At 37.7% G+C, this 144,179-nt stretch overlaps 7 protein-coding genes and 1 pseudogene across 9 annotated transcripts; 5 read left to right on the top strand and 3 right to left on the bottom strand.

The window, feature by feature from the left end:
• The first annotated feature begins 26,971 nt into the window (after positions 1–26,971).
• LOC132110597 (homeobox protein SIX6-like) lies at positions 26,972–28,288 on the top strand. Its single transcript, XM_059517321.1, has 2 exons — positions 26,972–27,681; positions 27,936–28,288. The coding sequence occupies exons 1-2, from the start codon at positions 27,089–27,091 to the stop codon at positions 28,090–28,092; spliced, it is 750 nt and encodes a 249-aa protein (XP_059373304.1). The 5' UTR covers positions 26,972–27,088; the 3' UTR covers positions 28,093–28,288.
• A 9,980-nt stretch (positions 28,289–38,268) lies between these two features.
• On the bottom strand, positions 38,269–40,663 carry LOC132111119 (homeobox protein six1a-like). The gene is made up of 2 exons (XM_059518287.1): positions 39,737–40,663; positions 38,269–38,959 (listed from the first exon to the last, which is right to left on the bottom strand). The coding sequence occupies exons 1-2, from the start codon at positions 40,294–40,296 to the stop codon at positions 38,668–38,670; spliced, it is 852 nt and encodes a 283-aa protein (XP_059374270.1). The 5' UTR covers positions 40,297–40,663; the 3' UTR covers positions 38,269–38,667.
• Positions 40,664–47,497: 6,834 nt separating this feature from the next.
• LOC132110594 (homeobox protein SIX4-like) lies at positions 47,498–52,787 on the bottom strand. Its single transcript, XM_059517317.1, has 3 exons — positions 51,841–52,787; positions 48,754–49,400; positions 47,498–48,055 (listed from the first exon to the last, which is right to left on the bottom strand). Exons 1-3 carry the CDS (start codon positions 52,632–52,634, stop codon positions 47,577–47,579), a joined length of 1,920 nt encoding a protein of 639 aa, XP_059373300.1. The 5' UTR covers positions 52,635–52,787; the 3' UTR covers positions 47,498–47,576.
• Positions 52,788–53,538: 751 nt separating this feature from the next.
• On the top strand, positions 53,539–71,926 carry LOC132110596 (CDK-activating kinase assembly factor MAT1-like). Its single transcript, XM_059517320.1, has 8 exons — positions 53,539–53,736; positions 58,474–58,626; positions 58,722–58,795; positions 58,879–58,982; positions 59,202–59,342; positions 60,057–60,188; positions 65,331–65,452; positions 71,711–71,926. Exons 1-8 carry the CDS (start codon positions 53,648–53,650, stop codon positions 71,823–71,825), a joined length of 930 nt encoding a protein of 309 aa, XP_059373303.1. The 5' UTR covers positions 53,539–53,647; the 3' UTR covers positions 71,826–71,926.
• Positions 71,927–72,153: 227 nt separating this feature from the next.
• LOC132110598 (tRNA (guanine(37)-N1)-methyltransferase-like) lies at positions 72,154–74,536 on the bottom strand (annotated as a pseudogene).
• A 136-nt stretch (positions 74,537–74,672) lies between these two features.
• Positions 74,673–86,614, top strand: LOC132110595 (probable sodium-coupled neutral amino acid transporter 6). Of its 2 annotated transcripts, XM_059517318.1 has the most exons (16): positions 74,673–74,813; positions 75,804–75,925; positions 76,155–76,228; positions 76,534–76,586; positions 79,821–79,860; positions 81,449–81,527; positions 83,111–83,193; positions 83,283–83,345; positions 83,414–83,469; positions 83,720–83,770; positions 83,917–83,996; positions 84,102–84,202; positions 85,145–85,269; positions 85,343–85,487; positions 85,588–85,682; positions 86,353–86,614. In XM_059517318.1, exons 1-16 carry the CDS (start codon positions 74,724–74,726, stop codon positions 86,434–86,436), a joined length of 1,341 nt encoding a protein of 446 aa, XP_059373301.1. In that variant the 5' UTR covers positions 74,673–74,723; the 3' UTR covers positions 86,437–86,614. The 2 variants fall into 2 exon arrangements, with proteins under 2 accessions (XP_059373301.1, XP_059373302.1); XM_059517319.1 differs by lacking the exon at positions 83,720–83,770.
• A 6,493-nt stretch (positions 86,615–93,107) lies between these two features.
• On the top strand, positions 93,108–109,254 carry LOC132110593 (protein kinase C eta type-like). Its single transcript, XM_059517315.1, has 14 exons — positions 93,108–93,981; positions 98,179–98,242; positions 98,919–99,072; positions 99,645–99,679; positions 99,784–99,866; positions 100,172–100,301; positions 100,412–100,545; positions 100,809–100,949; positions 101,294–101,467; positions 103,962–104,116; positions 104,850–104,988; positions 105,401–105,589; positions 107,189–107,335; positions 107,828–109,254. The coding sequence occupies exons 1-14, from the start codon at positions 93,631–93,633 to the stop codon at positions 108,071–108,073; spliced, it is 2,142 nt and encodes a 713-aa protein (XP_059373298.1). The 5' UTR covers positions 93,108–93,630; the 3' UTR covers positions 108,074–109,254.
• A 6,567-nt stretch (positions 109,255–115,821) lies between these two features.
• LOC132110592 (hypoxia-inducible factor 1-alpha-like) lies at positions 115,822–128,811 on the top strand. Of its 2 annotated transcripts, none has more exons than XR_009424665.1 (15): positions 115,822–116,088; positions 120,993–121,183; positions 121,275–121,420; positions 122,146–122,230; positions 122,314–122,426; positions 122,542–122,741; positions 123,982–124,088; positions 124,171–124,318; positions 124,433–124,680; positions 125,475–125,662; positions 125,794–125,898; positions 126,052–126,284; positions 126,462–126,524; positions 127,558–127,666; positions 127,799–127,817. XR_009424665.1 is itself a non-coding variant. In XM_059517314.1 (15 exons), the coding sequence occupies exons 1-15, from the start codon at positions 116,060–116,062 to the stop codon at positions 127,960–127,962; spliced, it is 2,169 nt and encodes a 722-aa protein (XP_059373297.1). In that variant the 5' UTR covers positions 115,823–116,059; the 3' UTR covers positions 127,963–128,811. The 2 variants fall into 2 exon arrangements, 1 of the variants encoding a protein (XP_059373297.1); XM_059517314.1 differs by having other exon boundaries at positions 115,823–116,088; positions 126,422–126,524; positions 127,799–128,811.
• Positions 128,812–144,179: the final 15,368 nt, after the last annotated feature.

Genomic DNA, 144,179 nt, shown 5'->3' with positions numbered 1-144,179 from the left:
CTGTTTTCAGATGGAAATAATGGTTATTTAGAATGATTTCTTAAGTATCATGTGACACTGAAGACTGGAGTAATGGCTGCTGAAAATTCAGCTTAGCCTTCACATGAATAAATTATATTTTTAAATATACCACTATTATTCTTCACTGTAATTACATTTTTTACAATATTATTGTTTCAACTGCATTTTGGTCAAATAAATGCAAGCCTTGGTGAACATCTCCAGGGACTTGTGTCAAAAACACACACGCAAAAAACGTTCTCCTGTCTTTCAAATCTTTACATTGAGCACCAGTTTGACCCAAGGTTTGCGCTTAGAAGCTGCACTTAATTCTGTCATCTATAACTAGCTTATGGGATTCTGAGGCCCATAATCTAAAGTAAATGTAAAAGCATCTGAAATGTGGCCGCCTTTGTGTTCTGAGGTTTAAAGTGGATGTGGCCTTTTGTTTCTGAAGGAAGAGGCCAATAAAGAAATCAAGAAAGATGGCTTCAGATGAGATTCAGGTGTTGGAAAAAGGGGTACAATTTACTAAAAATATACTGTTTATTTTAATTTCAGAGTAACAGAGATCCTAAATATGAGTGATATGGCTGGCAGCATTTTATTCACAAAGTGATATTTTCCTCTTTTTATTTATAGGAACCAGCAGTGTGATTTGTTATAGCCTGACCACAGTGTCCTTGAGAAGTTATTAAAACCCTTTAGTTTTACAGTTGAATGGCTGCTCTCTATTTAACAGATATGTATGTACCTTTCATTTGTTGATGAATTTGCGAGTATTGATGTTTCATTTTGACATCAGTCTTGAAATGGGAAACATCTTTTGTGCAACATATTTTGCACTTTGCTTTTCTTTTAATGATGAGAGACACTTTTTTTTATGAATTTCAGAAAAAGCAAGAAACAAGAGTTTACCTTCTCAGCTAAACTTTTAATTGTAGTCCCTCTTATCCTATATAGTGTTCCCAATTTATTTGGGTGATCTTTTGTGTCAGTCCTTCTACTGTTCTTCTACAGATCTGAAAAAAATCTTTAAGCAGCCAGGTGGGGGCAGTGTGGGATGGATAAAAGGAAAGTGAACCAACGGTCAAAAACAAAGTCAGCCAGCTTAGAACAAACTAAATTGCTCTAGCAAAATGGATTATACCTCTCGAAAATCTAATGGGGGGTTTGATTTAACCCTTTCACGCATAGTGGTCACTACAGTGGACAGCTATTAAAAAAGCATTTTCTTGAATTTGCACGGGTTTTTATGGCAAAGTTGCACATCAGCCTCTTCATTGGACCCTGGTGCATCATCCTATAAATTGCAACCAAGTGGGAAGCCTTTGTGTTTCAATTTTTTCCCCCTCCAAACCAAGATGGCCAAGGGTCAGTCAGACATGCAAAGTTGCTCCAGAATATCCACCCATTCCTTCTATCCTAGGAGACTCTTGTAGGTAAAAAAAAATATTGCAGCATAATGCAATATCTAATGAGTCATATCACAGTAAAATTTTCAAAAAAGTTTTGATTTTAGATTGAGAGAAAACTCTGATTAATCACATGTCCACTGTAGTGGACGTCATGCATGCAATGGCTATATTTCAGCTACAATTCATAATTATAATGTGAATATTGTTTTTGAAATTTAAAACTTAAAAACTTAATATGCATTGACTTTTTCTACTGTAAATAAATGTATTTATATTATTAGAATGTAATTTTCATTGACATCGAAAAAAAGTCATGTGCTTACATAATGTATGACACTTGTAATGCATTACTTGTTAGATCAAAAAGTAATCTGATTTTATAATGCATGTTATTGTAATGCGTTTTTTTACTAATAACATCAAAAAGTAATCTGATTACGTAATGCATGTTACTATTAATGCGTTTCTTTACTCATAACATCAAAAAGTAATCTGATTACATAATGCATGTTACTTGTAATGCGTTTCCTTTCTCATAACATCAAAAAGTAATCTGATTATGTAATGTGCGTTATTGTAATGTGTTTTTTTTACTAATAACATCAAAAAGTAATCTGATTACGTAATGCATGTTACTTTTAATGCGTTTCTTTACTCATAACATCAAAAAGTAATCTGATTACATAATGCATGTTACTTGTAATGCGTTTCCTTTCTCATAACATCAAAAAGTAATCTGATTATGTAATGTGTGTTATTGTAATGTGTTTTTTTAGTCATGACATCAAAAAGTAATCTGATTACGTAATGCATGTTACTTGTAATGCGTTTCTTTTCTTGTTACATCAAAAAGTAATCTGATTCGGTAATGCACATTACTTGTAGTTAATTACTTGTTAGATCAAAAAGTAATCTAATTAGGTAATGCATGTTACTTGTAACACATTACTTTACTTGTAACATCAAAAAAGTAATCTGAATGGGTTATGCATGTTACTTGTAATGCGTTGCCCCCAACACTGATCATTTCAGATGAGATTGAAACGTATCGCTAGGTTTTCTCAGAGGAGGGCTATGATAGAAATGTGCATGTCCATCTTCAACATAATCAGAATTATCAGCTAATAAGGGTAAATCTCCATACTCTGGTGCACTGGAGGCTCCCTGAGTGGTTGCCACAGTTGTACCTTGACAGGCTGTAGAAAATTCTGATGGAATCACGTCCTCATGTTCTGAGATCATAGATACGCGAAGTGCAACTTGTATGAAGTTGTATGAAGCCATTGCAATATTTTGCATTTATATTTTTTGTATATATTTTATAGTTTTCACATTATTTGATATAATTGCATTGATTAGTTTGTTAAATTTACATACTTTGTCTGTTTGATTATTGTCTTATATTTAATACAGTATATCTTCAGTTTAAACAAACCGCATGCTGTCCACATGGACATCTGAAGATCTCTTTGAAAGATTTGTAAAAAAATAAAATAAAAATCAATTCTTGTTCTTCATGCCCTAAGAGCAATAAAAACACATAGGAAAAAAATCCTGACTGAGGTTATCATAATTCATGCATGAAAGGGTTAAGTAATCATAAATCTAACTCTAGATTTCATTTTATATGTGCACCAGTGCATGCTGCTCAGGTAGATTTTTAATTGTTTATTATATCAGTAATTTGATCAATGCGCCAACATTTCGTTAGTTTTTTGCTTATTATTTCATGGTACCCATACTATTTGTAACATGAAAACAAAAGAAATGATTTACCCTCTTTATGAAGTGTGGAACCGCCGTCTCATTGCATCTAACATCCAATATACATAAATCTGGGAACAATGATGCATAGACCATGAAACAAGGTTGGACAGGCAGAGTTCTGCCATGTTTGATAGCAGGAGGTTGGTGTGATGCTGCCTCGTGTTGTTGTAATAAGAACACACGGCACCACAGTTCATCAGAGAAGAGACGTGGGGCTTCTGAAGGGACCGGTCCACAGTGAAACTCTTTAGAGAGCTTTTCAATGGTGCTGATGGTACTGATTACCTCAGAGCGATTTATATACTTTACCACGAACCAGGGTGGCCACAGATGGATCCAGCTGTGTGATTTTATAACTCAGCTAGAGCAGTGGATGGCTGTCATGTTGATTCAGTTTTTTTGTTAGTGCAGATGGAGACTCACACTGTTCCAGTTTCTCTTAAGTCATATTATAATTTAAAGGCCACTGATTTTTAAGACATGGGACAAAACATACTTGACTTGCCATTAGATTACAAAGAAAAAGCATCAGCATGTATAGTTAAACAACATCACAGAGGCTTGTTGTCTTTGATATATTTTAAGTCATTCTCATATTTCGCAAATTTTCTGTCACAACTATCTCAGAAATTGTAAAGTGATAATTGTTTGGGATTTATTTATAATTTCTTTCATTTTAAACGTTCCTTAATATTTTGAAACATCGGAAAAACTGTCTCCTGTTTTTAATACATTTATTAATGTGTAATAAACAAAATATGGTGCCTTTGTCTTACTGCTGGTAAGAATAGTCTCAATACTTCAGTTTATCGAAGTGAATGCTAGATTTATCGATATTTAGGATAATGTTTGACAATATTTGCCTTTTTATTCTGAAAATCTTGATCCATCTTACTTGATGTGAAAGAAAAAAAAAACATTCTTTGTGAGAAGCAGGAGATTGAACATAAACAAAATACTTCTAAACATGTTGAACAAAATTGAACCGTTTCATGTTTCCTCCCATGTCTCAAGAATCGGTCAATGCATGACTTCAATTTACAGGTGCATTTAAACAAATTTGAATATCATGGAAAAGTTCATTTTTTGTAATTTAATCTTAAAAAGCAAACTTTCTTATATTCTAGATTAATTGCACACAAACTGAAATATTTCAAGAGTTTTTTGTTTTAATTCTGATAGTTATGACTTACAGCTTAGGAAAATTAAAATTTCAGAATCTAAGAGAATTAGAATATTTTCTCAATGATATAATAATAATAATTACAAACAGAAATGTTCAAAATCTCCAGAGCAGGCTTATTTATGCACTCAATACTTGGTTAGGGCTCCTTTTGCACAATTCAGTGCAGTGCAGTGTGGCTTGGAGGGGATCAGCCTGTGGCACTGCTGAGGTGTTATTGAAGCCCAGGTTGCTTTGATAGTGGCCTTCAGCTCCTCTGTATTGTTTGTCAGATGTTACTAATCTTCCTCTTCACAATAACCCATAGATTCTCTGTGAGGTTCAGGTCAGTCATGTTGGCTGGCCAATGAAGCACAGTAATATCATGGTCAGCAAACCACTTGGAAGTGGCTTTGGTACTGTGGGCAGGTGCTAAAGTCCTGCTGCAAAATTAAATCAGCGTCTCCATAAAGTTTGTCAGCAGATGGAAGCATAAAGTGCTCCAAAATCTCCTGGTAGATGGCTGCATTGACTTTGGACTTGATAAAACACAATGGAATAACACCAGCAGACGTCACGACACCCAAAGCATCACTGACTTCAGAAACTTCACACTGGACTTCAAGCAGCTTGGATTCTGTGCCTCTCCAGTCTTCATCTTTAAGGACTTTGGAGCACTGAGCAACAGTCTAGTTCTTTTTCTCCTTAACCCAGGTGAAATTCTTCTAACGTTTTTTTTTTCTGGTTCAGGAGTGACTTGGTTCTAGGAATGTGACCGCTGTAGCCCTTTTCCTGAAGACGTCTGAGTGTGGTGAATCTTGATGCGCTGACTCCGGGTTCAGTCCACTCCTTGTGAAGCTCTCCCAAGTTCTTGAATTAGCTTTTCCTGACAATCTTCCCAAGGCTGTGGTCATCCCTGTTGCTTGTGCACCTTTTCCTACCACACTTTTTCCTTCAACTTTTTATGAATATATTTTGATACAGCACTCTGTGAACCGCCAGCCCTTTCAGCAATGACCTTTTGTGGCTTACCCTCCTTGTGGAGGGTGTTGATGATTGTCTTCTGAAAAACTGTCAAGTCAAAAGTCTTTCCCATAATTGTGGTTGCATGTTCTAAACTAGCCCAAGAGGTACCCAGTATTTATACTCAAAATTAATCAAACTAATCAAGCTCAAAATGCAATATTCTAATTTTGAGATTCTGAATTTTACATTTTCCTAAGCTTTAAGTACAATGAATCTAGAATATAAGTTTGCTTTTTTTAATTAAATAAAAAAAGACCTTTTCCATGATATTCAAATTTTTTGAGATGCACCTGAAGATTGTCAGAGCTGTTTAGTCTGTATCCCTTCCTTTTGGTGCTGAATATATAAAGATAATAATAATAATAAAAGATTTAAGGTAACAACTGCACATATTTTCTTTTTTACAGTATAAACACACTCACTCACTCTCAGGGTGGATGTGGTTCTCAGTAAAGGTCACTGTTCAGTGCTACTGACACCCTGAGGTGTGAAGTTCCCTCATCGTAGCTTTTCATGGCAGATGCACACATAGACTCCATATATGAGCTCTCAGTTGCAGATTACAGTGGCGTCTCAGTCTTGATAGCTGTTGGAAAGTGTCTCTCACAAGAGCACAGACAGGATATGAGCAAGGTGAATCCTGTCAGACTGTGTTATTAAATGAACTTTCAGAGATTTTGATGTGAATCATAATGCCTCTTGATTCATTCATATTGCTGGATTTTGTATGAGACTACCTACCTCTCTCTGCTTCTCTCTGTTTGTGTTTTTTTTCTTCTAAGTTGAACAGGTGCCACTTTGACCAGCGACAATGGTGCTTTAAGTTTGTCTTTGAGTTACACAGTGGGTTGTCTCCTGCTTCCGTTTGCCATTTGGAAGAAGGAATAGGGCAGAGGGAAGGGAAAAAAATAGGAGAGATCATTTGGCACATCACCCTTGTTGATTTGGCGTTATACAAGAGAGCGTAAGGGCTTGTTGGTAAATATGTAAATTGTGCACTATGATGACATCCTGCTTGGCACGATTCTTGAGCCAACTGAGACACAAAGAGATAATTCAGAAAATGACTGCAGGGAAGTAAAAAAATAAGAAGAGGGGGAAACGTTTACAGCGTAATGGCACTGTATGGACCAAATGGATTGCAGATAAAATGTTGGTACCGCAAATGACAAAATGATCACATAGATATAATTTGTATTTGTATTATACTTATTATACAGTTAATTCTCTCATAATTCACAAGAAGTGAACCCTGCTAGATTTCTAACCTAAACAAGATAGAATAATTAATTAGTCTTTTAACTGATGCTTTTTCTAAAAGCACGTAGCAACTAACAGAAGTGAAAGTTTGAATTAAAATACAGTTCTAGTGATATTAAAAATCCCCTTATGTTTGGTGTTCAAGATATAATTTGTAATATTAATCAAGTTTAAACTACTTTATGGTTTATGCTATGGATAATAAAATAGACATTAAATCACTGAAAAGGAGAACCTGTTAGGAAAGAATGGAGTAAAAAGGTGAGTCAGTGGGTAGGTATTGTGACGCTAAACAATGGAGGACAGGAGGCAGATGCAAGTAAAGGTAGTTTATTGACAGGAGTTGTGATGGATGAATGCTGGTGAGTGACGCAGGAACCACGATGGCAGCACAGACAGGTGGGTAGGTGATTTGAGTGCGTTGGTAGCGATGACGGTGGTGGTAGATCGGTGATCCGTGTTGATAATCCGTGAGTGACTGTGATAATCCAAAGGAGACCGAAACAAGAAACAGGGCAAGGACAGGAACACAGGAGCACGAACAGACATCAACACATGGACCTCAAACAACGATCTGACAAACAGGAGACGAAAGACAGGGCGTTAAATAGGCGGTTGGAATGAGATGCACCTGCCGCTGATCAGGCGATCAGTGGCAACACCCACATGAACCAATCAACATGACATAACATGACTACAGCTGGAGACGGTGCATTCACAAACCGTGACAGTACCCCTCCTCCTAAGGACGCCTCCTGGCGTCCCCAGAATCTCTTACCTGTCGATTGTAATCATCGATAAGGGAGTGATCCAGGATGTCCCTAGCAGGTACCCAACTTCTCTCCTCCGGACCGTAACCCTCCCAGTCCACCAAGTAATGAAATCCGCGTCCCCTCCTTCTAGAGTCCAGAATACGATTTACCAAATAGGTGGTCTCCCCATCTACGAGACGCAGCGGGGGAGGGACCGGGGTAGGCGGATTAATGGGAGAATGAAATACGGGCTTAATTTTGGACACATGAAAGGCGGGATGAATTCTCCTGTACGTAGGAGGGAGTGGCTGGTAACCTACACTACACTCAAAAGGAGATAGGCCCGTAGCTGATACTGGTAAGGTATTGTGGGCGTACTCCACCATAGACAATTGTTGGCTCCAGGAGGAAGGATTCTTGGAGACCAAACATCGCAACACCCTTTCCAAATCTTGGTTGGCTCTCTCGGTTTGACCATTGCCTTGGGGGTGAAACCCTGAGGACAGACTTACAGTCGCTCCCAGTAGTCTACAGAATTCTTGCCAAAATTTAGCCACAAATTGGGGTCCCCTGTCGGAAACCACGTCTATCGGGAGGCCATGTAAACGAAAGACGTGGTCTACGACGGTCAACGCGGTCTCTTTGGCTGAGGGTAATTTGGTCAAGGGAATAAAGTGGGCCGCCTTCGAGAACCGGTCCACCACGGTTAAAACTACCGTGTTGCCCTGGGAGGGCGGGAGAGCGGTAATAAAATCTAGAGCGATGTGGGACCAGGGTCTCGAAGGAACCGGCAGCAGTTGGAGTAACCCATCAGGGGGCCGATTGGAAGTCTTACAAGTGGCACAAACCGAGCAAGCCAAAACAAAACTGTGAATGTCGCGAGCCATAAGTGGCCACCAGAATCGTTGCTTGACTAAAAATCTAGTAAGTTTAACCCCTGGATGGCAAGCTACATTCGAGCAATGTCCCCACTGGATAACGTTGGACCTTAACCCCTCCGGCACAAATAAACGGTTCGGTGGGCACCCAGGCGGAGGCGTTACCCCTTCTAAGGCCGTTCTGACCTTCGATTCGATCTCCCATGTGAGAGCGGAGACCACTAATGTCTCAGGAAAAATACACTCGGGAGTGGAAGGGCGTTCGGAATGGTCAAAAATACGCGACAAAGAATCGGGTTTGATATTTTTGGAACCCGGGAGGTACGAGATAGTAAAGTCAAAACGTCCGAAAAAAAGTGCCCACCGAGCCTGCCTGGAGTTCAACCTCTTGGCGGTGCTAATGTACTCTAAATTCTTGTGGTCAGTCCATACTATAAAAGGAACCCCCGATCCCTCTAACCAGTGTCGCCATTCCTCCAATGCCATCTTAACTGCCAACAATTCTCGGTTACCAATATCGTAATTTCGTTCTGCCGGAGATAAACGATATGAAAAATACGCGCAAGGGTGGACCTTGTCGTCTAAGGGAGAACGTTGAGAACACCGCTCCTACCCCCACCTCTGATGCGTCGACCTCCACCACGAACTGACGTGTAGGGTCAGGGGTAATCAGAATAGGGGCTGAAATGAACGGCTCTTCAGTTTGGCAAACACAGCCTCAGCTGTGTCCGACCACCTGAACGCAGTCTTGGCGGAGGTCAAGGCGGTCAGAGGTGCGGCTAGTTGGCTGAAGTTGCGAATAAAACGCCGGTAGAAGTTAGCGAACCCCAGAAACCTCTGTAGGGCCTTACGGGAATCTGGGCTTGGCCATTCTACCACAGCCTTAACCTTCTCGGGATCCATGCGTATTCCCTCAGTCAACACGATATACCCCAAAAATGGAATTGACTGTGCATGAAATTCGCATTTCTCCGCCTTGACAAAAAGCCCATTCTCTAGCAACCTCTGAAGCACTCGTTGGACGTGCTGCACATGTTCCTTGAGAGAAGAAGAAAAAAATCAATATGTCGTCCAGGTAGACATAAATGAACTGATCGATCATATCTCGCAGCACGTCGTTGACGAGTGCCTGGAAGACCGCTGGGGAGTTGGAGAGCCCAAAGGGCATAACCAAGTATTCAAAGTGCCCTCTGGGGGTGTTAAAAGCGGTCTTCCATTCATCCCCCTCCCTGATCCGAACCAAATGATACGCATTGCTAAGTCCAGTTTTGTGAAAATTGACGCTCCCTGCAACCTCTCGAAGGCCGAAGACATCAACGGCAAAGGATAAGTATTCTTTACTGTGATGTTGTTCAGTCCCCGGTAATCAATACAAGGTCGCAGAGATCCGTCCTTCTTTCCCACAAAAAAGAACCCCGCCCCCGCAGGAGAAGAGGACGGGCGGATGAATTTAGAAGCTAGAGAATCAGAAATATATTTCTCCATAGCCTCCCTCTCTGGAACAGAAAGTGAATAGAGTTTGCCCTTAGGCCGAGACTTACCTGATAGTAAATCTATGGCACAGTCGTAAGGACGATGCGGAGGAAGAGAAGCAGCCCGAGACTTACTGAACACTTCCTTCAGATGGAGGTACTCAGCGGGCACGTTAGACAAATCCACCGCCTCCTCCTGCAACACAGACACAGACACAGACGGACAGGCAGACACTAGACAAGACTCATGACACCTTTTACACCAAGACAAAACGGAGTTAGAGAGCCAGTCAATGCTAGGGTTGTGGAGGAGGAGCCAAGGGTGTCCGAGGACAATGGGTGCCAGGGGAGAGTCAAGGATGTGAAAAGAGATGGTCTCGGAGTGATTGCCAGAGGTGATGAGTGTAATGTCTTCAGTGATGTATGATATGGTGGGAAGTTGCTGACCAGTGAGGGCGTGAACCGTGATGTGGTGCGGAAGAGGTCTGAGGGGAATGTGGAGCTTGTGGGCTAATGTGCTGTCCATGAAGTTACCTTCTGCCCCGGAATCCAGTAGTGCCTGACAGTGATGTGTCTGTGCTGACCACCGCAGCCATACCGGGAGGAGCGTAGAAGATGATGGTGATGATGATGATGATGATGAGGTCTTCTTGGCGGAGATCCCACCCGATAGTAGCCCCCTCCTCTCCATCCGTGCCAGACGTGCATCGACCCGAAGGGCCAGCTCAATAAGTCCATTGAACGACGGGGGAAGGTCCAGGGCGTAGATCTCCCTCTGGACGCGGTCAGCCAGCCCATGCAGGAACATGTCCCACTGCACCTCCTCGTTCCAATGGCACTCCGCCGCCAGGGTCCGGAACTCGATGGAATAGTCCGAGACGGATCTCTCGTGCTGGCGTAACTCCGCCAGCCTCCTGGCCGCCTCCCGTCCTGCGGCGGCCCGATCAAAGACCCGTCTCATCTCGGCGGAGAGCGCCTGGAACGAGGCGCAGCATGGGTCCTGGTTCACCCACACCGCTGTTCCCCACAATGCCGCCCTCCCAGAGAGCAGGGTCAGAACGAAGGCCACCTTGGCCCTCTCACTGGCGAAAGTTCTAGGCTGGAGGGCAAAATGCATATCACAACGGTTAAGGAAAGCTCTACAATAGTCGGGCTCACCCGAGTACGCTTCCGGAATCGGGAGGCGTGGTTCCGGCTGGGAGGGGGCCTCCGATGGTGCTGGTGGAACAGGCGGTGTGAGTGGCGCAGTGGGAGCTCGTAATAGCTGGAACTGTTGGGTGAGCTCGGACACCTGCGTCACTAAAGCCTGAACCGCGCGACCAGTGTCGTTAAGAGTCCGCTCCTGGGAGTCCATCCTCCGAACACTGGCGCTGAGGAAAACTTCGAGGGAGGAAGGTTGATTACTCGCTGCCTCCATGTTGGTCAGATCGTTCTGTGACGCTAAACAATGGAGGACAGGAGGCAGATGCAAGTAAAGGTAGTTTATTGACAGGAGTTGTGATGGATGAATGCTGGAGAGTGATGCAGGAACCACGATGGCAGCACAGACAGGTGGGTAGGTGATTTGAGTGCGTTGGTAGCGATGACGGTGGTGGTAGATCGGTGATCCGTGGTGATAATCCGTGAGTGACTGTGATAATCCAAAGGAGACCGAAACAGGAAACAGGGCAAGGACAGGAACACAGGAGCACGAACAGACATCAACACATGGACCTCAAACAACGATCTGACAAACAGGAGACGAAAGACAGGGCGTTAAATAGGCGGTTGGAATGAGATGCACCTGCCGCTGATCAGGCGATCAGTGGCAACACCCACATAAACCAATCAACATGACATAACATGACTACAGCTGGAGACGGTGCATTCACGAATATTGTGGCCCTGTGATCTACTGCATAAAATAATATTTAAGAAGAACCCATCATTCACCACTTCCTGTGACTGAGAGACAGATAAGAAAAAGGGTAAACTTTTTCCCATGTCAATAAGCTTCCTACATAGAAGCTAAAATAAGTTGTTAAAGCAAATGTGTATGGATCTGAAATATGTCATGAATATTGGTAAGAAGTTTATAAAATCTTGAATAATTTTGTCTAACAATAACCATAAATAATTAAATTACAAATTTGAGAAGTCAAACGTTTTCCCCATTTTGGATGTGACAGCTTGTGGGGCAAGTTGTGTCACTGCCCACTTTTTTGAGAAGTAGCTTATCATATCTCATGTATAAGTTTTATTTCATGTTAATATAATTTTCTGAATGCTGTCCATATGCACAGGGTTTCCGCGGGGTCATAAAAAGTCATAAATTTAACAATAAGTATTTAAGGTCATAAAAACGTCCTGATTTTCCATACAAGGTCATAAAAAACATTTAGCCACGTCTTAAATTGATATGCTAGTCCATTAATTTGTTCTTCCATCAAAATGCGCTCGCAGCGGCAATGTCATTCATTTGTTTCGCCTGTTGTAGTTCTGTATGAGGAATCTGGGTGGTATCACACTGGTATCACAGCGTTCCAGAACTACAAGGTCCATGCGGCAGCATACAGACTTGTCAGAAGGACTTTCACAGAAACCCGCGCGAACTCCGAACATACTGTATCATACTCTGAGTCACTGCTTAGTTTAATTGAAATCATCCCAATAGTATGTTCCTGCACAACCGGAGGCTGCAGATTCAGGACCGCAGATCTGGGCCGCAGTTCTAGGACCCTAGTTTTTCGTGACAGCGCCACCGTACTGGACGATATAGCGATACAGTTTCAGGACCGCAGTTCTAGTACCCTGTTGGTTTAGTTTGCAGTCACGTTACTTTGTATATAGCATCAATATATTAATATCAGTAGGCTAGTATTTGTTTTTAAATGTGATTTTTGATTCAAAATGCAGCAGAGGTTAATTACCTACTAAGTGTGCTTTGAGTCACAATTTTAAATTTAAACATGAATTTACACAAAATATAAATGAAATATCAATTTTGTAAAAATCAATGTATATCAATTTTAAAACAATTGTAAAAAATGAAGAACCTTAAAAGTCTTAGTCTCTTGAATTATACAGTATATTGATAAACCTCCTTAAGGTGAATTAGCTCATTATCAGGTAAGTTAAAGTTGGAATCAGCGTATGGAGTCACTAAAATACAGCTGATAGTTTAAAAGTTGTTGAGAGGCAACACAAGACACAAGGATGATTCAAGAATGTTTATATATATATATTTTATTTTATATATAGTCATTTTTGCGACAACATCACAACAGCACCAAAGTTTCCATCAGTTGCTGCATGGATTGAATTGCTGTAGGCTTCAACTCTAGAGAAAGAGAGAGTGAGAGACAGAGAGAGAGATAAATAAGAAACATTTGTTTAACATATTGAACTGGAATATATATATATATATATATACAGTTCAGACCAAAAGTTTGGACACACCTTCTCTGGGAAGTCGTGGCCTAATGGTTAGAGAGTCGGACTCCCAATCGAAAGGTTGTGAGTTCGAGTCCGGGGCCGGCAGGAATTGTGGGTGGGGGGAGTGCATGTACAGTTCTCTCTCCACCTTCAATACCACGACTTAGGTGCCCTTGAGCAAGGCATCGAACCCCCAACTGCTCCCCGGGCGCCGCAGCATAAATGGCTGCCCACTGCTCCGGGTGTGTGCTCACAGTGTGTGTGTGTTCACTGCTCTGTGTGTGTGCATTTCGGATGGGTTAAATGCAGAGCACAAATTCTGAGTATGGGTCACCATACTTGGCTGAATGTCACTTCACTTTCACTTTTCACTTTCACTTTTCACTTTCATTCAAATAGTTTTCTTTATTTTCATGACTATGAAAATTGTACATTCACACTGAAGGCATCAAAACTATGAATTAACACATGTGGAATTATATATGGAATTATATACATAACAAAAAGTGTGAAACAACTGAAAATATGTAGGTAATATGTATGTACATATTGTAGGTTCTTCAAAGTAGCCACCTTTTGCTTTGATTACTGCTTTGCACACTCTTGGCATTCTCTTGATGAGCTTCAAGAGGTAGTCACCTGAAATGGTCTTCCAACAGTCTTGAAGGAGTTCCCCGAGAGATGCTTAGCACTTGTTGGCCCTTTTGCCTTCTGTCTGTGGTCCAGCTCACCCCTAAACCATCTCGATTGGGTTCAGGTCCGGTGACTGTGGAGGCCAGGTCATCTGGCATAGCACCCCATCACTCTCCTTCTTGGTCAAATAGCCCTTGATGCCTTCAGTGTGACTCTACAATTTTCATAGTCATGAAAATAAAGAAAAATCTTTGAATGAGAAAGTGTGTCCAAACTTTTGGTCTGTATATATATATATATATATATATATGAAAAGTGAAAGTCCTTGCAGCATGTGGTGCATCTCTTCAATTCGGGCAGGGATCTCCCTTTTTGGATTGTTATATGTATCTTGAAAAAGAGTCTACTTGTTAGAATATTTTGAGATCATGAAAATATCCCTAGTGCATTTTTTAATCATCTGCCCTACAATGAGCGTAACCAAATCCATAAAATCACTTCATATTGGCCATGCAGAACATGACAGAAACTAACACATGATAACAATGGACTGTATGTGGAGTAGACCTGCAGATTAGGCCAAATTGTAACAAGCTATTAAAATTGCCAAACGCCTCATTCAGCATTGCAAAACAATGCCAAAACAACAGGCTAACACATACTGCAACTAGGCAGTCAGTGCAGTTTAATTATGAAAGATATTTTATACATAAATATGGTAAAACAACGACTATTAAGCCAGTATTCACACTTATACATTAAGCTGCTTGTAAATCTTACAAACCTTACATCAACCATGCTCTTGTCATCTGATAAGTTTAATTAATGTGCAGGCTAGATTCACTTATAATACTTCGTCATTAAAACTCAACAAGGATTTATGAAATCATGGCCACGAATTAACGTCGTAGTAATTAATAAAACTAGCTCACAAATTCTTAATTTGGGGGGAATTCATTATTAATTCATAGTTAGCAGTTCTCACTATGTAAAATTCGCACTGTTTAAACGTTATAAAATAAAACCTAATTAAATATCGGTACTCACCGTCTGATTGCGGTCCACGTCGTCCATCTTTAATTAGTGTTGATCCAGTACGGTAGGTGGCGCTGTCACAAAAAAACTAGGGTCCTAAAGCTGCGGTCCAAGAACTGCGGTCCTTAAACTGCAGCCTCCGGTTGTGCAGGAATACCCTTCTCAATCATCCTGGCTATCACAATGGGAAAATGTACCGTTAACAATCTATGGCTAAGACGGTGCGTTTAGTAGCTGGTTCAAGCCCGTCGCTAACAATCGGTATCATGCATCCAAACACAAGACGCAGAAAAGCTGAACTGAGTAGCTGATTACTCGCGCGCTGTGTTCGGTGCGGAGAGAGAGCCGCGTATCACGGACAGTCCCTCCTGCACATGAACGAACAAATACTAATCGCAGTTTTGAACAAACAGAAAAGGATGTGTAAGAGCCCAATTCAGTACCACGGTGTTCAGGTGTTCAGGGCTCACGCAGAGAAAGGCGTCTCAAAACGCTTGTTCACCGAATTTGCTTCTTTTTGCTCTTGTGCCGACAAATACACACAATATGTCAAAATACCCGCCTTGGAAAGTATGTTCGAAAAAACTTTTTTTTCAGTTATTTGTCAATTATTTCTTAAGTGAAAGTAAACAGTTGAGGAAAAAGATGCGTCCATCGTCTCTTAAAGTGACCGCGCCTAATTTAGCTACTAGCTGCTGTAATGTTAATACAAGAAAATAAAAGAAAAATCACTCACTGCTCTTGAATGCATTACTTTGTCGTTTTAACAAGAATTTATGCACAGTCAAACCAAAAATTATCCAGACTCCAGATATAATTTTTGATTTACATATTTTACTAGTAGGTACAGGACACTATACATTTATTTAAGTGAGTATAAGCAAACTGTGACATATTATACCCAAAGAATCTTCATACAGTGAACTACTAGTGAAATACTGTAGATAGATATAAATGTTTTATCTATCTATATATAAAATTGGGAACAAAAAATATTCAGCACCTTATAAAGCACCATGCATTGCTTATGTGTTTTTTTTTTCTTTCTGAATTGCTAATGCAACCTTTTCACACTACAGTCTGAACAAAATGAAGCATTGCTTGGTAATTGGTCAACAAAGTATTGATAGTTGTGTAAATATTGTCATAATAACAGTTGTCTGTAGTTTTGGTTGATTGTAATCCATTACGTACATATCAAAGTTATGACATTATCAAGACGAATTTGTTCTGACAGAGTTTAACTCTAAATTCTTGTCATATTTTATAACTATTTTAGAAGCAATAGCAATTAAACTGTAATAATGTGAGAAATGTTCAAGGTGTCTGAATAAATTTTGGTTTGATTGTATATTTCATTTTTACATTGAATACTATCCATTGCTATTTTACATTTAGTTATTCGGTTTCTGTACCTGGACACCTACAAACTTGAAAAAAAAAATTAAACGTCTAAATAGCAAAAATAAATAAAAATGAACAAACATACAAATTAAACAATTTCAAACAGGGCCCACTGGTACAACCTTCAGCAGGGCCCCGCAAACCCCAGCTACTGGGTGGGACTGTGGGTGTTGAATACTGTGATCAAACACCAATAACACTTGTTATTTTGGAAAGTAATGCCATAAAATAATTGTTAATTTAGAATGTTACTTTACAATGTTACAATTGTTAAGTGTTCCTGTGTTCTTGATACTCAAGAAAAAGAAGGCAAAGGCTTCAGTTTCTTAATCTTAAGAAATAATAGAATAACTCTTTAAATAATAAAACTTGTTACTTTCAATGAAAGTCAATAATAAAAAAAGACTTTTGAAAGGAATTTTAATGACTGAAGTTATTTATCGTAATTCGTGTAGGTCATAAATTAAAATCCTAATAGTCATAAAAAGTCTTAAATTTGACTGATTAAACCCTGCATAAACCCTGTATGCAGCTTACACAGCTGGTCACATGAACCAGTAAAGCCCAATGTTTTTCTTTTTACTCATCTCTGTTTCCCCTGCAAGGTGAAGGACACACATTCATTAATCTGACACACTGTTTGCATTGCTCTATAGATTTAACTACGCTGTCAATTCCTTATTAAATGTACATTTCAGTACTGTATATGTCTTTTGAAGTTGTCTCTTCAAAGCGCTGTTTTGTTTTAATCGGTAGGCAAATACTATAAAACTAGAATTCAATAGAAAAGGGCAAACAATATTTCGGGTTGTGTCTTTAATGGATCTAGATTCACAGAGCAAAGACCACTAGATAAGAAGAGGTGAACACACATTCACCTTCAATTCACCAACTTTAAATGTGAAGTTTTAGAAAATGTCCTCAAAGTCAAGGTGATTTAATGTGCCTGCTGGGAATAATTCACAGCAGCACTTCTGCTTTACACTTTGGAATGTTTGGTGAGGCCAGATTATTGAAAAAAAAACACATCTTTCAGAATGTTTTAAATTTTTGGGGTAGCCTATATTCATGAAAAGCTGATTAATTATTCATTAAGAAAAATAACTAATATTTTAGAAAGATGTATTTCAAATTAAAAACCTTTTACCAGAAAGTCTTATTCAAAAATCAACGTTTGTTGATAATTAGTTGAATACTTTGGTATAAATCACTCTGACATTTACTCTTTTAGACATAATGTGGTTTAAAAAAAAAAAACTTTTTCTGAAACACCAAAGTTGAAAAAACCGAACTAAAATTCAGAAAGTTTTGTTTGTTTGTTTGTTTTATTTGTGTTTACTATTCGCAGTCATTAAAATTATAGTGTAAAACATAGGCTACATTTTAAATGGAGGAAATAAAAGAAATCTCTGCCGCTCACAACACGACTCTAATGAAACTTTTTAATAAGTGGCAAAGACTTCTTGTTTCTTGTCAGGCCCCATTACAGTGTTCCTGTGCGTGGCCGGTTCGAGCGGCACGCTATTGTCCCACAGCAGCCCGGAGGCAGGAGGCACTTTGGGTGGTCTGACAGACCCCCGCGGTTCACAATAGCTTGGTGCCCAATTATGATGAGGACGTTTTTCTACTTGAAGGTTGTTGATTTACGGCTCACAGTTCAACCGCCTTCAGTTACCATTCTGAGTGAAGCAGAAATGCACATTCAAAGCACTTTAAAGTATGCTAAGAAGTAATATTTTAGACAATACATTTTGTTGCATAATAATTTAGTTAGGTTTATATAATTTAATTATATCGTAGGTGAACATATAGGCCTTTTTTATTATTCAGCTGATCTGTCCAGATCTGTCCGGCCTGACCAGTAGAATCATGTGCTAAAAATGGTAAACGGGATAAACCTCGTTTTGATTGGCATCTCCAAAACTCGCCAATATCCGCTTCTCCACATTAAATACACTTTAGTCTGCTCCACTGAATCGTTTTGGTGATGATTCAAACTACTTTTATTAATAGGTCATTTAAAAGTACTAGTTTATAAATTTCACTAATTTGACCAAATTATGTAAGCTACATTTTATACAACTTATGAATCACCAAGATTTTCCAGATTTCAAATAGCCTATTTATTTAGATGCGCAAAACGTATTACAGTAATCTAGGCCTACATGCTAATCTAAATAATTATTATAGCCTACCTTTAAATAGAATTCAGAAGTCAGCTTGTCAGTTTTTGGACTCACTGATGAATATTATCCTACAAATTCTGATGTTTTGGTTACTCTGACGTTTAGCTTACCCTGATGTAGCCTATTTTACCCTGAAGATAGGGTTGTCACACTGTCAGGTGTTGTTAGCACTGAAGAAGCAGGTTCACATCTATCTCTCTAATTAAGTGGTTTTGGTAAAGCCAGTGAACTCTGAAACAGCATGACGGGAATGTTATAGGGATTAAATCTGTCTCGGAATACCCAGATGACTAAATCTTCCCATTTGTGACCATAAACGTGTTAAAATCATTTTATCACCAACGCAGAGCTGCCCAACAGATTTGTGCCCATAGATGCCTCAGAAATAATCTCAGAAAAATCTGTAGTAAAAATCCAGACGGACTTTTTTTTTCTTTAATAAAGCGTGGATTTATACAGGCCACTGACATTCCTAATGTATCGAAAGCTCTCCACGCTCCTGATACTCTCACCATAATGGAAAGGGACGCATCTTCAAGAGACTAAGAGAGCTGTTGCAATTGTATGTGTTAGATATGAATCATAAAGCCTATTAAAAAATATTTGTTCCTTCTGAAACTAAAAGTAGGCCTTTCGTTGACATTCTTGAAGTGTCTGTTTATGTGCACGAGATTATAGGCGCGCTCGGCTAAATTGTGATCTCGAGGTGTGTATATATTTCCCTTTTTTTTCACAGAACACTTTTTTTTAAAAAAAAATATCACCCACACACACATAAGGAAGCGTCCTCATCTGTTCCGCAGTATTTGCCTTCACCTCCGTTCACGGAGGGCAGGTGGGGAGACTGAGACCGGAGCAAAGTGAAAGAGTCTGTGAGCCTTAGCAAGCTCCAAATAGAAAAAGAACATCATTTTCATTTAACTGCCAGACAAAGGTAGAGCCCCCCCCCCCTGTTTTTAGGGAGGTCTGCTGTTTGTGCGTGTGTTTCCTTGGGATATGCCTCTTTCGCGAGAGTGTGCGTATTATTGTGAGAGACTCTGTGTGTGTGTTTTTCAGGGACTGTCCTCTTTCCTGGCTGCTTTGTCTATGTTGGTATTGTGCGTTGCTCAGAGAAAGGACTTCCTGGTCAATAGGGAGTAGAGTACCCTGAACTTAACAGCCCCCAAAACACTCCACACACACACACACACACACACACACAGATTCAGACCCTTTTCAGCAGGCCAGGAGCTGGATGAGAGACAGCAGGATGGTGCATTTGTGGGGAGAACCTGTTGCTAGGTGACTGACAGACAAGTGCTCAATTTAGTTTCTAAAGCTACAATCTGTCTTTCTGATACTGACTGAATAAATGTACAGGAAAACAGAACCAGAATAATGTTAGGGTCATCGCCACCAAATTGTACATTGTTTGTTAACACTTGATTCTGAATGAAAGCTCAATCACTCTTCACATATTTTTATAGAGCTCACTTTAAACTAATATCTCTATAGATGTGCTAGTTCCACATCTCCAAGTTCTTCATGAATTTTGGTTGTCTACTTTATTTGTAGATTTATTATACATTAATCTTTTTTCCTGCTAGTGTTGAATATAGGTAATAATGGCACTAAACAAAGGTTAAATAGATCAGCAAGCTTATATGGAGCTTCGCATAAAAACAAATAAATGAATTTGTGAGTCCTTTAAAATGTAATTTGTTGCTTTAATGGCAAGCTGAGTTTTCATCAGTCATTCATTACTCCTGCATGTCTTCAGTGTCACATGATCCTTCAGAAATCAATGAACTGATTTGCTGCTCAAAAAACTTTTTTTTAAATTATTATCAGTGTTCAAAAAAAGTTGTGCTTCTTAATATTTTTGTGATAGAAAGTGTGATAAAAAAATTCAAGATCCTTTGATGAATAGAAATGTAAAAATAACAGCATTTATTCTAAATAGATTATTTTTTAAACAATCTTGGCTTTACTAGTTGTCACTAGTTGTCAGAATCACTGCATAAACACTGATGACCTGTTTCTTGTTGTCTCTTCTCCTTTAGCTCAGTAACTTGGAAGCATACCTGTCACCAATGACCAGTGAACTATCTGCCTACAGACAGCCAAGTCTGAGTCGCTCTCCTGCACACACACATGTAGTTCCCAGATCTTTCTCATGAAAATCAAGTGTCAGGTTGGCATTTGACATATGCCCCGAGTACAGAGATCAGGCCCAGCCATAAACATCCTACTGACACACACACATTCCTGTTATCTGTTTGTAAGCAACAGAAAAGTCTGTTTTCCACTATCAGAAGGCTTTCAGCAAGTATGGCATCAGAGGCAGAGATTATTTATTTCTCTGAAAAGCACAGCACCATCAGACATCCATATATCTGAATGTTATTGAAGTCGTGGCCTAATGGTTAGAGAGTCGGACTCCCAATCGAAGGGTTGTGAGTTCGAGTCTTGGGCCAGCAGGAATTGTGGGTGGGGGGAGTGCATGTACAGTTCTCTCTTCACCTCAGTACCACGACTTAGGTGCCCTTGAGCAAGGCATTGAACCCCCAACTGCTCCCCGGCGCCGCAGCATAAATAGCTGCCCACTGCTCCGGGTGTGTGTTCACTGCTCTGTGTGTGTGTTCACTGCTCTGTGTGTGTGCACTTCGGATGGGTTAAATGCAGAACACGAATTCTGAGTATGGGTCACCATACTTGGCTGAATGTCGCTTTCACTTCACTTTATGTTGCCCTGTTTAATCAAATTCCATTTTTAGAGATTATTCAGTGCAGTGACTTATCTGCAAAGTGTTTACCTCTCATCTAAGAAAATATAAATGCTTTGGACAATGTATTAATGATTTCTATTTCACAAGGTGGTTTTCAAACAAACTGTTATACTATGTTTTATTTAGCCATTTAATTTGTATATGTGCTGTTTTAGAAGATCTATCCAAAATGAAAAAAAAAAATTCATATTGTCATTAGTATTTTAATAGTATCATTTATCATTAGTAGTTGTATTTTATATTTATTTGTTTTACATTTTTGGTATAGGAAAACTACAATAATAGACAGCCATGGGGAAAAACATTCAAATAATGTTGCAGCAGTCCCTATGAACAATTATATAGAAGATATCCAAACATATCAGAAAATATTTACAGATTATGTATGCATCAGATGGTCTGTTATTGCATAATTAGATGTATATGTATTGTTGCAAGCTTGTCTGAATTCATTAACTTCATTAACTCTTAATGAAGTTAATCATTAACTTGTGTCCATTAGGATAAAAAAAAAAAACCTCATATTTCGGCAAAGATATGAGGACCCCATACGTCACGATAAGTCATACAAGTGTTGTGATTGAGCAGTGGTTTTCAGATCAGAGGTAAGCGGAGCTTCTCCAGTGCTGGTGTGTCTGGTTGCTAGGTAACAGTTAATGTAGACAAAAAATGGCTGTCTCATTTGTGTCTGCGATGGACTAGATATTGCATTGTAGGGTTTGAAAGCCAAGGGTTGTTTTTTTGTTGGTGTTTAATTTCTCTAATGCAAATCAAAATGCTAATGGGGGATTCCAGTAGTAGTTAGTAACATTAGCGACTGCTGTCTATTGTTTGTGACACTTTTTTGTACCCAATCTGAATAATTTATGTACATGAAAGAGTATGGGTTCATGTCTTCATTGGAGGTGCAGATTGGAGACTTTTGTTATGTAGTCACATGACTACATTATTTTGCAATTATGTAGTCACAATATATTTTATAGCATAACACAGTAAAAAATGACAAACCGAATAACAAAGAAAAAAAAAAAAGCAGATGTCTGAGGGATCCTGTTGTGTTCAGAAATGGATGTTGCTTATCCATGTCCTGCTGCTGGATCACAGAGAGAGAGAGGGAGCAGGATAAGCCAGAAAGGTCATAGGATAAGAGGTCTTCTCTGTTACCTTAAATCCCAGATTACATCCAAACGGGACAATTCCATGGCTGGACACTGATCTGTCATAAGGACATGCCCACCCACTCACAGAGGTCTGCAACTCATCTGATTTGTTTATGTACTAAAGCTAGCAAAGACTATATTTAATTGAATCCCTCATTCGTTTGCTATTATCTGGGCCAGTGGAGTATTAGCAAGTCACTCCAGCTCTGCCGGACATGATATCTTAATTAGAAAGTAAATCCCTGGCATTTAGGAGTCATCCAGCATTCGGCCTCAACCAGCTGAGAGGACAACAAAGAGGATGGCATTTATCTAATGTTTGTGCTTGCATTCTGTCTAAATCAAACCAAAATTTGACAGTAAAAACATGGTTTCAAAAGGCCTCTGGTATGCAGAATGGTGTCAGTAATAACATTTACCATGTGCTAAAATGTAATTTATTCCTGTGATGACAAAGCTGAATTTTCAGTAGCCATTATTTCAGTCTTCAGTGATCCTTCAGAAATCATTCTAATATTCTGATTTGGTCAGAAACATTTATTTATTCTAAATAGATTATTTTTAAACAGTGTAAATGTCTCTTTACTGTCATCTTTCTGAATAAAAGTATTAATTTATTTTAAAACATTCCGAAATAATTGTGCTGCTTAATATTTTTGTGGAATCCATGATACATTTCTTCAGGATTCTAATGTATCTCTTAAATTGTGAGTGTAGTTGCATCTGATCAAATGCACATTCTTATTCTTTAGCTTGGGTTAAACGAATTAATTTTACTTTGTTGGAACAGCAGCTATGCTAATGATGTCTCTATTTGTTTCTATGTTTTGCCACAGGATTTACATCCCGTGGTAACTAGGATTTACACAAGCTCCAGTCTGGATCCAGAACACCTGAGAAGAGATGATGCTGACCCTCAGAAGACCCCAGATGATGCTAACCCTGAATCAACAAACAGAACTAACAAATATTGCTACAAGTGTGACTGCATCATATAATAATTGCTGTTAATAATGTTCATCGTCTGGCTGACTACGTCTTGTAATGATTTTTCTGAAAAATCCTGTCATACATGCACAAACTGACAGTCACCACATATAAGCTATTACTAAATATTGTAGAAACGTAATTTTCTGTAAAGTTGCTTTGTAACAATTTGTATTGTAAAAAGCGCTATACAAATGAACTTGAATTGAATTGAATTGAATTTGATTAATAGAAAGTTTAAAAGAACAGCATTTGAAATTTGAATATTTTCTAATATTATACGTCTTTATTGTCACTTATATATATATATAATCCAATTGAGGTTTCCCTTCAGAGCTGATGCATCTTGAATGAGGAACAGAGTTTCATTCTGCACTGCAATGGGCTCTTACGGCTTCTGTCTATTTAAGCTACAGTTAAAAAAGCAATAATAACTTGCCATTATTACAATTTAAACAGACAATGATGCATTATGAGTAATGCTCAAAAATAGGCAAATCATGGTTATATTTATTAATTATGCCAATGTAAAAATGAAAAGATACTAAAAGCTATATACGTTTGCCCAGACTGCCACACACTAACATGTGAAACTTGTGTATTAAATAAACTCAATGCACACAGACTGAAGTAGTCTGTAAGTCTTTGGTTCATTTAATTGTGATGATTTTGACTCACATTTAACAAAAACCCACTAATTCACTATCTCAAAAAATTTGAATACTTCATAAGACCAATAATAAAAAAAACCTGTTTTTGTGAATTGTTGGTCTTCTGGAAATTATGTTCATTTACTGTACATGTATTCAATAATTGGTAGGGGTTCCTTTTGCTTTAATTACTGCCTCAATTCGGCGTGGCATGGAGGTGATCAGTTTGTGGCACTGCTGAGGTGGTATGGAAGCCCAGGTTTCTTTGACAGCGGCCTTCAGCTCATCTGCATTTTTTTTTTTGTTTCTTGTTTCTCATTTTCCTCTTGACAATACCCCATAGATTCTCTATGGGGTTCAGGTCTGGTGAGTTTGCTGGCCAGTCAAGCACACCAACACCATGGTCATTTAACCAACTTTTGGTGCTTTTGTAGTGTGGGCAGGTGCCAAATGCTGCTGGAAAATTAAATCAGCATCTTCAAAAAGCTGGTCAGCAGAAGGAAGCATGAAGTGCTCCAAAATTTCTTGAGAAATGGGTGCAGTGACTTTGGTTTTCAAAAAACACAAATGGACCAACACCAGCAGATGACATTGCACCCCAAATCATCACAGACGGTGGAAACCTAACACTGGACTTCAAGCAAATTGGGCTATGAGCTTCTGCACCCTTCTTCCAGACTCTAGGACCTTGCTTTCCAAATGAAATAAAAAACTTGCTCTCATCTGAAAAGAGGACTTTGGACCACTGGGCAACAGTCCAGTTCTTCTTCTCCTTAACACAGGTAAGACGCCTCTGACGTTGTCTGTGCCTCATTCCATTCCTTTCACTTTTTATATTTCCTCTCTCTCTCTCTCTCTCTCTCTCTCTCTCTCTCTCTCTCTCTCTCTCTCTCTCTCTCTCTCTCTCTCTCTCTCTCTCTCTCTCTCTCTCTCTCTGTCAGTCGTTAAGTGATAGCGGTGTCAGGCATTACATTATGTGTGCAATCCTTATTATTCAGCTCCATCCCGGGCTCGCGCTTTGCCCTGACGTACAGTGTCATTTCGCCGCTAAAGCTATGGAGCGGAGTCTCCTCGTTTTATATCCGTTATAACTACCATGCCTAAATATCTCATTTTGTTTTTAAGCAGGGACAATAGTTGTATGAAACCAGTTGGACAACAAATAAAAATCTTTTGATACACCAACCCCTCCCATATCAAAAGCCATGTGTAATTTAGTGCGTAACTTAGTAGAAAAATATTCCCTATATTGAGGTTACAGTTTGTCATAGTGCATGAAATATTAACAGACAGAACTCTGAATATTTTAGCACTGCTGCTCATCCAATGGTTTTCCCAATGCCTGCCTCCATTACGCATGGGGTCGCAAATCCTTTGTTTTCAGTGATTTTACTGGTCGGCATTAAAAACTGTAATGAGATGGATTAAATTGACGCTTTAATCATCTTACTGTGTCTGCCTCTCATTATGGCCAACTGTTACACCATTATGGCGTTAACCTGCTCGGGCCTATAGGTTATGGATAATTGATTAACACTGTTGCCAAACAACCGAGGATCCACCGCCTAGATTATAGGATGGATACCTTTGTGTGGTCTATTTTTGACAATCTATCATCCTGATGTGACTGTATTCAATCATTTTATAATGAAGAAACTAATATCGAAACGTTGCACTTTTTTCAACCACGTTGAATGTTACTCCTGATGAAAAAAGCAATAGAATTTAAACTCGGAATCCTTTATACATCACGTAAATATATATGGTAACCAGTTATTGCAAGAAGACAAAGTTGTTATATAATTTACATTTTACGGTGAGCGAAAGTATCCTGTCATATACGATGTGAGGTCAGGATGCCAGTCTAAACACGTTAAATTCATGCATGCATCTTTTATACTAATAAATGAGGTGCATTGAAATCTAATTGGCATTCTGATTATTCTGCGCCAGAGGCATCATGACGACAGCTCTCTATAGTGCAGACGGAAAAAAAAGAACAAGTTAATGCCTAACCCTGCCTGGATCCTCCTTCATATAAAACATGCTAAAGCTCATTTGTTTGAACTTGTTTTATCTGTGAAAATGATATCAGACACTTCCGTCAGACTGAACTTTACCTCTGATACGAGGCATGCCTTAATGTTACCAGACACTTACAACCACCTATCTTAAGCGAGCACAAGACGAACTGCGTGATTTTAAACAGAGGACAGCTGTACTGAAAACTGGATCTACTTATTAGGATAGACTATCCATATTATATACGCATCATTTTGTTTAAGTTTTTGTTAAGACATTGTGAGTTAGTCCTGGCATAGGATAGTTTTACATTTTTGTTTTACTTTTTAATGAGCACATTTTCTTCAGTAAAATTCATTTTTATTCTATGATATCACAGGTTTGCACTTAATTTCTGAGGCCATAATCATTTAAACGTCACATAAATATTATGCGTTTAGTTTGAAGGCACGTTTTCGAAACTTTTTTTTTTTTGAGTTTCAAAAATTGTAACTTCTTGAATATACAATCATTTGTAATTATTTATACTGCATATGCTTTAAAGTCATAGTAATGTCTTTCAGCCCATAGTGTGTTCTGTATTTTAACAGACACCCATTCCTATCGTTTTATCGACGCCTCAGAGGGGGTTGCTTCCAGATTTCCAGCAGATGACAACATTACATTCAGCGTCTCTGAGCACAATCGTAAAGGTCAAAATGACGTTTTGACGTTTTCAGTGAAAGGCGCTGTTGCGCGCTGGGTGGTGCTGAAATCTAATGCAGCTACACGCGTGATTGGCAAACCTGACAGTGATTGACGTTTGTCCATGGCAACCAGGCAGCCAATCTGACAAGTCCAATAGAATATCGGCAGCAGGGGCTAAATGATCTTTTATTTTGCTCCCCAGAAAACACCTTGCTTCCAGTTGTTTATGCTCACACTCAATCAAAAAAGAGATTTTGGCGTTCAGGCTGCTTGAGCCTGCCGCATGGCATTGCTCCTCGGGTCGTTTCGTGACACGGATGTTAACTTTTGCCGTTTTCTGACAGACACCCTGAACAAAAAGACGGACGGGACAGACGAGGAGCAGCACCAGACAGAAGGACCAATATATGAGAGAGATTACAGTCTCCATGTTCCAGCTGCCCATCTTGAATTTCAGCCCCCAGCAGGTCGCGGGGGTGTGCGAGACGCTCGAGGAGAGCGGCGACGTGGAGAGGCTCGGTCGCTTCCTCTGGTCACTCCCGGTGGCGCCGTCCGCCTGCGAAGTCCTCGGGAAGAACGAGTCTGTCCTGCGCGCGCGCGCTGTCGTGGCCTTTCACGGAGGTAACTTCCGCGAGCTCTACCACATACTAGAGAACCACAAATTCACCAAGGACTCACACGCGAAGCTGCAGGCGCTCTGGCTCGAGGCGCACTACCAGGAGGCTGAGAAACTCCGTGGGCGTCCGTTAGGACCCGTGGACAAGTACCGCGTCCGAAAGAAGTTTCCACTGCCTCGGACGATATGGGACGGCGAACAGAAAACGCACTGCTTCAAGGAGAGGACACGGCATCTGTTGAGAGATTGGTACCTGCAGGACCCTTACCCGAACCCGAGCAAAAAAAGAGAGCTGGCGCAGGCGACTGGACTCACGCCCACACAAGTGGGCAACTGGTTTAAAAACCGAAGGCAGAGAGACCGCGCTGCAGCAGCCAAGAACAGGTGGAGAGATTTCCACTGCATAAAGGCGCTAATCATGTGCTTTATTATAATTTATTACTTTACTGTCATAATCTTGATTCTTAAAAATTAAAAATAAATTAAACAAACAAAATAAAACATTACATTTCGTTGGAGTTTCTTGCGTAATTTAACTTTAAAATTTGAGAGCTGGACATTTATTTCAGATTCTCTCCATTGTCTCCACTGTAAGCTGTAATCCTCACTGATATTTTGTACTTTTTTCGCCCCTGCAGGCTACAGCAGCAGGTTCTGTCCGTTGGCTCAGACCGATCGCTGGGGGACGATGACACCACAGTAGACCGACTGGATCCTGCCTCAAGCCCAGATGTCAGTCTCTCGAGCAAAGCCGCCATCTCCATCACCTCCAGCGACAGTGAATGTGACGTCTAACGTGACAGGCTTCAAAAGAGCAAACAGGAGAACTGTAGAGACAATCTAACAACAACGACAAAAACTTGAGTGCCTGCAACCGGCCAGAGAGAGGCTAAAATGAAGGATGGAAAAAGCGTCACACAACTTAATTTTCCATTCGTTGATGTGATCAACAAACAGGCGCAGTACTTCTCACGAAGAGAGGTGGGAGTTTTTGAAAAAAATCTTCAATGTATGTGGGCCGAACCTGGTATTGTATGTGTGCGTGCTTTATCATGAAAGACTGAATAATATGTTAATGTTCACTTGTCTTTTTTAATATATAAACAATGTTTATTTACTTATTTAAATATAATTGGCCACTAGGCCTTTTATTTGTGTGCGTTTTATTATTATTTTTGTTGTGCATATTGCTGCGCGTCGTGAAATTTCTGGGAAAAAAATAACCATGATTTAAAAAAATAAAATCACTGTTAAACTGTTGAAGTAACGATCGAAAATTCACAAATGTATTTTTTTTTTATTCCAGTGTTTACGTTGTGATGTTTGGCCATGCAATATGTTTTATTTCATGTTTATTTTTATTGTAACCCATGTGTCTACCCGAAAGTAAACATATGCTGTTCAAAATGTTATATGCTGAAGAACAGATTTAGAACAGACGGGGATCAAATATGTTGCATGTTTTAATGCCTCTCTGCGAGCTCAATCTCTCTCACACTCGAGCAGTAATTGGCTAAAATGCTTCGCGTGGTGTAATGCGCTCTGACAGCACAGGGTCAGCGAAAGGCCGAGACGCTCTCCCGGATGTCAGCACAACCCAAGCTGTGATCTCCTGTTTAAATAGAACGTACTAGTGGCCCAAGCAAGCTGCAGAAAATGTGTTTATCAAAGGTGCTTGGCAATGCTGCTAATTGCAAAATAATAATAATAATAATAATAATTTTACAATGATTTTCTTGTCAATTCATAGATTGTTTAGTATTAATTTAATATGTAATTCACAAGATGGCTATAATTCATACGTGGCTAATCTAGTGGGTTAATACCTTGTGGCATTAAATATTCGACTATTATGCTAGTCACAACAAAGCAGTTTTTCTCCCTTAAGCATATCGTTTTTGTAATTTCTCATTTTCAAAACCAGAGATTTGTTCACCTTTTCAAGAGCCAGATATTTATTTTGATAAATAATAAATGTTTGTAAATATTTCAGAATATCTTAAAAGCGTGGTCACGCTCTTCTTAGCGTTCAAATCTACAAAAGGTGTTTATGTCGCAAATGAGTGAAGGAGCAGGCGCAAAAACACAGCTTCTGTTTCCCAACTGCCTACAGGGTTCACGGCGCGTACCTGGTGTAGCGGGGCTCCCTCGCCTACACGAGGAGCGATTACCGTGGCACTACCTCTAGCTTAAACATGACTACGCCACCCTGATTACCAGGGAAAACATTAACACTCTGTATCTAAGATTTTACACCAGGCACACAGGAACGAAACTTTCAGGAAAGGCTAGAGACGTGGATGCCAATAAATCAGGAATATTTATTTAAGCACAATGATTTTTTAAAACAGGTATCAAAATTTGGGTTATCAACATTCACAATAAGAAAAGGAGAGACCACAAGAAAAAAAGGACACCGAGGCTTAAATGGCAGACACACGACCTTAATAAGCACAAAGCTTCTATATCACTCTCAACCCGTGTACGAATATCAGCACACACACCGCAATAACATCAAGAAATCACCACGCAGCACTCGGTGACACGCCCTCCACCGCATAAGGGCCCACTAGTGGCCTGCCTTCAAGCCTCGGCTCCTGTAACGAGAGCAACACGTTACTACAGGTCTCAATATACCACAATCACACTCACACCAGCCATACACAATAACATTTAAGTTAATAAACCAAAAAAATACTATAATGAAGATATGAAGGCTCAGGGCCAACGCTATTACCCTCGCTGGCCTTCTACCAACAGTTTAGAAACAAAACACAAATGAAACGAAATTACTAAATACGATAGTGTCAAACACTCAAAGTAAACCAATCAAATCCATCAGCACAAACAGTGAAAAAAATAAATATAAATAAAAAAAGAAATACTGAAAACAAATAATGGTACAATAAACAAAAACCCGTAAAAGTGTCAGGTTGAAGATACCCAGCGATCACAATGACACACACTAGAGGACGAGCGAGCGTCACACGCCCACCCAACACATAAACTGTATACACGTGTGTGGAGAACAGTTTTGGGATCGCGGAACTCTTAATATCAACAAGCAGCAGCGTCAGATCGCGTTGCTCCCCAGACGTCACCCAACATTAATTCCTCCTTTAACTCATAAACCCGTCGCCCATCCACACCACGCCTACACAGGACACGGGAATGCAAGAGGGGCACGAAAAGCTCACGCCGTAAACTCAAAGCATCGTGAGACACGGGACTGCAAGAGAGACATGAGATGTGCTCTGGAGCCGCCAACAGCCGCAAACTATCCCGAAACTCGGGGCGGAAGAGCTACCGGAACAAGGGGCGGTCCCACGGCAATGACGCGACACTCAACTGGTAAGCACACGCAAGGAGTTGTTTTCATGCCATTTTTATATCGTCCCCTCCTGTTCGTGATTGGACTCACACTACCCCAAGCACATTTGGACTTAATTACGAGCCACAATACATCCCACTACACTGGGTTTAGCCCGCGCCATTCATTAACGCTCTCAATAAAAAGTACAAGCTGTATTTTTCTATCTTCTTTCAGCCTGAACAACGGCGGGGGCAAGCCAATTGTTCCTTCCGAGAAAAAGGAGAAAATATGAGCCAAAGCAAGGGAAAGGAAAAGAGCACGGCTTTATTTAAACACTGGAAAGAGGATGGTGAAAAATGTCCGTTTCTTTTGAGCTCTGGGGAGTGCAGGGTGGGACGATGAAAAAGTCTTTTTAGGGGTCAATAAGGTTGTCAAATTGGTCAACGGTAATCAGCACTAATGACGAGTTGGAGAGGGCCGAGTTTACAAAGAATCACCCCGCCTCCCCCTCCCCAAAGCCTCAGCATGAGAACTCACCTCCCTGGTTGCCAGAGTTATACAGAAACCCTGACTTTTTTCATTTGCTTGAGTGAGTGTGTGACGTTCTGGGACGTTTATTTGAGGAGTTCTCTGTCTAAAAGTGTGGGCCTAAAAAAATAACAATAAAACAATAATAAACCTAAATTTTACATCATAAATAGACATAGATTTCTTTTGATGGAACAAAGAGCATGAAAAGTTACTCGGGAACTGAACACAGATTAGGTTTATCCTTTTGCAAGTGGAGAGAAAATGCTTAAAATAAGCTTTAAAATGTATTATTTTTTTCAACGTTTAATTAAGTGTTTGGTGAAAGCCATGGGCCGAGAAAATGATGTGTTATATACACATATTCATGTATGATTTTAAAGGCAAATGTGCAGTGAAATGTGGTACTTTGATATGGTATGGGTTAATCATAATAATCATAATTGTCTTTGTCATAAATACATGCATAGAATGTATCTTATACACCTTTACTTTCTGCTTTTATATATTATTATTTGCCTTTTGGCTGCGCCCTCTGGTGGTCAAATGTTGTAGGGCTATGGCATGACTTCCAGCTGCTCAGTGGCCTTTTTAGCCATGATTTGCCTACATCATCATACTAAAACAGAAACCACAAATCAATAATCACAACTTGGCACTGAAAACTGTAATAAACTATAAATGTGTGTGAGTAAGTTATGGTTAAAGTGTGCACGGAAGAGCTGCGTCTGCGCTGGTCTAGCTATACAGACAGGTATACAGACAGATTAAAATCGTGGTCTGAACTTACAGTATCAGACTCTGGATGTGTCTGAAATCTTCACACAAATAAATGTTCTGCTTTTTAATTCATTAACAAAATCGCACTCAGTGAAAGAGGCGCCATTCAGCACCGTGGACAGCTACACGACAGGAACGAAATTCTCAACCACACAATTAACACTTTTCTAGCCTTGCGTTGTATATATTCATTTAAACCACTATTAATCAAATTAAAACAACCTTTTGTCATATTTTAAGCTATTCTAAGCAAAATTATAAGACTAAATCTGTTAAAAATCTGTAAAAAATACGATTCTGTCATAGTGTTGGGCCATAGTCTATATGCTCCATACTACTCAAATCGTCCTACTGTCAGCCTGTGAGATCGCCGAATCAAGATATTAGCGTCCTAATGTATTTAATAAATTACTTGTAGCTTTGGATAAAAGCGTCTGCCAAATGAAAATACGTTTTTCCACGTCACACAACGTTCCTGAATATTTCATAATTAGGTCTATTCATTTAAGGTTCTTAAGTGCCCTACAGCAAAAATTAAAGTTAAAATGTATGTTTCTTCTCTGACATTTACAGACAAACCCATAATCAGAGTGCGTTAACTTTTCGTCTATCTCAGTTTGGCAAGATTCAAAACTGCCCTTCGATCGCGGCTTCGTAACAACTCCATCAAGACCTTCCTTGAAGAAAACGAATGCGCAATGAAGCCCATGTGCAATGTTCGAGACAATTCATATTGTTTTGACAGATGGTTGTCGTCACTTGTAGTCAGACAAAATTAAGTAGACAAATAATGTCACATAAGAGCAGTCAGAAGAAAATTAGCACGAGCGTTATTGAAAAGCGATAACTGTGCTCAATCTGAAGTTTTAGCCTCCGATGTTGACAGCTTTTCAATACACTAGAGTTTCTCGGACAGGACTGTGAGAATTTTACGGGTCCACCACGCCCTGGTGAAAAAACACTAACCCTATGGTTTAAGCTGGTTGTTCCAGCTGGTCTCCCAGCCCGACCAGCCAAGACCAGCCTGACCAGCTAAGGAGGTGACCAAACCTCCTCTTAAACCAGCCTCCTGACCAGCTATGACCAGGCTAGGTAGGCTTAGGCTGGTTTTAGCAATTATTATTTTTATTTTTTAAGAAGGGTGCTTTTCACTTAACAAATCGATTAACAGTATTTGGAAAAACCATATCAACCCATTGAAATATGCACAATGATGGAAACTCAAAAACCTACGTGATACATGTCGTATTTCTTGTTCTCTGCAGTAACCGTTAGACAGAATCATGCAGGTCAACTATATATAGCTTATATAAAACATATGCCTTTCTTTGTGTTTAATAAATGCATAATCTATAATATATGAAAAATCACATCATTGTCATTCAAATTATGTTACTGATATGACGACGGATTAGTTAGCTGAATGTTGAATAAAACTGTCGAATGAGTCTGAGAGTGTTCTCAAATGTGTAATGTTTTTATAATGCAATAACTCCAATTAGTCGCTAGGGGGAGACAAATACAAATACCTGTCTACAGTTCATGGACTAATACCTCAACTTTTAAGCTTTGAATTTATACACAGAAACCTCCTATAATTGTTTCTATCTCTAAGGTGTTTTTCTTTCCTTATTTCTTGACCCCCTGCAGTTTGCTTATGGAGCAAAGAGGTGTGTGGATGATGCATTATATCTTACATCACCTAGACTACATCTAGACAAACCAGGGATTTATGTGAGGATCCTGTTTGTGGACTTCAGTTCAGCTTTCAATACAATCATCCCAGCACTCTTCCAGAACAAACTAACCAAGCTCCGTGCTCCTAGCTGTCAGTGGTTCACCAGCTTTCTGATAGATAGGCAACAGCTAGTGAGACTGGGGAAATTAATCAGCCCCGGGTGCCCCTCAGGAGTGTGTTCTCTCCCCACTGCTCTTCTCCCTTTACACCAATGACTGCACTTCTACTGTCTCCTTAGTCAAGCTCCTGAAGTTTCCAGATGACACTACAGTTATTGGCCTTATCCAGGATGATGATGAGTCTGCATATAGAAGCGAAGCTGAGGAGTTGGCTCTCTGTTGCAGTATCAACTACCTGGAGCTGAACACGCTCAAAACAGTGGAGATGATAGTGGACTTCAGGAGGAACCCCCCTGCACTCCCCCCACTCACCATCATGAACAGCACTGTGGCTGCAGTGGAGTCATTCAGGTTCCTGGGAACCACCATCTCACAGGACCTGAAGTGGGACAATCACATTGTTAAAAAGGCCCAACAAAGGTTGTACTTCCTTCTCCAGCTGAATAAGTTCAACCTGACACAGGAATTGCTCACACAGTTCTACTCAGCTGTCATTGAGACAATGAAATCATTACTGGTGCTGCCCTGCTCAATCTTCAAGAAAATCACTCTGAATTCCTCACATCCAAGCCTTCTCCTTTTTGAACTCTTCTCATCTGGCCGATGCTAAAGAGCTCTGAATGCCAGGGCTGCCAGATGAACAGTTAAAAGCTCGCCACTACTGTTCAATAAAAAGATGTGTAATACCACTTTTGTTTACAAAATACTACCTATCTTATCCCATTTATTGTAACATCTATCCTGTTCTATTCTATCTATATACCACAGCTGTACATACAAATTTTGTCTATTTCTGTTTGTATAGTGGGGAAAATATTAATTTGACCCCCTGCTAATTTTGTAAGTTTGCCCACTTACAAAGAAATTAAGGGTCTGTCATTTTTATGCACAGACCCTTGTTGGCAAGCACGGAGGTAAGACGTTTTTTTTTTTTTTTGTAGTTGGTCGCCAGGTCTGCACACACCTCGGGAGGGATTATAATACACTCCTCTTTACAGATCCTCTTTAAATCCTTAAGGTTTCTTGGCTGTCGTTTGGCAACTCAAAGTTTCAACTCCCTCCACAGATTTTCTATAGGACTGAGGTCTAGAGACTGGCTAGGCCACTCCATGATCTTAACATGCTTCTTCTTTAGCCACTCCTTTGTCTTCTTGGTGGTATGTTTCATAAATGCAGCTTTACAGAAAAGTAAGTTTTTACTATATATTTAGTAGTGGTAGAAGCTTATGTCACCAGAATATATATATATATATATATATATATATATATATATATATATATATATATATATATATATAATATGCAATCTGTTGTTTTCTTTTGAGTAAAACAACAAAAGTCCAAACACTAGCCTCTCTGATGCTTTGTGGTGCTTAACAAAACCACCAGAGGGCAGAAGAGACACTGTGCTAAATAAACCTGCAGCCACAGTAATTATGATTCTTTCCAGCTCCTGCTAATGATATAATGAGTCAAGACCACAGAGTCATTGTGTTAGCAAAACGATGTGTACAAGACGTGGGTGATGGACAAATAAGAGAAAAGTGTGTGTGCGGATACTCTTGAATTCCCTCCTGTTTTATCAGGAAAATAGATCAGTCTCTTCATTGAAATTTTGTATGTTGATGTTTAATTATGATGCTGTTTGAATCTTTAAGTTAAATTACTGGCTACATGATTAATCGAAGAAATGTTGACTTAGCCAAAAGAGTAAAGTAAGAAGAGAAGAAAAAGATGAGAGAAGAGAAGGCCTTTTGTAATACCTGTTGGGAAACTGTTTCGTGTAGTTTGTCCAATTCTCCCGCTGATATCTGGACTTTAACGGAATTCCATAATCAATGTGAATCTAGATAACTTCTAGATAACTAAATAGAAAAAGAAAAGAAAAGAAAAGAAAAAAAGAAGAAGAAGAAGAAGAAGAAGAAGAAGAAGAAGAAGAAGAAGAAGAAGAAGAAGAAAAAATAGCCACTGGAATGTCAGCCAGCAGCAGCACACCAGAGAAACCTGGATTAGACTACAAGATGAGGGTGTGTGTGTGTCTAAGGTTTTGAACTACATCACACTGATCTCATTGTAGTAATTATACTCCAAAAAGAGAATGCTCCAAGTCCCAATGAAAAACAGGAAACTATCATATTTCAGTTTTCATTTCCTGAGTTTTTTCTTTAATGGAGCCATCTAGAGTTTGATCCTGTTCTCTCTCTCCCTCTCTCTGGGGAGTGCAACTTTGGCTTTATGCTTCCAAGCCTGAAAGAGCTGCCAAAATGAATTCTGTTTTTCGACAGGCATTGTTTTTAAACATGCATCTTTTTAATGCAAGATGCTATGAAGAACTGATATTAATTTAAACAAAATTTAAATATATTTTTGCAAAATTATTAAATGTATTATTATTATTACTGTTGTTGTTATAAAATATCGTGTTTATGCAATGTATTTATTTAACAAAAGAAAAAGGCAAAGTAAAAATTAAAAGGGATATAAAATAAACCATGACAATAGACATATGTACAAATATGACAATAGACATATGTTTCAAACCTAAAACAGTTAAATTATTATTTCAAATATTTGCAGTTCCTCTTGTTAGATATTTATTTTAAGCATGATGTTATCTCTGAGATGTGTGTGTGTGTGTCCTGCTGAAGTACTGTAAGTGAGAAATGACTGCTTCAGTTTCAGTGACCTTCAAAAAAGTGGATTTCAAAACTGATGTATCGCCCATATCCCTTTCCCACAAACACATGTTAGTCTTTGTCGGGGGTCTGGCTGGTTGAAGTGTTGTCAGGTCCATGCATCATTGGTAACAAAATACCCCTCTTCTGGCTCTCTTGAGACTCACTTTAAAAGCTACTTCCGTGCGCCCCCCCTCCCCCCAAAACCCATTTAAGGGTCAGTTTCCTTGAGAGTTCTGGATGAGTGACTACCTGGGCAGGAGAAGCTATCTGACAAATAGATCCTAATGTGTGAAATTGACTGTCACAGTACAGGTTTGCCACCAGAAGTATTTCACAGCATTTTGTCTGTGCCAGAGAATGGTAACAACACTTATGACATCAGAATCTAACCAATATTCAATAATAATAATAATAAAAAAAAAACATTGCCCTAATGGCCTTTCATGAAAAAAGAATTTACCTACCTCGATTGTTTGAGATTTAATGTTTATTAACAGTGTAAGGATGCTTTTATATCCTATGTGTTCTCAATGTGAAAACAAACTTAATGTGAAAAATTAAGCAAAAAGATATTTTGGCCAGGGTTTGATTATCATGAACAAATCAAAGCGATTCATACTCTTTTTAAACTTTTACTTTGTTCCTATATGGTCTACCAATTGGTTGACAAAACACAGAACTGGCCACATCACCAACAGAAAAATCTAAAGAAACCTTTTTGCTTTTTGGATTTCTCAATTACTTGGTTTGTATAAACTACCAAAATGAGGAAAGCAGATGTAAGGAATGTTTATATGTGCAAAATATAATTAGATTGTTGATTAAATCCACAGCTGGGATTCATGCCCATTTGTCTTTTTGGGGGAAGAATTCTGCGTTCCTCAGTTTAAGTCAGCCATGATATTATATTTATTACCAATCCTAAATATATATTTTTTTAAAAATTATGTATTGTTAAAAGTGACAGTTAATATTGAATATGCTTTTCAAATCTGGATAGATAGATAGATAGATGGAAGGCTGGAAGGGTGTCCCCCTCATTCCTGCAATCAAGCCCCTCTAAACCAGGAGAATGGTTCTAATTAGGGCCCGGAAACCCTCTGCGCTCTCTGTTCAAATCCATTTACACTGACACGAGACTATCGACGAGACTATGGTGTGGACGAGGCGTTTTGGGTGGAGGGTCTTTAGAGCGGCTCTTGTGGGTCGTGTCAATTTTCAGAGGCCCAGAACTGACATAACATAAACATTTTTTTTTTTTTTTTGCAGTACTTTCCCTTTCTCTCTCTGTCTCCATTTCTCTTATTTTGGTGAAGTAGGTCAACGTAATGAACTAATAAATGTTTATCAAACGTAGATAAAAGACTTAAGTGATTTAATGTGTCCGGTTTTGCCTTTTTATATTTCGTTTTACTGAACAATGGTCAAAAAGTCAAACTCGGCCCTGGGAGCAGCCTGGCGCATCTTGGCGTCTCTCTGCCCTCTGCATAAGGGACGATTTTTCTTGTTGATGTTTTAAGACGTTCTCATTTTTCACGCGCTCATGCCCTCTTCCGGCTCGGACGTGTCACGTGGATTGGCATATTTTTATTTTTTATTTTTTATTTTAGCATATGTGTTTATTTATGGTGATTTCCTGATTTTCTATATTTTGGTTAACAGGCATTTCCAAGTAAAAGATAAATGCTCAAAGCGCTGACTTGACGTGAAAATGTGGACAATATAATATGGACAATATGTAGCCATTGTTTTTAAAACTACACATTCAATGTAGTGCTATACATTTATACTCAATACAAAAAGAACGAAACAAAGTTTCCACATCCATAGAGTTTAGTTAAAGTTGTTTGAAGCCAATTATTTTCTCATGAAAAATCCATGCTCTTTGTTGTCCAATACAGAACAATTTATATAAATTAATATTCGAGTAAAACATCATAAATTATTAAAGTTTTATGCATCTAACAATGTGAATATTCTTAAATACTGCATGGCCTCACATGTTTTACAAAATGTACGCACTTGTCCACCTACTAATAATTCCAAAAACTATGAAAAGCTCTTTTGATTTTCTCTCTTTTTCTAATAATTTGCAAAATAATAGTTTATTTCAGCAAACTTCCTCTGTGTCATAAGAATATCCGGTAACACCGTAAATATTTGTTATTTATGTTTTAAAGTTTTTTAAGTCGTTTAAAATGTGAACGAGACGTCTTAAGATCCTAAATCCACAAGGCTGGATGTTAGAGATCCCAACAGTGAATCCTGGATCTGATGCGGATGTCCTTGCATGCTATGCACCGAATGCTGCGCACCGAGACCGGGCATTGGGTATGCTGGAGCCCCGTGATTGTTCATGTTCCCCTGCAGAAGCAGCACGGGGTTGTGCTCGGGGCTCTGCGGCGGAGTGAACTCATCTTCCGAGCTGGACATGAGCGACTTCACTCCGTCGAGCGAAAACCGCTGGCTCTGTTTACCGCCAACGCCGCTGTTCTCGCTGTTTTCTCTGTTGGGTGAACATTACATTTTTAACATATTATATATAACTGACATCTTATAAGCCTAGAATTAGGCTACATAGTACATACATAGTAGCCTATAAGAAAGTGATAAACTTTAACATAAAAGCCTAGTGTTAAGGTTTCAAAATAGTTTAATCTTAAAATAATTATTACATCAGCTAAAGAAAAACTAATGCTTTATATTTGCTTTATGTTATTAACACAAGAAAAAAAAAACATTATTTTTCAAACAGCAATTTACGTCGCCTGTATGTCAAGACGGCTGAAAAGGTAACTGTCATCACAGATTTACAATAGAAAAACTTCAGACTTTTCAGCCTAGAATTCGAGAAAATATTTAGAGAATATAATTTAAAGTAAATCCAACATTTAAAACCTGCGATTAAATGATATGAATACAGGCAAAAATTGATTCTCACTGCAGTAAGAAAAATCTACCTCTTCTGCTTTTATTGTTTCTTTCGTTAGAGAAAAAAGGACTTTCAAAAAATCTTAACCGAATTATAAAATTAAAAATAGGCAATATATAAAGTTTTAAATTATAAATGATAAACATACTAATTATAAAATTAGTGCAACTTGATGTTGCTTAGATTCGTATTTCCATTTACATTTGAGTGACAATATATAAAAACGTAGGCCTATCCTATTTTTGTTATCTCTGCTAGTGACTGCAATAAAGCTAATTTTGCGTGTTATTTTTTTTTAAACGTTATTTCCCTATTATATGTGTGTATTATTATTATTAACCTATATCTCACCTCTCTTTTGTCTCAGCTGCCCGGTCCCTCTGCCTCCTGTTTTTAAACCAGTTGCTGACCTGAGTGGTGGTCAGTCCCGTTGCCTCCGCCAGCTCCCGCTTCTCCCGTGGAGATGGATAAGGATTGTGCGTGTACCATTCACGCAGCACGCCCCGCGACTTCTCCTTAAAGCAGTAACTGGTCTCCTCACCGTCCCAGATCGTACGGGGCAGAGGAAATTTCCTACGCACTCGGTATTTGCCCACAGCGCCTAGCGGGCGGCCCCGCAACTTTTCTGCCTCCACGTAATGCGCCTTCAGCCACAGCTGCTGCAGCTTGGGGTGGCTGTGCGTGGAGAACTGGTGGCTCTCCAGGATCTTGTAGAGCTCACGGAAGTTTCCCCGGTGGAAAGCTACCACGGCCTTCGCTTTCAGCACGGATTCGTTCTTGTGGAGGTGATCACAGGCTGGTAGGGACCAAAGGAAACGTCCGAGCCTCTCCAGATTTCCACCCTGCTGCAGCACCTCGCAGACGCACGCGACCTGCTCCTGCGTAAAGCCGAAAGAGGGCAAGATTGACATTGCGGCCTGATGCAATTCACCACGTAATATCCTCCTAATCCAAGGCTTTGTAGGTATTCCTCCCTAATGAGACCTCGGACAAAAATCCCTGTGCCACGTTAATCTGTTGATGCAGGTCCAATTTGAATAAACGCCTGTCAGCCGGTTGTGTGGCACCACTGTCACCCTCTGGAGTTGGACACGTGAGATTCGGATGCGGTTTGTCCGTATGGATATATGATAGAGAAATCCAGCACAGCGTCATTCCGTGATTAGCTCGCCCCGTTCTGTTCTGAAACCGGCCAGCAGAGAAGAACTGCATCTACAGATCCATTCCGTTTCCTCCCCGGAGGACGGACGTCAAGGCCTGAAACTGGAGACCTTGAACACACACACACACACACACTCTCTCTCTCTCTCTCTCTCGCTCTCTCTCTACCTCTCTCTCTCTCTCTAACACTGCATTTGATAGGCTACTAAACAATTATTTAATTATAACAAGCTCCTCCACGTCCTTCTGTTTTTCTCAATACTGTTTCCATATTTCACTTATAATTATTTGTATAGTGCTTTGAGTTAAAGCCATTCTAGCTATTTCATTTATCATATCACCCCCCCCCCCCCTCCAAAAAAACCCAAAACAAACAAACACCTAATTGGGTGGCATTTTCACAGCTTGTTAATTGCGTGAACGTGTGAGGACAGATTCAAGAGTGTGTCAAATATGCTAAACGGGAGATGCAGAAAAACATACGTTTCTGAATATTTTTTATGTAATTCAGTGGCACATCGCAGAAATGAAGTATGTTAAGTAGGCTGTGGTATTCTAATAAATTATTTTGACTTCGTTTTGCGAATTAATAGATTATACAATACCTATAATGATTCATAAATGTGCAAATATTTCCCTACATGAGCTGATAAGAAATAGCACATCAAAATGAACGAATGAAATGACTGAACTTACTTGACCTTGAAAGAGAATAATCTTATTTTATTGATGAATCTAATTATATCGACAATAATTGAGTGTAATTAAATCTACATCGACTTTATTTCTTTCAATTATCTTGTATATGATAGTTAGCTTATTACGCTCATGTCCCCCAAAATATAAAATGTTTCCAATAAGAACCGTATTGAAATGTCAAGAATTTCTTTAATCTCTAAATAACCAAAAATATCTCAAGAACACCATACATAGATATTATTGTTTGTTTTTTGTTGTTAATATTTTTTTTTAGCTGAATATGATCCATTGAATAATCTTTATTTTAGCAGTGCCTATATTAATAAATTCATCCTGTTGAAAACGCCCCGCGTTGGAGCATTTGGTCCGTGCATGTGGTTTTGTAAACTGGGTCTGAAACACTAAACCGATCCATTAGCGAATAACTTGTGAGCTTGAGGAGCTCTTAGTCTCCCGGTCATAGCTCTTTATCTCTGAAGATATCCGTAACATGACTCCTGGAAATCCAGCTGGCCCGCCTGAGGTTATTTTATTTTTTGGAAAAATATTCCACTATTTTTTTTTTCACTCGGTGTGAGGATTTTGGACCTTAAATGTTCCCTAATGCTAATTAGTATCAGTGTAATCTTTAAATTGGCCTCTCAACACCTGTAAAAACAACCAATCGTGTTCCTCTCTTTTTTTCTTAATGGTTTATTAACCATTGAACAAACATGTTTTACTCAACAATCAGATGTTACATTTTAGAATAATCTACTTAATCTAATTGTTCTACCAGATTCAGAATTGTAAATAATTAGTGAATATGAGCTTCTGATGCTGATGTAATTAACACAGAAATATTGCATCTTGCTTTAATTATTTTTTTCACTTCACACCTTGTTTTTGCAAACAGCTATATTTGTCATAAAATTAATGTATAAGGATAATTAGTATGAATTACTTTTATAAATGCACAGTATAATGTTAAGTGTGACCCAGTTAGGTATTAGTGCTAAATCTTTGTTGTGCACAAATATGGCCTATTCTAAAATTTCTAACCAATTTGTGCCTAAAACTTTCTGTCTCCTCTGTCCTGAACAGTGCATGAGGTTAAGGTAGTACGATCAGTACAATGCACCCACTCCATCCCACACCAGATCCTCCCGATCCTCTACCAGCCCCCAGCACGGCGGCGTGCCCGCGCTCAGATCATTATCATTTCAAGATGTTTCACAGACCAGCAGAAGCGCGCGCGCTCATTGACACGCCGCAGTCCAATGGGCTCTGTGATGATACAGGGTTAGGACACACACACACACACACACACACACACACACAAAACATCCTAATAAGTGCAACTTAAACGTCACCGTATTTCATGTTTAGTGCTCTGCACTCCACCACTGTGAATGTGTAAACTGTTTTCTTTACACTGTGTGTGTTTATGAGTTTTCTGTGAGGTGTAAATGAAAGACTGAGCGGAGGAGAATCCACCGCTAATTAGACGTTGTTGCCGCCGCTTGAGAGATAAAAAGCTATCCATTACTACTATTACCAGTTTAAGTTTTAAAATAATATTGACTACTGGAATTATTATTTTCATTTTACTTCGTTTAAAAAAATCCAGTTAGAGTAACAATGTATAGCTACTTATACTTATACAATGTCATACTTGCTACAGGCCTATATTGTGGCTTGATTTATTACGTAGAACGTCAAAAACCTTTAAACTATTATAGTTTATTCTTAGTATTCTTGCACATAAACTGAGCTGAGATTATTTGAATGGTTTGCTTGCTTCTGATCTGAAAATGCGAAAACAACAATAGTCTATAGCCAAATCGAAGAAAACAGATTTAACAGTTTTAAATCGCTAGAATGGAAAACTGTACATGTAGTTCTTGATTTTTTTTTTAAAGAGAAATCAGTCCCAACCTGCAACGATAATCTCATTTCCCTTTTCTTGCACTTGAATTTAATTACTGATTAACTTAAGCAACATTTAAAATACAGCAGAAAGTAGGCTACATAAACTACGGTGAATAAGATAAATGGATGGAAACAAAAATATTGTTGTTGTAACGATAACATTTTACAGTACAGTACAATCAGTCTCCATTGTCCTTCTGGTTTAGAATTAAGGTTTTTTTTATTATTTATTTTTTTAATGTCAGTAATTCAAAAATATGTGCTACTTGCAGAATGATCTAAAATGCAACTTGTCAGTTTGGCAAGCTGCAGACTCGTCATATGTCATATATTCGTCCTACAGGAAGAGGGCGCCAGGCAGTGACATCTATCTGCTTTTCCCACAAATGGACAAATGAAGTTGATAAAAAGCTCCTGTGTAAAATATATATTATCTATTTCCTACTCTTTATTAGTAAACTTTTTTTTGTTTGTTAAGTACTGTAATTCTGTCTTGTTCTTCTATGCAGTGCAGATGTGGTTTCAGCTCAGAATCTGGAACAATGAGATAAAATGCCATTAAATGAATTGAAGAATAATGTCTGTCCTGCACTCTTACAGAGTGGTGTGTGTGGGCTGACAGAAGATAAAGCAGCTGCTCTCCAGTTTCACGAGGGGGCATAGATTAACCCCTATGTATGTGTGTGTTTCACTGAAATCCTTGCATCCTCTTAATTTTAACAACCTGCCATTCAATTACAAAAACACATTTATGTAAAGATGTACCTTATACTTTAAAAATAATTATTTAAAAATAATTATAATTGAGAGTTTGATTAAACAATTTGATGTTATTTAGGTTTATGGGAAGAGAGTTTTAATTCGAGTTCAACTTCTTATTTAGTTTAACTGAATATATGCACATCTCCTATAACTGACCTGTTCAGTGCAAGCTTTAGAGTTTAAACTGAGGGAAAATGCTCCAAAAAATGCTGGAATTCACATTCCCTTGTCTGCAAGTATATCTGGTACTCTAAATTTACATTTGCATGTTTACACTGACGAACTCACACAGTATATGTCTGGTTCATAAACATAAACCTCACCAGTAAATGAAACACACACACACACACAGGTATGAAACACAGCAGATAAGCAGCGTGTGCCCTTTGACCTCTCATTAGTGGGGGCGTGGGGGGAGGTTCAGGTTACAAATCCAGCTCTGTTTGCAATTAAGGGTTAAGCACCCCTCCTTTCAAACCCCCAAAGGTGAGAGGTCATAGTTTTTAATAAGGCTCAGTTTGAGAGGTTCATATTTTTTTATTATCGCTTCTTTTTTGTTGCTCAGTGTGAAGTATGTTTGAGTGGTTTCAATCACCATCACATTTTTATTTGCATGTTGTTAATGACAAAATATGACATAAAACCATTGCACAGGAACAGAATCAGCACACATTATAAACTCTTAACAACACTCTTCTCTCTCACAGTGTTCATTTTTAGAGCTGGTGTTATCTGATACCTGACCATCTTTCATGGCAACAACATCAATTAGACTGTTAGAGAACAGGTGACAATGCTCCTATTTCCTTTCTTCATACAGTCTGTTAAAATCTCTCTTGTTCTTTCGTCCTGAGGAGTCATGAACCATAATATGGAAATACTTCCAGCAGTATTGCTAAGATGATTGTATATTCAGTTTTTGTGGTCACCCAGAAATGAAAATTTGCTCAGAATGTACTCCGCCTCAGATCATCCAAGATGTAGATGAGTTTGTTTCTTTATCAGAACAGATTTGGAGAAATTTAGTATTGCATTACTTGCTCACCAATGGATCCTCTGCAGTGAATGGGTGACATCAGAATGAGAGCCCGAAAAGTGGATAAAAACATCACAAGTAATTGAGACGGCTTTTGTGAAGTGAAAAGTTACATGTGTGTAATAAATCCATCAAGAGATATTTAACTTAAAATTGTTATTTCCAGAGAAAAAGGAATCTATCCATAGTGAAAAAGCCACCCCGTCTGAATCAGGAGAGCAATATGCACAGCACAAGCACTGTTTACAAGCGAAAACAGTTCAGAACAGTTTTAAATGAATATGTTGGTGGATTTTGAAGTGAGAGGACAACATGGACTTTTTAAGTGGAGGAAGTGTTATTATGGATTATGGACAAAAGGTATATTTTGACCAGAAACAATTGTTTAACAGTTTATCAAAATTTTCTTTCAAACATTCAGCTTTTCACTTCAAAAGACATTACTTGATGGACTGGAGTTGTGTGGGTTACTTGCTAATTATTATTATTAAGTTTTTATCAGCTGTTTGGACTCTCATTCTGACGGCATCCATTCACTGCAGAGAATCCATTGGTGAGCGAGTGATGCAATAAGAGAATAAGAGAATAAGAGAAAATTTCTCTACCTCCTTCTGCCCCCCCCCCCAAAAAAAAAAACAGGAGATGGCAGGGCCTCCAGAAATCACCCTCCTGTTTATTTGAATTTAGGAGTCTGAGACAAGAGCAGCTTGCTAACAAGCTCCAGACCACCAGGCATGTGCAAACGATCACTGCTGATTTTCCAGCACCCGGCCTGGCTTTTCTGTATCAGGTCTGTTTCCCTCCCCTCCCTGGCTACTTAAATCTTTTTATTCGCATGTTTCCTGTCCGTCTGAATATTTAACATGCACTGTAGACATAACAAGAAAATGCAAACAAATCTGTCGAAAGTTTACAACATCTTTCAGTCATGAATGAAATCACTCGAATTAGTCTGTTTTTTCAGTATAAATATTTAATAAATCACATTTTGTGCTTCTTCTTTTTTTTGTAGAAAAATACATCATAACTTGAAAATCTTCACAAGACTGTTTTGCTTTTTGCTCATACATTAACAGCCATACATTAGCTCATTTGACACCTATATCCTTTTAATTTTGGATAATCCTCTAAGAGACTTTTCATTCATTATCTGTCATTTCTTAAAGTCAATTCTCATTCCCAGAATGGGTGCATAGCTTTCATCATGGAGTTAAATACTGCAGATGTCAAACCAGCACCAATAACTATAAAAAGAAAAAGAAAAAAAAGGCAGGGAACCTGAAGACCGACTAAGTGCTGAGCCTCAGAACGCAAGAAGGCACAAACAAAGAGCAAACTCAAACCAAAAAACTTCTGTAAATGCACACACAGACTCTTCCATGTACAAACAACTCACACACATACACAATAATATATTATTTTTTACACATTTACAACTGTTTTGACATGTTTTTTATATATATTTTCTGATGTTTTTGGTTTAATATACAGTATAAATTAAAAGCTTGATTTTTCTTGTGGCTTACTATTGCTTTTAAGGTGATATTCAGGTTTGACAGAAAATTCTCATGATGGTTCATTCCAACACCCGGATGGTGAGTTTAATCAAATCCTTCAGGAAAACAATTTCTTTCACTATTTTAAATATATATCATATATTTCTCAAAACGGTTTGCATGTCAATTTGTGTTGTTTGTCTACAATATTATCTGCATATTTCTTGCCTATTATTAATGTAACTGGAAGCTGAAGGCAATGTAATGACTATGGCAATGCCACAAAGACTGTCATATATTTTGTATTTTTGATCTGAATGGGAATAAAGTGTGTCTGTGCATGTGTGTTTCCATGTTGGCTGACCTTTAAGGTTTGAGTCAGATGACACATGACCAGACATCCACCTGTCTGCTAAACTCAACTCTTCTTGGCAGAAACTAGCAGGTGACTCTCATAAAACACACATACGTCCACACTCCCCACTGTGAGAGAGAGAGAGAAAGAGAGATAGAGCGAGCGACAGAGAGAAAATGAAAGCTGTCTAGTACCTGTAGCTCAAAAATTTATGTAAACACTTATGAAATTTATGAAATGATTGATGGAAGGGATATGGAGGCAAACATGAAAATATGTTACTCAGTCTTTTTTCTACATAACATCTTTGTTAGAAGTAGAGAAACAAGGAATAAAATTATTCAAAGAATACAATTATTGTAATTAATCTCTGGACTTTCAATGGATTATGTCAATTATTGATTTATTTATTTATATTGCTATATTTTGGGTCAAGTTTTCCATGGACCCCCCCTAGCAAACTCATGTGGATCTCTGACGAATCCTGGACCCCAGTTTGAATACCCCTGTTATACACAATTACTTATAGAGTACAAAGATACCTGTGTCTGGAAATAGAGAGAAAGAGGTGTGGAAAACACTTTCAAAAACTGTGTTCTCCAAATATGACTTTGCATAGATTCTCCAAATCAAACTGGAGTCAAAGCAAGTGACAGAATTGCCAAAATAATTCAGAATAATAGAACTGAAAACATAAAAAAAATCATTCAAAATAATGTTGTGATTTTCTGTAAAAAAAAATACTTTAGCTCCTTCTCCACTTCTCCACATTCAGAGGTCAGTCATCTCTTCCTCTATATGCACTGTTTTTAGTTTTGTCAGTTGTTTCCCCCCTTCATCCTCGACTGCTCTCATCTCTCCCTTCCCCCCCTTTGAAACCGCACATAGGAAGTCTCCATTTAGGTTTGAGGTCATCTGGGCATCATGACCTCTGAACTCACTGGTAAGGTCCGTTTGGGCAAGTAAGGCTGCACTCACTGTGAGAGTGGTGTAGTCTTGAAGGGTGGTTGTCATGGTGGTGTTAAGTGTGGTGGGGGAGCTGTGGGTGGGGTCAGGACTGTAACCCAGGTGGTAAAGGTATCCTCCAGGAGTCTCCAAAGGTTCCTTCTTCACAGCAGACAGTGTGTGAACGCAACTTAGACTGTAGAGTGCTGTGCTGGACTCAAGATAGGTCAGCTGCAGCCTGTCCTGCTTCTCCACCTGGTTGTGGCACAGAGAGGCAGGAGCAGGAGAACTGTCATCAGCAACGCCTGACAGAAAGAGGGATGAGAAATGACAGAAGATGAGAGAGAGGATAAAGCTCTCCAACTTTTTCAGTGATACACAAATATTAAGGATATACAGTTCATATTCAATTATTATTTGGTTCATGCGTCAATGACTACAACAAAAACCACAACAAAAGAATTCTGACATTTTATGACCTAACATTTCCCTCTCATAAAAGGTTAAATTTAGTGTCTTATAATGCAAGTATTAATTAAATTAAAGGTGACAATAAAGTCTTTTATAATGTTCCAAAGGATTAATATTTCAAATAAATGCTGTTCTTTTGAACTTTCTATTCATCAAAGAATCTTGAAAGAAATAAGATAGTTTCAAAAACAATCTAAAATCGTGTCGACAACCCAAACTTTTCCACACGAGTGTACATATAATCAAATAAAGATTATGCCACTTAATATGGATTTCTTTTCAAGAATTTCATTATGGATTTTTTTTATTTATTTAATGTTTACTAATTAAACATATTTAATATAGAAAAATAAAAACATTCTCATCATAAAATAGGGTGTATTTACTTCATTGTGTATGAGTTGTACTTCTAATGTATTTTTCAATAAATACATAAATAGGAACAGACTGAATGTCATGTCTTTGATGCTCATAAGAAACACAACACACTTGTAGTCTTCTCATTCTGCTCAAAGCAATGAGGCTCACAAACCTTGTGTGACTGATGGGGGTGAAGAAGATGATGAGAGCTGCAAGGGAGGAAGTGCCACCTTGTTACTAAGCAGCGAGGTCCCATTGCCTTTAGGATCCAAGTTGTAACCTTCAAGCTGCAAGCCATTGGATGGGGTGACAGGGAATGCGGAGCTAATGGACGTGGTCTGGTCCTGGACCAACACATCCTGCCTCACATCCTCTGCTTTCACCTCTGTGTCTGTCCCATTCACACTGCAGTGAAATGAGGGGTACGCCAGTGCAGGATCCGCTGTTAACCCTTTACCCTGTCCTCTATCATCCATTTCCACATCTGCCGTTGATCTGCAGACCAGGGACTGGAGTCCCAAGTTCATGCCACTGAAGAGGACATGTCCTGTGGTGGAAAGAAATGAAGGGGTGCCGTTGTGGAAAACAGAAGTGGGAGTGTTGACTGAGACTCTGTTAAAGATGACGGATGGTGGCGAGACAGAGGTCCTGCTGTCTCCAGCCTGCTGGACAATGACCCCGGCCTCCAGATCTCCAGAACAGAGAGGAAGAACTGCATTGCCTATGGTCCCATCAGCACAGGTTGACATTGGACACGGGGACAGAGACTCCCGACCTTTACTGTTCTCATCCTCCGTACTGTGATTTCCATCTGACTCACTGAGAGAGAGTGAAAGACAGAGAGTTGTAAGCTTTTGTATCTTCCCTACACTTTAGCACATTATAATAGATTTGTGTTCTGTATATGTAAACTTCTTAAATACTTTTTGTTAAATTCTTGAATCATATTACTTCATTATTTTGGACAGTTTCTTATGGAGTGTACCTGTGGCTCAAGTGGATTTCGTGGGTACACCTTAGGTAAAAACTGTTTTCCTGAATGCACTGTAAGTCGCTTTGGATAAAAGTGTCGGCTAAATGCTACATTTTATTGCACTCAGCTGAACTAATAAATGAACTGAAAATGCTTTGGCATTACAAAATCAGTGTTAGCAACACCAAGGTCATGACTCATGGGTTCGATTCCCAGGGAAAGCAAGAACTGATCAAATGTGGATGTGTACCTTGAATGTCATGTAAGTCTTTCTGGATAAAAGTGTCTGCCAAATGCATAAGTGTAAATGTACAATGTACTGAAACAGAGTGCAACTTCAGACCAGGACTGCTGAACAAGAACCAACCAAATCATAAAAAGCTGGAAAAAAAACACATTATGACAACACATTAAAACATCTATAACTTGCTGAAAGAAGTTTTTTTTTATTGCATATTGAAATTACTATTTTTTGACACTGCTTTTTATGTTTTTGCCAATATTGTATGCTAAACACTCGTACAAAGTAATTACTCCGAAAGAGTGGGAGAATAATGAATTATTACTTTTCATTATTTGCTAAACTGTACATTTTCGCGGGCTGACGCAGCTGCAGGAAGATGTAGACGGTAGCGCGCATAGACAAATGGAGAGGTAAGTATCCACTTCACACCGCGGGACCCCCTAGATCACAGCTTTCATGTGTCAGCGGTAATACTGTCTATACCACAGACTCTTTTTTTTTACGCACGCGCTCACGCAAACCATTTGGCACAATAAGTACTATGGCGACACAACCCCACGAACATAGCATGACTTCACAAATGGCCAGCTCTCTGACCACAGTGCCCTTCGCCATACGGGGATGGGTCGCCAGTAGCCTAACAAAAGGTTAAATTTAGCGGATATTTTAAAGAATAATACAGTGCGATTCATGCACTATATTTCAAAGTGCCTTCAGCTGTTCAAACATAAATTCGTCTGATTGAGAGAGAAGGGTTCGTTTAGTGAATGACTGCAGCAGCTGTGAGACTACAGGTCTTCCACAACTGTTCCTTCTCACAGCCAGCCAAAAGATTTTGGCATTGTATTTATTTATTTATTTTTTATTTGTGATAACGTCATTACATGTCTGGGAGATTAAACAAAAGACGCGTTCTGTCTGACTGCGTTCTGTTCTATTCCTTGATTTTCCATTTAAAAACACAGTATTGTTAAATTATTTTCTCGTTGTTTATTTTAATAAGGTTTATATAAGTTCAAATATATTTAACTTTTAAACACATTTCAAAACGTATTTTAAAACTCGTAATCTATTAAACATTATAAAATGTCAATTGTTTTGTAATAATATAAATAATTATATGTTGCTGGATTTCTGGCTGAGACTCAGAATGGGGGTCCTGAGTCTAAGTAAAAAATGCCTGACATGGCCTATTAATATTATATTTGCCACACCCCAACATTTGGCACTACAGAAAAGCACAGGATGTCCTCTATAAAAACAAATGCTTGCATGTTCAGATTAATATTAGCAGAAACGCATTGCCAAAGATGAACTGTTAGGATAAGAACTAAAACTTTTTTATGTTAGCCTATGGAGTACAGCTTTAAATGATATAACTGCCCAATTCAAGTGAGTGAGTGAATATGATTGATGACAAAAACATTCCTGATCAAGATGCTTCAAGCAACGTGTGACATCAGATTTCAGTGATTGAAAAAAAAAAATATATAAATGTATTGGAGGGAGGTAATTTCCACCAGATGCGCTGGAGCTTTGTTTACAAAGAGAAAAACATTACAGTGAATCCTGTATTAGTGCATGTCTCTGTATATGTTAAAATCGAGTGCTAAAGAGGAGGATTTCCTATCCTCGGTTAAAAAGAAAAGTAAATAGTTCTGAGTGATTTATGTGGTGGGTCGAAGCCTACACGTCAATGGATCCTGAATAGTTAATGTTTACTCAAAATAAACGCACACACATACATTTTACGCACATGTTTGGATGTCCTTTAGAAGCTGCCTCTTAAAAATTCGACCAAAGCATGTTTTTCTTTTTCTGTAATTTAAAGTCATTCAAAATAAATTAAAGATGAGTCTAAATGTAAAAAGACTGGTAACAAGTTGTGACAACACAAGCAGACAAGAAGGAACATTTTTAAAAAGCATTACAAAATCTCCTCGATCTCAATCTTGTCAATAAACCAATTTAAACTCTTGACAGACGTTATTCATTCATTCACTGAACAAAGTTTCTGTTTGTGGGTTTCTAGTTTTGCTCACCTTTTGGACTGCGCCTCTGACGGGTTTCTGTCTCTCTGTCTCTTGTTTTTGAACCAGTTGCTGACCTGTGTGAGGGATAGTCCTGTGATCTTGGCTAGATTCCTTTTCTCGGCCGGGGACGGGTACCGGTTCTGCTTATAGAGGTCCTTCAGCGCGTTCCTTGAGCGTTCTTTGAAGCAGTACACCGTCTCCTCTCCATCCCAGATGGTCCGGGGAAGCGGAAACTTGCGTCGCAGGCGATATTTATCCACTGCGCCCAGTGGTCTACCGCGGGCCTTCTCCGCCTCCGTGTACCGGGCTTTGTACCATAAGTCCTGCAGGGCAGAGTGGCATGAGGGGCTGAAACTGTGGCTCTCCAAGATGCTGTAAAGCTCCTGGTAACGCGCATGGTGGAAAGCCACCAGCGCCTGAGCGCGAAGAATACTTTCATTCCCGCGCAGTAAGTCGCTCTGCGGGAGAGACCAAAGAAACCGGGCGAGTCGATCCACGTTGCCCCCCTGCTGAAGCGCCTCGCAAACACACGCAACCTGCTCCGGTGAGAAAGCCAAAGAGGTCCCTGCTGCTGCGGGTGAAGTGTGCGCAGACAAAGAGTCCATTGTGGGCATCTTGCGCTCAGAGGGAGAGGTCTGCGTCTGGTGCTGTCTGACGAGCATCCCGGTGGCCACTGGACTGTCCAGAATCAGGATTTTGACGTGCCCCCGACTGTCCGTGGAGCTCTCGAGAGGCTCCGCGTACTTCACATTTTCCTTTTTGATCTCGCCTGCCACTGTCACTTCAGTAGAGGAAACAGACATTGTTTTTATTCTTCACCTCAGATTTAGTCCGTCACCCCGCCTCGTTTCTGCCCGAAGCTGATCCGGTTACCCGTGCGCCATGCGAGTGATATCGGGTGTCTTTGTAAGTGGATACCTTTCCCCTTTCACTCCAGCAGCGTGACTTCTTAGCCCGATAGTTTGATCGGGACACACATGATTGGCTACACGAAATTTCGAAAGGGGCGGGGCGAACGCAGCTTCAAGGCGAACACATTGAAATGAAGCTGTCACTCAGCCGTGACGCGCTCCCGCAGCTCACCTGCGCTATAGGTGAGATCTCATTCGAGGCTTTAGTTTACTTTAAGCGTAATAGACACAGACTGTTCATACAACAGACACTTCAAACGACACAGACATTTACAAAACGACAAGCCCTACCCCTTAGTTCATTTTACTCCGTTTGAAAGGTTCTTGGTCTTTTAGGTCTAAAGGCTACTTGGTCTAGTATTGTCTCTTAAAAAAAGATTCCAGATTTTCAAATAATTGTATCTCGGCCAAATACTGTCCGATCCTAATAAACCATACATCAATGGAAAGCTTATTTATTCAGCTTTCAGATCTCATGACACTTAAGACTGGTTTTGTGGTCCAAGGTCACATTTATTTATTTATGAAAATGTCTGTCTGTCTGTCTGTCTGTCTGTCTGTCTGTCTAGCTGTCTATCTATCTATCTATCTATCTATCTATCTATCTATCTATCTATCTATCTATCTATCTATCTATCTATCTATCTATCTATCTATCTATCTATCTATCTATCTATCTATCTATCTATCTATCTATCTATCTATCTATCTATCTATCTATCTATCTATCTATCTATCTATCTATCTATCGCTGAAACTCGAGCGAGTCGAGCAGTGTTTGAATGGGAACGGTTGTAATAGACGCATTTGTTTCCACCAGGGCGATTTTGAATGTAACACTCCTATTCGCTGTGGAGTCTGTTTATTCTTTTACAGGCGGACTAAAACAAATAATAATAATAATAATGGATGATCAGGGATGCCCGAGGTGCAAGACGACCAAATACAGAAATCCATCTTTGAAGCTGATGGTGAATGTGTGTGGACACACGCTGTGAGTTCCTGCTGTCAGATCTCTTATCATTCAAACCGGTGTCGGACTTATTCGTGATGGCCAAAACTAAAAGTTTTATTATACGCGTTTGGTTCGTTTTACTTGTATAGTAAAGTGCTACAGTGTTTCAACCTGTGAGTGCAGTAAACCGATATTTTTATGACATTTTACATTTGTTTTGATACACTTCAAAGTTACCATGGGAACCATAGTTTCAGCCATAACTGTAAAATCATAATAAATTATCATATGATGTACTTCAGATATTATGAAGAGCTTTTATAATCATTTACATTTCATATTTTTAATACACACATGACCAAGATGTAGCGCAGTGACAGTTCTGTCAGTTGACCTAAAGTTGAAATTTTTATTCTGGTAATAACAAAAAATTGTAACAGTAGTATTTTGGTGGAAACGATTACAATGATAAATGTGTTAAGGATGAATACAGACAAGGCTATTCATTTGGTGCATGAGAGTAGTCATTTAGCCACAGAGAGGTGTATTAGTATGTGGATCTCATGGTTGATACAGGTGCATCTCAATAAATTAGAATGTCGTGGAAAAGTTCATTTATTTCAGTAATTCAGTGCACACAGACTGAAGTAGTTTAAGTCTTTGGTTCTTTTAATTGTGATGATTTTGGCTCACATTTAACAAAAACCCACCAATTCAGTATCTCAACAAATTAGGATATGGTGAAATGCCAATCAGCTAATCAAGTCAAAACACCTGCAAAGGTTTCCTGAGCCTTCAAAATGGTCTCTCAGTTTGGTTCACTAGGCTTATACAATCATGGGGAAGACTGCTGATCTGACAGTTATCCAGAAGACAATCATTGACACCCTTCACAAGGAGGGTAAGCCACAAACATTCATTGCCAAAGAAGCTGGCTGTTCACAGAGTGCTGTATCCAAGCATTTTAACAGAAAGTTGAGTGGAAGGAATAAGTGTGGAAGAAGAAGATGCACAACCAACCGAGAGAACCGCAGACTTATGAGGATTGTCAAGCAAAATCGATTCAAGAATTTGAGTGAACTTCACAAGGAATGGACTGAGGCTGGGGTCAAGGCGTCAAGAGCTGCTACACACAGATGTGTCAAGAAATTTACTCAACCACAGACAATGTCAGAGGCGTCTTAGAAGAAGAACTGGACTGTTGCCCAGTGGTCCAAAGTCCTCTTTTCAGAGGACTTGAGAGCAAGTTTTGTATTTAATTTGCAAACCAAGGTCCTAGAGTCTGCAGGAAGGGTGGAGAAGCTCATAGCCCAAGTTGCTTGAAGTCCAGTGTTAAGTTTCCACAGTCTGTGATGATTTGGGGTGCAATGTCATCTGCTGATTTTAGTCCATTGTGTTTTTTGAAAACCAAAGTCTCTGCACCCGTTTACCAAGCAATCTCGGAGCACTTCATGCTTCCTTCTGCTGACCAGCTTTTTGAAGATGCTGATGCTGATTTTTATTTTCCAGCAGGATTTGGCACCTGCCCACACTGCCAAAAGCATCAAAAGTTGGTTAAATGACCATGGTGTTGGTGTGCTTGACTGGCCAGCAAACTCACCAGACCTGAACCCCATGGAGAATCTTCTTGTATTGTCAAGAGGAAAATGAGAAACAAGAAACCAAAAAATGCAGATGAGCTGAAGGCCACTGTCAAAGACACCTGGGCTTCCATACTACCTCAGCAGTGCCTCAAACTGATCACCTTCATGCCATGCCGAATTGAGGCAGTAATTAAAGCAAAAGGAGCCCCTACCAAGTATTGAGTACATGTACAGTAAATTAACATACTTTCCAGAAGGCCAACAATTCACAAAAAAATGTTTTTATTTTTTATTGGTCTTATGAAGTATTCTAATTTGTTGAGATAGTGAATTGGTGGGTTTTTGTTAAATGTGAGCCAAAATCATCACAATTAAAAGAACCAAAGACTTAAATTACTTCAGTCTGTGTGCATTGAATTTATTTAATACACAAGTTTCACAATTTGAGTTGAATTACTGAAATAAATTAACTTTTCCATGACATTCATATTTATTGAGATGCACCTGTACTAGTCTGAGGTCACTCCTCGTGCTCCGGATGCCCTTGACCTTCAGAGAACTTAAGGATTCATGGTGGACTGCTGACCTGAGACTGAATGAATATATTACACACTGATGACACACTACTGGGGACAGTCCAGCACACACTCCCCCGGTCTGTATGCAGAAAATCAGGATATAGGAAACATAGCTAATAAATTACCATAGTCTGTGATTAAATACAGATGATGGAGTGGAAGTATGTTGCTTGTAGGTTTGTTCAGCTATGGGCCATTTTGGCCCTTTGGACTTTGGAGAGAAAAATAAACTCATAGGTCTTTCAAAATCAGACTTAACATTCTCTAAACTATAAATGCAACTCTCATCTGTTTTATAGGAAATCACAGCTCTGTTGCATACTACAGTGTATGCAAAATGTAGGAACTCAGAAATGCAGTAACATAAAACATTTAATTAATTCTTCAGTTATTCTATCAGTAAATTGTCCAGTGCCACAAAAATTAAGTTTTTATTTTGCTGTGTGAGCTGTACTGTTAAAAAAGTTTAGATTTCATTTTTTTTAATGCTATGCCAGTCAATCCTGGAAATGTAATTTTTGTTCTACTTTTTTTGTTGACACTCAGTTTTATCTAGCTGAATACTATTGTATATCACATGGAGCTTAGATTTAAACAATAGGTATAAGTTTACTGGGAAAAGTTAATAGTAGTACATTTATATGTATACAGTACATTATTTTGTCTGATCTGCCTTCAGGTCCCCTAAATTCTTTGGTTTCCCAGCATCTTTTGCATATTTGAATCCTTTTCAACAATGACTGAATGATTTTAATATCCATCTTTTCACACTGAAGACAACTAAGATTCTCATAGGCAACAATTTAAAAGGTTATCACAAAAAAAAAAAGTTTTGGATCTTACAGGTAACAACACAGTATTAAGAATAAAGCATATGGGAACTTTTGAAGGGGGCATTTTTATAAATTCAACTATTATTTTATCTTGTGGACTATATATAAATATATTTTATGTGAAATATCTTATTCAGGTCATTACTAAATTAAATATAACATGCTTTGTGTACCACCCCTCTTATTTTGGTTAAAATAATTAACATTTAACATATAATGCAAAGTGTATGTAAAATTCTGACTACAACTATACATGTATGCCTGACAAATTTTAAATAACTGAATGATCATTTTGCATGGGATGGCTCATAAGATGAAAGGATGTTTAGCCTAGAAGTTGTGGAGAGTAGGATCATTTCACTGACAATCAACTCAAGCCATGTGAATTTAGCAATGGAGCAATTGTAGATAGTTTTACTTTTTTCACACGTGAAAAACATGCTTAAAGTAATTCAAATTAAGTTTCTGAACTAATTGTTCTAAGATCTAAATGTACTTTTTTGAGAAAATATATTATTGTTCGAGAATTGATTTTAAGCAATTGAGAAAAAAATTAACATTTGACACACACACACACACACACACACACACACACACACACACACACACACACACACACACACACACACACACACATGAATAGTGATGTTTACCTACATTTTTCTTGTTTCTTTACACATCATGTAAAATCACAGCCACAACTGAGAGACAGTTATATTTTTTGCAAAAATAGTTTTTCATGTAATAATAAATGTTTAAAATGGTTAATAATTATTCTACTTTTTTATAGCTTTTATAATAGTATAATAATAATATAATTAATGTAATCTGATTTTCAGATTTTTTGTATTTTTTTTGGTTTATAAAAAATAAAATCAAATTGAAAAGGCATTTGAAAAACTTTTTAAAAAAATTTTAAGCAGCCATTACTCCCGCCTTCAGCATCACATGATCCAGAAACCTTTATCATTATTATCAGTACTGTGATAATTTTTTCCACGATTTTTTTAGGGATAGTATTTGTTTGAAATATAATTATTTCAGACATTTTGTTGAATAAAAACAAGTATATTTTTTATGTTATATAATATATTTAATTTCCTGTCACCAGCAAAGATTGTTTACAGAAATGTTGTGCACTGTATCATATACACTACCTGTCATATTGAACAGTTTCAGTGAGCAACTTATTCTTGAGAAAGAGTGGGGAAATGAAAAACAGACGGAGAAAAGGAAAGTTAAACTTCTCAGTGGAAAATGAAAGATTGCTTACTGTATTTTTAAGAAAATCTAGTTGAAACTCAGCATTAGTTATATGCATAAATCCTAGGCAAGATGTAACATTGGTTTTTTTAACACACACTGTATTTTGTCAGCCCTTAATGTGTATGGCTGCCTTACTTCAAACCGACCCATCATCACTCCATTATAATCGAGTAAGACCACCACACACACACACACACACACACACACACACACACACACACACACACACACACACACACACACACACACACACACACACACACACACACACACACACACACACACACATATCAGGACTCTGTTTTATCCATTAGTCTAAGTTATGGCTCCATTTGGAAAGTTTTTAGGGCCAAATCTTACCCTCTGAAGCAGTGAGATGATTGAAATGTGTGTTTGTGTGGAACTGCTTCTTAAGGCTTTTCCAGCAGATTTCACATTTCATTTTCTGTTTATTTTGACCCTCTTTCAGCAGACCTTCTGCCAATGTGAGTAAAATATTGTGTGTGTGTGTTTCAGGTGTGAGAGCTGTGTGGAGATGCTGTTTGTCCGTGGTTCAGGTAACTGTGTGCAGTGCAACACTCCTCTGAGAAAGACTAATTTCCGCGTGCAGCTCTTCGAAGATCCAGCCATCGATAAAGAGGTGGAGATCCGCAAGAAAGTTCTTAAAATGTATGTGTCCGAAAAAAAAGTGTATAGGTGCATCCAGGATTGTCTTTTTAATGATGTATCGCTTTTCTTTCTTTTATTTTCTTCTCATCTTTCAGCTATAATAAGAGGGAATTAGATTTTTACACTCTGAAAGAATATAATGACTACCTGGAGCAAGTGGAGGACATTGGTGAGATGCATATATCAGAAATTTATTACTGTTTCTAAATAATCTTTTTTAAATTTCAAATGCATTTTTGTGTGTGACTCCAGTGTTTAACCTGACAAATAACATAGATGTTGAAAGGACCAAGCAGATGATGGAACAGTACCAGCGAGATAACAAAGACATTATACAGAGAAACAAAGCCAAACTGGTGGGTTTATGTGCATAGTTTTGATTGAGCAGATAGATGATTTCACAAGTGAGAGGTTCATTTAAGCAGAAATAAAGCTTAGAAGCAATCAGAATAACATCTTATTGAAGCCACAGCATAGCAATTTGTTTGCACTCCAGACTCAGTTGAGATTTTTTTTTAATTGTATTTTATTTTCCATTTTTTAAATTCTATTTTAATAAATTGTCTCTCTGTTAGACACGTGAGCAGGAGGAGTTGGAGGAGCTGTTGTTGCAGGAGCAGCAGGGTTCAGAGCAGAGGAGACTGGAGACCCTGCAGGAGGAACAGAGACAACTACAGGCTAAGAGGAAAAACAAACAGGCCCTGCTAGATGAACTGGTACACACACATTTTAAGTGTTGTTTTGTTCCATGGGTTGATACCTCATTGCCTTTCTACATTAGCATGTGCATCTGACTTTAGACTTCGTCCTTTGTGTCCAAAGTCATCAACTGGTAGTCCGTAAAGGTAATGTAGGTCTATAGACTATCATGTTAAACGAGTAGAAAATTCATAAAAACATTTTTTATACTTCACACACAATATATGTAACTACATCCTTATCTGGTTGGAGTTGTGGCAGTGGTTAGGGCACATTGAGTTTTGGTGCTTATGCAAGCCTAGCTCTTATTTCCTATTTTATTCACTGACAATTAAAGTGTCAGAAGAATGTTTGAAATAAAAGCATATCCTCGAAAGTGAAGTGAAGTGACATTCAGCCAAGTATGGTGACCCATACTCAGAATTTGTGCTCTGCAGTTAACCCATCCGAAATGCACACACACAGAGCAGTGAACACACACACTGTGAGCACACACCCTGAGCAGTGGGCAGCCATTTATGTTGCGGCGCCCGGGGAGCAGTTGGGGGTTCGGTACCTTGCTCAAGGGCACCTAAGTCGTGGTATTGAAGGTGGAGAGAGAACTGTACATGCACTCCCCCCACCCACAATTCCTGCCGGCCCGGGACTCGAACTCACAACCTTTCGATTGGGAGTCCAACTCTCTAACCATTAGGCCACGACTTCCCTGAATGTTGTGTTTGTGCTTGCAGGAAATTTCCAAGTTACCTGCAGCTGTGCTGTTGGCCCAACATAAAGATCGAGCCTCTCAACTGGAGACCCAGATAGAAAAACAGAAGCAAAATGTCAAGCCAGCTAACATTTTCTCTACTGGAATAATGATGGTGAGGGAACAACACGCATACACACATGCACAACTGGTAGGGCTTACATCATATTAATTAATAATTAATCAAATTAATTCCAGTTTAATGCCACTAAATGAAGGCTTATGATTAGTCATAATTAAATCCATTCTTTTTTCATTATTTTTTTTTCAACATTTATTTCAATCATATATATATATATATATATGTATATATATATATATATATATATATATATATGTGTGTGTGTGTGTATTCTAAATAATTTATTAAGTTTCTTTATTATTCTATAAACAATTGTGCTAAATTTACACACTAAATACAAATGAGATAACTAAATGACTTTCTAAACCATAGACATCATAAATGTTTTTTTCATATGTTTATAAACATCTTATGTTTCCTGTGATATATTTAGCGCACTAAGTGCACGAGCGTTCGTGTACACACAGACACACCAGCATGTTTGTATTAGCCAGTGTTTGAGTATGACGTGGGAGTGTGTGTGTGTTTATATCATTTTGTTGCGCACCTGTGTCGTAAAGCAGGTATGACTGTTTTTTTCTTAAAAAAAAAATCCCGTCAGCGGTCACTGCAAAGGACATAGACCTGAACCAACACGTCATGAATGTGTATGCAAACGAGGAAGGGGAGCAGTACAGCACATCTTAAAAACTGCCATTTGAGAGTAAAAACAGAAACAGTGTGCACAATTGTCTGTGTTTGTGTGTGTGTATATAATCCAAGTGAACAAGTTTCCACAAACGTGTCTTGTGGTTGGCATGGAGAGATAATTGGTGTGTATGTTGGCATGGATCTTGGCACAGGGAGGGTAGAACTTCTAAAAAAATATTGTCAGCTTTAGATGGCTTTACACTACTAGGCAAGAGGCATGTGTGTATGGTTATATTTAACACACAGATGTTTCTGAGCTGTGCAGTTAAGCAATGTGTGTGTTCGTCTGACTTTTTGCAGGCAGAATCATACTCTGCATACATGTGGAGAGAGCCAGTAGATCAAAATATTGTGTGTTACAGGGCATGTTACTTGTTACTTGAGCTCAGTTAATGCCAGCTGGAGGGTCCACAAAGCTCACTTTATCCCCTCTGAATTTGGATGTATGTTCACTAGTGTTACACGATAAATTCAGGACACTTTCTCAATGTGAATTCAGTGACTGATGATTATTTTCTGTGAATAGGGCAAGATATTTAAGATAATGTGTTGATAAGTATATTTTGATGTATTTGTAGTAATATCTGTGTGTTTTTGTGAAATTTTTCTATTGTGCCACATGCAGAACTGTGTGAGTGTGTGATCATTTTGAAATGTGCTGATCTGAGATGAGTGTGTGTGTGAAGGTCAGTGGAGGTGCTGATAGACAGTTTATATTTGTTGACCTTGGAGCGTCCTGAAGACTTGCATAGTCAGAGTCCCGACGTGCTCTCCCGCCCAATCCCATGTGAAACAGAAAACTTTTGCCATTCTCTCACATTCCTCTCTCGACTTAACGAAAAATAAATTTGTCCAGAACACACAATGTTTAAATGAGTTTTGTCAAATGTACTTTTTAAAAAAAGTTGTGGACAATCCTTGTTTGAGGATGCTTTAGCAATGGTTGTAGTTGCTTTAGCAAATGTAGTAGTTGTGTAGAGTTTAGCTTTAAAGCAATGATTATCAATCAGGGATCCCTAGAAAACTTCCAATGGGGTCATAGAATGGCATGAAATGTATTTATATATATAAAATTATTATTATTAATATATGACATATATTAATTATTATTAATATATGACATAATTTATCTGTAATCTAAATAAAAAAAGATCAAATCAAGATATAAACGGAAATCATTCATTTTTAAAATTACTTTAAAGAAAACTTTTTTTATTACAATTTTTGATTATTAAATATTTAAAGTAGCTTAACGGAAACCGATATCTTGGACATTAAGAGCCAAAATCTATAAAATTCTAAGTAATGAGAAACAAAATCAGAATGTCAGTGACAATTGCTAGCCCTATTGCTTTCCGTTTGTCAAATGCATTCAATGTAAATTGAAATGATCAGAATTAAGAACTCTTTAAAAAAAAAAATCTAAAAGCCCAAGTGAAACTGATTGACTGACTTTAGAACATATTAATTTTATCAGTCCAATGGGAAACAATGTTTTCAATGTATAAGGCTGCAACAGTTAGCTGAATTAGACAGTGAATTCAATGTTCTTGCCATATTTCTTTTTTTAAAGATGTTTAGAGATTTGACTGAGGAACTTTGTAGTTTGTACTCAAGGTATTCTTGGACGCTTCCGTATTGTTATATATAGAGTTATATCAGATTTTATGTTACTTACTCCAAATGTTACATCAGAAAATTAATTTAAATTTAAATCTTTTGGCTTTAATGTATAAATGGGTGGTTCTTCACAGAATAAGCTTTAAAGTCTATGGTCAACTTGGTCTGCTCTGGTAAATGACAGTGTGTACTTCACTGGTACAAGGAGAATAGCTAATCTAATAATAATTTACATAAACTCTTAACGGTACAGTAAAACAGCCTGGTTTTATGCTATTAAATTATGGTCAGTGAAACTAAATTATGGCTGTTTTCAGTGCAAGAAACTTTGATTTATATAAAATGCTCCAGAAGTATATGCAGTTCCTTTTAAGATTTACATAACTGTTTGGAAACACAGCCTTCTTTTCGTCTTCCTCCTAATGCCAACTTTAAGATGGAATAGTTTATAATAGAATTTCCCAAATCCAGTCCCACATTCTGGTTGATACTTGTAGCTGACTACTGGCAAGAAGCAATAACAACACACCTTAGAAATAATAACTGGCATTTGTTGAAATGGTAATGAAATTTTTACACCCACAGAATGAACAAACAAATGAGCCATTGCAGCGTAGAGCCTTTCCTGTGCCAGTCAAAATGTTCTGTGCCTCCCAAGACAGTCTAAAATGTAGAACCAGGGGGGATGGTTTATTTAAAAAAATGTAAAATTCAAGTCCACCTCATAAAAACATGTTTACTATGTGTTAATGTCAAACATATTGGCTGATTCACTGCCCAGGCAGGGGTGAGGTTAAAGCACTGGACGGCACTGAATGTCGAAACGCAGCAGATATATGATTGATTTGAACACAAGGCCCAGTTAAACTGTGTGTAACTGCTTGGAGTGAAACTCTGAATGCGCAGACAACCGGACGGGTGTTTCAGCTCAGGGATTTCCTTCCCTCTCCACCCCCTCACAGTAATGAAGATGGATCGAGCCGGCAGCTCTGTTTTAAGGGCGCTGGGGAGTGAATATGTATCTATAGAAGCAGCAGCATTTCTCGACACGCATACACAACACCTCAAATAAATGTTGAGCGCAGATGTTCATTTTTGAGTTGGCAAAGATGCGGTAGTGGTTTACAGTGGTGTGTGTGTGTGTGTGTACTGGAGTTCTGAAGAGTTTTCCACTGGTATTAGGCTGTTGACAGGGTAATCTGTGATGGGATGGCTTCTATGTGTTGACATGGAAATCTCTAGACAAATTGTGTTTGGAACTGATCAGACTGGGCGGACAAGATAATTATTGTTTGTTATTTTGAATTCATTATTAACCACAAACATTTGGTGTGTGTATGAAGAAAGCTTAAGTGTTTATCTTGTAGAATTGGAGTGCTGCATTTGCTTTCGTGAACTTTGCAAGTGTGTGTGTGTTTGTGGTGTTTGCTGGTGTCAATGTGAGGAAAAAATTGTTTTCAGTGAATAAATAAAATGGTTAACTGGCCAGTAACTTTACTGAAGAAATGCATTGCAACAATATAAGTTTTGAATTGAACAGCAAAAATTATATGGGTCTCAAGCAGCTATTTTTTTTACTTCAAAATTATTTTAAAATATATACAGTTGTCCAAAGGTTTGGGGTCAGTAAGACTTTTGAAGTATTTATTTTAAAAGAATTCTTGTATGCTCATATGCATTTATTTGATTAAAATACAGTAGATACAGATTATTAAAAAGTAAAATAATGGTTTTATATATAATACAATTTTAAAATGAAATGTATTGCTGTTATAGAAAAGCTACATTTTCAGCCAGTCTTCAGTGTCACATGATCCTTCAGAAATCATTTTAATATGCTGATTTAATTCTCAAGAAAAATTTCATATTATTATTAAATGTTGGAAACAGTTGTGTTGTGTAATATTTTTGAGGACCCTGACTGCACATTTCGGGTGCTCACGTTCAGGAATGTTTAATTGAATAGTCAGTTTACAGATCATAAAACAGATCAGAAAACACGCTCTGGTTACTTTTATTGCTGTTGTTTTCTCTCTTTTTCTCTCCCTGTTTTGTGTGGCATTATTTTACTTTGCTGTTTTGTTGCCATTTAAATGCATGCAGTACTTTCAAACCACAGTAACAAGAAGCTCCCCCATGGAAATTCCCTCTCTCCACACACACACTCACTCACACTCCCTCCATGCTGTGGTTTCTGTCTGTCTCCAGCAAGTTCAGTCGCCCTTGTGTGTTGCCTGTGTGTGTGTGTGTGTTGGCAGTGAGTGACGTTGTCATACGTCTATAGATCCCCTGCTTGGATCTGGATCCATTGAGGGATGTTATTGGCACTCATGCATTTGTGTGTATATGTGTGTGACCTCATCTTAGACAGAATGTCTGTTAGTGTTGTTTAAATGATGTTATCTGCATTAACAGTTCCATTTTAAACTCAACGAGTGGGTTAAATAATATAATCTCAAAAGGTGGTAAATATTAATATTTTCCAATAAATCAATCAAATGTAAAATTTGATTATTTAAAGAAAATTAAATGAAAATATTATTTCCAGTGTCACATTTTAAGGTGTTCTAAGCTATTTGTTTTTCATTTTTTTATTATGCTTAAAATGTACCTACTTTCTAAATGGTTATCCTCAGAAATCATACTTGTTTTTTGTGACAGTCATAGACTTTTTAGCTGGCCAATCAGAAATGATCTCTGCCTGTCAATCATTGTCCGTGTTTATGTGTGGAGTTTGAAGCAGGGCAGTCTATCTAATCTAAATCGTCTAAGTTTTTGTTTAGTAGTGACCATGACAAAAAAATATGCATATGTATTGTCTAAACAGTGCAAAAATGCATCTTTCTCTCTGTCTCTTTCCTTCAGGGTCAGACTGTGTCTTTGGTGTCGGTGTCTCGTGTGGAGGAGGTGTTGTATGTCTATCAGCCTCTGTGCATTGACACATACGGGCCACCCGTTCCAGAACTGGATCAGTTGGGCCGATTAGGGTAAGAATTACTTGCATTTTGCTAATGTGAATTATATTATATTATGGTAACACTTTACAATAAGGTTTCATTGGTTAACATTAGTTAACTGCATTAGTGTTGGGTCAGAGTCTACCATGTCGAGTCTTTTAACTCTTTTAGTTAACATGGACAATGAAAAATTTATTTGGTCTCACTTTAGTTTGGGGACTAATTCTCACTATTAAATAGCTATTAACTATGACTTATTAGCAAGGTAGTCGTTAAGTTTAGGAATGGCGTAGGATTAAGGGATCTAAAATATGGTCATGCAGAATAAGGCATTAATATGTGCTTTATAAATACAAATAAACAGCCAATATGCTAGTAATATGCATGCCAATAAGAATAAGAGTTTTTTTTATCAACCCACAAATAAAAACTGTATTGCATGTTGTTTGTTCATGTTAAGGCATTACAGTGTTCCCTTTCCCTATGTTATGTTGTGTTGTGTTGTCTTATTTTATGATGTGTTATATGTTATTTTATCACTATTCCAGTTAATTAAAGGGGAACAATGAACAGACTGCATTTAATTAAATAAAATAATAGTCATTATTTTAATTCATGCATAGGGATATTTTTTCCTTCTTGTACCTTCTCGTTTCCCTTTCTGCCAGTGAGAGTGTATGTTTGACAGAGATAAATTACCTCTTATTCAAACAAATAAACCACATCTCCCATGGTGCCCTGCTCCCAGGGTAAACAGGAAGTCTGCAGACAGCTTTGCTGTGCTTGCAGTTTCATGCTTCACTTAAATTTGACTTTCTCTGTAAAACGCTCTCTCACTCTTCTCAAACACACAGTCTTTGAAGCTAAATTAGTGTAAATTAGGTCTGCTCATTAATGCAATGATCTTTATTCTGCCAATGCTGTACACTATATCCTTCCTCTATAATAATTTGAGATGACTCGCTTCATGTCAAATAAAACCGCTTTTATTAGGCTACTGATGACTATAGTATTAAAGGGATAGTTCACCCAAAAATTAAACCTTTATTGACAGAATATTCTTCTTTCAATTAAAAATTAAGCTTAACCCTAAGGTATACACTTGCAGTTGAAGTCAATGGAGCAAAAATGCAAGTATTGGCTTATAGACTTCCATTATAAGTGTATTTCTGTCACAGATGCTGTTGACAGAGCTTAACTTGTATTAAACCCACACACACAGATAGATAGATAGATAGATAGATAGATAGATAGATAGATAGATAGATAGATAGATAGATAGATAGATAGATAGATAGATAGATACAAACTGGAATCTTCAGAGGAGGATCTTGTGATGTGGTTTGGGTTGAAAAAGAGTGAGGGTTATGAAAAGAGAAGATAGGGTGGATCACTCTCTCTTTGTTCCTTTTTCTCTGCCGTTCTGATTTTTTTTTCTTTCCAGCTTCAGTCTTTTGAAGTCGAGAGCGGATGAGTCTCTGAGTGTTTGTGTGTGTGTGTATATGTGTGTGAAGTTGACAGAGAGAAGGATTGTTTTTTGCCATTTGTCTTAGTGTGTTTTGACAGTGAGTTAGTGGAGATTTATGTTGGACTGGTTTGTGTTTTTGGAGGGTCATGTATGTATTCACTTCCTCCTCACCCCCGAGGCGAACCCCGTTCTCTGTGTCCGTCCCTGTTCTGTACCTGTATAAATACAGATTGGGTGGGGCATTTTATTAAAGACAGCTGTGTGTGTGTCTTGGAAAGAGGTGATTGGGTTGAAGTTTTCTTTCCTCCACACACAATGTTTTCAAGTGCAATCAGCTGCATCTGTGTAATGTGTGTGTTGTATGAATAGCGGAGGTTTTTTTTTTTTTTTTGAGTAAATAACTATGCGTTAATATGTTCTTCTACTTTTACAATTTTGCATATAAATATATTTCAGATTTTGCCTATACAAGTCTCCCTTGATGGATCAGTAATCGTCCCATCAAACCCTCTCAGGACACAAACACACACACCCACACACACACCCACACACACACACACACGCATTCAGTCAGTCAGTGTTGAGTGATGTCTCTGGTGAGTTTGGAGACGTGTCTGCAGAGATTTGGATAAGGTAATTAGCTTAAGAGGCAGTTGGTATTGGACAGGTCATGACTTGTATGCGAGTCTGTGTTTACATTAGGTTTTGTTAATGTTTTGAAATAATCCAGGTTACATTGAATTCCATTCAAAAGTTGGGTTCATTAAGATTTTTTCATGTTTTTAAAAGAAGTCTCTTATGCATTTATTAGATCAAAAAAGTAAAAATGGTAATATTGTGGGGAAATAATTTTTTACTAAAATAACTGTTTAAAATATATGCATATATATATATATATATATATATATATATAATATTTGAAAATGTAATTTATTTCTGTCTTAGCACAGCTGTATTGTCAGCAGCCATTACTCCAGTCTTCATTGTCACACGATCCTTCAGAAATCATTCAATAATAAGCCAATTTGGTGCTCAAGAAACATTTATTATAATCAATAATAATAAAAAATGCTGTTTAATAATTTTGTGGTAACCATGATACCTTTTTTTTTAAAGATTATTTGATAAATAGAAAGTTCAAAAGAACATTTATTTCAAATAGAAATCTTTTGTATAAATGTCTCTCTTTTCATTTTAATTTAATCAGTTGAATGCGTCCTTGCTGAATAAAAGTTTGTTTCAGTTAATTTTTTTTTAAACCTTACTGATCCATAACTTTTGAACGGTAGTGTAAAATTCCAAATAGTTTGACAACCTGCAGTGATATTTTTTTGACTTCTGTTCCTTTTTATTTGTGTTGTGCGTAATTATTCACTGTCCTTAAGTCTGAAACTACTAGTGAACACGCTTCTATTTTGCATCATTTTTTTTATTATTAAATTATATATATATATATATATCTTTTTTATGTTAAAAGTTTTCATGAGTTTCTGAGTTTCTTAGTATAATTTTCTTCAGGTCAGAGCAATTTCCAAGGACTTGTCTTTCGCCATGCCAATGTTTAGACTAGTTTTTTTTTTAGAAACACACATACAGGAAGTCATCTTGTGCTAGATAGGAAGTAATCCATCAGCAGGTCAGAAGAGGGAGCGTGTGTGAACAGGGTCAGTACATCTGGTTGATTGTTGTTTATTTAGGTAATAAAGAACAAGATGTACTGTGAATATTGCCATGTTTAAGGCAATCATTTTAAACCTAGTAAAACAATTACTACTTAATAAATATATGAAGCACACAAATTTTCATCAAGTTTTTTTTTTGGAAACTGCATTTTGAGAATTGAGATTTGAAATTTGCATATGCAAACAAGCCTAAAACAAAGATTCTGGCCTTGGCTCCAAGGGTAAATTTGGCTTGCAAATGGCCCCCATTCCTGTGTGTAAGGGTAGCGAGAGAGAGAGCTGAACTTTTAAGACATACCCCTAGGGTGCATTATGGGAATTCAACGAACAAACTAAACTTGTTCACCTTCTCTCTCTCTCTCTCTCTCTCTCTCTCTCTCTCTCTCTCAGTCCACAGATTTGATTGAATTTTGCATTTCACAATGGTATGGCTTACCCTTCGAGCAAGGAATCTTCACCCATGATCTCCTAGATGTGTGTATGGGTGTGTGTTTTCGTTCTCGTTCAGACTTAGTTGTTGGCTTCTCACTTTACAACATAAACCATGACACACATCTTCATGCATTACAGACACATGATGCTTCTGTAAACAGCAATATACCTTCGGACCAGTAGGTTTTAATGACCCAGGTCTTCTGTTCCTGCATAGATGAGTTTGCTCTCTGAACTCCGATAAGGATATTTGCGTCGTGGATGAGTTGCAGTTTGATATATGTCTGTCTGACATAGCAGTGCGGGCAACCAGATCCGTTTGAAGAATGTGTGTGTGACACTGACCCTGTTAAAATGACAGATTGTCCAGCAGCTGCATGAGAGTTTCCTCTGCTTTTTCTGAGGGGTACATTTCGGTGCTGAATCCTGTGCTCGGAAAGTCTCTCTCAAACTCTCTCGAACACACACACACACACACACTTCTATTAGGTATCAAAGGCTGGCAAGAAACCCAGATCCCTCTGACAGAGAACACGCACACCATCATCACCACAGTGTGTCAACGCTGATACAGCTGCATGTTTTAACTAAAACACTACTCACTTCATATCAGAATTTCAACCTCATCAATTTGACAACATGAGCAATGTCAGCAACATGTCCATCTTGTGAAGGATACATAAGTCAGACGGCCAGTAATATCCTCCTAAACATTTTAGTCATAGTCCAAACCCTCACATTAGTCACTTTTCAAACTTCCCTCCGGTTTTCTTATAAATCCTTTCTTCCTTTAGGACTTCTCTTCTTGTTCTTCAGGTTGAGAGTTTAATTCAAATAAAAATATAATTATAAATTTATTTGAATGTTTTGAGCATTATATAATTACCAAAAATGCAATATTTTAGTTTGTGAGTCCCATTTGTTGTTTCAAAAGAAAATTTTTTTTTTCAAGCCTTAAAATTTATAGAAAATAATTAAAAATATACAATTTATAATATACAATTTATGGAAAATAAAAGGGATCTTATGATTTGCAATTAGTTTGACCATATGAGGTGGAAATAAACCATTTTATCAAGGTCATGCACTTTTATTTACTGCTAACAAACCCATTTTAAGTTTTAAAGAATTTTGCTCCAATTTCTTTCGTTCTGAATCTGGATTAAAAAGTGATAACAGTGATTCACTTGTGGATTTATATGTGTGGTTTGTGTATTAATGATGGGGAACTGAAGCAGCATTAGCTCATGGTCTAGTGCTTCAGTTATCTCTGTTTGTTTTGAAAGTGTGTGAAGCTGAGAGGAGCTTAAGTGTTTCTGATGATACCTGACCCCCTCTATCACTCCCCTTCCCTCTCTCTCTTTCCATCATTCTCTTCCTTTCACTGAAGTATCAGTTTACATGTAATTTTCAGTTCTCTCATAATGAATGGCCGCTGTGGACTCCAGCTGCTGGAGTGTTTTGGGGGTGTTGGGCTAGCGAGAGATCTCAGAGTTCCTCCCACAAGCATTAGGTTCCTGACACTTGTCTTGATGGTTTGTGGGTAACTGGCAACTGTCAGTTTGGAGAAGAATGTATGGGTTAAGAAGTGACATTTTTGACACATTGTTACATATTGATATTTTAGTTATCTACAGGAATTTTTATATACAGTGGCATGCGAAAGTTTGGGAACCCCTTGCAGAATCTGTGAAAACGTGAATCATTTTCAGAAGATAAGAGAGATCATACCAAATGCATGTTCTTTTTTATTTAGTACTGTCCTGAGTAAGATATTTTACATAAAAGAAAAAAATTGCTGAAATTATTAAAATAACCCCATTCAAAAGTTTGTGAACCCTTGGTTCTTAATACTGTGTGCTGTTACCTGGATGATCCAAGACTGTCTTTCTGTTTTGTGATGGTTGTGCATGAGTCCCTTGTTTGTTCTGAACAGTTAAACTGAGATCACTCTTATTTTGTTAAAATTATTTACATTTTCACAGATTCTGCAAGTGGTTCCCAAACTTTTGCTTGCCCCTGTATTTATATGTGATGTAGTTTTGTTTTTTAGAATATTCACTACCAAGTTTGAGATCTGTAAGATTTTATTTTATTTGTTATAAGTAACTGAATACTTTTAATCAGCAAGAATGCATTAAATTGATTAAAAGTGACAGTAATGAAATTTTTGTTACAAATGATTTCTATTTCAAATAAATGTTGGACAACAAATGTATCATGCTTGCACAAAATATGTGGTTCATTAAATATACTGTGTAAAATGTATGGTTTGCAGTACAAAACCAAGGAATAAATGACTATTTAAAATACATTAAAATAGAAAACAGTTAATTTACATTTGTATATTATTTCACTATTTATTTGGCTTTATTTTTGAGCAGAAGACATTTTTCAAAATCATAAAAAAGTCTTACCCATCCCAAACTTTTAAACAATAGTAATGTGTTATATAACATTATATTTTTCAAAAAATATTTTGATGGTTATTATAATTTTGAAAATGATGTTTATATATATATATATATATATATATATATATATATATATATATTGTGGTTGGGAAATCCATGGACTCATGCATGTAAAACAGCAGAGCTGCTCCCTCTAGAGGATTAACCAGATTATACTCAAAGACAAAATTGTGGGTTTGGAAACCTGTTAAGCTATTCACTATTATAACTACTCATCTTCTCCCATGTCCAGGTATTTGAATCATGTGCGCACAGCGTCTCCGCAGGATCAGGCTGGTGGTTATACATCAGGACTGGCATGCCATCGCGCCGTCCAGGATGCTTTCAGTGGCCTCTTCCCCTCATGATATTACGAAACTACAGCCACTTCCACTCCATCTGTTCATCAGGCTTCCTAAAGACTCACTGACAAGTCAAGGGAGAGGCTGTGAATGGTTGGACACATGTGAAAGATCAGGAATGAAGGACTCCTTTCAGAGGGACAGCTTCAGAATACCCTGGAGTTTATGTTGAAGAGTGACATAAACAAGCTTTAATAGGCGTACAGATTTTTTTAAATTTTTGTTGATCAGTTTTGTTATTTTTGTAATGCTGCTTCAGTTAAATAAACACACACACACAAAATTCAGTGTGTCAGACTTGGTTGTGTGATCGTTTTAAAGAAATGCAACAGCATTCACCCACATTGAATGATAATTTATTAAAAAAAATTTAAAGAACAAAAAACTAAAACATATTAAAATTCAACATCAGAGTGAATTCAGTCTGTCAGATCCTCACACTTCTGTTTCTTAGGACATGGCTCCTCTGAAATATCTATGGAGAAAGAGAGACACATTTTAGCTGAAATGACCTGCCATCATTACTACAGTGGGGTGTATATGTTTTATTTCATGTTTTAATACTGCTGCTAAATGACACTAGTGAGTGTGAGAGTCTCTTACCTCTGTTTTGAGTGTGTGTGCTGTACAGGACCCCTTTCGGTAATGTAAAACTCACACACATCATCTCCTTATTGGGTGCCACATTCCTCACCAGGTGCACAGAACACTGTCCTTGCAGGGAAATCTTTAAACTCGCCTCTGCCTGCTCCACTACATCCCTCTGAGTGTCATCTTCTTTGGAGAACCCGTAGCAATGCACCTGTGGCAAGTTGTCGTCCAGACAGGAAAGACTCTGGTCTGGCTCTGGGCCCAGCAGACCTCTGAAAGCATCAAGGAACTCTAGAGCCAGTGCGGGAAGGTTCATCACCACATGAATCTTTTGTGATCCCTTCATTAGAGCAGGCAGGCGCTCCTGTACAGGTCCTCGTCCATCCATGTTAAAATTATGTTATTTTTCGGTCAACCTTGTTGAGTTTAGCGTTGTGCTGGAGCCAACGGAAGGACTCCAGGTTCAAGTCGTTAGCGAGGACCTTGCAGCCTCGACGGGCTGCTGGGATCGCGAATGGACCGACCCCGGCGAAAACATCCACTACGGTATACCCACACTGAAGAAGGGAAACGATACGCTCGTGTTCGGTGCTTAGTCGAGGGTTCCAGTACACCAGAAAGAAATTCTCGCATACCTGAGAGAGGAAAAAAGGAACATTACTGACTGATGTAACTGAATATGCTGATTCGCTATATAAGATGAACCCACTTTGCCACCATGTTTCTCTCTCCTGCCAAAACCTCCATTTGGAAGTTCCTGTAAGTGGAATCAATGGTGTTGGTCTTGTTGACCACACACGTAACGCTGGGGTTCTTATCTATGATTACTTGACCTGGAACAAAACACCAAAAATCCAAAACATAAAGGGATAGCTCACCCAAAAGTAAAAACTCTGTCATCATGGAAGTCATTCCAAACCAGGGTTATTATTGATAACTAAACCTGAAACTATTTAAAATACTTTGTTGCTTGAAATAAAGCTGAAATAAAATAAAATGTAATATTAGATGAAGAACTAAATGAAAATTAGAAATGTTGTCTTGCCAACTAACTGAAATAAGTTGAAGAAGAACATGCATACAGGTTTGGAACGAAACTTAGGTGTGTAAATAATGGCAGAATTTGTGGGTGCCTCTTTAAGTTTAAATTTGTGATCTCTTCTCACCAATTAGTTTTCTGTAGGGGAGCTGGTGGTCTCTCAGGTTCATGTGGGCGATGTGGCCCACTCAACTAAATCCTGATGTCACATCCTGTCCTTCAGGAAGTACAGCTCGCAGTATCTATTCACTCTTAAGGTTCTCATAGGTGAGTTTCAGTTGGTACTTCTGGATCTCCTGAGGCACCCCATATGCTTTCAGAGCCTCTGCCTCCTCGCTGCCAAATGAATCTGCAGATGTAATGTTGTTTGGGTTCAAATGCAGCAGCCGATGTTCTCCTTTACTACTGTATGTATTTCCATCTTCACTGTGGTCCCCGACAACCCGTTTGAGTTCTGGCCTCTGTAGTGCCACTTTCTTCAAACCCTTCTCCATTTTTTTGAGAACTTGGGTCGGTATTTGTATGGCAGTTACACTGACTGTCTGACTGAAAGCTGCGTGGTCCAGTTCTGTCATGCCCCGGACTGTCTTAGGGGGCTTGTAGAGCCCCAAATCAGTCTGTGGATGGTTAGTCATGGCTTTCTGAGAATGGACAACAGAGGAGAACTGGAGGGAAATTCTTACAAATTGGTTGAAATTCTGAGACTGAGAGATACAACTGTGATGTTTCTGGAACAGGAACAAAAGTCTGGCAGATCTGTTGGTCAAAGTGAGAGAGAGATAAAGTCATGCCCTTTACAAAAGTGTCTAATGAGACAAAAAATAATAATTTACCACGTTTTCGTGAATTCATACACAGAAATTATATAAATGCACATTTTTAGCAGCAGACTGTTATCTACACTTGATAATAAACTACCAGATAGTTTAGCCACAGAGCTTAAACCTTGTTATTCACCACACTCAAAACTTTTAGTTTTATAATAAAAACAAAATAAACTGTCACAGATCACCCTCTCCAGCCGGCGGCCATACGAACACGCTTTACAGTACGTCATTTCTAAGCGACCAAGATTTCTGCTATGGTGATTGGTCTGTGACGTGTGACATTAATGGACATGTGACCTTCTTTTATAATCACGTGAATAGCGATGTTTATGTTTCCTCGAGTCTTTCTGAAGCCGGTGCTATGAGATCCGTGTACATGAACTGACGACTCCGCTAGCGAGCAGCGGGCTTCTGGTTAGTGCAGAACAGTAAACGAAACGGCGGAACATGTTGAAAAACGGCGCAAACTACAGCGTGCAGACGGGGAGCGAGTATGAGCCCATCGGAGAGGAGAGCAGACCGCTGTTGGCATCACAGGTAAACCACAACCTGTGTTTTCCTGATAACATTCATATAAGAAATAAGAAGAAGAACAAGTGTCATTAAACGAAAATTTGTCATTTTTGTTCCATACGAACAAATTTGTAAATAATAACTAAATACGGAAATTATTTTATACAATCTACTAGTTTTATGTATGTAAGCCCATTTCAGTACCATGTATTTGTATATTATTATAGCATAAAAGTTATTGAACATTATGAAACGGAAAAAATAATAATAACTATGATAGCAAAATTAGACTTTATTATTATTTTTTTTATTAATCGTGACTTGTCAAAATATGTATTTAATGTATTTATTATTATATTAAATGTTTTGATTTTTGTCTACATAATTATATATTAAAAATAACTTCGTTGTGGTTGTGTTTCCAGGTTATGTATTAACTCTATTATCATTCATTTTTTCAATTCTTTTTTTAAAATGATGTAAAATTCCATTAAAATTCCATTCCATCCAAAACTCTCAGTCTTAGCTGTTTCTCTGTTAAGACTAAGTGCACAACATTTACAAAATATATAAACAAAACAATATTTACAAAGTGCTTTACAGGGACATAAAAGAAAATAAATGTTAGACATGTCGAAGTAAATTAATGTACATTATTAGTAAATCCAGATGTACTAGTATTGATTATTTACAAGTTATGTTGGATGTTGCTGTAAAACCATAGAACTGTGCTCTCATATTTTCTGTGGAAATGGACAGAGCATGTGTAATATTCCATTTGCTGCTTCATGCTTTATAATCATTTTCTCATCATCATGTGCTGATCTTTTGCAGTTTTATTTTGTCTTTGCAAAGATTTCACTTCCCTCTTTGCTCTTAGTAACTTGGTGTGTAAGCATTCAGTAATGACATTTGTTTTACATGCTTTGTGGCTTGCATAACACCTAGGATCTATTTTGTCTCAGTTTGCTCCACTGTCATGTCTAATTCCTGGTCTGTTTATCTTCCTCACAGGGTGTTCAAGCTAGAGGTGCGTCCTTCTGGTCTTCTGCCTTTAACCTGATGAATGCTATCATGGGTAGTGGCATCCTGGGTCTCTCCTATGCTATGGCCAATACAGGCATCATTGGATTCAGGTACAACACAGGATTCAGCTGTGTTGACAACATTTGTGGCATAATTGATTACAACAGAAATTTTTTTGATGTGCCCCTCAAGATTTTTTAAGCAAAAATTGCAGTTCCAGCAAGGCACTTACAATGACATAAACAGAGCCATGCAAAAAAATCAAAAACAAAAAAAATTGAAATGAAGATAGAAATGAAGGACTTCTCAATAGAGGAACCTTGCGTGTTTCTCTCACAGTATTCTGTTGCTGGTGGTCTCCAGTTTGGCTGCTTATTCTGTCCATCTCTTGCTGCTCCTCTGTGACAAGACAGGTAATATCTCTCACTTTTGACCTCTTCTTTACTGTTTACTCCTGTTTACCTTTTAACTCTGTTAATATAACTCCTTACCAATAATACCTTATTATAGTAAAAGTAAACCATAAAAAAAAAAAAAGTATATTACTGAAATATTTAAAAGAAACTGTAATGGTATCGCAGTAACTCTAAAATAAAAGCTCCAGTATACGTTACATCAGGTGAGAAATAAACAGTGGTGGTGTTGGCAGTTTGAAATGGTCTTTATTGATTCTACATTGTAACCAGGCCTCACTGTTGCATATGTTTTTGTGTTTTAGGTGTCAACTCTTATGAAGCTCTTGGAGAGAGAGCCTTCAACAGACCTGGCAAGGTTGGTCAATATTGCATATCTAATACCTAGCTGACACACACACACACACACACACACACATATATATATATATATATATATATATATATATATATATATATATATATATATATATATATATATACATATACATATATATATATATATATATATATATATATATATATATATATATATATATATATATTAGGGCTGTAACTATCGAATATTTTAGTAATCGAGTATTCTACCAAAAATTCCATCGATTAATCGAGTAATCGGATAAAATGTGTTTTTGCTTAATTAAAGTGCAATATTAATTATGCAAGAGAAAATAAGACTCCTGGGTCTTGTGACGGTCACGGAGGGACCGCACGTTCAACATGGACGTTAATTCGCACACATACGCACAAACACACACCGAGACTGTTTGGTGATACAAGAGTTTATTGTAATTATTGATCAGAGAGTGAATGAAATACCTGTAAACTATGTGTATTGTACTTAGGGTGGGAATGTGTATTGTACTTAGGGTGGGAATCTACCATGTATTAATTGAGCGTGGGGGTTTCAGGGGCAACGTGGCCGAGTTGTTGCTGTTATTTCCAGTTTAATGTGAACGAATTAATAACATCAAAGTAGATTTATTAAGTAGAACATCATGCCAATATGTTTCTTTCAGACTCTGTATATTTAAGGGAACATGCGTAAAGTGTTTTCTGTGAGTTTGTCCCTCCACATGTGGTAATGGTGCTGGCCACCAGTATAAATGTGAATGTCTTTGTAATGGAAGGTAGTCTGTGTTTGTTTCTGCGGTGGAGAGTGTGTGCTGAGGGTTGCAGGTGTTGTATTCACTCTCTGATCAATAATTACAATAAACTCTTGTATCACCAAACAGTCTCTGTGTGTTTGTGCATATTAACGTCCATGTTGAACGTGCGGTCCCTCCGTGACCGTCACAGGTCTCTTAAAATGAACAGCTAAGTTTCCTTTTTTAGAATTTTTTTTTTATTATTTTTTAAATGCATAGAATGCAATGCATACATCAAAATAAATATTTAATTATTACACATTGTTTCTCTGTCTGTACTTGTACTGTGAACAATGACAAGAAAGGAGACAGATAAATTAAGTGCATTTAAGTGCCATTCAGTTGGGGTTTTAAAGCATTTTCTGAGATGCACATTAAACATTAAACACATAAAACATTAATTTAATTTATCTTTTAATTATTGAAAATTAATTTAACTTTTTGGTAAACAAAGGCGATTTACTATTAAAAATAAAACATGGAAGAAATGTTGTGTGATTTAAACCTTAAAAAGTAGGCTATGTACATTCTGCTTAACAATAGTCTTTAACCGGACTTTTATTTTTACGGGTTGACGTACCTTTACAGATCTGTGTATGTGATGTGACGCTAGTTTTACTCAAATCAAATGGTCAAATGCTCATGAAGTGACTCTCAGTGCAAGTCTGGAGATATTGTCCATGTGTTCATATCCTTATTTAGTGAGACAGCAGAAGCTGAAATCACCGCGAGCGTCACGCGCGCTTCAGTGTTTAATGAATGAAGACATGCTTCTGCTCCATTCATTAACAGAGACACTCAGAACATGCAGGATTCATATTTAAATACTGTTACGGCTTAATATTTACAGATATTAGTCCATATCGTGATTTGATGTAAGTGCAATGACCTATTTTTGATTAATTCATTCAAAATTTAGCAAATTCCGTGCCATTCCGCGGAATTTCCGCATTTAACTGTAAATTCCGTTTTTATGACTGGATTCTGCGATTCCCTCCGTGTTTTCTGCATCGCGGAAATCATAGGGCCCTAGTTGTGGTATGCCAGCTGTATCTTGCAATGGACACACGCCACAACGTTCTCTTTACGTTTGCCCGCGCCCTCAAATCAAAACACTGCTGACTCCTTGTAGTATGCGATCTCGGACTCAGCGCCATAGACAGTAAAAGAAATGGACACAGCGACCCCATTGGAACACAATTGAGACAAGTGAAGCCCATTTTTAGCGATTTTTAGCACTTCCGTTTCTGACGCGCAGACTCAAACTAAGCTTGATGACGATGGCAGTTTGCACGCACAGCTACTAGAAGATTTACATCTGTCAGACAGGTTGCTGACGTCATCAAGCTTAGTTTGAGTCTGCACGTCAGAAACGGAAGTGCTAAAAATTGCTAAAAATGGGCTTCACTTGTCTCAATTGAGTTCCAATGGGGTCGCTGTGTCCATTTCTTTTACTGTCTATGTTTCTGATGCGCAGACTCAAACTAAGCTTGATGACGTCAGCAACCTGTCTGACAGATGTAAATCTTCTAGTAGCTGTGCGTGCAAACTGCCATCGTTAGTCTTGCAGAGACGGCGAGCTTGAGCGGGGAGTTCTTTGGCATGAGTGAGCAGGAGTAAGTATTCTGATTAATTATTTTGTATAGTATTTTTAAATGTAACGCCAGGGCTTGTATCTATGGGCTTCTCTCTTGATGTCTCCCCGATTGCCTGCGAGCTTCTCCTCCTGTCTGTACGGTAATTTCTCTACTGTGCGACAGAGAGTCGAGTGGTTATGACGCAATCGTTAGCCTATTTTTACAAAAACTGTTTCTACGGGGCCATAATGTAACATAGAAGGTAATGGAGCCCTTTATACATTGTCGTGTATCTTTAGAAATAAATAATGGACAAATGGAGTCTTTAAACGCCTCAGATGTAAAGTTATTCGCTGTCAAAGTGACGCCAAGGAGTCAATGGGATGCTAACGCAAGTGAAGTTCTGCTACAAGATGGCGGCATGTGGCCGACTTCAACTTCCGGTCGACTTCCTTCCCGCCTGCTCAGCGCTTGTGTCTCCTTCCGCTTTGTGGGTGACGTAAACGCGTTGTGTCACATTAAAAAAATCATTGCGAAAGAACCTGACGTGAGATTTAAAATAAATTAAAAGAGGCTTCGAGGCAGAGGTATTTCCCTCGATCATTTTTTGTAATCGAGTCACTCGAGGAATCGTTTCAGCCCTAATATATATATATATATATATATATATATATATATATATATATATATATATATATATATATATATATTTAATCTGAATGAGGAATTATGTACTTCAGTGTTTCATTTTGTTATATGAATAAATAACTGTGTCTTTATCTGTGTACTCATCATAATTGAATTCACCACAGAAGTAAAATGTGCCTTGTTACTCCTATAAAATATATTTTCACTTGTTTTGTGCAGATTGTGGTGGCCTGTACTATTCTCATTCAGAACATTGGAGGTGCGGTTTTCTCTTTTACTTGTATTAAACTGTTTATATGGTTAAAGTCATAAATTGAACCTTTAAACTCAGAATTACTTAATGGGATTCCCTTAATTTTTCCTCTCTATTTCTCTTTGCTCTCTTTCAGTTTGAACATGTTTTAGTGGGAGGATATATTAATTTTATTTTGTATTGCCAAAGTACTTAGCATAGCAGGTTAGTCAGTGAACAAAAGCTATACTTAAAGGGTTAGTTCACCGAAAAATGAAAATGATGTCATTAATGACTCACCCTCATGTTGTTCCAAACCCGTAAGACCTCTGTTTATCTTCGGAACACAGTTTAGGATATTTTAGATTTACTCCGAAAGCTTTCTGTCCCTCCATTAAAAACATCATCAGAGTAGTCCATGTGACATCAGAGGGTCAGTTAGAATTTTTTGAAGCATCTAAAATACATTTTGGTCCAAAAATAGCAAAAACTACGACTTTATTCAGCATTGTCTTCTCTTCTGGGTCTGTTGTGAGCGAGTTCAAGAGTTGCAGTTTAGTGATATCCGGTTAGCGAACGAATCATTCAGTGTACTGTTTGAGTAAATGAATTACTCCGGGATATTGGTTTGTTTTAACTCAGAGGGAGTGTCAGCCACATTAAAAAATTTAACAGCTTAAGTCATTTGTGGATTAATGCTTATTGAAGACGTGAACCAAGACGTGAATTCAGTTCGATTTGGTGAACTGGTTCAAGAAGATTCGGTTACATTGAATGATTCGTTCGCGAACCAGATATCACTAAACTGCAATATTTTGAACTCTCTCTCACAACAGACACAGAAGACAATGCTGAATAAAGTCATAGTTTTTGCTAGTTTTGGACCAAAATGTATTTTCGATGCTTCAAAAAATTCTAACTGACCCTCTGATGTCACATGGACTACTTTGATGATGTTTTTCTTACCTTTCTGTACATGGACAGTATACCATACACACGCTTTCAATGGAGGGACAGAAAGCTCTCGGACTAAATCTAAAAGATCTTAAACTGTGTTCCGAATGTGGGTGAGTCATTAATGACATAATTTTCATTTTTGGGTGAACTATACCTTTAAGAATGGTGTGGAAAAATAACAAGAAAATAAAAAATTTGTCTCGTCTCTTTCTGTCTTTCTCTGAACACTGCTCACTACTCACTGTGAACTGTAGTGAGTATTCTGTGTGTTATCTGGTGTTTAGTAGCAGTAAAACAGAATTTTGTTTACCATTACTCTAACTTAACATTAAATCCATCTCACTTTCACACTGTCTATAGAATGGCAGCAACTATGTGTTTGTGTAAGCGCAAGCGTTTGGCTGCAGTCAGGTTTGCAATCCGAATACAAGCCATCAACCTCCCATTAATCATCTGTGTGTGGCTGTTAGCATGTTAGTGTTAGGTTAAAATGTTGACATTAGCACTGTGCTGTTTTTATATTGGCTATGAGTCTCTGTTTGTGGCATGGTTTAGTTTTTCTGAGTAGATTGATGTGCATGCTTGCATCATGGGGTGTTTTAGTGTGTGTGTGTGTGTGTGTATGTATGTATAATGTGTTGTTGTTCTCTTTCTCTAGCCATGTCAACCTACTTGTTCATCTTGAAGTCTGAAATGCCTGCTGCAGTCACTGGCTTCATGAGCACAGAGACTTCTGGGTAAATAAATATTATAATGATTTCTGAATGATCATGTGACACTGAAAACTGGCTATGCCATCACAGAAAATGTTCAAATAGAAATGAATATATACAGGTGCATCTCAAAAAATTAGAATATAATTTAAAAGTTCTTTATTTTTTGTAATTTAATAAAAAAAAAAGTTCTTATATTCTAGATTCGTTGCATAAAAAACTTAAATATTTCAATAGTTTTTTGTTTTAAAGTGTTCATATGATGCTGCTAAAAAGAACATTATTTGGTGTAATGAAATGTGTTTATGTGGTTTAAGGTTAAAAAACACATTATTTTCCACATACTGTATATTATTGTTTCTCCTCAATGCCCCCCCTTCTGAAATGTGTCAATTTTTATAAGTCTCATCAGTCTGAAAATCGAGGTGTGCTGTGTTTGGCCAGCTATCCAGCGCGTTGTGATTGGCCGAATACCTCAAGCGTGTGACAGAAATGTTACGCCCCTTAACATATGCCCTGTCCGGCCGGAGCGACGAGACATAAACATAAAACCCATTATAAACGTGATATAAACATGGTTTCTAGTCGTGTTTTCTTTTGCAAGGCCAAACAAAGTAGTTTCGCTTTCTCAATGAAACAGCGTCCCACACAAACCTTTTATACTATTTCACAATATTATTGTTTTTACATAAATTCACAAGGGATTTAAAAATCTTACCATCCCCAAAATGGAATGGTAGTACATATGGTTTGAAAAGTTTTACATCTGAATTCATGATGAGTCAAAATAGAAATATGATATAGAGAGATAGAAAGGGACACTTTCACAGCAGGTCATTCACTGACTGGCAGAAAACTTCTCTCACTTCTCTATCTTTAAGGGAGTTTCGAAACAGAGAAAAGAGCAAGTATTCCAGAGTAAAGAATGTAATGGTCATTATTTTACTAGCCGCTGTACTGAGCAGTGGTTCGACTGTGCCCCGTCCCCACACAGCTGGATTGCATTACAGGTCCATTCACTTAAATATCACGCATATGTTCCGCCCAACGAGAGTCATGCCTTCCCAAGATCCTCTTTACCAGCATCCTCTTTTTAAGAAATTATTCATTTTATCTAACAAGGGTGCATTAAATTAATCAAAAGTGACATTAAAGATATTTTTTACCATATATTTCTATTTCAAATAAATGCTGTTGGTTTGAGCTTTTTATTAATCAAAACATCCTGAAAAGTCTCTCATATTTTTTGCAAAAATAGTTTTGATAAGAAACGTTTCTTAAGCAGCAAATCAGCATATTAGAATGATTTATGAAGGATCATGTGACACTGAAGACTGTGGTAATGGCTGCTGATAATTCAGGAAAGAAATACATAAAAAATATAAATATATGAAATATATTAAAATAAAAACTGTTATTTTGAATTAGAATAATATATAATAATATTACTGTTTTACTTTGTTTTTGATCAAATAAATGCAGCATTTGTGAGCATAGTGGACTAAAACATAAAAAAAAAAATCTTAATGACCCTAGAACTTTAAAAGGTGTGTACATCCTTCACTATGTGCCATTTTGCCATGCATTTTATTTTCTGTCCCTCTTAGAAAGTGGTTTGAGGATGGTGTTGCACTATTGATTTTAGTGACTCTAATTGTAGTGCTGCCACTGGCTCTACTTCCTAAGATTGGTGAGTGTCATCAGAGTGTTTTTTATTATAATTATTATTCCGTACATGTGCGAGAGAGTGTGCATCACTGGTTTCTATCTTCTCCTCAGGTTTCTTGGGATACACCAGCAGTCTCGCATTCTTCTTCATGTTGTTCTTTACCGTAGTGGTGAGTTGTTCTCAATCTCTCTCTCTCTCTGTATCTTTCCTATATTGATGTTTTAATCTCTCTCACAGGTAGTGGTGAAAAAATGGTCCATTCCCTGCCCGCTGCCAGTTAACGCTACTGTGAACCTGGTAAAGACTAAATTATATACAGTAAATCAATACTCTCAGATAGTCAATCAGAAACAGTATGTAGCATTGTTAAAATAAGGGAAGTGGAATTTGAATGCTTGAGCCAGAAGTCAAAGCCTTTATTTCTTTAAACGGTGTGCCGATGTTCAGCTACAGATAATGTGATATCAGTTTTTTTTTTTTCATTCTGTTGCTGTCCTGATTTGATTCTAATTTTCATATTCACATTACTTAAATTTTTTGTCTCTAGAGCTTAAATACCTCCGAATGCACCCCACAGATGTTTGTGTTCTCTCTCAAGGTGAGTGTGAGTTTTGTTTAGAAAGGAGAGTGTTTTGATTTAAAGATCGCTTTGCAGGACTATTAGAAACCCAAATATTAGTTGTAATATTATAGTATTACACATCAGGAGGGTGAGAAATGACTGTGTGTGTGTGCGCATTTCAGAGTGCTTATGCTGTCCCAACAATGGCTTTCTCCTTCTTGTGCCATACAGCAGTTTTACCCATTTACTGTGAGTTACACAGGTTAGTTCACTCATTGCTGTTCTTTCTATGCATCTGCCACATATATAGTTACTGCCTAATTATATACTGTTATTGCCTAATTGTATGTTCATGTATGTTTTTCAGACCCACAAAGCAGAGAATGCAGAATGTGGCGAATGTCAGCATCTTTCTTAGTTTTGTGGTGTATCTGATCTCTGCCCTGTTTGGATACCTCACCTTCTATAGTAAGAACGTTGCTTAAGCTACACAATCCCACTCGACGTGACCTTCCATTTTTAGTGTCACAAAGGAGTTGGAAGCAAAATGCTAAGACTAAAACTAAAAACCTAAAGAAAAAAGTCATAACTTGAAATAAAATAAACATTAACTGAAATAAAATGTAAAAATAGAACTTAAGCTTATTTTATTTGCGCTAGTTGCTAAAGCATTGTCACTTTCATTTAGTTGTAACATTAATTTGGTCAATTTGAGTGACAAGATTTAAAAAATATATATTTTTTTCTCTCTTTATCTCATCATATTCAGTTCAGACTGCAAGTTGATTAAAAATTATTTTTTTAATTTTGCTGTGATGCTAAAGATTAGGCACACTGCCACTGAAATATGGTGCAGGAAACTACTATTTCAAAGTTTCTTGCATAATGTGAACTGTTTTAAAGTTAAGGGCAATTAGTGTATACTAATTAGTATACTTATTAGTATGAGGGAAAGTCGTGGCCTAGTGGTTAGAGAGTTTGACTACCAACCCTGGGGGTTGTGGGTTCGAATCTCGGGCTGGCAATACCACGACTTAGGTGCCCTTGAGCAAGGCAGCAAACCCCTAACTGCTCCCCGGGCGCCGCAGCATAAATGGCTGCCCACTGCTCCGGGGGTGTGTTCACTGCTCTATGTGTGTGCACTTTGGATGGGTTAAATGCAAAGCACGAAATCTGAGTATGGGTCACCATACTTGGCTGAATGTCACTTCACTTCACTAATCCAGTAGAAATACAGCGCATGATTGGCTGCTTGAGGTGTTTCAGATAAGAGCATCTGAACTCATGAAAGTCTCAATGTAGAATATCTTCTTTACTGGTTCAGTTAATTCTCAATCTTTTTTGATTAAATGATGTCTGTAAATGAGGAAGATAAATGGATTGATCTGATCAAACCTTCTTTATTCGCAGCACATGTGGATTCAGAGCTGTTGAAAGGATACGACACCTACCTACCGCGGGATGTTGTGGTGATATCAGTTCGTCTTGCAATTTTATTGGCCGTTCTGCTCACCGTGCCGCTCATTCACTTCCCAGTAAGTCAAACGCCAGACTATGAACTATTAAATGAGAAATTCAGAAAACACATTCCCTTTTTCTTTCTTTCAGGCACGTAAAGCGGTGTTGATGTTATGCAGAGGAGACAGGGAGTTCTCCTGGCTCTCTCATGTACTTTCCTGTTTTTTTATTCTCACTTTTGTGCTGCTGCTCGCTATTTTCGTTCCTGACATTAGGAATGTCTTTGGTGTGGTGGGTGAGTGTGTGTCCATATGCACTGTGTGTGCTTTACTGTTAAGTTCAGTGCTCAGCATGTTTATGTGTGTGTCTGCATACCTTTTCTTGTGTGATTCCAGGTTCTACGACCTCCACATGTTTACTGTTTGTGTATCCTGGGATGTTTTATTTGAGAATCAGCTCTGAGCCAGTGAGATCTCTCAGTTCAGCAGGGGTACCTAAAGTCTTACATATATTCATTAACACATACGTGACTTCCTTTGCAGCACAGCTGATTTTAAAAGACTTTCTTTACTTTTTTTACTGTTCAAAGTGGGGTCAGTAAGATTTTTTTTTTTTTAAATGTTTTTGAAAGAAGCTGTCACCAATGCTGCATTTATTTGATAAAAAAGTACAATCAAAACAGTGATATTGTGTAATATTTTTACAATTTAAAATGATAGTTTTCTATTAGAAATATATTTTAAAATAGAGTTCAGTGTCATACGATCCATTCTGCTATGCTTTTTAATAATTGGTGCACAAGTAACATTTTGGAATTATTATCAATGTTTAAAAACACTTTAATATTTTTGTGGTAGCCATGAAAAAAAAAATTCAGGATTCTTTAATTAATACAAAGTTTAAAGAATAGCATTTATTTGAAATGATTTGTAACCTTTATTAATGTTTTTACTATAATTTATGTTCAATTTAATGCATTCTTTTGGAATAAAAATATTATTTAAAAAAATGTACCTACCCCAGACCTTTGAACGGTAGTGTATGTCTGATTGGAACAATTAATTACATGTTTGTTTGTTTTTCGCTTGACATGTTGATTATTTGCTTTCATTAGGTTTCTTTCCAAAAGCAATTTTTCCAAGTTTCTCTTTTCATTCTAGGCTGTTTTGCTGATGGTGATTGGTCTGTTTGTTGGCGTTTTGAGCCTGTGTGTCATCATTGTCTCCTGGGTTCAAGGTCCCTGACCTTTGACATCATCATTCTGGGACATATTGCATCAACACATATGAGCTCAACACATCCTACCTCGAGGAGAAACCATATTTTACAGGTTACACACCTTGCAAAGGCTGTTTTCTGAACCAAAAAAGGCAATCCCAATGAGATGAGCCAGTTGTGCTCTTATGACACTTCTAATGTACTCATAGCATTGTTATGGAACAATCAAATTAAAAAATGTAGCGGAACACTGAAAAGCATATCTGAACAACAGAAAGTTTGACAGAATCTTTGAATTAGATGGTTGCTGTCGTCCATATAAAGACAGCTGGGACTAATAAATGAAGGAACTGCACTGCTGATTTTACAACTGAATGTTTGCTATTAGATTTACACCGATGTTTAATTAATTGGAATATCTGCTTGTCTGACTAGAATTCAAAAGCTTGGATTTGTTTTTTAAAGATTTTTCTGAAACACTAATCCCAAAGATTTTCTGTTGATTAAATGTAGAATTTAAAAATGTCCTTCCATTTTATATTTTAAATAAATAAATAGAAAATATACAGAATGGTAATGATTTTTTTTTTTTTTTTTTTTTACATTGCAACCCTGTTTACATGTCCAAAAGGACAATGCTGGTGTGTTTTTTATCTGGATTTCAATAAAGGGAAATAAGAACTAAAACTTCTTACTGACTCATGTACTATGGCATCTGGAATGGAGTCTGTGATCCATGTTTAGTCTAAGAGATCCAAGCATTAGGGTGAGTTTTTGCTGTTTTGTATATGAGAAAGATTGACAGACAGGATTTTTTTCCTTTATTGATTTGGACAGAGGGTTCTCTGTATGTCAGATAATGGAAAACAAATGTGCTCTCTCACTATCTCTCTCTCTCTCTCTGTCTCTGTGTGTGTGTGTGTGTAGGCTCTGACCTTTGCTCTCTCCTGCTGTTTCTAATATGTGCATTAGCTTGAGAGACGGCCCAATGTAAGGCAGTCTGTTACAGAGACACACACAAACACACGTGCACAACCTTGCATGTATACTTAGTGAAAAATGATAGTTCTGTTATTCTTGAAGTGTGTGATAAAAGCAACATTCATTGTGCGACTCGGGATGACAGAAATATTTCAGACAAATTTTCACTGCAGATAAGAGGTCTGTGATAAGATTTAAAAAAACTGCTTTGTGGTACATGGTTAACTTGTGTAAACACTAATCACATGATGAAACCATGATGTATTGGATTGATGTTCACACATTGATGAGTGAAGAGGTATCATATCGCTCACAAGTGCAGTATGGAGTACCTCAAGGCTCAGTTCTAGGGCAATTACTTTTCATACTTTACATGTTACCCTTGGGAGATATCATCAGAAAACATGGTGTTAGCTTTCACTGTTATGCTGATGATACTCAGCTCTATATTTCTTCGCAGCCCAGTGAAACATACCACTTTGAAAAACTGATGGAATGCATAGTCGATATAAAAACCTGGATGAGGAGTAATTTCTTAAAGCTAAATTCTGAAAAAACAGAGGTGTTAATTATAGGACCTAAAACTGCATGTAATATCTTCGAACACTGTCCAAGACTCGATGGCTGCTCTGTCAAATCTTAACCATCAGTTAGGAACCTAAGTGTACTATTTGATAGTAATCTTTCCTTTTGAAAGCTAAGTATCTAGCATTTGTAAAACTGCATTTTTCCATCTCCAAAATATATCTAAATTGAGACCTATGCTCAGAAATAATAATTCATGCATTCATGACCTCAATGTTAGATTATTGTAATGCTTTATTGTGTTGTTAGTTCTGCACGCTTAATAAACAAACTCCAGCTAGTCCAAAATGCAGCAGCTAGAGTTCTTACTAGAACCAGGAAGTATGACCATATTAGCCCAGTTTTGTCAACACTGCACTGGCTTCCTTTTAAACATGATATAGATTTCAAAATCTTGCTTATTAGTTATAAAGTCCTGAATGGTTTAGCACCTCAGTATTTCAACGAGCTCTTATAGCACTAGTCCTCCACGTCTGCTGCGTTCTCAAAACTCTGGCAATTTGATACCTAACATATCAAAATCAACTGCGGGTGGCAGATCATTTTCCTATTTAGCGCCTTAACTATTTAGCGCCTGAAATAACCTACCTAACATTGTTCGGGAGGCAGACACACTCTGTCAGTTTAAATCTAGATTAAAGACCCACCTTTTTTTCTCCATCCTGTCACTGATGGAGTTTTGGTTCCTTGCCGCTGTCGCCTCTGGCTTTCTTTAGTTGGGGACACTTCATTTCCAGCGATATCGTTGACTTGATTGTAAGAATACTAGGACTGTCCACGATGATACCGTATACATTTTTACATGTTAAAAAAGTGTCATATAATGACATACATTCCCTAGCGCGCACAACAACAACACCACAACCAAATAAGAGTTATCAACTTGAAGCAGCGCTGCTTAGACTGATCAGTGTATGACAACAAAGTATCGCGAGAGGGGTTCTAGAGCATATTTGAGCGCACCCTATTACCTTCAAAAATAGGCGAGGAGCATATTTTTGGTAAAGCGGCGTGGAGAAAGGGAAAGGGGCCGGTGATTTTGCGTCGTCACAAAACGCTTATCAGTTGCACGTGTTTTAAGCCAATTTAAACATTCAAACAGTTTAAAGCATTCAAACAGAAGACGCGGAAAAACTCAACTGAGAGTTTTGAGCAAACAGAGCCGCGCAAACACCAAACCGAGATCTTCGCTTCCTCCCGTGCCTGAACGAACTTATACACCTCGCCAGTTAAAGCACAAAAAGACATGAAAAGTTTAATTCAGAACCCGCGCGCTGTTCTGTTTAGTTACAGTGTGCATGCAGAGATCCGCGTCTAAAGCCATTAAACACCGAACTGAGTTTTTTCCACTGATCTATATATATATATATATATATATATATATATATATAATTATATTTATATAAAATACATCAGTGGTTTTATCTCTTCTTGCTCTTGAAACGACAAAAACATTAAAAAATGTTATCCCCGAGAAAATGGTCGGTTATGTCTTAAGTGAAAGTAAATGGAATGTGTATTATATTTGATGTATTATCTCTTAAAGTGACCGCGCAATTTACTAACTGCTGTCAGGGTACTTAGGCTAATGTTAATCCAAGAAATGAAATGGGAGCACTCACTGCTCTTTAGTGAATTACTTTGTAGTTTTAACAAAAATGTATCTGTATTAAATTTATACAGTAAAGACTATGCAATGCTATTTACATTTGATTATTCCGTTTTTTTACCTGGACCCCTACAAACTTGAAAAAAAAAAAAAAAAACTTAAACATATACTATTTTAACTGCACTGAACTGGACCATGACATCACTGAATTCAATGATGAACTGCCTTTTTGCATTATTGACACTATTTTCCTATTTAATGCTGTACAGTTGCTTTGACACAATCTGTATTGTTAAAAGTGCTATATAAATAAAGGTGATTTGACTTGACTTCAGGTAAAGCTCAAAAACGTCATGTTTCACAAAAAAATTCTAAATAAAATGTATTTGTATTATTCTTTTTATAATTAGATGTGTATTACTGTAATACAGTATTTTTAAATATATTGCAGGTTTTGTACGATCCATCCATTCACTTTATATTTCTGGCTTTGCAAGTCAAATGCATAAGTAAGATAAGTCAATTTAAAAATAATTACCAGGCCTTTTTAGTAAACAGGTATAAAGAAAAAAACTTTAAAACAACATTTCATGCTAGGTTTAAGTGAGTGGAAAATGCGATCCACTTCTCTTGGGTATCAGGCAAGAGTTATGTCTCTTCTCAGCTTTAAATTAGCCGTGATTGCAGTGATTACCTTTAGACCACAGTCCATATTCACACACACCAACATCAACATCTGCTGACTGTTAACCGCTGCCTACAGAATGTGATTTTGCTGTATGTCTGTCTGACTTCTTTCATGCCAATTGGCCCCTTCATTCTGACATCTGTTTTTATCCCTGCCCTGGACTTCTTTTTTCTGCATCTCTGTTGTTCTCCTTCGTCCTGAATTGATTTTCATGCTCATTCTGAGGACTCTGTTAGGAAGAAAGAAACACACATATAATCACGCACACTACCTCACCTCTGATTGTTTTCTAAGATTTTTCTCCTCTTTGTCATTCTCTCTGCCCAAAACCTCCAATTCTGCTCTGACACCTGGTCTGAGCTGAGACCACATCACATCTGGAGTTAATTTTACCCAAACACACACACTTACCCTGCCCTTTCTCTGCTTTAAAACTGTTCTGTCCTCTATGCTCGCTCTCCCTGCCACTCTTTTTAAACTCCTCTCTCCAAACACTCACTCCATCATTTACTCTCTATTTCTTGCTCTGATTTTAGTTTTTTCTTTTTTAACACCCTTCTGCTGCAGCTGTTGTCATTCCCAAACACTGAGTTATAATACCAGCCAGAAAATGTGCACTCACACACACTTTGGCCTTTTACCCATAAATACCTCATCCACATCTCTATAAGTCACACAGACTGACATAGAATAGCAGCAGTTCAGTAAGTGAGAAAGAGTAACAGTGGGTGTGTGTGCCCTTGTTTTTGTGACATATCAGGACACAACTCTGTATAATGTCATGGGTATGACACATGTATTACAAGAAGAGGGTGACTTATGAGGACATAACCCATGTCCCCATTTTTCAAAACGCTTATAAATCATACAGAATGAGTTTTTTTGAGAAAGTAAAAATGCACAAAGTTTCCTGTGAGGGTTAGGTTTAGGGGTAGGGTTGGTGAATGGCGATAGAATATACAGTTTCTACATTATAAAAACCATTACGCCTATGGGATGTCCCCACTTTTCACAAAAACAAACGTGTGAGTGTGTGTGTGCGTAAGTAAATCAGAGGTTTGAGAACAATTTCAAACTGTATATGGGAGCTGAAAGGGACCTGCCGGGTTCGTACATGTGTATTTGTGTTTAGTCGGTTATAGTTTATTTCTATAACAGCATCATGCTGCGACTGCATCATGCTACGGGAGTATCTTTTTGAATGAGATGTGATGTGAGCGCGTTAATGGAGCGGGGTCATTTAAAGCGATTAAAACCTTATGGTTTACACTGTCTTCGCATTAAGATATTGTATGGCTTCAGAAGACTTGGAATGCAACACAACATGTTTGTAATGCTTTTATACTGCTTGTTTATGGTTGGTTTTTGCAATAAATACCTGTGACTGTACGTTTATTTGCCTGTTACATGTTTTATATTGTCCAGAATTGGGTAGGTTTAGGGTAGGGGTGGGGTTACGTGCTCCAATGAAAGTATACATTCATATAAAATTGTTTATATTTAATACAAATGCATGAAAGCCATTAAATTTAAACACAAACAACTGAAAACTATGGAGGACCCTCTGCTTCGAAAAATGACGCTAATACCTTGAGCGTCATAAAACGATGCCAGAGGTTCCTGACCAAGCGTAAATATATGACAAGTTGGGAGTTAGACCACTGATCTATATATGTTTTCTATTAAAGATCAGTGGTTGCAACATGTTTTAATACTGTTTCATACTAAACTCTAGAGAAAGAGAGAGAAATGCAAGAAACAAGGGAATAACAGCTGGAACAACAAAGTCAGAGGACAACTTGTGGTAATACTACAAAGCCACCCATAAAGAAACTGAACATGTATGTTTGAAAAGTACAGGTATGCTTGATGGTTGAATAATTGAAGTTGCAGTAATGTTGAGCATGAGTGTCTCCTGCTGACTAGGTCTGGTGCTACACCAGAATCACTGGAGTGGATCCACCAAAGCTCAGCATCCCATCGAAAGCTTCATCCCCAAAGGTCTAAGATTCACCATGCTACCATAAGACCCCAAACAGAGCAGAGACTGTTTGGAGTCTCCTCTTTGAATTTACAACAGCTGGAAAAGAGATAGAAAGGGGTCAAAGGCCACATTTGACACAGGTGGGCCTTTCATCCTAAGACTTTATAGATCTGGGATAACTCCATCAGAGCGCACACACAATCAACCCATTTTGTTTATAGATAGACTATATCAATTCTTCTAAGCATTTAAGCCTTCAGAACAAAAGTTTATAAAACCATGGGAAACATACTATAAATGCAATCAAGTTTGTCCAAATTTTACTGTTAAAGTACGTATATATTTTGTATAAATGTAATACTAATAATGAATATGCATTACATATATTGTATTTATTTATTTGTTCGTTTGTCAAATTAAATATAGGAATTAATAAAAATCAGATGATGTTCAACATTTATTTAATGTACAATTTATTATACATTAATGTATATTTATTTAATTTACATTTACATTTAGTCATTTATCCTAAAAATGAGCACGAAAGAAGCAATCAAAACCAACAGAAGAGCAATAATATGTAAGTGCTGTGACAGATCTCGGTTAGTCTAATGCAGTAGACGGTTTAATAAATAAAAAGAACAATTAGATAGAATAGAAAAAGAATATAAATTTTTTTTAAAATAAATTTGTTTATTTGTTTATTTACAATATCGTCAAATTATATTTTTTCACATTATTCAATACTTAACGAGTGCTGTTGAAAAAGTATGCCGACAGGTGGCGGTGTTTCCACATGCTCGCGATAAATCAGGTGTGTTTTCATTTTCAACGGAATTCCAAATGCAGGTAACGTTACTTCAGAGATGGCCCACCTGTGGCTTTGTTTAAAGAAACATATCTGGACAATTTCTCTAAAGTTTCCTCGACGCCCTATTGCTCAGTAGACCTCTCCGAAGTTTTTCATACAAAGGTTTGCCTGACGTGTTTAAGTCCAAAATCCAGCAAATTATTGACGGATTGTGAAAGTGTCAAGGACAAATGTGCAAAGGCGACCTCGTAACAAGTCAGTCGACCTACCGATAAAACAAGAAGATGTAAAAACAGGGCCAGTGAGTAACGTTTCTTATTGTGACTGACTCCCTTGAGGGAGACGCGTAGTCAGGCGTGAACTCCTTCACTTCCCCATTCTGCCCACTCGCTGCAGTCCTTCCGCAAAGCAGGTGTTTCAAACAGCGCTTTGTTTTTAGATGCAGAGGCTTCTAACTGGTGTGCGTTTGTGCATTTATACTTTTCCATTTAAGTGATATAATGTCCAACATTGACTAAGTCAGTAAGGCTTAGATTTGCTAGGCTCGAGTTTAGAGGACACCATGAGGTTTAACGGGTATCTGAAGTTGCGCATCGGCGAAGCGGTGGACCTGAAGCACACGACCACCTCTATGCGACACGCCGTGATGTTCAGCAAGGTGAACCAGACCCTGGACCCGTACATCGTAGTCAAAGTGGACGAGTATAAGATCGGACAGACAAACACCAAGCAGAAAACCAACATGCCCACTTATAACGAGGAGTTCTCCGTTACCGTCAACCACGGAAAGCAAGTAGAGCTGGCCGTTTTTCATGACGCACCGATCGGGTACGATGACTTCGTGGCCAACTGCACCATCCAGTTTGATGATCTGATGAAGAGCACGAACACAGAGGAGTCATTTGAAGGATGGGTGAGGAATGTTTATTATATAACTGTGTTAATTTACCATGAACTGATCACACATTTGCATTTTTCCTTAAAGATTGTAAGAAACTGTCTTCTTAAAGTTACTGGAGATTGGTTTTTATATGTTGACATGACACTTTCATTTGTGCTTTCCTAAACTTTGATACAATGTTCTCATATTTGCTTGCAGAAAATAAAAAAAAAGTTTATTGATGTATTTATCAAATTAATCTAAAAATTAATTGAATAACTTAGCAAATATCAGGTAAGAAGAATGCTGTTGTCACAATCTGTCACTTGTAATGCTACCTGAAAACATGTTAAATTATATGCATGAATTATTCTGATAATCAAATTATACTTTTTTTAAAAAGTATACTGCTATCCCTCATCGCCATACTGCTTACCTATCAACCTACATTTAATTTAAACATTTTGAAACAAAAATGACATTTATGGGTTAGACAGACCAAAGTGTTTAAATTGGCTTTTTTTTTAAGTATCAAACCTTGATATTGGCGTTGCTAGCACCATGCACTACTGTTTGAGCCACATGGATGCTATGGAATGGTTAACATTGAGGAATTTTAATTGAAAAAAAGTTATAATGTAAAACATAGGCTAATGCAGACACTATTTTGGTTTGAAGTTGATCAGCCTATTTTATCATAGTTGTGGCAAAAGTGGCTTGCATGATTTTGTGCAATCTTTGTCTACAACAGAAAAACATATTAGAAAGTGTTACAGCCCTCTCCATCTGCAGCTATGATATTTCTGCTGCTGCTGCTTCTTTTTTTCTTTAAACTTATTTTTTATTTTCTATTTAATACTTGTGTTAAAAAACGTTGAAGAGCTTGTGCTATGTTGTGTATGTTTAAGTTAATTTCTAACTGATTAAACTTTTGTTTTATTTTATTCAGTTCTATTGTATTGTTCTGTTGTTGTTGTTTTTTGTGTAGTCTCTTGTTTTGTGCTGTTGTGTTTTTCCTTTGTGTGTGAACAGCAGACTTGTTGAGGTTGTGAGTGTTATCATTTTCCACCATCATCTGTGTGGGTTCACACTTACACTCTTGTGTCCGACAGTGCATTGCTCACTGATCCAGAATCAGGCCTTTGACTGCAGCTCTAGACACAGCTGAAGCTATCCTGATGCATGATCAGAGGCTAATGAAAGGAAGTTGAGGCCTAATACGCAGTCAGTCAGACCAATTTAGACATTCAGTGCAGCTAAGACCAGCTGAAACATCTTGCTCTGTGGTGTTAGCATCTTCTGTGATCTAAACACCACCAGTTCCATGTCTACTTGTCTGCCTTCAGAGCTAAGCCATATCAGTGTGTTAACTCAACATTGCAGCTTGGTCACTAGGACGCAGTAGTTGTAAAACACTTGTTGTCAGCATTTCAGTGATCAGGCTGAATATGCACATGCAAATCGGCTTGCTTTTCCTCAGCAGAAGTGGTGAAAGTCATCTTGTTGCCTTATTATTCAGCCCAAGTACTGTTAGTTCTCCTTTCCTGGAATGCTTATGCACAGGGGCATTATTTTTAGAGATACGAATCATCTTGTTTTTACTGTACATGTCCTGAACATTTGTTCATTTAGTAAACAGTATGGGATACACTTTGTTATTGGCCTCAAGTTTATTTTAAGTTCAACTTATACTGTATGTATAAGGGAAATGCTTTAAATTACTATTATTATTTTTAAATGCTTGTCTAGAAATTGTTTTAGATCTAATCTCAATTATTTGAGGCCATAACTCTAATGCATGAAATAGAATTGTTTTGTAACAAATAGAAAAAAGTAAAAAAAAATTTAGTTGATTGCTCAAAATGTCATGTAAACTATGCCTGTATGCATCTAAAATGCTAATTTTAATGTTTCAGATATGTTTGTTGCAATTTTTTTTTTTAAATAAGTCAGGAAATATTCAGATAAGGATTACTATTTAAAATAAATGGTGTTCTTTTGAACTTCGAAAGAATGCTGAAAAAAGAATCAGGGTTTCTATTAAAATATTCACAATATTATGCACCAACCGTTTTCAACACAAGGAAATTATTCTTCAGCACCAAATCATCTGACACTGAAGACTGGAGTGATGCCTGCTGCGATTTTAAAATAGATTAAAGCAGAAAATGGTTATTTTAAAGTGTAATTATATTTCACAATATTAGTGTTTTTAGTGTATTTCTGGTCAAATAAATGCATGGTGAACGTAAGAGAAAAAATCTTACTGACCCTGAACATTATATTTTTAAACATTATATATAATACATATATACATCTAATAACCTTGTATTGGGTTCCATATGAAGTTCAGTGGACCTTAGAGAAACAATGCCCCATTTTTATTGGTTGTGCTGCTGCAGGTCACATAACCACTAATTAATGATACTCTGCTTTCAGTCTGTCTGGCCTGTGAGCATTTTGTGCCAAGTTTCAGTCTCATGTGAATGCGTGTATTTTTTTCTGTGTAGAGCCTCAGGCTTTTGGGATAAATGGTATGTGAAACCTGCTGTTCAAAACAGCACACACACAAGTAAGAGTGTGGGTGTGTAAGAATGTGTACAAGCTTCCCTATATGGGAACTGCCTCTAGGAATCCAGCAGTTTCTGTTATGCTATCTTATCAGTCAGTGAAACTAGCATCAAAAGTGTATAAAATGGAAGTTGTGTGCATTGGAGTCTGTGTGAATTTTTCCGCTTTCAGTTCTGACCAAATGAAAGGAAGTACGACTGTGGCGGAAACAAATATATTCAGTTGAACTCAATTGAATGTTGCTAAAGCAAATTAGTTTAAAAATAACTTCTGTATGTGATAAAGAAACAGGCAAAATGTATTTTTAACACACTGTATGCTGATTATGGCAAATCATTGACAACAAAGATGTTGTTAGTGATGTTTTGCTAATTGTCATCAGACTTCTATTTAGACCACCACCATCAATTCAACCATACAGCCTCAGCTGACATCCAAAGATGTCTTTTCTGATTGGCTAATCTGGTTGGCCACTCCCTTGTTCATGCTGTTTGCATGCAATATATTTTATCCCTATATTGTTCGTTTCTTTAACCCATGATTCTGTCATAAGATACATGAGCACATAGGGTTTATTTTTGGATCACATTCACGTCGACACACGCCCACAAAGTTGTTTTTTCTACACCGGTTTACCACAGGCTCATAAACACCTTGCTGTCTCTTTCCAATTCTGAGTTTGTCTTTCCATTTATCTCTTTTATCTTTTTGGTCAACAGTAATCTGAAGTCTAGCTCTGATATTTCATACCTGCCTGACCTCATTTACATTTTCCGTGGTGTAAATGTGGAACAGTGGACGGTATCAATGGGTTGTTTGATTGGTTGTATTTGGCACAGATATTGTTTTCAACATGTGGATGTGTGCCTAAATTTATTAAAATGAAATGCAAGAGGGTTATATACACCCCCCCCCCCCTTTATTTGTATAGCACTTTATACAACACTAATTGTGTCAAAGCAGCTTTACAGTGTCAAACAGGAAAGGTTTGTCAATAATGTAAGAAGACAATAAAAGAGTAATTTTTCAGCTAAAGTCAGTTCATTGATGATTCATTGATGTCGTCATCCAGTTCAGACCTTTTCCAATAGTGTTTGTGCAATCAGTCAGTCAAGTGTGCCCAACTAAGCAAGCCAAAGGCATCAGTAGCAAGGAATCTGAACTACACAAGTGACAGAAGTGGAGACAAAAACCTTGGGAGAAACCAGGCTCAGTTGGGGGTGGGTGGGGGATGTTCTTCTCTGGCCAGATGATACTGGCAGAGGCTTCTTACAGTCCTGGACATACTGAAAATGCCAGGGAACTTTAAAAATGTTTCGTAGAAGGCCTGTGAATATCAGGGAAAATGGAGAAATCTTAAAAGGCCACAGAAGAGTCATCAAATAGTCATCGTCAGTTACACTCAATTCGTAAGCATTTCTTTGTAAAAAAAAAAAAAAAAAATATTGTAATAATATTGTATTTATGTAACATTTGTATATCCAAGTTATTCCCATACTTCTATTTGTGTTGTTTGATAATTTTATAAAAAAATAATGAAAATTAGTATATAAATGAGTAGTTGTGTCCAAACAGTGGTTAAATGTAAAAAATTCTAAATTAACATATAATGATTTCAATTTTTATTTATATATTTCTTTATTTATTTTTGTGTTACAGATTGATCTTGAACCTGAGGGTAAGGTCTACATCCTGGTTACTCTCACAGGCTCATTTGTAGATGGTGCGTGCCTCCTCCTCCTTGTTCTTTTTTTTTTCTTTTTGTTGTTGTTTTGTATTTTTAAAATTGTTTCTATTTCTTTTAAATATTTTCATGCAGAAATATGCATTTATTCATACATTTTAAAACATCAGTTTTACAGTCAGTATGACTGGGCTATTTTTGGACTGGAACTCAGAGGCGTATCAAGGCCACATGGTCTGTTTCATAGCCAATGATTGAATAAAAGATGAAAATCTAAAATTCTTTTTGATGAATTGCACTGCATAGGCCATAATGGTGCAAACACACATGCACACTAAATGTTAAATGTTAACATGGTTCCAGACATTTCAACACATTCTAAGAAACACTAAGACACTAAAGGCCAACTTCTGTCAGTTTTTTATAGACACCGCATCTGTCAGAGAATCTTGTGTGTGAAGTGTATGCTATGTGCGAATCGCTCACCCACTGTGCAGGGGTGTGTGAAGCTGGCTTCCTTTAAAGACCTGTGGTTAGGCCTGCACAGAATAGACTAGACTTAATAATACCAGTGAACCAGTGGCTCATAATCTGTCTCTCTTCCCCCTCATTTAATCAACAGAATGTTACATGGCATTATAGGAAATACTTATGTATTGTAAGGAGATCATGCATCATGAAATAATAAAAGCTTTTCTGTTTATCTGTGTTTTAGATGATGCTGGAGGAAACACGCATTCCTATAAGGAATTCACTCGAAAGCGGCAACAGGCAGTTCGAAGAAAAATCCACCAAGTAAATGGGCACAAGTTCATGTCAACCTTCCTAAAGCAACCAACTTTCTGCTTCCACTGCAAAGAATTTATATGGTATTGCACTTTTGACACAAATGTACATATTTTTAAAAAAAAACTTTTAAGTAGCACGTTTTTTTTAAATGTGTACACTTTTACACACTTTTAGTAGTACCCTAATTAAAAATTCATAGGTCTTTTAAAGAATGGATTTAAACACCATTAAAAAATAAAATAAACAGCTGAGAATACTAAACTCTCATTGGTAAGGCTGAAAATATGTACAAATTAGCCAAAATATTAAAAAAAAACAAGCACACAAAGGATAAAAATGTGTACATTGTTATGACTGATTTGCATTTGAATTTTGCAGTGACATCCTGCAGGCAAAGGTTCCTACAAATTAGTAATCAGTAACATTTGAATCATTGTAGAATGTCAGGTAGTATTCATTCTTTTGTAAATGGACATTGTGTGTAGAACTACTTTTCTATACAATTCAAGTTTATTATTATAATCAAAAATTGAGAACAATATAAATTACAGAATAAAAGTGTTTTACAGGGAACTGTGTGTATAAATGCTTCAAGTGAGTGGCTGAACAAACTTTGTCATATTTTAATTGTACATTGTTTTCTTTGTTCCAGGGGTGTTTTTGGCAAACAGGGCTACCAATGTCAAGGTGAGTTGACAATCTGTCTCTATATTAATGGACATGATCTGTGTTTAAATTGATTGTATTATAGGTTATAATCAGCTGTGTGTGCTTGTATGTGTGCATGATAGTGTGCACCTGTGTGGTACACAAGCGATGTCATCAGTTTGTGGTTACGGTCTGTCCACGCATGAAGAAACCTGCAAAGGAACAGGTAATGCAACCCTAATCTAAAAAGCTTTTGCAGTTCATTTTTGTGTGTGGGGGAATTCTCACAATATGACTTATCTGGGTTTTTTTTTCATCTGTGGACAATTTTAGAAATTCTTACCATCGAATTTCTGAGAAACACAGACACACCAATTGTGTCATACTGTATGTTGGTTAAGTGACTGCTGCCTGTGCCCTAATAAACACAGATGCCATTTTGTCCACCTACTGGTCAGGAATAGAATTGCTGAAACGTTCTGTTCTGTTTTTTTTTATTATTTTCTTATACTTTGTTCCTTCTTTTTACAGACTACGAATCAGGGTTTCAGTATAAACATTCCCCATAAGTTCAACATCCACAATTATAAGGTTCCTACCTTCTGTGACCACTGTGGCTCTTTGCTGTGGGGCATTGTACGGCAAGGATTGCAATGCAAAAGTACTTTTTTCTCTTTCTGTCAGCCCTCCTTGTTTATCATAAATGCATGCATCTGTCTTATTGATGCTGTTGTGTGAGGCTCATCTGGTGTTGTGTTTTTACGTCTGCAGTTTGTAAAATGAATGTCCATATCCGCTGTAAGGGAAATGTTGCCCCAAATTGTGGAGTCAACAATGTAGAACTGGCCAATAAATTGGCAGAAATGGGCCTTCAGCCAGGAGGAATGACCAAACGCAACTCAGTGGTAAATACACACATGTGCACTCGGTCTTTTCAAAATTGAAATATGTGATCCCTCAGTTGAAGTTTAATGTGCTTTATTGACATTACACATAACTGTACATTCTTGGCTGCATGCACTAAAAATAGGACAAAATCAAACTTTAGTGAAGTAAACAGAGAAATTAAGGGGAAGTAACACAGGACTATCAACAGGACAATTGATATTGTCCTACATAAGTCCTACATTAAGTCTATAAGGAAAAAATAATTTGTCTCTCTTCTCAGGGTCTCGCAGGTATGGACACTCAGTGCCGTACATTGAGCGTGAGAGGAGATCGAGGGCAATCTAAAAAAGACCCAGATCGAAAGCTGGGAATGTCTAACTTCACACTCCTGCAGGTGTTAGGAAAAGGCAGTTTCGGCAAGGTCTGTGTCTAAGACAGTTCCTCTTTACATCAGGTCCATTATGACTATGCAGCACAAAGATTGCAGACAATTTTTTTTCAAATATAATGTTATGTAACTATTTCTGTTACTGTTTAAAGTTTATGCAGTGTATATAAAAAATTATATTTAAAAATATATAATATTTTATAATATATTTTATAAAAAAAAAAACGTTTCTGGGCTGTGCTGTTTAATATTAAAATATTATGCTGACAATTTTGTGCCAGAAAGTCTGGGTGAATGATGTCTTCACAAATGAAACGAAAGATAATACACATGTATCACATGTACTTCACAAGTCTATTGGTGTTCTGTGTAAATAGGTGATGTTGGTGCGGTTGAATGGTTCGGATCAGGTGTTTGCAGTGAAGGTGTTAAAGAAAGACATCATACTGCAGGATGATGATGTGGAGTGCACAATGACAGAAAAACGAGTGTTATCCCTCGCTTCCAGTCATCCTTACCTGACTCAGCTTTACTGTTGCTTCCAAACACCGGTGAGGGACAGACACATCACACATTCACCTAGCTATGTATTGTTTTTAAATAAAGCTAATTATAAATAAATTATTAAACCATATAAATGTATGTGTGGTTATATATAGACATATGGTTTATATATATATATATATATATATGTATAATGGGGCTATAGAACCCCTGGTATATTCTGTTCTCTAAATGAGAGCATGATGTTTTCACCTCATCAGTAGGGGGCAGTATAGTAATAAGCCTTAGTTTGTCATGTTGGTTAAATTCTACTTCACATTTTCTGTGTATGTGTACTTTCTCTCTTTGTGTTGTGGGAGATCAGAGGTCTGCTATGTTCTGCTTGCCTGTTTTGCTTGAAGCCTCTAGAAGAGAGAGGTCAACAGTGGATGGCCTAATGTAGCTTTTACAATCATACAGACCCACCTAAAACACACACTGTAGCATTTGTAAGACTAAATTTGATTACTTTACCTTGATTGTACACAAGGTTTTAAAAACATGCGCGCACACACACATACACACTGATTGCAAAAGGATTTGAAGACCTAGGTTTCATGTTCAGTCCAGCAGAACAGATCCGACATGATGACCTCTCTGGATTTATTACTGCAGAGTCCACGTGAACATGGATTTGCAGGAACACCCTCAAGGTCTCGCTGCCAAATCTACAGTGTGTTTGTAATGAGAAAAAGAATTTATGAACCGGTTTGTCTCTGCTCCTTCACGGTCCTGACGCACACAATCAATCCACACGTGAGCGTCATACAAAGTACACTCATGACCCTCTGGGGCCGGGTTATGGTAATTAGCACCACAACACCGTGGTGAATATCATTGATCTCAGAGGGCCTGAGGTGTGTGGCACTGTTATGGAGTGAATGTGTCTGTTTGTTAATGCTCACTTACTGTCTTACTAATGAAAAGTAGCCAGGCACAGTCAGTTTTTTATTACATGTCATTTAGGGAAGGATAAGTATGAAATGGAACATACCACAATAAAGGCATTGTTACACTGAATGTGAAAATTCGGTGCAATGATGCTTTTGAATCGAAACAATAGAACCCTATGGATCATTTAGTGTGTGAAAAAGCAAGGATCTTTTTTTTCGTCATGTCTGTCGCACCCCCCCCCCCTCTTTGCAACACATTTTCTGTATGTTTTTTTTTATGCAGCTCATGTTATTTTCATAACAATAAAGGATGTTTATGACAGAAGATAAGTAGGTGTAGCATTCAATCCATTATAAAACCATACAAAGAGTTCATGTCTGCTTATTTTAGAATCAAATCAACTTTACAGTAGATCAAAATCGGAAGTTATTACAAGCACAATACAGTAGATGTTGGTTTAAAGTGGGTTTTAAGCAAAAACACTAAAAATCATACATTGTCATGTGTAGCTTGATCCTAATTAGCTCTAAATGAGATATATTCTGGTAAGCATTATAGATAGTTTGTTTATCTGGTGTAGAACCAAACATCATCTTAATTTAATACTGTATACTGAGAAGCGGATGATGTTAACAGATTGGTATGGAAAAATTAGTCTCTGTGAATGTTTTTAAAAAAGAAATGCATAAGAAATTAGTACAGAAGTGTCCGTTCTCAAATTAGCACTAACCTTTAATTTTGCTCTTGGACACAGATGTCACTTTTCATCTGAAAATAAATATGACCGTTATCAATTATCCATTATTACTGGAAATTCAGCTAAATTGTCAAATTATTTTATTATTGTATTGTAATATATATTTACCATAATATTAATTGCAATATTTGGCTTAGCATTTTACATGAATTGCATAAAATAAGAAAATGAAAAATTGGTGTAGTGTTATACATAAATAAATAATTAAAATGATGTTAGATGTATCCGTAACAATCAGTGTAAGTTTACCTTGGTGGGCTTCCTGCCCCAGAGGTTGGGCAAAATGGCCTTCTTTTATGATTTCCTTCTATAACTAACAAATATATTGCATTATGCATCATCATACTATACTTGCTAAAGTTATTTCTAAATATGGTACAGTTTGCAATAAATGCACACTGTTCCTATTGTGGGCATCTTCCCCCATCTTACTCTGAATATTTCACTACTGAAAATCATTGCATTTTGTGTGCAGCATGTATCACAAGGTCAGTAAACCGACTGTGGGTGGTCCCTGGGTGTGCGGTCTGAGTTTGATGCATTGGCCATGCTGGACTTAAACAGAGGCTAAGTGCTGTCAATTCAAACTTATGATGTACTTCGTTTTAGATCACCTTCCAGCTCTCAAAGTCCCATAATCCGGTGTCTTCTGCAGTCTTCTTTGCTGACTAAACAGTATTTATGTTTCTGCTTCGTCTGTCTCTCCCATGAAACTTCTAATGGCTGTGACATACTGGCTTAACTGTCTGGTTTCTTAAAAGACTCCCTGTAAGAAGCTGAATTTCCTGATGTTGAAGGTGGTAATCTAGTGTTTGTTGTTGTCTTTTAAATTAATCTTTTTTTTTTCACAGGAGCGTCTGTTTTTTGTAATGGAGTTTGTGAATGGAGGAGATCTGATGTTTCACATTCAGAAATCGAGAAAGTTTGAGGAGAACAGAGCCAGATTCTACACAGCGGAGATCACGTCTGCTTTAATATTCCTCCACAGCAAGGGAATAATATACAGGTTAGACAGACAAATGCACGTAAGACAGAAATGAAAAGGCTAATTAATTCAAAAGGAAAATTCTGGTATCATTTACTTTCCCTTATGACGTTCTAAAAACATTTGACTTTCTTTAATGATAAATTAAATGTGGAGTTTATCTGAATGTTCAAGCTGCTGGAAGAAGTCAAATGAGTTTAGAACAGCATGAAGGTGAGCAAATGATGTCAGAAATGTAGTTTCTCAGTTGAACTGTTCCTTGTGTGTTTTCTCTGAATTGTTTTCCATCGTCTTCTCTTTTTAATTGCCACTTCTGCATCCTCTGAGGTTTATTAACACTGTGAGACTAATTCTTACCTCAGCGTTTCTATTATTACAAACCTTTACCATGTAGATCTTTAAAGCTGCAGTGTAATACTGGAAAACGGTACTGGCACTGAAGGAGAGAGCAAAATATCAGGTGGCATATACGTCAATTCTGTTAATGGACAAATGGCCAAATATCAGCATACTGTGGACTGAATATGAATGTACTGTATGAAAAAGTATAAGCATTATTTTGAATGTGTGTGCTGTGTGTCATTTGTAATTTTTCTTAAAAAATATTATAATGCAGGTTTTCATGCAGAAGTGGTTTACCAAGCAAATAAAAAATATCAACATACATAAATCTCTCTCTCTCTCGCTCTTTCTCTCTCTCTCGCTGCCATAATGGACTGAATCTGGGCATATTTTTATATTTGTATTATTTCAGGGATCTGAAGCTGGATAATGTTCTGCTGGATAAAGATGGTCATTGTAAACTGGCTGATTTTGGCATGTGCAAGGAGGGAATGTTTGAGGGTGTTGTCACAGGAACCTTCTGTGGAACCCCAGATTACATTGCTCCAGAGGTGATTCAAACACTCCACCCCATTCAAACACACACAAAAATGCACACAAAATTCTGCATCACAAAATTCTAGAAGAATCAGAAGTGTTATGCTGCATTCTTATTGTGTCAGGTTGACTTTTAGCGTGAGTTTATGAAAATATAAGCTAATTTTAAATGGAATAAGTACTATAATAGCATATAAATAATACTAAAATAACTCCTCATTCATGCTTGTGTTCTTTCAGAATATAATAGAATAGAATAGAAAATAGTATAATATAATATTGTAGATATAAACTGCTTCTATTGGTGTATGTTAGTTTTTGGTGAAAAGATCATTTGTGGAAGTGTGTGATCAGTGTGGAAGTGTGTGTGTGAGAGAGAGAGAGATGGCAGGATGTCCTAAATGTGATATTTATACGGTCATATAGATCCTTCAGGAGATGCTGTATGGGCCATCGGTTGATTGGTGGGCTCTCGGTGTGCTGCTGTATGAGATGTTATCTGGCCACGCCCCCTTTGAGGCGGAGAATGAGGATGACCTTTTTGAGTCCATCCTGACTGAAGAGATCATCTACACATCTTGGCTCAGCACAAATGCCGTGGACATACTGAAAGGGGTGAGCTGCTCAGTTTTCACTTAAGAGCCCTGGAGTCATACAGACATGAATTGACTTGAATGGAGCAGTGATTGATTGCATATATGTCTTGATTGGTGGGAGGCATATGGTGTGAATTAAAGTGTCAGTTGTCATGCAACAATGAACATCAGTAAACAGTAAATGCCCCCCATCTGATCTCTCGCTCTCTGATTCTCTTGTTCTTCCCCTCTCTTACATAACTATATTTAGCTTCGATCCACATTCCACTGCTACCACTTGACTGTTGCAAAAAATAAAACCCTTTACATCAAATGTACACATGCACACAACCCCCTGCTCTAAAGGGGATGATACATGGGGCCACTGTTTGAGCAATGTTGCTGGGTAATGTTGACTTCAACGGCAACCAGGTAATAGTGTATCATCAACTTCAATCTACAGTTTTTACTCTCACTGTGAAGAATAGTGGTGGAGATATACCGGTATTAATCATTGAGATGATTTTTCCCCCTTATCACAATGTGCAGTTATTGAAGGACCAATAAATTCCCAGTTGAATCTGAAAATTCAACAGCAGAATGACAATATTTGCCTGAAATCCTTAAACCTGGGTCATCAGACAACAGTCAAATGATAGATCAATAGAGTGGCTCAGAGGCATTCTATTTTTGGAATAGCAGACCTCAGTCCTTTTGCACAGCTGTGGTGTTATCATATGTAGACAGACCAGAAATATACATAAATCCAACATGAAACAAGAACCAGTTATCTGCCAATATTGCATTTTTTTAATTTATTTATCAGCATTGGCCAATATTGGATAATTAATTATACATGACATTTTCTCCTATATTTTTACATATGGATTACCTTTGCGGTTATATAACACTAAAATTAATCTTTAAAAACATTTTATGTTGTAACAATTTTTAATGTATATTTTAAAAATGCGATGCCTAAATTCAATTGTAACATTTATTGAACATTTAAAATGATTGATTTTATTATTTATAGAAATCAGTTTAAAATTATAATATTAGCTATAATATGAAAATAACTATCATATTATCCAACAGAGTTTTAAAGTTGGTGCATCGCTTTTTTTTTAAACTGGATAATCCCTCAAAACAACGAGTTTTGTCCGTTTTGTTTTGAGTCGATAAGGTTTGGTAGCCAGCTGTGCTTCCTAATGGGTTTCAGATTTACCCAGCAGTAGTGTGTATTTGTGTGTACACATGCATGTTTGTGTTTTAGATGGCTATAGAAAGAGGGCAGGATGCGATTTGATTTGATTTAATCTGATTTGGTTATATTTGATACCACACACATTGATACTCTCGATACATCCTCCCACAAGTGATGGTGTGTTATGTGATACATGTTCTCATAGGAATTGAGTCTTGACGTACTGTTGGTGTAATCTCACTATGGAGATTTGATAGGATTCACAACATTCAATACCTTTGGGCGCTTTCTTATTTTGTTAGTGTATTCATTTTTAGTAATATAACTGATATATACTGTATCTGGTGTGTATTCGTTTTCTGTGTGTAAACTAGTAGGTGAATGTTTGACAGACAAATGCATGACATCACGTTTTGGTTTTATTTTTCTCAGTTTCTGACAAAGAATCCATCCCGTCGTCTGGGTTGTGTGGCTGCAGAGGGAGGAGAGGTCGCTGTAACCAGTCACCCATTTTTTACTGACATTGACTGGGACAAACTTAACCAGCGAGAGCTTGAACCACCTTTCAAGCCTAGAATTGTGAGTTAAAAAACATATGTTAAATAAGTGTGTATGTTTAGATATGTGTGTGTGTGTGTGTGTATGTGTGTATATATATATATATATATATTTACAGCTTTTTTACACAAGTGCCTAAAACTTTGCACAATACTGTAGCTTTTCGGGTTTCTTGAAGAGTCTTCTTGGAGACATTGCCAGAGTTCTTCTGGATTTACTCTGTCTCAGTTTGTTCTGGATGATGATGAGATCAGATCTCTGCGTGGAGAACTGGCTGTTGTCAGATTTCTTATGCAAACATAAATTTCACTGGATTATTAGATTTAATGGCAAAAATAATGTTTGGAAATGTAAACTGACAGTTCTTACTGACACACTACAGCAAAACATAGAAATAACTGACTTAAAACCATTTTTTGTTGGTGAAAATACTAGTGGCCTAAGACTTTTGCACAGTACTGTATATACATATATAAATTATTTTATATATATATTTTTTTATCTAAAATCCAGAAAACTGCAGAAGATGTGAATAACTTTGATCCAGACTTCACCTTAGAGGATCCAACTCTTACACCCATTGATGAGTCCGTCATCCCATCCATCAATCAGGACGAGTTCTGTGACTTCTCCTTTACCTCCCCTGAACTGTTGGAAGTGGTTTCAGATTTGCAATGCAGAGAGGAAGAAACATGTGATGTCATGAAGGAACAGAATGCGGGAGGATTATGTGATGTGATAGAACCAAATGAATTGTGACAATAGAAACTTTCACGAGCAGTCTAAAGAAACATTTGAATATCAGTGTATTGAAACCGGTTGTGCATTTTGATGGCCTAGCTTTTTGGTTTTAGCCTAAGCTATAAGATTATTTTGGCCTAAGCTTATGCTTCAGAACAATAGTGTAATTGTCTTTGTGTCAGACACATCATGAGTTAGTGATATACAAAGATTTCCATGAGACTCCATCATGGAAGACAGCAGTTTACACAAAATTGATCAATAGATGAACTTGTCTCTTCCATACTGTAGCTGATATAACGGTTCATGTTCAGATGTTTAGGAAACTTGATTTGATTCCTGTGCACATGCTGAAACTAACACAGCCAAATGTCATGCAGAAGCATCACTAATTCTGTCAGAATTATTCTACTGTCAAGGAACCAGGGAACTCTGACTCATGAGAATGATTTTTTAAATGGAGACTCTAGATTTGTAAGATATTTTCAGACATTTCAGTGTAAATCTGTGCAGTTTGTTATTTTGTCTGTTTGTATGTTATTACATTTCAGCTAAAAACTCAACTCTGGCATCTTTAGATGTATTTTATTGTTGATAAAGGTTGCGGTATTGAGTTCTCTGCAGACCAAGGCCATCTCCTCTCTGTTGTTCTGAGGGGTTAAAGGCTAACACACCCAGGTGAGAGGTTGACCAGTTTCAATTATTTATATTCAGGCAAGTGATTCTTCTTCCTCATCCTCATCATTCTTTAATGGTGTTTATTTGGCTCTTCTCAGTCCGAGCAGAGTGAAATATCTGTTGGTGAATGCTTTTGTGCTTTTGTGATTTGCTATTATTAATTTTGTGTCTGTAGGAGTATGCAAGTTAAGTTTGGAATTACTATCAAATACATAAGTTTATAGTATTCTTTGCTGAAAATAGCTCCTAAAAAGCTTAAGATGGTTTTCTGGTGTAAGAGACCTGCTAAGACCAAGATTTTGACTTTTTCCAAACTCCCATGGCAGTTTGTTACATTTTGCAAAATTACTGTCAAAATAGTTAGTTTCTTTATGAGATTGTGTTGAGTTTTTCTCACCATGTCTATGTTGGACGCCAGTGGCGCGACACAAAAAAAGCAAATTAAATCAGTGAATCTTTCTATGCTATTTTCCCTCTGCCTCAGTAGATAAAATAAATAAATAAAAAGTCTGGGCTATAGATTTTTGTCATATCATGCTTGCATCTGAAGAATGGAGGCAAATAAGATTAGTAACAGATTTTTGGCTGTCATGGGAGATCCCATTGAGCAAGTTGTCCATACAAGTCTGGCCCAGCCCCATTTACACTAGTGGAGGTTTTCCTGGAGAATCAACGTCAGCAGCCCACTTTCCTATGGGAGACTACAACCCTGAAGATCAACAAACAGTTAGTGCCATTTACAATCTTTGGCAGTTGGGGTAGGTGGACATGGAAATCCTTGTTTGGTCAAGGACACTGTATTGGATGAACACACGTTTTTCTGATGAGTTCGTGATCCTTCACTGCCAGTTACCACAGTTATTCTCTGTGTCTTGCTTAATATTATTTTATTCATATTTTAAAATTTCTCTTTTGCCAAACTCATCTCTTGTGCTGTGGTCCTTTGTATAGATTTATTCATTTAGGATGCCTGTGATGGTTTTCTTCCCAGAAAAGATTTTTTCCCCACATTCCCAGATGTCTGATCTTTTCATATCAGACCTTTAAGGCTGTTTTTTTTTCTTTTCCACCTCAGTCCAATACGGAATGCAATTTGTTTTGTACATGTCTCTGGTTTTGGACTGTTCTTGCTGGACTGCTCATGCTTGCACTCCTATTTTATATTTTAAATATTTTCAAATTACAAATATGGTACATTTTAGGGTTTCTTTTTTAGGTTGTATTGCTTGATAATGAAGCCAGCCTTTTATGGTGCTTTCACACTTGGTCCGATCTTGAGTTTGATTGCTTAGTAACGACGGCGCAGGAGATGTACAAAATGCATTGCATTGCTCTTTTCAATTTTATATTCCTGTTTTTGAACCGCTGGTTTTGTTTCCAAAGCTTCAGTACATAACGGCACTTCTGTCTTTCAAATGTACTGCAAATGCTCTTAAGAACGCTGAAGGCATGCAGAAATGAGATGCCACAGTTCTCTGCTTGCAGCGCTTCAGTTACACTCTTTTTTTTTTATTAAGCAGCCCAAAATCTTAACCCCCTTTATATCTTTATATATATATATATATATATATTTCTTATGGCAATTGTTTTCTTAAGAAACAGGCTAAACATGTGTGCAACATCTTGGCTTAGAATGCATGTCTGTCACGCTTTCTAGTCTCTGTTTCCCTGGGTGTCCACTAGTGGGCTCACTTCCCCTTAGGCACTTCACCGTAGGCACTAGAATTCCTCTAGTCTTGTCCTGTCATCACAGTAATTGCACTCCTGTTAATTGCACCAGGTGCAGTCACTTTATTGTCATTAGCCTCCCTATAAATACCAGTCTTTTCCTGTTGTTTGTATGGAGTCCTTACCCTTCATGTATCCAGCCTTCTCGTTCCCCGAGATTCATCCCAGTCTGCTCGTCCTCTGAGTCCTCTCGTTTTCCGAGTACCCTTTCCTGTTCCTTCCCTTTGTTTGTTTATTTTTGGACTGTCTTTTTGGTTTTGACCTTGGCTTGTTCTGACTACGATTTGGATTACCCTTGATGAATAAATACCTGCAATTGGATCTTACTATCTCCCTGTGTCTCTCTGGGTACACGAACGTCACAGAAGGACTCCATCCAAAAGATCCAGCGGTATGTCTGTTCATATTTCCTCCCCAGTCACCGAGCGGAAGAGGAATGGTTTCGAGTGTACTCGCCTGGTCGTTTTTCGTGGGACCAGGGGAGGTCGCTCAGGAGTGAGTGGTTGAGAGGAGGTCCGGCATCACTCTCCACTATGGCCCCCCGTCGACCCTGGGTTCGGGAGAAACGGATGGGAGCCGCCGTCTCACCATTGTGGACGGAGAGGGGAAAGGAGGCGCAAGTCTGCCGAGACAGCGCCCATGCACAAGATGGCCGCCAGCCCAGTGCCGCTGCCCAAGATGGCCGCCAGCCCAGCACCGCTGCGCAGAATGGCTGTCGACCCAGCACCATTGCACAGGATGGCCACCAATCCAGCACCACGAGGCAAGATGGAAGCCAGCCCAACACCACAGCACAAGATGGCCGCCAGCTCAGTGCCACGAGGCAAGATGGATGCCAGCCCAGAGCCACTGCGTAGAATGGCCGCCGGCCCAGCACCACTGCCCATGATGGCCGCAGGCCCAGCGATACTGCACAAGATGGCCGTCAGCCCAGAGCCACTGCGCAGAATGGCCGCCGGCCCAGCACCACTGCCCATGATGGCCGCAGGCCTAGCGACACTGAGTTGAGTCAGGTTCCAGTTGACCCTCCAGAGTTGAGTCAGGTTCCAGTTGACTATCCAGAGTTGAGTCAGGTTCCTGTTGACCATCCAGAGTCGAGTCACGTTCCAGTTGATCCTCCAGAATCAAGTCAGATTCCTGTTGACTTTCCAGAGTTGAGTCCGGTTCCGGTTGACCCTCCAGAGTCGAGTCAGGTGCTCGTGGACCCTCCAGAGTCGAGTCAGGTGCTCGTGGACCCTCCAGAGTCAGGGTTAGTCAATGTCGACCTTCCAGAGTCAGGGCTAGTTCCTGTTGACCTTCCAGAGTCAGGGCTAGTTCCTGTTGACCTTCCAGAGTTGAGTCAGGTGCCCTTTGAATTTCCAGAGTTGAGTCAGTTTCCGGTTGACCCTCCAGAGTCGAGTCAGGTGCTCGTGGACCCTCCAGAGTCAGGGTTAGTCACCGTCGACCGTCCAGAGTCAGGACTAGTCACCATTGACCTTCCAGAGTCAGGGCTAGTCACCGTGGACTTTCCAGAGTCAAGGCTAGTCACCGTTGACCTTCCAGAGATAAGTCAAGTCAATGGTGATCTTCAGGGACAGAGTCAAGTCACTGGTGATCTTCAGGGACAGAGTCAAGTCACCGGTGATCTTCAGGGACAGAGTCAAGTCACCGGTGATCTTCAGGGACAGAGTCAAGTCACCGGTGATCTTCAGGGACAGAGTCAAGTCACCGGTGATCTTCAGGGACAGAGTCAAGTCACCGGTGATCTTCAGGGACAGAGTCAAGTCACCGGTGATCTTCAGGGACAGAGTCAAGTCACCAGTGATCGTCATGAACAAAGGCGAGTCACAATTGATCTTCATGAACAAGGAAACACCATGGGAGTACCAGAGTCTCGTCATTTCCCTGTGGAACTACCAGAGCCTCTCCACGTCTCTGATGAACTACCAGAGTCTCTCCACGTATCTGATGATCTACCAGAGTCTCTCCTCGCTTCTGCGGAACTTCCAGACCCTCGTCACATCTCAGTTGAACTCTCTGAGCACCCGACTGATCCTGCTGTGGCCACGGAAGCTACCCTTAACTTGTTCATGTTTTTGGTTTCAGACTTGCCCAATCAGACTTGTCCTCCTGTTTGTCCGGCCGCACGGATGTGGTGGTCTTCCACACCGCCCTGGGGGTCTTCCGTCCCGACCACACGGTTGTGGTGGTCTTCTGCCCCGCCCTGGGGGACTCCGGTCTCGACCACACGGACGTGGTGGTCTTCTGCTCCGCCCTCGGGGCCTTTTACCTTGACCGCACGGATGTTGTGTTTATTTTTTTTTGTTCTTCTATCTGTGTCTTTTTTTGTGTTTCCTCCTATGGACCTGGCCCTCCGTCCCTCCCCCTGATCCTCCGCCGGTCCACCTCCCTCCTGGGTTTCTTGTCTGTGTCTTTCGTTCTGTTTCCCTCTAAGGACCTGGCCCTCCGTCCCTCCCCCTGATCATCCGCCGGTCCACCACCCTCCTGGACTCCTTGTTTTGTGTTGCACTTCTCTTGTCTCTGTTTCCCCATTCTACCTGGTCGTCTTGTCTCTGTTTTCCCCATTTTTACCTGGCCCTCCGTCCCTCCGCCGCTCCACCTCCCTCGTGGTTTCTTTGTGTTTTTGGTTTTCCCTTGGGTTCGGGTGGAGCATCTGGCAGCTGCTCCGTGGAGGAGGGGGTAATGTCACTCTGTCTAGTCTCTGTTTCCCTGGGTGTCCACTAGTGGGCTCACTTCCCCTTAGGCACTTCACCGTAGGCACTAGAATTCCTCTAGTCTTGTTCTGTCATCACAGTAATTGCACTCCTGTTAATTGCACCAGGTGCAGTCACTTTATTGTCATTAGCCTCCCTTTCTGATTCATCCCAGTCTGCTCGTCCTCCGAGTCCTCTTGTTTCCCGAGTTCCCTTTCCTGTTCCTTCCCTTTTGTTTGTTTATTTTGGACTGTCTTTTGGTATTGACCTTTGCTTGTTCTGACTACGATTTGGATTACCCTTGATGAATAAATACCTGCAATTGGATCTTGCTATCTCCCTGTGTCTCTCTGGGTACACGAACGTCACAATGTCAACATAGGGCAAACCAACCAAGCCGACATACTGTATGGTCCAGCTTTATTTGTCAGTTGAGTGTATTGGCGACAGAATGTTGTCCTTCATTCTTGTGTCTAAACTCTTATAAAATTAGCCCTCTGTAATGCATCTCTTAAAGGCCTTGATGACAGATCAGTTTCCAGCCATTCCCAGGTCCAGTGAGTGGGCCGTAATTAAATTTTATTGATTTATTTTCTTTCTGTACAGATACCCTTTAATGGATCTAGAACATCCTTCCAGTCTTAGCACCACTTCAGCTCACCTTGGCTTGGACCGATTTTGTTTATTGTATTGATTTCTGTTTTGATAAATGAAAGGTTGTAATGATTAGATCAGGATTTCCCGTGGGGAAAAAAAGACAAGACATCTTCAAATGTATCCTATTATATTCACTCAAGTGTTCTTAAAGTTGTGTTCATACAGTGCTTCACCTGTAGGCCAGATATTTTATGCTTCACTTTATTGCTTAATGAGGCTTGTGTGAGAGTGAATTTTTATAGCTTGATGTTCATTGTATTACATCAACAAAATGCTGCTCTGAAAGATCTTTGCATGTTTCTCTGATCCCTCCTTTCAAAGTCCCTTTATGTGCATTCGGCCTCTGCTGAGGGATAGATAGATCATCTCTGAACCGGTGGATGAAGGAGATTACTGCAGATTAGAATTGGCATGTGTCCATCTGCTTTCATCCTCAGTCATACACCGACATCACATTTCTTTACCGCAATCCAAAAGCAGCAATGCTAATAAAATGAAAATGTAATTTTGCTGAGACCCTTTCATCCAAACACAATGTATAATAGACCTGGCAGGAACAGTCCCTGAGCCGCAAACTACACAGGACCAAATGTTTCCATCAAGGACACAGTGGAGATGGAGCATAGGATTGAGCTCCTTTAGCCTTGTTTGCTCTCTCCTCAATATCCAGTGGATTCCAACAGAAACTCACTCCAATGAAGTTCCTTCTGATTTTCAAAACATTACAGGGAGTCAACAGACTCGTATGGCTATTCAGAACTATATTAACTTATGGCGAACTAGTGGTTAATTTGTAGGAATTTGCACAATCTTTAACAACCACTGACAGTTTAAGGGTGGACCTTCTTTATAAAAAATCCATATGAATCACATTGTATGAATTCCTTCAAACTGTCAACTCTTAATGATTGTTACAGAGGAAAGCAAGTATTGTGGCTGGTTTCAGGGAAATGTTCTCAGGTTTTTCCATGGGGTTGTGTGGAAAAGGATGAGACATGCTGGTGTGCACGTTTCGTCCTGGTCACAGTGCAGGAATTTGGTAAAAAGCAAATCTTTCAAGATTTTTTGGGGCTGGAAAATGTTTGTTGACATGCCTCGTTTAATATGGAAAAAGAAAAGAGACCTTTTATAGTTATTGCATGCCATTGATGACATCTGAATAATCAGATACAACACTGAAAACTGTGTTTTACCATGGTAAGCATAGTGTTTTCATTATGGTTTGCCCCAAGAATACATTCATATGCAAACTAGATACAGATAGATTTTATTGAATGGAAATACCAATTTATGGACATTTTATACACATATTGCATATAAAGTAAAACCGTACTGTATATCTAATTCATTATATCATAACAGCTGAGAATTATTTTTGTACAAAATTTGGTAGAAAATAGGCTGAAACCTAAAAACTTTTTATTTTGTTTAATTTTTTTTTATAAGATTAGAAAAATTGCATTGTTTTTGCATGTACAGTATGTGCCTTTTCGTGTCTATTTACTTTTTTAATAACTTAGCCCTGGAATCCTACAAAGCAAAAAAAAAACAAAAAAAAAAACATGCAATGTCATAAAAAAAAACCCACAAAACTTTTTTTATGGTTCTCAGGAGGATATAATATTATAGTTTGATAGTTTGCCTACTTAAGTAGTAGCCTATGTGGCTACTATAAAATATGGTGCCAACTTGCTGATAGCCACTACTGCCATCAAAAGGATTGAACTGAATGGTAAATAATGTGAAAGTGACTCTTTTAATTATATTAGTTAATTGAAGTAAACGGAATAAGATGTCGTCGCTTAAACTTCACTATAAAAAGTCCTTCTGTGTATAGTGTGTAAGAACTTGATGTAGACTATTTGTTGAAAACGTGGCCTCATAAATGCTTAACTATGACGGCATACTTAACATCCAATTATCTGTAAGCACATCCAACTGCGGTGAGGGCATGGCATATTCTACAGGAGCGTTAATGGCAATTACTGGTTCACGTGTCAAAAATATCCTCATTGGAACACCACCGCGCGTTCCCGACAACTCCGAGGCATGTGACTGCGCGCTCACGCGAACCGTCAGACAGATGCGGAGAAAGCGAGGCAGGAAAGGCGAAGCATCACTTTAACTTAATTTAACTTTAACCAGCGAACACTGGAACTCCAGCCGGACGTATTCCAGGGATTACTATCATTTGAACCATCGAGGGGTTTTGCAAAGGTTTTTGTGTGTGTTGGAGTTCCGTTTGACCATGGATTCAGTCGCACCTGGGAAAAAAAGGTAAACAAGCACCACTTTCTGTTTAGATATGCACTTGTGTTGGCAGTAAAAAAATTCATTAACTGTTTTCTCCTGTTTTGCTTGTTGCTATCAATAGCCTAGTCTCTCAATTTCCCCTTATAACCTGTTGTTAGCCTACATTTAGAATTCATATCTACATGAATGAAACTACGACAAGTGTATTTGCAAGATTTGTGCTTTATAACGGACTGTAGAAACGGGAGATTTATAGAAAAAACAACAAAAGTGCCACTGAGGCATCATAAAGGATCCCGGAATAACAGTTTTTTTTTAAATGAATCATTCGAACCGGTTCACAAAACCGGTCTGAATGATTCGTTCACGAATCAGATTGTGAATCGAACAAGCTGTTGTTGAGGCAGGAAATCTGCCTCACTGCAGTGAGAACGGTCTTTTCGACATTTGATCTGATTCAGTGAGTGAGCTGAGGATTTGGCTTATGGCCCAACTTTAACTTTAGTAGCCGAATAGCAGTAATAAAACGTACAGTAGGCTTCCTGAAATATGATTAGATTGTATGACAAATCCAGATTATTTTTAGGTTCTAAGTAACTTTGTTTTTAATGAGCTGAATCATGGCTTCAAAAACTGTAACCGCAATACATGGCCTTACTGGAACATGCTTTACGGATTTCTAGGGACCAAGCGGTGACATAACCATGTCACAACGTAAAGGAATTGCTGAATGTTATTTTTTCTTTTTTTAAAAAAACGAAATGAATTCCTATCACTGACACTGATAAGCTATTGGATTCTACTTTAAATGCTAGAGAACTGAACCATACACATTTTTGGTCCAAAAGTGATCTGAGTCTTGATTTGTCCAAGAAGATTTATAGCACTTGCAGAGCGCGGAAGGATTTCTGATGAACCCGTTGAACCTCCACATCACATATAGTGGGTTTGATTGATCATCTCTTCCTTTAAAAATCATCCAAGAGCCTTGCTGGAAGATACGGCCTAGTGCAATTTAATTAAAAAGCGGTGCTAAGTACTTAAACCTATTCAAGATCCAACATTTGAAATAAAAAAAACAGATTTTTTTGCACCTTATATTTAAATTGGTTAGTTTGGGTTCTTGCTGTGATATATTTAATGCACTTTACAGTACACAAGGCTGCTCATGTTTGTATAATTAATTTTAATAGTTGAATTACATTCAATTAGAGTATGAATTACAAGTGACTTGTATTGTTAAAAATGAATTATGGAATGAATTTTATATTGTTATAGCACCACTCAAGATTTCCATTTAAAATGACTGTGTAACACATGTACATTTTATAGTGTCACCCATTTTTAAATCTGCAAGCACAGGAAGGTTAGATCTTTGGTGTCTCTCTGCTCTCCTCTGAAAGCCAACTGTAGTTATTTTGCACTGGATCAGCTGACACCTCTCCTCTTGGCCCTATGGTCAAGGTCCCCTGTGTGCTATCAGCTTGTGGCCTGTCGCTGCTGTCATTCGCAGGGGTGTAAAAAAAGCTGAGAAAGATTAGGCTGCTTCTGCACTTATCAAACTAGCCATTCAGTGAAGAATGTTGACCTTTGCTTGAATAATGTCCTGCTAGCCATCTTGTTGTGGTTTCTGTAACCCCTCTAATGGAAGAGTTTTTTTTTTTTTAGGATGGATTTAAATAACATGTCTTTGGTTACTGGACACTCCTCAAATGTGTTATAATGTCTAATAACATATCCACAGGATGCCAAGAAGCTCTAAATGTTGCATGAGAGCTTTAAATGATAGGATAATGGCATTAACCTAGATACATTTCAAAAGCCGGCATGATCCTAAATCTCATACACACAGAGAGCATTTCTGCTCCTGCTGTAAAGAGGTACAGAAAGAGAGTATTAAACATGATACTCTCTTAAAACTGGTTGTAAACATCAACATTGTTCATACTAATATTTAAGGTTGCAAATGTAGTGGAGATGCATTAAACAGAGATGTTTTCCTGCAAGTATGTATGCACTGTCCTTGGTAAAATATTTAGACCATAGTAAGCGTGCCTTATGTGTGTGTGTTATAAATAATGAATCATGTAGTTCCCTGCAGGAAGCAGTTTGGACTGGTCAGAAGGAGAGAAAACGGAGCAGGTTGACTGACTGATCTATTATTATTAAAACTTTAATTCTATAGCATTTATTCATTTTGATTCATGTTAATTTCACTACTAATAAATTTTTAACATTTCATGAAACGTTCAGCTATTCAAGATTAAACATTTTAGCTAATGCATTAAATAATGTTAACAAATTGAACCTTATTGCAAAGTGTTCAGCAACTTCCCTTGGGGCTCTTTGTCATCTATTATACTACATGATGTTTGATGTTCTCTCAGCGGGGGTTTGTGGTTTGTGGCAGCATCTGTAATTTCCTACAGAGTGGCTGTATTGTAACTTACAGTAATCTACAGAACTACTTAATATGTCCTAAAGTAACCTTTCAGAGTTCATAGATTTTGACAGATCGTAAAAAAGGTGTCCACTGTTGCTCTTTTAAATATGAAAAGTTGGCTGATATACATCTAATATAATCCGAAACAAAAACTATTATCGATCACGAACTCATACTGACAAGATCACACACACTACCCTACACCAGGAGCCTGCATTATGTTGCTATGAAGCATGGCTACCATGCAGTCAAGGTCATTGTATAGTGTGAAGTTTACTCTGATATGCTAATGATGGAAACTGATCAGTAATAGGGTTTCAATTGTGTACACTTGTACTACACGTTCACTACAGCTCAAGTACATACACAAAAATGAAAACTTAATGAATCTACATTTATTTAATTGTAAATTTCTAATTAGTGTGTTGAATGGGAAATGGTCAGCGGGGTGACTGTGTGTTTATTGGCACATGGTGACTAGTGTCTTTTTTGTCTTCAGTGTTCTGTTGCATCTGAAACAGCATTTACAGATAATGCTCAAACAGGCGGAGTGATTCAGAGAAACACACAGGAAGAGGGGTGAGATGGCTAAGTGCTTTCTCTAGCATTCTAGCATTAGTGCCTAATTTATGATTTATTGGTCAGATTAGATTTTTTGTATGACTGTTCACATTATGGAGGACGAAGATCAGGAGCAAGTTTTTAAATATTTATGGTACGACCCTGTAAGTTAGCTTTTTATAGAGCTGTCACTGTAATTCACAGTAAAACATACCTCTTCTATCTTTACTGACTGCCTCCGCAACTTTCTGTCATATTTACAGATCAAGTAATTACTGGTATATGAAATAATATGAGTAACTCCTGTCAGCGTGGAATTATGACAAATGTTGATCTAGTGTGACGTAAAAGTTGCATGAGTTCCGTTCCGTTCAGACTGGCATTACATTGCAAAACGGATTTAGGACCTAATATGAAAGTTGCACAAATCAGAATAAAAAAGATCAGTTTGCATTTGATTTGTGCTGATCATACTGTCATGAAACAAAAAGATTTCAGTCACATATGATATTTGGGCCTCATTTTCCTGCAGTGTGAACCTCACCTCAGTGACTGACTCATAAACACAATCACTTGTTGCCACCTACTGGTGGAATGATGTAACCTGCAGACAGAGGCATTGATAAATACCAACACAATTATATCTAGATAATTGTATACATTTAGTGGCAGTAAAATAACTTTATCTGCCATGTAGAAAACTGATGGCAAATTGTTTTTTAGAATAAAACATTTTTGTGGCAGTAAAATCAATTTACCTGCCATGCAAAAGAAACCGAAGGCAATTTTTTTTTAGAATAAAACAAATTGCTTTTCACTTCTCATGTGCATCTGTCAATCACAGGCAGCTGTATATGATGATGATCACCCTTTTCTAAATATACAAGCATATAGCAAAATTGGGCCCACTGACACATGTTACCTCATGACCCATATTTTCAGACAAAAAGATTACCATTACACCCACAAGTGTGTGAAGTCGGCATCAAATTGAATGTGACCTTAGCACTTGACAAATATATAAAAACTTATAATAGCTTAAAAACTCGTACACCCCTGTTGAAAAACCAGCATATGCTGGTTAGGTATGTTTTGAAGTATGGCAGCTAGTTTGAGCAGGTTATGTGCTGGTCCTAAAACAACTAGCTCCTCCTCAGGACCAACACATGACCAGCTTAAACCATCTCATAACCAGCTCAAACCAGCTGCCATACTTCAAAACATACATAACCAGCATATGCTGGTTTTCAGCAGGGATATATATGTATGTCATTTTGTAATATTGAACAGTTTGTAAATTGTGGCTTCTCATGATTCAAATCTGGAGAAAGAAACATATATATATAAGAGAAAAAATAAATCCAGCAGAATTAATTAAACAGTGTTGACATCTCTGACTAGTCTTGTCCACCGATGTTTTATGAACTCTTGGTTTTCCATATTTGCCCGGAGAACAGCTCACAGCAAACATCATGATGTCAGGAACTGTACAGTAGGATCTTTGTGTGTGAAAGTGGTTTGTCTGCCATGTCTCCATCGAGTCTCTGTTAATAAGGCGACTGTCTTCAGTTCAGGAGAACTGCCCTGCTTGACCCTACATAACACAAAATTACACAGCACTCCACAATACAGATTCATACATTATAACACATTATTGTTTGATTATTGTTTATAAAAAACAGAAGCCCTAGAGTGTAACATCATATCATGTTGTCAGTATTTTTTCAGCATCCTGAGTTTGCTTGCTCAACTGCACCTTTGCATAATGTTTGCAGCTGGCTTATACACTGTGAAATGTATGTGTGCTTTTAAAGCTCTATGATGTATGTTTTTCATAGTGCACAGGTGTGTATTGCTGAAGGCATTGACAGCACACAGCACAGCCCCTTATTATGTATTATATTTGTGCATGTGTTCATTATAGGGTGAGTTCAGAGCGAAGAAAGGAGAAATCCAGAGATGCAGCGCGTTGTCGGAGAGGAAAAGAATCCGAGGTGTTTTATGAACTGGCCAGAGAACTTCCCCTCCCCCACAGTGTCACCTCTAACCTGGATAAAGCATCTGTCATAAGACTCGCACTCAGTTACCTGCGTCTGCGTACACTACTGAAAACAGGTGAGAGAGATGGGAAAAATGATTGGTGAGTTCATGCAGTGGGTCTGCTGTGTTTGTCACTGACAGCATGTGTTCATTCTTATCTCTTTAGATGTACTGGACGTGGAGTCTGACTTAGACTCTCAGTGGAACAGTTCATATCTGAAAGCTCTGGATGGGTTTCTCATGGTTCTTTCTGCTGATGGCGACATCGTCTACCTGTCGGAGAGTGTCAGCAAGTGTCTGGGCCTTCCTCAGGTGAGTTCCAACTCACATTGAATTTTTTTGTGGTAGTTTTACAACATGAACTGACAATAATTAGATTTGATTATGATCATTGTCATGAATGTTACAATGCATCAACAACAATATGAAAATCAGAATATATATATATATATATATATATATATATATATATATATATATATATATATATATATATATATATATATATATATATATATATATATATATATATACTTTTTTTTACAATTTGGCTCAATTCAGTTTGACATATATCCTTCAGAAATCATTTTAATATAATAAAACATTTCTTATTACTATCAGTATTGAAAACAGTTATGCTGTGTAATATTTTAATGAAAACCATGATGCCTTTTCTTTCAGTATTCACTGATGAATAGAATGTATATTTGCTGTCACTTACTGTCAATTTAATATATTGTTACTGAATGAAAGCATTTTTTATTTTTAGTAGTGCATGAGTTAACGGTTTGAATAGTTTGGACAATAAAAGTAAAACAATATGCCAGGTTTTACAGTTGCAGGCTTAATAATAATATTTTGGGTAAGAAATTGGGTATTATTGTAGTAATTGTAATCAATTATTACATTTCATTGTAAAATGCAAACTGGTTGATGTCAAATTGAATCACTAATGTGGCTATGAATATGTATCCAGGTCTTAGAAATTACAAAAATAACATGATTTATGTATATTAAACCATTTTTCCCCCCTGTAGGTCGACAACACTGGACACAGTGTGTTTGAGTTTACTCATCCGTGTGACCATGAGGAGCTCAGAGAAATGCTGGCACAGAGGACTGGTAATATTCTCTCTTTTTCTTTCTCTGTCTCAGTCACAATCATGATCACTCACACTCATCTCTCTCCCTTTTCCCACATTGAGGTCTGTCTAAGAAAGCAAAGGAGCAGCACACAAACAGAGGTTTTCTGTTGAGGATGAAATGTACACTGACCAGCAGAGGGTGCACTGTCAATGTCAAATCTGCCTCCTGGAAGGTACCACTCCTTACTTGTGCTGCACTTTTGACCATGTGACTGCACGTCACTCTGAAAGCATCTACACAGTGAAACTGGATCCATATTTATCCCTATCAGCCTCTCTTTCTGACAGGTGCTGTGCTGTTCGGGCCATATCCACACAACAGATGGTATCAAGAAAGGTGTGGTTGAGCAAAAAAATATGAGTTCTTCGTACCTGGTGCTCATCTGTGAGTCTATTCCCCACCCGGCGAACATTGAGGCTCCTCTGGATTCTAGAACATTTCTCAGCCGCCACACTTTAGATATGCGCTTCACCTATTGCGATGAGAGGTAAAGTCCAAGCACATCTGAGTGCTGTACAATAACACCTGCCCCACTCAGCACAAAATTCAGCGGTTATATGTTGACGGCAGCAACATTTGACTCTAACATCTGAGCAACATTTTTTATAGGGTGGACATTTTTGATGTCATGGACCCCTATCTTCCTCTTCCTAAAATATAAGGGCAGATTTTATTTATATACATATACAACCTCTGTGAGAATAATACTCAGCATGAAATATAAAGACAACTGTACTTCAAATATTTAAGCTCAGTAACAAATTAAGAAATAGTTTGAAAGAAATTAAATGACTTAAGAACCAAAGACTCCTAAATTCTGTTCTTTTGAACTTTCTTTTCATGTAAACATGGTGTGGGAAAAAAGTGTTTTCATAGTTTCCAGCAAATCGACATATTACATTACATGTAGACTGGAAACACTGAAGACTGGAGTGACGGCTGCTGAAAAGTCAACTTTTATTATATTTATTATTATTTTAAATATATATTACAACTGAAAAGTTATCGTATATAATGTAACACTTTTAAACAATATTACCATTTTTATTGTATTGTGCTGTGTATTGTGTGTTGCATAAGAGACTTTAAAAACATTAAAATTCTTACTGACCCCAAACTATTGAAAGGTAGCGTATATATATTTTATATTATATTATTTACATTATTGTATTTATTTATTATTGTATTGTACTATTTTTTCCTTGTGACTGTATTAAACCCCAAAGCTATTTGAAATATTATTTTGAAAATATTTACATTCTATTATGTTTACAGCATGTCATTTTTTTCTTGCAGATTATTATCAGAATTATCAGATGTATATAAAAAAAAAGAAAAATATTTTGTGTGTATTTCTTACTGTTAAAAACCAAGACTGTCTGTAGAATAAAATAACTATGAATAATGTCATTATTTCTAACTAAGAGAGAATAAAAATGATAACAAAACTGAAATTCTATTAAATTTAGTTTGTACTATATTCAGTGAAGAACTTGCCTCAAAACCTTCAGAATCATGTGAAGTAGGTGATCTGGGTATTTTGCCTACCTTTTCAGGACCAACAGATATTTGGACATACTATTCAGTAAGTAAGTATGCATGTTCAGATGCGGAGAGTGTGTGGACTGAAGAGCCAGACTTATGGCCTTGATTTCTTCACTATCTAGTGGTAACTTGTGAAAAGCTGCAGCGTCACAGAGCAACATACAACTTATGTGTATTTGCAGGATCACCGAGCTGTTGGGTTTTGATCCAGTGGATTTGTTGGAGCATTCTGTGTATGAATACTATCACGCACTGGATTCTGACCACATGAGCAAAGCACACCACTACTGTAAGGTCATATAAATGCAGTCCTCTTACATATATCTAAATGAAGATATATCATAATGTTTTATGTATTTCTCTCTTTGCAGTGTTTGTGAAGGGACAAGTGTGTACTGGACAGTACCGGCTGCTGGCTAAAGCAGGAGGGTTTGCTTGGGCAAAGACTCAAGCCACTGTAATCTATAACAGTAAAAACTCCCAGCCACAGTGTGTGGTCTGTGTTAACTATATCCTCAGGTGGGACTTCACACACTAAGTGTGCATTAAAATGCGTGTGTCGACCTGAATACCAATATGTGCTTGTTTGTATAAGTGGTATTATTTTCATCCTTTCTCACTTTCTCACTTCAGTGGCATTGAACAGCCCAAACAAATCCTGTCCCTTCAACAAACCAACAGCACAAACATAAAACAGGAACAGGAAGAACACCATAAGGAGTCATTCGGGACTGAAGTGACTGTGGCAGAGTTGAAAGAGGACGCAAAGGATGAGAAGAAAGAAGAGTGTGTGAGAGATGAGCTACACGACAGCTTGAAGGGGAAGCCAGAGGCACTGACTGTAGTAGACTCCATCCTCACACTGGATATCACCAGCACAGGTTTGAACGACACAATGACTTATCGAAATCACAATTATTAGTTGTTCTTGACATGAGACCATCAATTATGGAAGTTTCAGGGTCATTCACACAATTTCAGCCTGCAGTAAATTCTGTCTTTTTTCATATTTTATCTGTACTAAAACAGCACGTTATGCTGATTGACATTGTAAAATGGCATTTGTTATCATAGCATTTTAATTAATTAATTTATTTATTTATTAATTTATTTTTTACATATAGCAGCTAATGTAACAGAAGTCTCTCACATTCACCGATAATAGCTTACTTCAGTGTTGCAAAATAAATTGATACAATACTATGCAGCAATATTTCAATTTAGGCAAACTGCTACAATGTTGTTATGTGCATATTCCCTCCCAGCATTTTTTCATTAAAGCAAGTTGCATCCATTTTAAAAAAAAAAGTGTTTATTTTACAATTTTAAGCCAATTTTATATAAAAATATTCTACTTTTTGGCAACACAATCAAATAATAATCAAGAAAGAGGTTCATCCTGATTCATCCTAATGTTTGACCTCCGCTATTAAACATCTTCTAGAAAAAAAATTATTTTTTAATTTATTTTTATTAAACTACAGTTAGAGATTCTTGCCTTTCTGTATAATCCTGCCACTCACTGTTCTTAAAACTATAACTAAACAGTATCAATCAGTATAAACATTATTATTGTGAATGGCTCACAATTAATTCATATATGAATTGTATATATATTTTGACTATTTATAAGAAAGTACGGAGAATTTTAACGTCATTGTTAATTTTCTTGCAGACTCCTCAATCTCTGTGTTGAAAGAAATTCCTCTCTACAATGATGTTATGTTGCCCTCTTCAAGTGCCCTGCTACCCCTCTCACCCCTCGCTCCTCCCTACTCCTCCCTAAATGATGATGATGCCTCCACAGCCCATCTAGACTTCCCTTTCCCACAATCTTCGGCTCCTGATTCTTCCAGATCCCAGGTGGAGTCTAGTCAAATTTAAAGTACATTTCCTCATACTTTACAAATGTTTTAATATGATTTTTCTAGTTTACTCTTTATAAAGAATAGATATTTAATGTGACTTTGGATTGGTTATTTGTTCATGTTCAGGTTGATCTCCCTGTGGATTCAGAATTAAGTGATCATCTAAAACCGGATCATGTGGAAAGACTATTTTCCATGGATATAGAGTCCAAGACACCCTTTAATACACAGGTAGATGACTTCAAATGAAGTTCATACTTTCTGCATCTAAATAGATGTCAGTATATAAGTCAATGATGAACATACCAACATAACATAAAAATGTACTGCACACTTATGTGTTCATTTAATTACTGTTACTGTTACTTGTGATGATTTTTGTAGGGTGTGGGTTTGGATCTGGATATGTTAGCTCCATACATTCCCATGGATGATGATTTCCAGCTGCGGACTGTTTCTCCAGCTGAGTCGATGTGTTCCAGCCCAGGTTCAGTGCTTGAACTGACCCCCTCCAGCAGCACACAAACTGCCCCTGCTCTCCCAGCAGCCCATCTAGACTTTGTGTCCTGTGACACCCTTCCACAGAACATTAGAACCACAAACCAGGGCAACAGCAGGTGAGACTTCATCTACATAGAGACACACTTTGTTGATCTGATTTATGGTGCAAACAAACGCTTAACAGATGAACAAATAATTACAGATATTAAAGAACAGTCTGTTTTCTTTCTTGTTTCTTTCTATAACTCTCTAGAGAAATTATTCAAGACAGTGATATTTCTTCTAAATGTCAGACAAACCCAAAGCTACTCAAGAGGAAATTGGAGACCATACCTTTGTCTGAAGCAATAAGCCTGGTATGTCTGAACGTTAGTGTGTATCAATGCATACTTCTTTGGAATATGTGATTCTAAGTGGTCATTCACTTCAGTGAACTGTCATATAACTTTGTTTATAAAACAGATAGTTCCTTGACTGTGATTGGCAGAACCTCACCAATATAATATAATATAATATAATATAATATAATATAATATAATATAATATAATATAATATAATATAATATAATATAATATAATATAATATAATATAATATAATATAATATAATATAATATAATATAATATAATATAATATAATATAATATAATATAATTAATATAATTAATATAATTAATATAATATAATCTTTAAAGGGGTCATATGATGCTTTTTTTAAATGTCATTATTTTGTGTATTTGGTGTAACAGAAAATGTTGACATGCTTTAATGTTCAAAAAAAAATACTGTACATTATTGTAGGTCCCGCCTCTCTCAAACACGTCGTTTTCTAAAAAGTCTCTCTTACCGACAATTGCAATCTGCTCTGATTGGCCAACTGACCCAGTGCATTCAGATTGGCCGAACCGTGCGTGATGTTTTAGAGACGTTTTAACTTCAAACTGTCACTTCCAGCTGAATATGCACAGATCAAGCACTGTTTACAAGTAAAAACAATCCAAAACACTTCTAAACAAATATGCTGCTGGAATTTGATGTGAAAGGACAACAGGACATAGGCTTTTTCACAACAGTTTAAAGTTAACACAGCTTAATGATTGATTTGCTTATTACAGACACACAGCGTTTTGCCTCACAAGGCGTGCGTTAATTTTGTTGAGTCGTACATTAGTGTCCAAATGTTTATTTGTTTGCTATAGTGTTATAAGCAGAAGAATGTGCAGTCAGCTGGGGATTATAGCAAAGTAAACCCCTTTCAGGTGTTTAAATCAGACATTCAGACAAATAAATACACGTATCTACAATTAATAGTAGGCCTAAGTGATTGTTATATTTTATTCATGTGTGCAAGGAGAGTTTATGAGTGAATGTTGATGCTGTTTTCTCCAAGGGTTCTGTGCTGCAGGTGGTGAATGGTTTTCCAGAGAAAAAGATCAGAAAATCAGATGCTTCATCATCAGAAGGGCTTCGTCAAGCCACGATACAGTTGCTGCCATCTGGTATGTCACCATGGAGACCACAAGTCAGTGTGTGCAATATTCGTGAATATTGGGAGATCAGTTATTTTTTTATGGTTGTATAGTGACTAATTGTTCACTCATTTTTATTTGTAATTCTTTTTTTTTACACAGATGTTGCGAGAAGGTTATTGAGCAGATCATCAGAGGGTGGAGCCATAACGATGCCCCTCCCCCAGCTTACCCGTTACGACTGTGAGGTAAATGCTCCTGTGACTGGGCGGCAACACCTGTTACAGGGGGAGGAGCTACTGTGTGCCTCGGACCTAGTTATTTAAAAATAAAAAAACCCATACTTGTGTTTTCCCATGATTAGGGAGATATCAGTGGCATTATGGATTAACTTAAATCTCAAAGAAATAGTGGTGAGCAATCAAAACAGCTAGAATGCTTCTGCTTCTAATGAGTAGATGGAAAATACAAGCTGGACATAAAAAAAGCCAAAACTAATAAATAATAATTAATGGGGGAAAAACTGAATTCATAGAGCAGTTATGAGCTGTGCTCTTCCAGGTTAGAAATACGCACACAGAAGATAATATATTCTGTTCTATATAAGATTGTATTGTTTGACAAATGCAAAGATTATTCTTGCACAAATTACATGAATTTACATGCAGCTTTCAGATAATGTTATTTTATTAGCAATGCTGTTTTTATAAAAACTTTCAAGGTATGTCTAAGTGTTTTCTTTGTTCAGGTATCTGTGTTTCCCACATGATAGATAACATGGATACAAATGTGTAAATATTGTGAAATGTCTAAAGTAGCTGTTATTTTATTCTGTTTGATATATTATACAGCATTTGAGAGTAGTCAGCATTGGTAGGGCGATCCACATTACTACCTAAAGCTACCTTAATGTTGAAATTATTACTCACTGTTATTATTATTGTTAGAGATTTCTACTTAGTTAAATCTCTAAATGTATCTAGGGCATTGACAATTTAAAAGGTTCTCTTGTGTTCACATTAACAGTGGCATATAGTAGGCATAAATGTGGTAGGATGCCTAGTGTGTGAGCTTTGCCGTTGTGTGTTTTTAATGTTCTTCTGAGTCGTGTCACATTGTCTTCAGGACAATTGTAAAGTGTGTGACAAATAAAAAGTCTTTCAACAACATTCAGCTTCAGATATCAATGTACAGTTTGAATTAAAAGTCTTCAAAAATAAATAAATAAATAAATTATAGCCCTTTCAAATGTTTGGGGTCATTGAACCCTTCATATGTTTTTTATACTCACCAAGACTGCATTTATTTGATCAAATATTGTGAAATGTTATAGTAATTTAACAATTAACTGCTTTATACTTACCCCACATGATCCTTCCAAAATCGTTCTGATGAGCTGATTTGTTGCTCAGCATATCAGAAATATTTCTAATTATTATCAACATTGAAAACAGTTGTGCTGCTTGATATTTTTGTAGAAACTTTTTTCAGGATTCTTTATGAGTTCAAAAGAATTGCATTTATTAAAAATAAAAGTTGTATACATACTAGTTCACTTTAATGGGTACAATATATACAAAATGTTTAAAATATAAGGTGTAGCTTAACTGTGAAGTGCAATGTAGTCATATACAGAGGGTAGAAAAATATAAAATGATGTGAAGAGTTTAACATTGAAGTAAATTAAGCACAGTTGAAGAGCACATTAGAAGGAAAAAATATTAAGAATATTTAACCCCAAAACAAAAAATACAAAGAAGCTTAGATGATAACTGAAACCCAGATCCCAAAAACATGCTCAAAAGATTATTTAATGTTAAACTATACTATATAAACTATATTAACAACTTTAATGCTGGAAGTAAGAATGAACGCTGGAGTAACTGGGAAAAAAATAAAAGCTCAAAAGCCCAGCTTATTGTTTCTATATTTAAAATCCATTTTCAAACTTTGACCTTTACTTAAAATTTTTTGTGTAAAATATTTTGGTGGTGCAGTGCACTCCAATCATCCATAAAATGATTTAAAGTACATATGAATATTTAGTTTGTCTTTTCATTTTTACTGCTATGTACATGGAACAGTTCCTATATGTAAACACTTAAATATCTTAGTCTAGAAACAAATCATGGTTTAACCAAATGTAATTTCACCTATTATTGTGTTAGGGCTTTTTCCATTCTCTACACCAGTAACCTTACCCTTCTGTATATAAACAGAACATTCACAAATGAGTCAAGAGCATCTGTAACAGTGTGCATGTGTATGTGCTCAACACAACACAGAACGAGACCTGTATTTAATTACTGGTGTCCTTGCCAAAAGACTTACTTCATCGCTCAGGATGCTGCATGAGCTTTTTATGTGCCGTGAGAGACACACATACATACAAAACCTCAGAAGGTCCCTTCCACATTTCTGTGGGAAATTACTTACTCATGGCGAATGGCTTTATTTCTTGGTAACATTATACACAGCATTTTGTATTTGTGTCTGTCATCCAGGTTGAGTGAATGGCCCTCATTGAATCAGAGGGAAAATCCCATGATACTTGCTTTTGTTGCCATGGAGAGGACTGTTGACAGTCTCTATGGACTGTTGCACTTAATCAAAAACCGACTAGTTTTCTGGAGGCCGGAAAAAGACAGTTTTTCTATTTAACAGTTTGTTCTCATAAACATAAACTTTTTGCTAGGAAATTTCTCAAACATGTAAAAAGAAACAAAGTAATACACTGAATTAAATATTACGTTTCTGTAGAAAAACTTATTTTCATGTTAAACATACTCTTTGTTGTATAATCTTTGTTGTATTTACAACTTTAATAAATATATATATATATATATATATGTATATGTGACTGAGTGTTGTAATTATAAAACCTCTTCTTCACTGTTTGTATAATTTTTTGTATAGTGACTCTTGCAGGTCACATTATTACACCAGCGTGTGTTAGAAGAACTGCCTTAAAGGGATACTGCACCCCAAAATTAATAGTTTGTCATTAATCACTTACACCAATATCGTTCCAATCCCGTAAAAGCTTTGTCTGTCTTGGGAACACAATTTAAGATATTTTGGATGAAAACCGTCGGGCTTGTGACTGTCCCATAGACTGCCAAGTAAATTACACTGTCAAGGTCCAGAAAAGTATGAAAAACATCATCAGAATACTCCATCTGCCATCAGTGGTTTAACCGTAACATTATGAAGCGATGAAAAAACTTTTTGTACGAGAAAATAAATAAATAATGACTTTATTCAACGATTCCTTTTCAACAAATCACTGTAGCGAAATTTTGGGAAAACACCTGCTGAACGCAAACTGTGTACACTCATCTATGTCAGCCGTGCAACAAGGATATGTTTTCTATGTGTATTACACTTAGATTGGAAAGAAAACAGCGTATTCTTGTGGCTCAGTTTTAAAGATGGATTTTATGCACTCTCTCAATAATCAACATTAATTATACAGTGTAGCTTTAAATAGCTTGATGAACAGTGAACAGTTTCATTCTGAGTGATTTAGAATGCAGTTTGGTGAAGAGAAACTGATCCCACATCAATACATCACAATACCTGCTGGAAGGCTAGAAAAAAGAACAGCAAACATACACAATCTCACAAATGGGTTTCCTGCAGTTGATGTCTTCACATGGTATGCTGTTCAAATGCTAAGCGAAAGCATGTGTAATGGACTGAAGATGTCTATCTCTTCCACAGCTTTTCCAGCAGACAGCCAGAAGGCCTGTTTTCACTTACGTCTGTTAAACACACTTACCCACACATCACTCTTCTTCCATGGCAGCGCATACACGCACAATCATTCACATTCGAGGATACACACACACACACACACACACACACACACAACTATTTGTCCTCAAAGGGCCTGTTATAAAACCCCTCTACACGTGAAAACTTTACTGTTTTCTATGGACACACACCAACAGAAAAACCTCATATATCCGCCTGGCCACACACAAACACAGCAAAGATGTGTAATAAACCAGATCTCTTTCTCTTTCCGTATCTACATCATTCATCCCTTTGTATCCAATCTATTCCTACTTGGAGGACAATTTTATTGCTCAAAGGTTGCTCTTTTAAAGCTCAGGAAACCAAATTGAATTTGCCCAAAACCATTTTTTTAGTATAAAGTTGTTTGCCTCAAATGGTTCTCTTAACACCTTAGGATAAATAAAATTGTCACAAATGCGACAACTCTTGACATTCAAAATTATGCGTTATGCAACATATTGAAATCTCTGACCTCTGGTTCTTCTGAAACATGAGATTACGGGGTATTTTGGTTGATAGAAAATGATTTATTGCAGTATTCCTCCAGGACTGAAGGGGCGCCAACTTACTGTCAGATCTATACAACATACAGTCAGTCTTGAAAGACCAAAGTAAGAAAAGAAAAAAACAACAACAACCTTGTTTTAACTGAAACAACTGGACTAAACCTTGACCTTCAGCACAAGGTCTCATGTAACTGTACAATCTATTGCTGTAATTATGAGTGTGAGAAAAAACCTGGAAACAATTATGTTGTTAATAAGTCAGCATATGGTACCTTTAGATTTTCTTTAGATTCCCCCCGCCCCAGACCAGTGTGGTGTGATTTATCAGATGCAGCCGAGTTAAACTCATAAAAGCTCTTTGTCATTTAATTAGTAACTGAATATAATTTTCCACCTTCTTTTAACAGCAACTGGCCTTGAATCGATGAACTACAGATGGAAAGAGCAACTGATGGAGGTCTGTTAAATAAGTAACAACTCAACTGGTATTTTTAATTTAGAATTGAGAGTTTTGTGCTTAATAGGAAGATAAAACATACATTCAACCACACAATTATTCATCAAACATACATTAAATGTTTATGCAGTTTTATTATGACTGTTATCACTTTAATTAATAACTGAATTAGTAATGAATATGTGGATATAATGATTTAATTTTATCTTTAGTCTTTAAAAATGCATATGAAGATATTTCAACAGAATATGTTGCAGTTTACTGGAGTGCTGTCATTACTTTTATTGCAGTGTTGGAGGAAACATTGAGACCCCTTCATGATCATGTATCAATACAAATTCTCTTTCTTCTACTTTACATTAAGTGATTCTGATAATTTATTTGTCTGCATGTATGAAAAATCTTTAGGAGTACCATAAACTGCTTGTGGTTAGGTATTGCTTTATGAGATGGTCTAGAGTGTTTTCCTTTGACTAGCAATTTTGAGGACAGTTTCAGAGAATGGTCTCTGAAGAATCTCCCAGCAAAGTCCAAGTTGGAGAGAAGTGTGTTGTCTGTAACGTTATTTTCCTTCAGTTCATGCATCACAAACATAATTCTTTCTGTGTCAAGGTGAAAACTGGGCTAACAGCTTGGAAATAAAGAAAATGGATACATTTAATTAAAGTTTAACTTCTTCCTGCAGATCAATTGTAATGTACTTACAATAAAGAATCCATTGAGAAGGAGGATAGGTTTCTCCAGCAGGCCCAAAATTCTTCAAAAATAATGTAGTCATTATCTCAAAATAATCAGGGAGGTCAAGAAGTGTAAGGGTCTTTTATAACCCTGAAGTGATCAAATTAAACAATCAAATTCATTATACAGTATATAAAGTGGGTACGGAAAGTATTAAGACCCTCTTTAATTTTTCACTCTTTGATATATTGCAGCCATGTGCTAAAATCATTTAAGTAAAAATGTTTTCCTCAATGTACACACAGCACCCCATATTAGCAGAAAAACACAGAATTGTTGACATTTTTGCACATTTATTAAAAAAGAAAAACTGAAATATCACATGGTCCTAAGTATTCATACCCTGTGCTGTGACACTCATATACTAAATAACTCAGGTGCTGTTTATTTCTTCTGATCATCCTTGAGATGGTTCTACACCTTTATTTGTGTCCAGCTGTGTTTGATTATACTGATTGGACTTGATTAGGAAAGCCACACACCTGTCTATATAAGAACCAGAAACCCTTCCTAGTGCTGGTCGTCCGGCCAAACTGAACTATCGGGGGAGAAGAGCCCAAAGATCACTTGTGGCTGAGCTCCAGAGATGCAGTCAGGAGGTGGGAGAAAGTTGTAGAAAGTCAACCATCACTGTAGCCCTCCACCAGTCGGGGCTTTATGGCAGAGTGGCCCGACGGAAGCCTCTCCACAGTGCAAGACACATGAAAGCCCCCATGGAGTTTGCTAAAAAAAAAACACCTGAAGTATTCTCTGGTCTGATGAGACCAAGATGGAACTTTTTGGCCTCTATTCTAAGCGGTATTTATGGAGAAAACCAGGCACTGCTCATCACCTGTCCAATACAGTCCCAACAGTGAAGCATGGTGGTGGCAGCATCATGCTGTGGGGGTGTTTTTCAGCTGCAGGGCCAGGATGACTGGTTGCAATCAAGGGAAAGATGAATGCAGCCAAGTACAGGGATATCCTGGATGAAATCCTTCTCCAGAGTGCTTGGGACCTCAGACTGGACCGAAGGTTCACCTTCCAACAAGACAATGACCCTAAGCACACAGCTAAAATAATGAAGGCGTGGCTTCACAACAACTCTGTGACTGTTCTTGAATGGCCCAGCCAGAGCCCTGACTTAAACCCAATTGAGCCTCTCTGGAGAGACCTGAAAATGGCTGTCCACCAACGTTTATCATCAACCTGACAGAACTGGAGAGGATCTGCATGGAGGAATGGCAGAGGATCCAGGTGTGAAAAACGTGTTTCATCTTTCCCAAAAAGACTCATGGCTGTATTAGATCAAAAGGGTGCTTCTACAAAATACTGAGCAAAGGGTCTGAATACTTAGGACCATGTGATATTTCAGTTTTTCTTTTTTAAAAGGTGCAAAAATGTAAATTCTGTGTTTTTGTCAATATGGGGTTGTGTGTACATTTGAGGAAAAAATATGGACCTATATGATTTTAGCAAAAATGGCTGCAATAACAAAGAGTAAAAAATTTAAGGGGGTCTGAATACTTTCTGTACCCACTGTAGCAGAATGTTTCTGTCTTTCAGTTCCCACCTTCTAAGATTATATAGTAGATTAGATATAATGTGTAGGGTGTGCAAACAAAAAATACAGAGGTCCATTTATAGAGCACATTTCAAAAATAATTTTCAGTTTGTAAGTAGGCCTATATAGGTATCAACCTTTTTATAGCTTTAATATAATTTTGCTTCGACTAATCAGTTGTTTTTTGTGGTTGGTTCTAGTTTCACTGTTATGTATTATATGAAACTTCAAGAATAACTAACAGATGTCTCAAGTTACTTTAAAATACTACTATTATTCTGAAAAAGACAGCAGAACTGACTTCCCTCTTTGTCCAGTGGTTAAATGAAAGCTGGAACTCTGTTTAGAGGAAATAAAAACTTGTTTTAAAGTGATTTACAGCAAATGAAGTGTTCTAGCGGATTGTTCTACTTCTCAGGCTCTTACAGGATAACCGACAATTTCACTGTAAGTTTGGGTTTCACAATTAAAGCTCTTGCTGGATGTGTAAGTCTCATTTTCCAGGAAATAACACACACACACACACACACACACACACACACACACACACACACACACAAGGCTACTACAGTGGGCCTACATTTATTTTTTACAAACGTAGGCAAAGACATATAAAAAACGATCTTAATTCGGCTCAAATTATCAAATATTTTCAATATACTTGATCTGAATGGAATCTTACATTTTGAGACTTAAAATTCGGAGTTTGTGCCCATCATTTACCACATGGATTTCTTTGGAATCTGCCAATGACGATTGACAAAATCTGCATATTTAGCCTACTTTATGACTTTCGCCAGAAGCGCTGACTCAACCAACCCCCGCCCCACCCATGTGCAAACCACTGTTTACTGCCATGATGGAGGATACATTGAGAACCCTTTACCATTGTGTAGCAAAACATACTCCCTTTCATCTTGTTCACCTGTAGTGATTCTCATTACTTCTTTGTCTGCATGTATGATGAAACTACAGTTGCTCTTTGGAGCATCAGGTGTGGTAAGGTATTGTATAATGAGATGGTCTAGACATGCTATCAAACCATGACATGTGGGCTTTTCTTTCTGCAACCAAACCTTTTTGTATAGTAAACCCTCAGCAGTGATGTTCTCTAGTTATAACCAACATTTAGTTTCCACAGTTGCGCATGGACCTTTATATTCCATGGCATAAGTGACTGAGAACCTGTTGCATGATGTGTAGACTTGTCAGATGCTCTGTAGTAACAGCTTCTTGAGCCTGTGTAAAACAGGATTTAATCTCATCCTGGCAGGTGTGATGGTAAAATTGATTGGCCTCAATCGAAAATATTTTATTATTACGTCAAAGGTTAAAGACATTGACATGGGTTTGGTTGTCTTCTGATGTTACAGTAAAAACATATGTGACATTCCCACCAATTTGTACACAAAAGTAATCTCCTTTAACCACCAATTTTGAGGACTGTTTTAGAGGATGGTCTCTAAAGAATCTCTCAGCAAAGTCCAAGTTTGAGTGAAGGGTGCTATCTGTAATGGTATTTTCTTTCAGTTCACGCTTCACAGACAGTATGTTTTTCATGTTAGGTCGAAAATCTGGGTAACAGCTTGGAAACAAAATAAAAGTTATATGTACATTTATATATACATTTAATGAAAGTTTTTCTGCAGAGGTTTTTCTGTGAGGTTTCTCTAGCAGGCCAAAATTTCACTGGAATAATCCACACTGTCATCAGATACAGCAGTCATCAGATACAGCAGTCATTTATTCGGAATAATGTGCAGTCATTCTCTCAAAATAAACAGGGTGATCAGAAGTGCATGGGACTTTTATAACCCTGAGGTATTTTACATAGCCATGTAATATAGTTATATATTACAGGAGAATATTTTACCTAAATCTCTGTTAATTTGAAAAGTTTGTTTTAATGAGGTGCGTGTATGGGAATACACACATAAATATATATTTTAGTGTGCTAGTTCTTTTTGGAAAGAAGTATAAATACTTCTTTAAGACCCATTTACTTTAAAAGAGCAAGTCATTATTCACTAAGTTATAATTTGATTGAAATATATGACACCTAATGTTCATTTCTTCAATATTATCACACTTAAACTCTTAAGAGAAATACAACACTTTAAAATACTAAATGGATGATCCATTTTGACTGTATTTTGTGTACTTAAAACATCTGAAAAAAGACAGTTGGACAGACTTACCTACTGTAGATCTTTGTTCTGTGGTCATATAAAAGATAGAACTTTGAAAAACGTTTTTGTCATGTATTTACTAGCGAAACAAATACAATGACGGATAGTCTTGGATTGAAGCGTTTATTTGCTGAATAAAACAAAAAAGATTGATCAGTTAGGAACTAGTTCATAGACAGTAAAAGAAATGGACACAGCGACCCCATTGGAACTCAAGTGAGACAAGAGACAAGTGAAGCCCAATTTTAGCGATTTTTAGCACTTCCGTTTCTGACGCGCAGACTCAAACTAAGCTTGATGATGTCAGCAACCTGTCTGACAGATGTAAATCTTCTAGTAGCTGTGCGTGCAAACTGCCATCGTTAATCTTGCAGAGACGGCGAGCTTGAGCGGGAAGTTCTTTGGCGTGAGTGAGCAGGAGTAATTATTCTGATTAATGTATTTTAAAATGTAACGCCAGGGCTTCTATCTATGGGCTTCTCTCTTGACGTCTCCCCGATTGCCTGCGAGCTTCTCCTCCTGTCTGTACGGTAATTTCTCTACTGTGCGACAGAGAGTCGAGTGGTTATGACGCAATCGTTAGCCTATTTTTACAAAAACTGTTTCTACAGGGCCATAATGTAACATAGAAGGTAATGGAGCCCTTTATACATTGTCGTGTATCTTTAGAAATAAGTAATGGCCAAATGGAGTCTTTAAACGCCTCAGATATAAAGTTATTCACTGTCAAAGTGACGCCAAAATGAATGGGAGTCAATGGGATGCTAACGCAAGTGAAGTTCTGCTACAAGATGGCGGCACGCGGCCGACTTCAACTTCCGGTCGACTTCCTTCCCGCCTGTACTGCACGCGCACTGCGAGGCGCCCTGTTTTTTCCTGTTGCTCTCAAAACCAGCATGTACACATACAGAAATAAGCATGTACACATACTGAATTGAACTGAATTGAATTTCTTTATTGTAATTGTATGCCTACAACTTTCATTGTACCCACCAACAAAATTTAACATGCAGACTGCACACTAAATGCAGTTAAAAAATAAATAATAAATAAATAAAAGCAACAATCTAATATATATTCAGTCACAACACACTTAATAAGCATTACTATAAATAAATCAATCAATGCCCCACAAAATTTATTAAATTACTATTACAACTCAAAAAAAAAAAAAAAAAAAAAAAAAAAAAAAAAACAATTGTTAGCTTGCTTCAGAGCATTAATGGCTCTGGGAATAAAACTGTTCCTCAAACGTGAGGTACAGGCATTAATTGTCAAAAAGTAAAGATGTGGTGGCATGGATGTGTAGATTCTTTACAGATGCTGATAGCCTTTGCTAGACAGCGTGACCTATAGATGTATTCTAATGCTGGTACTGTAGTTCATCTCCGATTATCTGTGCTCGCAAGACTACCCTCTGGAATGCTTTTTTTTCATTAACTCTACAGCTAGAAAACCATACAGAAATGCAATATGTTAGAATGCTTTCTATAGTACAACGATAAAAAGTGATCAGCTTCTGTTGAGGTTAAAAAGCTTTCCTTAATGTCCTCAATGAAAATAGTCTTTGCTGAGCTTTCTTTATTAATGCTGTGATATTTGTGGACCAAGTAATGTACTCTTGAGATGTATTAACTCCTTAGTCTTTTCTGTATTAAGGGTCAGATTGTTTTTAGAGCACCAAGTTTTATTTGTCCGCTCTGTAGGCTGATTCGTCATTGTTAGTTATCAGTCCAATTACTGTGGTGTCATCCGCAAATTTAACAATAATGTTAATGGAAAATGAAGGAACGCAACCATGTGTTTAGAGGGAATAAAGGATGGGACTCAGTACATATCCTTGTGGCATGTCAATACAGCTGTACTGTACTTTATTTAATGTTTAAAATGATGTATCTATCAAACAATACAAATAAACATTCATTTTGGGGCGAATAATTTATAAACGTAGAAACACGTTTAGCGTTTAGACACATATAATTTACAGTACATAAAACACATGCCAGTGCAGAAATCTTTAGCATTGAAATACTTTGAAATTAATTTAATGTGCTTTAAGAGAACTAGTGGAATAGGAAAGAATATTTTGATGATTCAGTTCTGTATTACTCAGCAGAACTGTTCTTAGACACAGCATGTATTGTGTTGGAACTCATCTATCTGTGGCCGTGGCCAATGTTTAGTATGATAGCAAACACAATGGATTATATCAGTAAAACCAGTCAGCTAGAAATGAAAATAAATCACTGCAATGTGCGAAGTGCTCTTAAAGATCTGGCAGTGTAAAATCTATTTTCTAAAAGGCTGAAAGAATCACTGAATCATGCACACTGCACTAGTATTGATAGTTTTATGAATTTTTTGTGTCATTGCACTTGGTTGCCCCACCCACAGTAAAATTTTATTGGTCTAAAATCCTGCTCCATAGAATTATACATATGTTCTGATTGGCTGTTATTGTGCCATGTGAATACAGTGTTTACACATTTGATTTCAGACAAATTACTTCCAGCACACTCTCATGTCCATTCATACATATTTTATGTTTTGGAAATTCCTAATACAAATTATCTCATTTTTAGATTTTTGTATGATCTGCTTATACTCCACTGACAGTTATTTTAGCTTTTATGTTTTTCAATACAGATTACAACAAAAACCTAAATGTGTAATTTAGGTTTATGTTGACATGTCAAGGTTTTGCAAACAGGTACATGAAATCATGGGACCTATCTAAAAAGGGGTCAATGTCTGACAAAACCTAATTTTTTACTTATTCCAGTGAAAGAAAATCAAATAACACCTTATTCCACTCCGACACTATTGCTGGTTTATCAGCTAGCCTACTTTATGTTTTGGCAAATCGTGGCTGATTACTATGAATTTCTTTGATGGTTAGATTTAGGTTGAGGTCACGCTTTTTTCTAAAGATCTTACATTTTTGTATGAATCACATTCGCCACCTTGTAAAATAGTTATATTTTCTCATGAAATCTAATTAGTAAGGATGGATAACATGGGATGGTGTAAGAAAGGAAAAAAGACAGGAGAAGGAGAAAAGAAAAGAAAAGTCGACCAGGGTGAAAAGGGGCAGGGAAAACGCTGGCATTGAATGCCTTTTGATTTAAAACCTCTGCCTGGCAAGGGGCAGTTGCCATGGCAACACCGAGCTGCCAAAGATATGTGTTGATGGATGACAGTTTGAGCCAGCAGCATTAGACAGATTCTACATCTGGAAGAACAGAAAGAGACTGAGAGAGTAGAGGCATCATGCTCCTCTACTCCTCTATTAGTGTTGACAATGACATGATGCTTGTCATACTGTGCATCACAACACACCCACACACAGTTCCTCTCTCTCAGACTGCCATGGTGCCCCAGGGAATGTGAGTTGAACGCTGAGGCCGGTTGTCGTTTTTGAAATTAGACTCATGTGACATTTAAGTGCATTCAGAGTGTGTGAAGCTTTTTTGTTGTTGTTGTTTACATCTTGTTTGTTTAACTGTGCATAAATGCTGCAAAAAAAATTCTTCCTAATGAAAATTTCTCTCTCTGTCTGATAGCTCCCGAATCCTGTATCATTAGTCAGACCGGGAACACTTTTCTCAAATAATTCAAAAGCGCAGCCAGGCCTGTCATTACACAGATATGAAAACAGGAGATTGGTGGGGGGAAGTGTGCGAGAGAATGATTGAACTACAACAATATGTAGAGACTGAGAAAGACAAAAAAATGAGTAAGAACAGTATCAAATTAAAAGTGTCTTTATCCACTTTTAAAGGGATACTCCACCACAAAATGAAATTTTTGTCATTAATCACTTACCCCCATGTCGTTCCAAACCCGTAAAAGCTTTGTTCATCTTCAGAACACAATTTAAGATATTTTGGATGAAAATTGGGAGGCTTGTGACTGTCCCATTAACTGCCCAGTAAATTACACTGTCAAGGTCAAGAAAAGTATGAAAGACATCATCAGAATAGTCCATAGTCCAAAGCGATGAAGAATACTTTTGTGCATGGAAAAAAAACAAAAATAAAAACTTTATTCAACAATTCATCTCCTCTGTATCTCTCCGCATCTCCTAGCGCCATTTTGGAAAATATCTACTCAATGCAAGCAACTCTTCTGTATCTGCCGTGACACAAGGATACGTTGTCTACATGTATTTATGCTTTGATTTGAACGAAAACAGTGCATCTGTGCAGCACAGCTGACAGAGAAGATGCTTGTGCTCAGCCGATATTTTCCAACATGGTGTATGGTGATGCGTAGACACAGAGGTAATTCTAATTGGTTAGGGTTAGGAATAGGGGTAGGGGGTAAAACAGGGTGTTAAGCACTCTCACACAAAATAAATAGCAAACGCAGTAAATTAGAATAGATTAGATTCAACTTTATTGTCATTCCACAGGTAAGGTACAAGGCAACGAAATGCAGTTAGCATCTAACCAGAAGATGCTGTAATAATGGCATTTCATTGCAGATTTGGCAAACTATTCAGTGCTTTATAATTTGCACTCTGGAGATCAGTTTCTTTTTCAACATCTTAGTAGAGTACAGCATAGAGCAATGTAGCCAATCACAGAAATATCTGTTTATTTCTGGAACCCAACAGCCAATCACATGCGTTTAATTTCAGCACGGATCATCTCATTAAAACAAAGTGTAGACGCAATGTAAAAAAAAAAAAAAAGTGCAGTGTTGAGAACTTTATTGATTATAACGTAACCTTGTGAGATCGTGATGAACTTTGACAGCTTTAAATGATTATAAAGGGAACATTCTACTGTATATATATATATATATATATATATATATATATATATATATATATATATATATATATATATATATATATCTATCTATATATATATATATATATATATATATATATTAAGAGAGAGAGAGAGAGAGAGAGAGAGAGAGAGAGAGAGAGCACCCTCACTTAGGTGCCCTTGAGCAAGGCATCGAACCCCCAACTGCTCCCCGGGCGCCGCAGCATAAATGGCTGCCCACTGCTCCGGGTGTGTGCTCACAGTGTGTGTGTGTGTGTTCACTGCTCTGTGTGTGTGCATTTTCGGATGGGTTAAATGCAGAGCACAAATTCTGAGTATGGGTCACCATACTTGGCTGAATGTCACTTCACTAATTTAAAAAGCACCCTTTGTGATTTGATTCTGGAGCCGCCGGTGTCCTGACATTTTATCCTGCCTGTCAGATTTTCCTACCAGGGTTTACTGGGTATAATATATTGCATCCTTTTTCTCATGCTGAAAAACAATATTTAATGTATCTGCATTACTGTAAGGCTAGGTTTAGGGTTGGGGTAGGTGTGGACTTTAATAAAACAATCTTATTGGTAGAAAAAATATTTATTGTTGGTTTCTTGTAGCTGTATCCCTTCTAGCTACAACCGCGTATCATAACACTTAATTACTGTATCTGCATTACTGTAAGGGTATTTAAGGTTGTGGTAGGTGTAGACATAAATAAACCATAACTTTACAGGTAGCATTTTTCGTTGTCGAATTGTACCACCCATTGTTTTAATGGGAGGTAGCAAAATCTGACAGGGTAGGACAAATCGACAGAACACTGGGCCTTGTAGCATTCACCTTTTGGCATGCCACCTTTTGCCAGGCCACTTACTCCAAGGCGCAGGTACACCTATTTTAAATAATCTTTCATGTGAGGTTTTAGCATCCTAGAAAACCCTTTGTCTAACAGTGACTACAAACTTCAGTGGTGAAGATAGACTGCATTTTTGGACTACATTTTAGAAGATTCAAGACGGTTTCACACTGCGGGACATTTCCACGGATGGACGGATGAGCAGGTATTGAAACAGTTCACATGCTGTACTTCCACAAGCAGTGTTATTAACCTGATAAATATGCAAACAAAGACAATGACAAATTGTATAATGTCAAAACATGACGATGAACCTGAGGTGTGAAAGATGGACCAAAATAACTTACAATGTTTAAAATGACATCTGCTGAATTTCAAAGATGAAAAGCCCATATGACAACTAGATTTTACAACAACATCAAGAGGTGGACTCAATGAATAACATCATCTCATCATGTCGACTTTGAGCACTCTGTGCTCAATCTAGGAACATCTCATATCAGGGTATGTGAAGACGTTTATGTGTGTTTTCATAATAACCACTGAGTGTTTGTGTGCATGATTGATTGTGGGGTGTGTGTCTGCCATGAACCATTTTTTTGCCTCAGGGGATCCCAGACTGCTCTTCCAGTAAACATTGTTTCCATAGTGATAATGGGTAAGAGAGGGAGGATGCGAAAAGGTGACAGCAAGAGTAATGCCTGGTTCACACGGGACGATTTTAAAATTGTCGGCCGATTTTCCAAACCTGAGAGACCCCACACACGGCGATAAAAAATCACGGGTCTAACAGTTTTGGCCGTACAGTGTGTGGTGTGCAGCCACACGGCAAAATCAACACATCACACACGAACCGATTTGACTCCCGAGCATTCCCAGGTCAGATGGGAAATTTCGCAAAATCCCTCGAGATCAAACGTGACTTCAGAGTAAACAATCATGGCGGACGAAGAGGATGCAGTGGCCATAGTTTGTGCTTTGTTTTTAACGGAAAAAAAACATAAGAAAAACAAGAAAAGGCGATGGTCAAAGAGGTGGAGACAACGCGAGCATGGACTATACTTGCTACATCATGATATGGATATGATATGGATGATATGGTTGTTGTTTTATCTCATAGAAATGTTGTTACGTACTACACAGATTAATAACCGTTTAAATAAACGTTCGTATATTCGTTTCCACGGACTTTCTGGTGCGCCATGCCGCCGGCTGTTTTGATTTTGTTTCCCGGTACTTTCTCACCGCCTCGTCACCTCGCTTTCTGATTGGCTACACGCCACAGTCCACAGGCTGCGTGATCGTTTGTCCTCGGGGGACACCACACACGAGAAGAAATCGGGCCAAATAAATCCAACATGTTGGATATCCCCGATTTGAGATCGGAGCGGTCCCGACGTCCTTCCGAGCAGAGGAGAGCAGTCTTAACACACCACACACGGCAGGAATATCTGATCAGATTATTTTACGATAATCGGAGCATCCTTAAGATTGTCGGAAGGGGTGAATCGGGGCTAAAATCGGCCTAATTATCCTGCCGTGTGAACCAGCCTTAAGAGAAAGAATGATTGAGAAAATATGTGTGATTATGTGTGAGCGAGTGAGTGAGAGAGAGAGAGAGAGAGAGAGAGAGAGAGAGAGAGAGAGAGAGAGAATCCAAAGAAATTAGCTGCAT

This window comes from Carassius carassius, chromosome 30 (genome assembly GCF_963082965.1).
Source record: "Carassius carassius chromosome 30, fCarCar2.1, whole genome shotgun sequence".
In the NCBI taxonomy this organism is placed as follows: Eukaryota; Metazoa; Chordata; class Actinopteri; order Cypriniformes; family Cyprinidae; genus Carassius; species Carassius carassius.
This window is presented reverse-complemented; position numbering and strand designations above follow the sequence as displayed.

Excerpts from the sequence above, each read along its gene's own strand:
- LOC132110595 (XM_059517318.1), top strand. The coding sequence starts at position 74,724 with ATGTTGAAAAACGGCGCAAACTACAGCGTGCAGACGGGGAGCGAGTAT. Across the intron at positions 74,814-75,803 it reads GACCGCTGTTGGCATCACAG|GGTGTTCAAGCTAGAGGTGC; the intron begins GTAAACCACAAC and ends TCTTCCTCACAG. Across the intron at positions 83,771-83,916 it reads TGTTTGTGTTCTCTCTCAAG|AGTGCTTATGCTGTCCCAAC; the intron begins GTGAGTGTGAGT and ends TGCGCATTTCAG.
- LOC132111119 (XM_059518287.1), bottom strand. The coding sequence starts at position 40,296 with ATGTCAATCTTGCCCTCTTTCGGCTTTACGCAGGAGCAGGTCGCGTGC. Across the intron at positions 38,960-39,736 it reads GCAGCTGAGACAAAAGAGAG|AGAAAACAGCGAGAACAGCG; the intron begins GTGAGATATAGG and ends TTCACCCAACAG.
- LOC132110592 (XM_059517314.1), top strand. The coding sequence starts at position 116,060 with ATGGATTCAGTCGCACCTGGGAAAAAAAG. Across the intron at positions 126,525-127,557 it reads TGTCTGAAGCAATAAGCCTG|GGTTCTGTGCTGCAGGTGGT; the intron begins GTATGTCTGAAC and ends GTTTTCTCCAAG. Across the intron at positions 127,667-127,798 it reads GATACAGTTGCTGCCATCTG|ATGTTGCGAGAAGGTTATTG; the intron begins GTATGTCACCAT and ends TTTTTTACACAG.
- LOC132110596 (XM_059517320.1), top strand. The coding sequence starts at position 53,648 with ATGGATGATCAGGGATGCCCGAGGTGCAAGACGACCAAATACAGAAAT. Across the intron at positions 58,627-58,721 it reads CGCAAGAAAGTTCTTAAAAT|CTATAATAAGAGGGAATTAG; the intron begins GTATGTGTCCGA and ends CTCATCTTTCAG. Across the intron at positions 58,983-59,201 it reads AGAGAAACAAAGCCAAACTG|ACACGTGAGCAGGAGGAGTT; the intron begins GTGGGTTTATGT and ends TCTCTCTGTTAG.
- LOC132110593 (XM_059517315.1), top strand. The coding sequence starts at position 93,631 with ATGAGGTTTAACGGGTATCTGAAGTTGCGCATCGGCGAAGCGGTGGAC. Across the intron at positions 93,982-98,178 it reads AGGAGTCATTTGAAGGATGG|ATTGATCTTGAACCTGAGGG; the intron begins GTGAGGAATGTT and ends TTTGTGTTACAG. Across the intron at positions 105,590-107,188 it reads CCGTGGACATACTGAAAGGG|TTTCTGACAAAGAATCCATC; the intron begins GTGAGCTGCTCA and ends TATTTTTCTCAG.
- LOC132110597 (XM_059517321.1), top strand. The coding sequence starts at position 27,089 with ATGAGAGAGATTACAGTCTCCATGTTCCAGCTGCCCATCTTGAATTTC. Across the intron at positions 27,682-27,935 it reads GCTGCAGCAGCCAAGAACAG|GCTACAGCAGCAGGTTCTGT; the intron begins GTGGAGAGATTT and ends TCGCCCCTGCAG.
- LOC132110594 (XM_059517317.1), bottom strand. The coding sequence starts at position 52,634 with ATGTCTGTTTCCTCTACTGAAGTGACAGTGGCAGGCGAGATCAAAAAG. Across the intron at positions 49,401-51,840 it reads TCAGAGGCGCAGTCCAAAAG|TGAGTCAGATGGAAATCACA; the intron begins GTGAGCAAAACT and ends ACTCTCTCTCAG. Across the intron at positions 48,056-48,753 it reads ACCCCCATCAGTCACACAAG|GCGTTGCTGATGACAGTTCT; the intron begins GTTTGTGAGCCT and ends TCTTTCTGTCAG.